The following is a 144,179-nucleotide window of genomic DNA, read 5'->3' as shown; positions in this document are numbered from 1 at the left end:
CATTACTCTCCTCTCTGTTCCAGGCAAAGTTTTCAGCACTGTTTTGTTGAGACGGCTTCAACAGTCTGTAGATGAAAAGCTCAGAGAAGAACAAGCAGGTTTCCGAAGAGGCAGATCATGTACAGAGCAGATTTTCGTTTTACGAAATATCATAGAACAAAGTCTTGAGTACCAACAACGGCTAACGATCAGTTTTGTGGACTTCAAAAAAGCGTTTGATAGTGTCCACCGAGAATCACTATGGAAAATAGTTAGAGAATATGGTATCCCAGAAAAATTCGTCCAGATCCTACGACACCTTTACAGTCAGTCTAGTTGCTGCATTAAAACAGAAGAGGGAACAACAGAGTTTTTTACAATCGAGACAGGTGTGAGACAGGGGTGCATCTTATCTCCCTTCCTTTTCCTCCTAGCCATCGACTACATAATGAGGAGAGCAATGAACCAGACTGCCTTTGGTATTCCATGGCATGAACAACTCCGATTGACGGACTTGGACTTTGCTGATGATGTTGCACTACTCGGGGCTACAAATAAATGCATTCAAGAAATGACGGAGAGCCTAGACAGAGAGGCACCCAAAATTGGCCTCCGCATAAACTTGGATAAGACTAAAATTATGCGAGTGGGATATAAGGCAAAGGGTGTCCCCGTCAGACTTGGCGAGTCAAAGCTTGAAGAGCTGGACAAGTTCACGTACCTTGGCAGCATCATAACAAATGATGGAGATGCTTACCATGATGTAGCGTGCCGAATAGGAAAGGCAGGGAGCATTTTCCAAAGGCTGCAGCCTATTTGGACTAGCCAAGCCATTGGACTCGAGACAAAAATACACCTTCTCAACACAATCGTCATTCCAACTGCTACATATGCATGTGAGACGTGGAAGTCATCTGTCAAAATTGAGAAAAGACTAAATGTGGCTCAACAGAGATGGCTGAGACGGATTTTGGGAGTCAGTTACACAGACCGGATCTCAAACAAGGAAATCCTTTGCCGAACTGGGAGTCGAACACTTAGTGAGGTTGTGACTGAGCGTCGCATGAGGTTTGCGGGACATGTTCTACCTCAAAATGAATTCTCACACCAAGAGTTGCGATAACATGGAAGCCAAAACGAGGAAAGCGCAAACAGGGACGTCCTCGTATTACCTGGCGACACACCTTCATGGAGGACCTCAGAACAGTGGACACCAGATGGGAAGAGGCTTCAGACATTGCCAGTGACAGATCATTATGGAGACAGCTTGCCGCCCAATGCGCCGAACGGCGCGGGAGGACCTAAGTCTAAGTCTAAGTAAGTGTTGTTTTTATTGTTCTATATATTATGCAATCGTCTGCAAATAATCTGACTTTTCTTCCTGAAGTAATGCAATTTGGTAAATCATTTATGTAAATTAAAAATAGTAGTGGACCCAAAACTGTTCCTTGAGGTACACCTGAGTTTACTGTTATTGGTGTTGATTTAGAGCCATTTATTATTACAGTTTGTTCTCTCCCTATCAGAAAATCTTTAACCCACTGGTGCAGTGGACCATTAATGCCGAAATATTTTTTTTTAAGCAAACTATGGTGGTGAACTTTGTCAAAAGCCTTAGAAAAATCTAGTAAGATAGCATCTATTTGTTCACTATTATCTAAACGTTTTGAAAAATCATCAATTAGTCCTGTTAGTTGTGTTTCACATGAACTGTATTTCCTATATATATATGTTGAACTTCATCCTTTATTTATGTATTGTTTTTCATTGTTGTTTTTTCTTCTAGAGTTAAGTGTAATAAAAAATTGTAATAAAATAATAATTCCGTTTTTATATTTCTGTCTTCACTTTTATGTTATGAATAATTATACATATAACAACCAAACATCTTTATAGATTATATAGTTTCATATTCTATAGTGAATGATTTTTATATTATATTTCTAATGATAACTACGAGAAGATATATGCAACTAATCTAAGCTGCTTAGTGTACATGTTGCAGATAGGAGAGATTAAAAAAAAATTTTTTTTATAAATGTTATTTAATACCATACACTTAAAGAAAACTTACATTAAAATATTAATATTATAAAATAACATTAAAATATTATTGCCGTCTTTTTCGGAACATTTATGAATGCCGGCATTAATGTTTATATTATCTGACATATCGTTCAAGTCTTCAGTAGCGCTAGAGGTAAGCCAGAGAAGTTTTTAATTTTAAACTTGTATTTGTGACAGATATGACACGTAGAGATAACATGGTCAGATGGAAGTAGTCCATAGAATCCGGCCTACTTTCTAGCCAATCTGATCTCCCTTTGATATCAAGTCTGAGTGACAAAATGTGATATACAGGTTTGGTTTTAAAAGGTTTCATATTATATAGTGCAATATATTGTGTCGAGCGAGAAATTTCAACTATTTGTTTAAAGCTTTAAAATAAGTAACATAAAAAGAGTCTTTGTGTGTTTTTAAGACGACCTAATTAAAAGATCTGGTAATTTTTCGTAAGACCGATTATTTTATTCTTAATAACAAAAATTATAGATTTTTTTTTAAAAAAGTAACATTTTGAACCAGCCTGATTGCCTCCTCACCAAGAACAAAATCCTACTTAAGCGAATGTATAAATCTACACAAAGTATATACAATGTGAATGTATAAATCTACACAAAGTATATACAATGTGAATGTATAAATCTACACAAAGTATATACAATGTGAATGTATAAATCTACACAAAGTATATACAATGTGAATGTATAAATCTACACAAAGTATATACAATGTGAATGTATAAACCTACACAAAGTATATACAATGTGAATGTATAAATCTACACAAAGTATATACAATGTGAATGTATAAACCTACACAAAGTATATACAATGTATATACAATGTGAATGTATAAACCTACACAAAGTATATACAATGTGAATGTATAAACCTACACAAAGTATATACAATGTGAATGTATAAATCTACACAAAGTATATACAATGTGAATGTATAAACCTACACAAAGTATATACAATGTGAATGTATAAACCTACACAAAGTATATACAATGTGAATGATAGTTGTACGGATCCTGTCTTACAAGACGATGTGCTAAATCTTCTTGGATGTCTCTTTAGTGATTTCAATTCAAATGAATAGAGCCTTCATGTGGGGAAACTCTACTGACGTGTCTGTTCAAGATAGAGATAAAACCTTTAGTAAAATCAGGATAGAAGACTTAAAAGTAAAGTAGCAATTATACATAAAACACTGAAACATAATTTTCAAATACAAAAACAAAACCTAATTTGACTCAGAAAGAGATAAGGATAAAGCCACATTCCTTTATATGTTCAAAAATCATAACAGTGAAACTAAAGATTTCCAAGTGTTGCTAATAATTCTTTTCCCAAAGATATACACCAGCTGTCAAATTTCTAGTATATTGTTAGACCTATTTAAGAGATCTTTTTCCAGGTTTTTCCACACAATTCCCAGGAATTTCCAGACTGAATAGAGGAATAGTAATGATAGATTTACCGAGATCTGGTTGAAATGGTAAATAGATAATGGTTAGCAGGTGGACAAAACAGAGTGATTAGACACTGGAAGGTGTTTAGGATTATATACTTGCCAATCAAAACACAAATTAAATTCCTATAATATTATTGTAAACCAAAATCATTAAAACGTTACTGAATGTTGTGATTCAATCCCAATTTTTTTCCTAATATCATAATAGCACAGTGACATTTATTCACAGATTGACATTTAAATTATTTGCAATTTTTTTTAGATTTTGGTAACATTTTTATCTGTCCCAAATATTTCTTTTTTCTTTTCATAACATCGTTTATGTCTGCAAGCTTTCATACCATCGATTAGGTTCTTTTTAGATTTCATACCATCGATTAGTTTTTTTTAGGTTTTATAGCATCGTCTTGGTCTGTTAAGTCAAAAGACATTGTTTGGGTCTGCAATATTACTATGTGTCTCTTTTTAAAGTCTTTTACTGTTCAACTTAAGAAGCTAAAAGTTGTTTACTTTTTACCTGTTTATTTATTTATTTTTTTTTTACAATGCCTCTATTCAAGTCACGCCTTCATGGAGGAACCTAGGTGAGTCTAGGTCTAGATCTAAATGCTTATCATTGGTATATTAAAAGGTGTACTAGATCTATTCGCGGAGAGGGGCACTAGGGAAACAATATTTTTTTTAAATCTAGCATTCATTAATTTTTAACGAAACAAAAAAAAAACACCTCAATAAGTTGTATAAATGAGATATTGTCTTTTTTTTTACAAAAAGTATTTTAAATGTTTTTTTTTTTAATTTCCTGTTTCCAGATGCACATTACGTCACTATAAATTCACTCCCCATCTATTCACAAATCGTTATTCAACCTTTCAATACATTTCACAAGACCAACTAAAACATGAGGTCAACACGCTCGGACAACTAGATCTGGCTGTAGAAAGAAGAAAGTTATTCAACTTGCAGCCTCTGGGCTACGGAGATCAAACGAGTTCGAGGGACGTTTTAGAGAGCGTAGAAAGTAGTAGCACAGGGAGACTTGATGGGAGGCATTTGTCAGACAGGAGGGCCAGATGATTGCCAGAGACGGAGGCTAGGGAAAGATGAGATGGGAGGGCTGGCTACCACTGCTGGAGCCCCCTGTTAGTCCCAGGTTGTTTGTATACAGGCTAAATTTACAGAGGTGTTGTTTGATTTTAGAACGAGAGTAAAAAAAAAAAAAGGAGGATGGCGAAAGATGTGGAAGAATTACACTATATTAAGAGAGATAGATTGATAGAGAGAGAGAGAGAAAGATAGAGAGTGACAGAGAGAGAGAGAGCATAAGAGATAAAAGCATATATATATATATATATATATATATATATATATATATATATAGAGAGAGAGAGAGAGAGAGAGAGAGACAGACAGGCAGAGACATACAGAGACAGACAGAGACAGAGTGAAAAAGACAGACAGAGAGAGAGAGAAACAAGAGAAACAGAGAAAGACAAAGAGAGAGAAAGAGAGACAGAGAGAGAAAGAGACAAAGAGAGAAAGGCAAAGAGAGAGAGAGAAAGAGAGACAGAGAGAGACAGAGGCAATTAGAGAAAGGCAAAGAGAGAGAAAGAGAGACAGTGAGAGACAGAGAGACAGGGAGAGAGAAAGAGACAGAGAGAGAAAGGCAAAGAGAGAGAGAGAGACAGAGAGAGACAAAGACAATGAGAGAAAGGCAATGAGAGAGAAAGAGAGACAGAGAGAGAGCGGGGAGAGATCGATATTATGAAAGTCATTAACAGTACAGAAAAAAACAACAAAAAAATAATAATAGCAAAAGTATAGACAGTCGGAGTGACATAAAGTCTGTCTGTGAGACGATATCTGTGTATGTGTGTTTGAGTAGAGACAGAGAGTTTCAAAGATGGAATGAGAAAGAATTGAAAGTGAATGTACAATGAACTAGCTATAGTAAAGTAACTCATGGGCGTAGCCAGGATTTTTTTTCGGGGGGGGGGGGGTTTAGGGGGGGATTTTTTCTCCCCCCCCTTCCCCCCCCCCCTCGCGAAAAAAATATTTGTATGTAAGTGTGTGTGTGTGTGTTCATAATCTTTATTACATTCTGACCCTTCATTCTTTTGGAACACGTTTATTGTGCCCTAGAATAGGTTCTTCCTGGAGTTCGTGAAAAAATTGTTGACTCCCCGCCATTGCCAGCAAGGGGCTCTGGGAGAGCTCTAGGAGCTCACCCTAGAGCGGGGCGGAGCCCCGCCGCCAAGCACTATTTCGGGCATAGAATGTTAACAAAATGCATATTCTGAGGTATCTACAGTGCATTTTCCTGCTATTAAAAAGTCTTATTTCAAAAATGTATGTGCTGTTTTTACTGACTAAGACCCTGCCGCGCCGTTCGGCGCATTTGCCGTCAAGCTGTTTCCACAAAAATCTGTCACTGGTAATTTCTGAAGCCTCTTCCCACCTGCTCTGAGGACCATCATGATTGTGTGGCGTCAAGTTGTACTAGGATATCATCGCAACTCTTACTATGCGTAATTTATTTTGTCGGAGAACATGTCCCGCAAACCTCATGCGACGCTCTGTCACAATTTTACTAAGGGGTCGACTCCCAGTTCGGCATAGGATTTCCTTGACTTAGCCATCTTTGTTGAGCCACATTTAGTGTTTTTCAATTTCGGCAGATGACTATTCACTTCACTTTATTAATGGAGCCCCGCCACTGGTATAAATGTAACCTCACTTGGATACGCTCTTGGAATTTGGTGAATGTAGTTTGCTTTAAATTTTATATTGGGTAGTGGTACTCTACCATCAAAATCATCTGTTAGAGGTTTTAAACTAAAAATCTCAGGACTTTGTTATAGTTTTTCAAATTCAAAACCCCAATTTAGCTACGATCATAGAATTTGGTAACTGTAGTTAGCTTTAGAGTAATATTGAAATAGAGGTTTTCCACCTCAAAACGCTCTGTAGTGGGATTTTAAACTCAAAACCATCTGGAGGAAAGGAGTTTAAACTCAAAACCCCCAATTCGCTTGGCTACGCTCAAATAATTTTAGTGTGTAATTTGCTTTTTTTTTATATTGAAGAGGTATTTTTTAGCATCAAACCCTTGTGAAGGGTGGATATGAACTCAATACCCCTTTTGGCAACGCTCGTAGCATTTTGAGTGAGTAATTAGCTTTTTTTTTACATTGATGATGTATTTTTTAACTTCAAATCCCGCTGGCGGGGGGTTTAAACTCAAAACCCATATGGCTACGCTCTTAGATTTTAGAGTGTGTAATTTGCTTTTTTTTTTTTTATTGAAGATATATTTTTTAGCTTCAAACTCCACTGGAGGGGAGTTAAAACTTAAAACTGAGTCAAAACCCATTTAGCTACGCTCATAACATTTTAAGTGCATAATTTGTTTTTTTTTTCATATTGAAGAGGGGGTCTATCGTAAATTTTGGAGGGGGTTTTAAAATCAAAATCTTCCTTAACTGTGCACTTGGAATTCGGGGATTATCGTTTGCATTTTTTTTGTGTTTTGTTTTATAGAAGAGAGGGATTTAACTGCAAAAACCCCTGGTAGGGGGTTTCAAACTCAAAACCCCTGGTAGGAGGTTTTAAACTCAAAACCCCCTGTTAGGGGTTTTAAAATCAAAACCCCTGGTAGGGGTTTTAAACTCTAAACCCCATGGTAGTGGTTTTAAACTCAAAACCCATTTAGCTGTGCTGGGGCAAGTGATGGTTTAATATTAAAATCTCACCTAAAATTAACAAAATCAAAGCAAAAAAACATGTCACTTAAGTCCGTTTCCCCCCCCCCCACCCCATGGTAGGGGTTTTAAACTCAAAACCCCTTTGGCTGCGCTGGGGCAAGTGATGGTTTAGTATTAAAATCTTACCTAAAATAAAGAAAATCAAAGCAAAAGATCAGTCACTAATGTCCATCTCCCCCCCCCCCTCGGGGGGGGGGATTTCATTTCGGGGGGGGGTTGATTCCCAACCCCCCCCCCCTGGCTACGCCCTGGCTACGCCCATGAAGTAACTATTAGTATTATTGAATTTCTAAGTAAACCCACTCATCTAGAACTAGAGTACACACAATGAAGATATGTTCGTTAGTCAGGTCAAGCTCGATTGAAATTCATGTTTCAATTCTAGACGGAATTCTCATGAAATGTTTCGATTCTAAACAACGCTATATTAAACGAACCCTATATGAAACGAACGCTATATTAAACGAACCCTACATGAAACGAACGCTATATTAAACGAACCCTACATGAAACGAACGCTATATTAAACGAACCCTATATGAAACAAACGCTATATGAAACAAACACAATATGAAACAAACCCTATATGAAACAAACGCTGTTGCTAAGTAAAGACACATTCGTTTGTGTTGCAATTTTATAGCTTTTAGAAACTTAATTTTGCCGCGCTAAACAGTGTATAACATTGTATCCTGCTTATTCTAAACTACATAGCTTTTCAAAGTAAAAAGAAATGTTCCCCTTTGAGACTGGTATTTAGGGCGGATGATTATTAAGCCCATCTGCATCTGTGGCCCACGGTTAGCGAGGGTGTCATGTGGGCAGCACAACGACCAACCCTCCTTTACGTTTCACCTAATGTCATGTACCCATTACAGCTCTGTGAACTCAGATTCCAAAATTTAAAAATCCAGTCTTCACCAGGATTCGAACACGGAACACTCCGGTTCGGAAGCCAAGCGCTTTACGACTTAGCCGACTCACCTATTATATCGAATCAACAATAACCTTATTTAATGTACACAGGAGACATCAACTAGTTATTTATAGGTATCTGCTATAGATACACATCTCTAATATAAATACATAAGAAGTAAATTTTATAATAATGGGTATAGGAGACAAAAGGGAAAGATTGAAATAAAAGGAACTGATGATCTGTACTTTAAATTGTGTAGAGACAAGAAGTTAATGAATACTTATTAGTAAACGGGGGGTCTAAAAAGGCTGGAGACGCTGGTCCCTGCAAGGTCAGGGATAATGAAGGACTGTTCTAGTGGTTGCACCTTATTAGAAGTCGTTGGTACCAGTTGGGAAACTGCGGTGAAACGCACTGATCTATGCGCAAACGGCGCGGGAGTACGTAAGTCTAAGTCTTTCTTTCAAAGAGATGAAAAATTGCTATTAATTTTGACATCATAAGAACTTTAGAATAACTTTTTTTTCTTTGTTGGACCTTGAACTATGATTAGACCACTATTTTTTAAAATTAATTGTAAGGATACAAAACGTCCTGAAAAAAAAAGACTTAGACTCATCTCGTCCAAAGAGCCTCGAAGGCAGCCAAGTTGTTTTATTTAACTAAATTCACGTGAGCAATGAGCTTGCCACTTGACCGACTTGGTTATCACGAAGACTGTCTTCGGCACTCATAAAGTTTTTATCACTGAGACTGAGATAGACTTCTCAATATGTGTCTGTATATGTGCCTGTGTATGTGTCTGTATATGTGCCTGTGTATGTGTCTGTATATGTGCCTGTCTATGTGCCTGTGTATATGTCTGTATATGACTGTATGTGTGTAAGATTAAATTAACTAGCAAAAACAAAAAAGTCGTTTATTTCCCGCATTCACAGACTTAAGAAACTGAAATAGGATTTGGTCTGTATTAAATACATTGTAGAAACTAGAAATACGATATAGTTCTGTATTAGATGTATATTAGAAACTAGAAATAGGATACGCTTTGCATCAAATTCATCTTAGAAGTTACTTTCAAATTTATCTTAGAAACTAAATCTATCATACGCTCTGTATCAAATATATCTTAGAAACTAAATCTATGATACGCTCTGTATCAAATTTATCGTAGAAACAAGAAGCTTATAATAAAATGAGTCAAAACTTTGTCAGAGAACATCAGCAACGAGTCAAAGTGACAACATTTGCACGAGCATCTGAAGCAGTAGGAAACAAGGAAAGTTCTTCAGGGCGTTGACGGCCTTAAGACACATGATGTTGAGTGACCGAGATCATCAGTTCAGTCAGGATTGTGTCCAGAACAAAACAAAAGCAAGTTTATTTCTCAAGCAAAGACCTGGTGCATGTTTGAAGCTGATGGAACGCAGGATCTTTGTATCAAGACTATAGAGTTTCATTATTCGACCACCTGGTACATCTACCGAGAACAAACCTCCTATCCCCCATTTTTAAATATGTTTTAGAAATATTCACTTTTTTGCTTGTATATTCATATGTGTATCTCTATCTATCTATCTATCTATCTATCTATCTATCTATCTATCTATCTATCTATCTATCTATCTATCTATCTATCTATATGTCTGTCTGTCTGTCTGTCTGTCTATCTATCTATCTATCTATCTATCTGTCTGTCTGTCTGTCTGTCTGTCTGTCTGTCTGTCTGTCTGTCTGTCTGTCTGTCTGTCTGTCTGTCTGTCTGTCTATCTATCTATCTATCTATCTATCTATCTATCTATCTCTTTCTCTCTCTAACTCTCTTTGTCTGTCTTTGTATCTATATATGTATATATTTATTTCTATTTATTTATTTACATTTTACGTCTATTTTCTGTCTGTCAGTCTCACTATAATAAACAGATGGCATATAAACGAAGAAACAATTAAATCGAATACGACTAATTAAGGTGTATCGGCTTTTGTTTCTTATTTCTTAAAATGTCCTAAAGAAAAACAGTCCTTGTGTATGCATTGGATCAATTGTTGCTAATTTCAATTTTAAATTGTTGCAAGATAATCCCTACATATCCCCACTCTCAGGAGCAGCTACTTCCAGACACTCACCCCTTCTCCCTTCGACTCACTCTCCTAGCCAGGTTTTTCAATTGGACACAGCGGTGCAAGCCGCGCTCACAGTAATCAAGTTGTCAAATTTTAAACTCTGCAAATTCTCGCCTCGGGTCAGCGTACCCTTGAAGTGTTTACACCGGAAACTGTAATAAGCTAACTAGATGCATGCCGGGATAAAAGGGATTTAGAAACGAGGATGAAATGGGAGAGAACAAGAAACTAAAACATATCTTGAGATCAAGGCGCTCGCTGTGGAGGAAATAGAGGATTTTTTTTTTTACATTTAAAAAAAATAAATTATTGATTTGTTTTCGTTACATTTTGTTTTTAAAGATTCCGAAAATTTTGTTTTTAATTTGTTTTTTACAAAAAAGATCAAAAGATGCCTGCATAGTTTCAAAACAAGCTCTAACTGAAGAGTTCAAGAATGCTGCTCTATTTCACTGGTTTCCAGCTTTTGCGGCCTGTGGGCCCTATCAACTCGCGAAATAAGTCGTGAGGGACCCATCACTTCAAAAATTAGGACGAATTAAAAGGAAATGATCTTCTGATATCACATAAAGTTTTCATGCCGTACAATACCATGGGCAAGATATAGCCCGCGGACCGTAGTTTTCTTATCACTCTTGTTGCTATAAGGAGATAGAAGAAAAATAATTGGGAGCAGCTAGATAGAAAATGACGAACTCAACGCATTTTAAAGTAAAGCACTTCAGGATAAGGATACTTCAGTGGTGTTAGATACTTCAGTGGTATTGGATACTTCTGTTGCCTTAGGCCCTATTAAATTTGAGTGTATCCAAAAGTGAAATTTTAGTTAAGAAGGTGAAAAAAAACACTTTTAATATAGTGTAACTTATGATGAACTGAAAGTGATAGTCAAACAGGAAAAGCAACACAGGGTTGCATTAATAAAAGAGGTATAACCTCTCCGTCTATTGAGCAGATGATGTCAAGGTCATCTGTTTCTGTGGCCTTCGGTTTACGAGGGTGTCATGTGGCTAGCACAATGACCAACGCATTTATTTTTACCCAACTACTGCCAGGTACCCATTAAAGCCTGGTAGACTCAGATGCGACCCAAGATCCCGAAATTGAAAATCCCAGTCTACACCAAGATTTGAACCCGGGACCCACTGTTTGGAAGCCAAGTGCTTAAGCGCTCAGCCACCACGACACTGGATCAATAGTACATGTACTAAAATATTAAAATTGAATCTATCGTATTTGTATGTATATAGACAACGAATTGCGTATTTTAGTTCAAATATCTATTAAAGATTTTTTAAAACGGGTTTAATTAAAGAGAACTCTGACGTTTCTTTTACGCCCATATGATCGATTGGGATGGGCAGGATCGTTAACGCCCTTGATTACGCTCAGGTCATTGCTCCAGGTCCACGAGACGTAGCCTAGAGATAACTTCCAGCCAAAAACAAGGGTGATAACTTGGTTTATGGTTTGGATTAGTAAGGAGATAGGAAGATGGTCTTGTATGGATACCTGCGTATAAGAAATGGCCAGTTATAGATAATACTTAATACATTGTCTTTGTTAGACACTTAGTTAGTATTATTAGTTTGTATAGAGCAGAGACGGCCCTAGCAGTGCGCGGGGTCCTTGGCGAATGTCATATGCGGGTCCCTCTGAACCCTAAAGGTAGACAATATATATATATATATACATCGTACCACATGAAGCTAACGTCATCCTCCCATAACGCTGTAGGCTTTATATTTGTTACAAAACATACTACCGTACGTAAGTACTGGCCTTTTAACTACACAAGCTCTACTCCTTAACTTCTGGATCTGATACGTCCCCAAAACGCTACGTAAAAGACATCTGCTCTTTGTGGCAAACATCAAGCATGTAGTCAAGTATAACGGGAAAGAATTCCAATGGGTCCATAAGATTGTTTTGAATCCTAGATCCGAGTTAATGGTCGTGAGCCTCGGCGGTCTTAATTCGTCGAAGACGTTCTTGAATGGTTGGGTCGAATTCGCCAAGCATCTCAACCGAGTCTAAAAATTGAACGTTGTTCGGTGCATCAACTTTCTCTGTTCTCCCAGGAAATGGCTGTTGTTGTTGTTTGTTTAAAGGTACTGAACAATCGCTAGACTTCTGGCTAAGATTGCGCGCGAATGCAGTTTTTCTTTTGTAATTTGCTCTAGTAATCCCTTTTCAATATCATTTGGTACAGTGGCTGAGTGGTTAAGCACTTGTCTTCCGAACCTGGAGTCCTGGGTTCGAAATTCGGTGAAGACTGGGATTTTTAATTTCGAGATTTTTAGGGCGCCACTAAGTCCACCCAGCTCTTAAGAGTACCTGACTTTACCATTGGGCATTGGAGTTTAATCCAATCACGCTGACTCATAATTATAAGTATGGATGACTGCCTGGCCGTGCGGTATGCGCGCCGAACTGTTGTTCAATGGTCTCAATGGACCCGGGTTCATATCCTGACCGATGTTATCCCCGTCAGTCCTGCAAGAGGTTTGGACTAGAAAGTAGATTATCTTTAACTCTGTAATAACATCCTGGACATGTCAAACATTTTACAAACATTTTAACGTGATTGACAGAAACCTCGTGCTGCTGAATTTTATTATCAAGATGTTTCCAGTCGCAGCAGCTTTCGTTTGCTGATTGGCCTCCAGTAGCTATCATGTCGAACAACTTACTAGTCTTTAGTCTTTGGTATTAGAACACCGTGTACACTAAGAGCTACTATGGTCCTTTGACTTTCGCAGGTCCCACTTTCCAATGAACAACAAAATATATTCGCGTTTTTTTTTTCCTGTTGTTTTTTTTTTTTGTTTTTTTGCACACTGATACACGATGTAAATGCACATTAGCTCTACTGGGGAAAAATGAATACGTCATCGTCAAACTTTTAGTCTATGGCGGACTAAAGTAACAATATATTTACTGTACCATATCTTTTTATACTGCGATGCGACATAACAGAACTGTATGACTCTTTATTTACGAAATAAACTATTTTGTTTGCTTGCTTTCGGTGACGTGTTTTATTTTACACCAAGGTGAACTGTTAAACAGTGAGAGCCGCTTAGAATGTACAGATCATAGGAAGCTTTCTTTGCCGAAACTGAACTAGAGCTTCTATCATAATTGGTATCACATAGATGCAGGAAAAGTCTTCCAAAAATATTGAGCAACAAGTCCTAGTTTATGAGAACTGGTCTGGTTTTCGAACCTGATGGTGATAAGGGAATCTCCTATCGCGGGGCCTCCCTCAGGCGCCGGGCCAGGGGCGGTTGCCCCACTTGCCACCCCCTAAGGCCGCTCTTGGTATAGAGACGCACCGTAATTGACGGATTTTGAACGCAACTAGTAACGTTGTGACATAGTTGGGTTAGAGGCGACCTAGAGACATCAAGTTAGTTGTTAGTTGATAGGATTTCTTAGGGATAACACGACAGAGACTCCACTGTGGCCTTTTACTGGATTAAAACCATGATCTGAATTGTTCAACTGTGTTTGGATTTATCTCTTCATTTGTTAAATGTGCGTGGGTCTATTTTCTTGTTGGTTACTCGCATTGTAATACACCCGCACAAGAAACACAGTCATCTCCAGAGTAATCTGTCAGACAGGCATCACTAACTACAAGACAGATAGACTCATCACAAGATACACCAGGCTTCATTGCGGCCACTTCCCAGACACCACTTGGGCCACCGACTATATTACTGTTAGGCACATCTTTGGGCACTCGAGTTATAATTGAACAGCGCATAAGTCCATCCCTAGCAATCTGTTTAAAAATCTAACAGCACCCCAGTCAACATTTAGCACTTAGCTTACAAATCTAACAGCACACAAGTCAACTTTTAGCACTTAGCTTTCAATTCTAACAGCACACAAGTCAACTTTTAGCACTTAGCTTTCAAATCTAACAGCACACAAGTCAACTTTTAGCACTTTTTTAGCGCTAAATTTACACGATTAGTCAATCCACAAGTAAACATTTAATTCTTAATTTAAAAGTAGAACAGAGCATGAGTCAACTTTTAAAGTATTTTCTCCCAAAAACCATTCACATCAAACGATGACGCAATATAAACATACTAGCACAATTATAGCCATAGTACTAATAATAATCTTCTTTTTGATTCGTTAAAAATTAATTTGCGAATAGTGTTTTCTTTTCGGAATTCCACATGACTAAAGTACTCTGCTAAATGTAGACCTTTAAATAGACTCAAAATAATAACATCAGTAGACGGGCTATGAAATGTGTATCTAAAACATTCCAGTGTGAATGGCGCTGTTAAATAAAAACGTCCGGAGGTGGAGGGTTAATGAGCAGACTTGAGCGTGTCGTACAACAGACGTCACAGTTGCACATCAACATGCATATCACATATCAGCACATGACCTTGAAAAGTTGCACATCAACATGCATATCACATATCAGCACATGACCTTGAACAGTTGCACATCAACATGCATATCACATATCAGCACATGACCTTGAACAGTTGCACATCAACATGCATATCACATATCAGCACATGACCTTGAACAGTTGCACATCAACATGCATATCACATATCAGCACATGACCTTGAAAAGTTGCACATCAACATGCATATCACATATCAGCACATGACCTTGAACAGTTGCACATCAACATGCATATCACATATCAGCACATGACCTTGAACAGTTGCACATCAACATGCATATCACATATCAGCACATGACCTTCAACAGTTGCACATCAACATGCATATCACATATCAGCACATGACCTTCAACAGTTGCACATCAACATGCATATCACATATCAGCACATGACCTTCAACAGTTGCACATCAACATGCATATCACATATCAGCACATGACCTTCAACAGTTGCACATCAACATGCATATCACATATCAGCACATGACCTTGAAAAGTTGCACATCAACATGCATATCACATATCAGCACATGACCTTGAACAGTTGCACATCAACATGCATATCACATATCAGCACATGACCTTGAAAAGTTGCACATCAACATGCATATCACATATCAGCACATGACCTTGAACAGTTGCACATCAACATGCATATCACATATCAGCACATGACCTTGAACAGTTGCACATCAACATGCATATCACATATCAGCACATGACCTTCAACAGTTGCACATCAACATGCATATCACATATCAGCACATGACCTTCAACAGTTGCACATCAACATGCATATCACATATCAGCACATGACCTTCAACAGTTGCACATCAACATGCATATCACATATCAGCACATGACCTTCAACAGTTGCACATCAACATGCATATCACATATCAGCACATGACCTTCAACAGTTGCACATCAACATGCATATCACATATCAGCACATGACCTTGAAAAGTTGCACATCAACATGCATATCACATATCAGCACATGACCTTGAAAAGTTGCACATCAACATGCATATCACATATCAGCACATGACCTTGAAAAGTTGCACATCAACATGCATATCACATATCAGCACATGACCTTGAAAAGTTGCACATCAACATGCATATCACATATCAGCACATGACCTTGAAAAGTTGCACATCAACATGCATATCACATATCAGCACATGACCTTGAAAAGTTGCACATCAACATGCATATCACATATCAGCACATGACCTTGAAAAGTTGCACATCAACATGCATATCACATATCAGCACATGACCTTGAAAAGTTGCACATCAACATGCATATCACATATCAGCACATGACCTTGAAAAGTTGCACATCAACATGCATATCACATATCAGCACATGACCTTCAACAGTTGCACATCAACATGCATATCACATATCAGCACATGACCTTCAACAGTTGCACATCAACATGCATATCACATATCAGCACATGACCTTCAACAGTTGCACATCAACATGCATATCACATATCAGCACATGACCTTGAAAAGTTGCACATCAACATGCATATCACATATCAGCACATGACCTTGAAAAGTTGCACATCAACATGCATATCACATATCAGCACATGACCTTGAAAAGTTGCACATCAACATGCATATCACATATCAGCACATGACCTTGAAAAGTTGCACATCAACATGCATATCACATATCAGCACATGACCTTGAAAAGTTGCACATCAACATGCATATCACATATCAGCACATGACCTTGAAAAGTTGCACATCAACATGCATATCACATATCAGCACATGACCTTGAAAAGTTGCACATCAACATGCATATCACATATCAGCACATGACCTTGAAAAGTTGCACATCAACATGCATATCACATATCAGCACATGACCTTGAACAGTTGCACATCAACATGCATATCACATATCAGCACATGACCTTGAACAGTTGCAACATTTTATTTTCCTGAAAATAAAAAGTAACTTCTAAAGTAGACTCGGATGGAAATGGGGAGGGCAAACGGAAGACGTGGGGAATGGGGAGGGCAAACAGAAGAGGTGGGGAATAGGGAGGGCAAACAGAAGAGGTGGGGAATGGGGAGGGCAAACAGAAGAGGTGGGGAATGTGGAGGGCAAACAGAAGAGCTGGGGAATGGGGAGGGCAAACAGAAGAGGAGGGGAATGGTGAGGGCAAACAGAAGAGGTGGGGAATGGGGAGGGCAAACAGAAGAGGTGGGGAATGGGGAGGGCAAACAGAAGAGGAGTGGAATGGAAAGGGCAAACAGAAGAGGAGTGGAATGTGGAGGGCAAACAGAAGAGGTGGGCAATGGGGAGGGCAAACAGAAGAGGAGTGGAATGTGGAGGGCAAACAGAAGAGGTCGGGAATGGGGAGGGCAAACAGAAGAGGTGGGGAATGGGGAGGGCAAACAGAAGAGGAGGGGAATGGTGAGGGCAAACAGAAGAGGTGGGGAATGGGGAGGGCAAACAGAAGAGGAGTGGGATGGGGAGGGCAAACAGAAGAGGTGGGGAATGGTGAGGGCAAACAGAAGAGGTGGGGAATGGGGAGGGCAAACAGAAGAGGTGGGGAATGTGGAGGGCAAACAGAAGAGGTGGGGAATGGGGAGGGCAAACAGAAGAGGAGTGGAATGGGGAGGGCAAACAGAAGAGGTGAGGAATGTGGAAGGCAAACAGAAGAGGTGGGGAATGGGGAGGGCAAATAGAAGAGGAGTGGAATGGGGAGGGCAAACAGAAGAGGTGGGGAATGGGGAGGGCAAACAAAAGAGGAGTGGAATGGGGAGGGCAAACAGAAGAGGAGTGGAATGGGGAGGGAAAACAGAAGAGCAGGGGAATGGGGAGGGCAAACAGAAGAGGTTCGGAATGTGGAGGTCAAACAGAAGAGGAGGGTAATAGGGAGGGCAAACAGAAGAGGAAGGGAATGGGGAGGGCAAACAGAAGAGGTTGGGAATGGGGAGGGCGAACATAAGAGGTTGAGAATGGGGAGGGTAAACAGAAAAGGAGGGAATAAAATTTGTTATGGAGGTAGTTATTTTTGCTGATTGAATGAACGAATGCAGTTGTAATAGTTGAAAAAAGGGGAATAACCTTGAAATATTTGAACATGTTTATACATTTCTTAAGACCTTAACGTCACGTGACGTAGAGGTCATCTATTTATGTCATTTTATCAAAAACGTACTGGCAAAACATACGAACAACATGAAACATCAGACACACATTCCAGGTGATGCTATCCTAATGGACCATTTTGTGTGTGGATATTATTCATTCAATGTAGTCCTGCGGGCTCTCAATCTTTCTTGTGTCAGGGGCCCCAAAAGTTCGTCTTGCCCACTGGAACTGACCCATGTCATTGCGGCTTCATTAGGCAGCCTAAGGAAAAGTGTTCAGTGACCGGATTATGACCGCGGCTGCAGTTCGAACATGTCGACAGTAAATCCCTGGTATTGGAGAATGCAAATATCTTGTTATCCGCCCCCTAGCTCGCTAGCTGATACAATTATCTATTTAATTGTGGGGGCAATGGGGATTCATAATTTGAGAAGAGAATGTTGCCCTTTTATTTTTTTTTTATTTTTGGATGTTCATTTAGAAACAAAGATTATTACGTCCTGATCTAGACCTCCTGAAGGGCGGCAAGGGATGGCAGCGAGCGGGGTTCGAACTCTTGTCTACACCAAGCAACCAGGCACCCAAGTATGGGTACCATCTTATTTTTAGAATCGTCTGTATAGTATGTTCAGTATGGTACATCTTACAGTTAACTAAATCCTACGTTTATAAATTAAAAAAAAGTTTTTATGTTCGTTAGACATCTGTCCCTAAACATAGAAAAACCCCTAAGGGTCTCTGTAGTTCGCCCCTCTGAAAAAAAGAAAGTCATTGATTAAACAAAGATTATAAAGAACTAGTGTTTTTGTGTTCTTCTTCTGACCTGGTGATGCGCATTGACAAGACTTCCGCAGCATATGGCATGCAAATAAATGCCGGAAAAAAAACAAATTATGACCAATAGCCAACAGGGCTTTAAAAGAGGCACCAGTATTAAAGGTGAAAAGCTGAGTAGTGTTAACAGGTTTAAATAACTCGGAGCTATTGTCTCAGATGAGGGAACAAAACCCGAACTATTGCTGAAAATAATTTGGAAAGACAAGGGCTTGGCCCTAGGCACCAAAATTAGACTGATGCGCTCCCTGGTCATGGCCACATTTATATATGCTTTTGAGTCTTGGACACTGACTGCAGAGCTAGAGAGGAGGATCCTAGCAATGGAATTGAGATGCTACAGAAGGATCCTAGACATCACTTTTAAAGACCGCATCACAAACCAAGAGATTAGAGACAGGGTTACTTTAGCGATCGGACCCCATGATAACTATTGTAAAGAAACGCAAGCTTAAAATGTATGGCCATATTACAAGATCCACGGGGCTCGCAAAGACCTTCCTTCAGGGAACAGTACCAGGAAAAAGAAGAAGAAGGCAGACCGAGAAAGCGATGGGAGGACAACATAAAAGAATGGACGGGCCTACCATTAATAGAGGTTTTAAACAAGGCAAAATACAGGGAAGAATGGAGAAAGACGGTCGACAAATCTTGCTTGGTGCCACAACGATCCAATAGACTAAGGGATAGGTAAAGGTAAAGGTAAAAAGTGTTTTTGTGAATAATGGCCTCTTTTAATAAATGTTTCAAAATATGTTGTTGTCTAGTCTTTGAATTCAGACGAAATTTTTTCCTTAACACTAAGCTTGCTGTACAAAGTAGTTGCATCATTTGCAAAGATCTGAAAATGTATTCTGACATAGTACCAAATCTGGATTTCAACTTGATAAGGCCCTAAGCTATTTGATAATTGTCCCTTGTGATCAAACGTTTCCTATAGCCTACTTTTTCTTCAATATGATTGAAAATTTTCATGGAGTTATTGTGTGGGTGGCCATAAGCTGCAGTTGGTGCAGTCTATTGGTAAATAGGCTTGGTAACTTGCATACAATGGCGTAGTAATCAGAGTGCAAAGAGCCCATTGCAAATAGTTCATGCCTAATAGGGGCCCAATGAAAGATGTTCGTTTCATTTTTATAAAAGAACTTTACCAACATTAAATGTTATGTCACTCTTACATTTCAGAAACTGCAACTGTACTGAATTAAATGTAATGACACTTTGTTTTCTTAGGATGGTTTATTACCCTTTTCAGACCTTGCGACAAGGCAAATGATGTGAAGGTCATCTGTTAACAAATGTGTCATGTGACCAGAACTACCAACATTTCCCCAACTAGTGTCAGGTTTCTCATTTCACTCAGAGGTGAGCCGCACTAAAGATCCCAATTCAAAAATCCTTGTCCTTACACACAGTAACAATGTCTTTTTAAACCTACGTTGTGTATACGCTTAAGTTTTATATTCCTATATTAACACAGTTAGCCTACGAGAATATTGATTAGGTATAAGGGCATCATTCCATTCCTCAACTTGGGTCCACGTATACCTTGTTACGCTTCTACTTAATGGTGAATGGTCCACAACTAGACCAAGCGTCGCAGTAGGTCTGAATACTGACTTGAAACCTGTAAGCTATTGGTCTCCACTGACTACAGGTGGCTACGTCATCGATCAGTGCTCAGGCCTACTATGACTATTGCTCTCGGTTCAAGACGGTTGTGCTACTAGAAATGTAAATGATGTACGGGCAGCACCGAGTGACAAGAAAGTGGGGGGAAAAAAAGAATTTTTATGTAAAAACTGACAACCATTTCTAAAAAAAAGAAATGGTTTATTTATTTACAATACTTAAGCAAAGATTCTAATAATTCCTGGAGATATCCAGGACTTTCTCGTATATTTTGCAATTTCATGCTATTTCCAGGAGCTCCTGGTAAATCAGGCGGCCGCGGAAAATCTATTACATGTTTTAAAATGATTTAATTTAATAATTTACACCTAGAATTAGCGCGGGTTCTATGACAGTGAGGGGCCCACTGCGGTCGCATTGGTTGTAGTGGCCTAAGGCCAGCCCTGCAAAATAGCGGCGTATACTACGCCGTGGGTCGACTAGTAAAAATAAAAGAAAACTGAAACTGAAAGAAAAACCAAAACTTATATTACAGTCTAGTTTGCCAAATAATATCTAAAATACAAGAAGAAGTGAAAAACGGTGTGGTCCGTGTGGTGTTGACACTGCTTGGTCATTAGTCCCTGAGTTCCCTGATATATCCTAGACAGAACCTTTTAACTTTCTTTTAATGAAGCCTTGAACATCTATTTCAAATAGGGACTATAGGAGAAGACACAAGCCCACACAAAAAAAAGTTGAGGAGTTTGCTTTGTGATATCTCGGGGGCAGCTAGATTTCATGTACAATTAGACTCATATATTTCTAAGCACTATACAACTATAGATGGAAATAAAACTATCAGACTTTTCAATTAGGACCATCTTTATAAATGGGTTGAAAAGAAAAGAAAATCATTTATTTTTCTTCAGGAAATCACAATCAACACGAATTACAAAAGTCTATCACAGACACGAGATTCAGCCAATGGTGGGTGGAACTGTCATACCTTCACTATCCAACTGACTACAATCGTCTGTTTAGAAATAGCTCAAAACGACATCAAGATGTATTGTACATAAACTAAGTACATATTGTACTCATCTTAGGAGATGCATATTTAATAGTAACTTTTTTCATCATTCCAAAAAAATGAATGACGTGGCAAAGATTTTGGAGGCCCCAGCCCCAGCAAACTTCGTAAAGAAAATGAACTACGCTAATTAGAGGTTATATATAATAATACAATATAAAAACATGAAACACACAACACTCATTCAGTGTAAATAGAAATAGAGAGAGGGGGGATTAAACTTCAAGACATTAAAAAGAGTATTAAAGCGCTTAGATCAAAATTTATTATGTTAAATTTCCAAGCAGCTATCCCTTAGGAATTTACTACTTAAGATTAACCTATCCAGATTACACACATACACTCACTCACACACATACACATTCATTCACACACGCACTCTAGGGAAGGAATGCTAAATCTTTCAAAATCTACTTAGCACTTTTAAAGACACTTAAATCTACACAACAGACACATCGCACCCTGAGTTATGGGGATAACATAAAGATCTGTTTATTACGTTACCTCAATGTCCGTTGTGTCAACGTGATAGTCTTACTGACCAGAAACAGCTGTTTAGTGTCAAATGTTCTGTGGAATGCGATTAAAACATGACTATGGGCTACTTAATGTCAGCTATTCACATTATTCAGCCGATTTGGTCCAATAAATTCACCAAGTGGATAAATAAAAGCTTACACAAGTTCCTTGTCATCATTTTGGCTGATTACGAAATCTGCTTAAGAAACGGTGTTACGGAGGATCCACTGATCACAGGATTATCATTTACCTTTACAACCAGCCAATGTTTGTATGTGTATCACGTGTTGAACTCTACACGTGATAGGGAGGACACTCTATAAGCTGGCTTAACATTTCACAAAATTTCTGGCATTAAGAATTAAGAATAAGAACAAGCTTTTTCATTGTACTGGAAGTCTGATTTTAAGGCACCTCAGTTCTGCGCTGTCAGATATGGCTTACCACGTAAATTTATGTGAGATCTTTCTTGCTCTGCCTGCTGAAATGTTTCAGATGATTTCCTCGTCTCTATGACGCCCAGATGAATGAGAAATATAGCTGCCTACTGACAATATTAAACGCTCTTAAAAGTCCTTGAATCATTTTTTTTTTCTAGTCACCATGCAAGCATAGCCTTTTCCTCTTAGTTGACCAAGGCATAGCCTTTTCCTCTTAGTTGACCAAAGCATAACCTTTTCCTCTTAGTTGACCATTTCGATCTAGTTTTACATTGAAAGCTAGAAGCTGAATAAAAGAAAGACGTAGTGGAATCATCCAGCCTAACCTTGACCCTGTAGCCTCTACCTAGATTCCTGCATGTTTAATTGGGACACAGTTCGTTATGAGCATCTCTTCACGTAAACCCTCCCCCCCCCCCCTCATTGTAAAAGTGCTTTGCGAAATTTCGCAACCAACCATTTCCTGCCCTACCCCCTCCACACACACACACACGAATGCACAAACACACGTCTCTGCCAACTCTCCTTGTTAGCGTCCTTCATTAATGAACTTCGATCCTCTTTGGAGTGAGGGGGGAGGGGTGAGGGTTGAGGCAAGGGGAGACTAACAGACAATACTGACGTAGTCATGTGACGCAAGGCTCCAAGGCAGACGTAAACCTCAAGTTCCGGTATCTGTGTGGGCGTGTCCTGTCAACACCGCGTGATTCCGTGTTATCGTACAAATGAAGAGATGTTCGGGAGTTCTCAAGTTATTGTACACAGACAGACATTTTGACAAGAAATGAGTGAGTCTCTGTGTCTGTGTCTCTTAACATGTATATCTCCTTCCCCCAGAGAGTATCTAGGTCAAACTCAAAAAGCAGGTCGGACACACTGTAAATAAAACAACTCGGAAATAGTAATAATTGAGTCACATTTTGTTGTTGTTTTCATAATTAAACAATATTTCGTCATAATTAATTCATTTGTAATTAGTATCCATAAGTATGTGGAGCCGGATGTGGAGGCCCCGGAGCAGTATTTTTGTGTGGAGGCCCCGAGCAGTATTTTTGTGTGGAGGCCCCGGAGCAGTATTTTTGTGTGGAGGCCCCGGAGCAGTATTTTTGTGTGGAGGCCCCGGAGCAGTATTTTTGTGTGGAGGCCCCGGAGCAGTATTTTTGTGTGGAGGCCCCGGAGCAGTATTTTTGTGTGGAGGCCCCGAGCAGTATTGTTGTGTGGAGGCCCCGGAGCAGTATTTTTGTGTGGAGCGCCTACCATTGTATTGAAAGCTTTAATTTAAGATCCACTTATGAATGAAAATACCTGTACCTAATAGCATGCTAGAGTTTAGAAAAAAGAAATGAAGTTCTTAAAAATTTAATCCAAATTTTCTTTAAAATAAAAATATTTAGTATGCACACTCTATTTAAATTTTTTTTTGTTTTAGAGTTTTGAGTCTAATGAGGCTAAGGACCTCGGGAGACGTACTGTCCCGGCGCTTGATTTACTTATTCCGAGCTTGCTACTAGCGTCATTTCTTAATAAAGAAAGTTTTGACAGCCGTAAAAATGTGAACCAAAATGTAAAAATTAAAATTAAAATTAAAAGTTTCTGACCCGTCGAAATGCGGGTATATTTTATCTCTTTTGTGGAGACTCCATTCTTGTGATTGTCTTGTGATAGTCTTCGGGCAGTAGCCCCGCCTGCCTTCTCTTAAATCCGGCCTTGCTCGTCTACACATTATCTGCTTGCCGATCCAACGCAAAACCTATATGTCGGTTGTAAATTTAAGATTTTATTTCACCTTCAACACCTGTCGTCTGTAATAGTTTTTTTTTCTTTGGGTCTCAAATGTGTATCTAGCTGCCTTTGTAAGAGATCTCCAGCTGTCTGAAGGAATTATAAAGCCCATCCTTCCTCCTTGTCACGTCAAAAAAACAAAAACCAGCTCATGGAAAGAGGCTTAAAGTATGTCAAATAGAATAAAGAACAAAAAAATAAAACATTCAGAAAACAACTCATTCAGAATGTCTAAACAAAGATCTAATTGACTAAATGTTGTATGGATTCGAACTGAATTTTCGTGTTATTTTTAATTATTACTTTGTATGTTATGCATAAGTTTTTTGTGTTTGACTATGATCATTATGATGTCAACAATGTAATATTCTTACATCAAGTATCATCTTCGGGTCAAGTGGGCATAGTTGTCGCGTGCCCGGCAATACCTTTCTACCTTATTGGTTTCTTTATATACATAACTATAGCTTCACAATGTGAAGTCATCAATCATGTTTGTGACTGTGTACATATCGCCGCACCTTAGTTTCTTGAAGTTTCTCTGTTATATATTGTGAAGCGTTCAGATAAAAGGCCCCAACACTAACCTGCGCCTTTGCAGCCTGTAGGCAGTGACGGCCAACAGCTCATCTTTTATATTTTTATTCAAATTTTAGTCTTGACTAGTAAAAGCTCATAAGAGTAGATTTTGTACATTTGAAGCCAAATAATCCCAAACTAAAAGGCAACATATGATATCCTATAAGACCATTATCTAATAGAAAATAAAGGCTGAGAACAAATAAATGACTAACAGCAGAACTAATTGGTAAATAAAGTCTCTTGTTACTTATAAGTCTTTTATTGTTTTCATCAAAAACTATATTAGATTGAGTTAGATTAAGTGGGACGCGGTGGCTTAATTGTTTGAGTGCTTGGGTTCAAATCTTGGTGAATACTGGGATTTTTAGGGCGTAGTGCAGGCCACATGGCATACTGCTTGTTAAAAGTAAAAAGATGACCTGGATATCCTCTGCTCTATAGATCGCAAGGTCTTTTACTTTTAACTTCCATATAATGTTTAGAATAACTCTGTTGCTAATTAAGAATGAGGTTGCTCTATTATCTAACCTTATAGCTTCCAACTGACCCAGAACTGACCGTGTTCTACGCCTACAACCATTTGGACAGGTGTAGACGACCACCTATACACACACACAAATCAGTTTGACTAAACATTTACCCGTATTCCTGACAGGTGTTAACAGACCGGCTTAAGGCATGATGGATTGGGTGCCATCTCAGATCAAGCATTACTACATCTAACAATAGCCTGGTCTGTAGCAGGAAACACAAGACCAAAGTCTACATGCGTAAAGATCAGGGGGCGGACTGGCTATATGGGCGTTCGGGCGAATGCCCGGTGGGCCAGTACCCAAATGGGTCAGCAGGACCACCGCAAGTACAATACACTGAATGCGTCATTATTTTTTTCTTCCAAATAGAGACAAGCCCATTTCTTGTCTGACTTTATATGTTTAAATCGGGGCAATACTTGTTAAAAGGAAAGTTGCCCTTTCAGACCTTGTGATCTATGTTTCCGTGGCCTAGGTTAACGATGGTGTCATGTAGCCAGCACAACGACCAACTGCCTTTATTTTTCCCTAACTAATGTCAGGTACCCCATTGAGGCAATACTTGCAATAGAAATAAATGTTTTGTGCAGCAATCAATAGCAACGTTGGCTCTATCTACTCCACGCATTTGTTGGCAAACATCCCACAAGGCTCTACTGTCAGGGTATCGCCATTTTAATGAAACTATTAACAAATCAAACTAAGCATTAGGAATTATTAAAAGACATTTCTATACATCAAAAAAGAACATAAAACTAAAATGTTATTTAACCTTTGTTAATAATAGAATATTGAAACATCCTCTGTTTGGGAGCCCTTAACTCAGGAAAACATTAAGAAACTGGAATAGACACAAAACAGAGCAGTGAGATTAATAACAAACGAAAATTTACATTTGACTAATGCAGTGATTCCCAAAGTGGTCTGTATAGACCCCCAGGGGTCTACGAAGACTTCCAAGGGGTCTACGAAAGGGAAAAAATAAATAAGGGGTCTACGATAATAGATTTCATTTAAGCTGGTTGTGACTTTAACTTTAACATCCTAATAATGTAATACTTTCATACACTAATATATGATTTGTACCTGAGTTAATCCTATAAATATTTATCCTGCTATTCAAACGAAAAATTGTTGCATTTAATTTCATTACTTATTTCAATAGCTTAATTTTCTTTACAACTAATTTTAACAAAAAGAATCTAGGCTATACAGCATTGATTATTTAAAATTGGGATTCATTATTTCCTTTTCAAACAAGCAATTGTCTAAGTGTCTTTTTATGACGATATGAAACTAATTACTCCGGAGGATCATTTGAGGCGATGCAACCCTGACAAAATAAATAAAGATTTGAAAAACTTTCGAACACTCAAAGATAAAGTTCAGAATAGACCCACAAAATCTCTCTTCGACATCAGTTGATAGTTTGTGAGTGTATTACGATATCTCTTGACTTATAGCAAATTACGGAAAACAATATAGATAAAACATTGATTTTATCAGCCGTTGAAGTTTTAAAAACTATTTTACACAAACGTACATCTGATATTATTAAAAGAATTTCTTTAAGCAACAATACAGTTCAAGGGCACATCTGCGACATGAGTTATAAAATTAAAAGCTTCTTGTGCAATTCTTTGCAAACGACATATATACAGTTTGGGGTCAGCGTCGTCGCAGGCTCTGACGAGGTGTAGCGCTGTGTGCTGCAAACTGCCTAATGGTCGCTGGCTTTTATTTTTAACAGGGCTGACCCATGAAACCTTTCCCATGTTCGCAGCAGAGGTTTGAATTCAGTTTTCCTTCTGATAGGTAGGTTGTAAGCCAAGGCTAATGAGCCCTTCCTGCTAGAAGTTACTGGTTTAGGCGCCAGTTTCTCACCTTCGCCCCTTCTGCTGTTATTGAATATAGCTATTTTGTGTTCATATTTGTACCGCACGTGAAAGATCAATAAATACACGAGAAACTGTTCTTTGCGAAAACTTTTACAATTTTACATAAGGCAAATTAATTAATTATTAATTAATATTTAATGTTTGGTGACTAAAACAAATTCCTATATGAAACAAAATTTTCGTGGCAAAACAACAAAAAAATTTTTTTTTTAATAACGAAACAACATTTCAAGTGTGTTTGGTGATTCCAGTAATAAATATTAATTGTTATTTTCATTTAACTTTGAATGTTATCACTAAAAAAAAATAGATCTCTGTAACTGAAAGTGTAGCTTTAAATTACATTTCACTCTACAGCTTACTAAAGTTAGAAATTTGTTTTTAAAAAAAATGTTGATGAATTTGTAAAAATGTAATACAAGTTAAGTTAGAGGTCTACCGAAAACCAGAAAACATGGCAAGGGGTCTACGAGACAAAAAAGTTTGGAAACCACTGGACTAAAGTAACAACTTTAGTAAAGTCACTAAATTTAAAAAGCCTTCAGGATAGACTTTTAAGTAAAGTAGCAACTATATATAAAACACTGAACCATAATCTTCAAATACAAAAATAAAATTATTATATACCTTTAGAAGAAAAAAATCATAGTTTATCAACCATTATCAACCATTCTCAATACGTTCTCTATTGTGTACACTAGATACACCGGAAAAAACTAGACACTGATACTAAATATACAATGTATAAAAATATCAAATTGAATCCAAATGAAGTAAAATTATTTAATGCATATACATACAAACCATTTTTACAACAGCAATAAAAGTAAAGGCATCTAATTTAGATAAGCTGTTGTTTTTATGAAATAGAAAGATTGCACAGCATTCTTATAATAACGTGCTACTTTACTTAGTGGTTACGTCGTATACATCTGGCCAGCACCTAAATTAAAATTTAACTTAACACTAACAGTCCAATATTTAAACTACATACTTACATATTACTTACTAATGTGTATTATAACGAATAGATATTAATTAATAATATCGTTTTATCCCGTGCTTTTAAGAATGTGCGCTTATAATACTGTCTCTAATTCAGTCACAAGAAGCACTGGCACTTGATTTCCAACATCGATTCGGTCCAACACCAAGCCGTGTTTATGCCATCTTCCATTTAGCTCGATCCTGTCACACAAGTCCTGGGTTGGATCCCCATACTAAATGAAATATAGATGTTAAATGTTTTCTTGGAGGTTCAGCGAGTGCCTATTTAAATTATTCCGATAGTGGATTCCAGCGGTGGTTGATTTTGAAACCAATACGATGCCAATGCCCATACATTCTCATCGTATGACCTCAAAACCATCTATTCGAAGTTTGTTTGTTTCTTTGTTTTCTTGCGGTGGTTGATTTTGAAACCAATATGATGCCAATGCCCATACACCTTATAATTATGTAGACATTTTAGCCAGCTAGCCCAAACAAGATTCCTGTATTCGGAAACAATAATCAAGTTAAAGTTATGTATCATTTTAATTTTTAGTTTTGGCAGCTTGTTTAAAATAATAGACAAGTTAACATTTACATAATTGCCACAGTTTGCTTTCAATAACAATTTCTACATAATAATAAGGTGTTTGATCCTAATCACTTGGAATTAACATTTAGAAAAATAATGGACTTTAGAGTAGAGAATTATCTAGTTTGATTTTCATATACCTGTACAATGCTCATGTAGTTTTTCAGAAATAGGGTGTTAGGCCGTGGTTCCCAAACTTTTTTATCTCGTAGACCCCTTGCCATGTTTTCTGCTTTTCGGTAGACCCCCTGCCAGTGGCGTAGCAAGGTACCCGCGGGCCCAGGTTCAAGAACATCTTGGTGGGCCCCCCTCCAGCCAATCAGACAAATTTGGTGTGTGACAAAAATGAGTAATCTAAATGCAAAGACATTCCAATGTAAAGATCGTACCTTTTTAAAAAAATAAGTTAGTCGAATGGATGGTTTTGAGGTCATACGATGAGAATGTATTGGCATCATATTGGTTTCAAAATCAACCACCACAAGAAAACAAAGAAACAAACAAACTTCGAATGGATGGTTTTGAGGTCATACGATGAGAATGTATGGGCATTGGCATCATATTGGTTTCAAAATCAACCACCGCAAGAAAACAAAGAAACAAACAAACTTCGAATGGATGGTTTTGAGGTCATACGATGAGAATGTATGGGCATTGGCATCGTATTGGTTTCAAAATCAACCACCGCTGGAATCCACTATCGGAATAATTTAAATAGGCACTCGCTGAACCTCCAAGAAAACATTTAACATCTATATTTCATTTAGTATGGGGATCCAACCCAGGACTTGTGTGACAGGATCGAGCTAAATGGAAGATGGCATAAACACGGCTTGGTGTTGGACCGAATCGATGTTGGAAATCAAGTGCCAGTGCTTCTTGTGACTGAATTAGAGACAGTATTATAAGCGCACATTCTTAAAAGCACGGGATAAAACGATATTATTAATTAATATCTATTCGTTATAATACACATTAGTAAGTAATATGTAAGTATGTAGTTTAAATATTGGACTGTTAGTGTTAAGTTAAATTTTAATTTAGGTGCTGGCCAGATGTATACGACGTAACCACTGCCTGCTACATAAGTAAATATCACACAATTACTGCGATGACTATAGGACGTAACCACTGCCTGCTACACTAGTAAATATCACACCAGTACTGCGCGAACTATAGGACGTAACCACTGCCTGCTACCCAAGTAAATATCACACCAGTACTGCGAGGACTATAGGACGTAACCACTGCCTGCTACCCAAGTAAATATCACACAATTACTGCGATGACTATAGGACGTAACCACTGCCTGCTACACTAGTAAATATCACACCAGTACTGCGCGAACTATAGGACGTAACCACTGCCTGCTACCCAAGTAAATATCACACCAGTACTGCGAGGACTATAGGACGTAACCACTGCCTGCTACCCAAGTAAATATCACACCAGTACTGCGAGGACTATAGGACGTAACCACTGCCTGCTACACAAGTAAATATCACACCAGTACTGCGAGGACTATAGGACGTAACCACTACCTGCTACCCAAGTAAATATCACACCAGTACTGCTAGGACTATAGGACGTAACCACTGCCTGCTACACAAGTAAATATCACACCAGTACTCCAAGTTCAAGAACATCTTGATGAGCTCCTCTCCAGCCAATAAGACAAATTTAGTGTGTGACAAAAAATGTGTAAACTAAATGTAAAGACATTCCACTGTAAAGATCGTACCTTTTTCTTAAAAAAAAAGTAATTATGTCATAACGTTTGATTCAGTTAGGACTGCATATAAGTAATAGTGTCTTAAAATTCAATGTTTGTACAACTTCTTAACAGAGTTAAACTACTTAAAAGTGTTTCAAATAAATAAACAAATGTTCTTCCTAAGTTCTAATGTGGGCTTGAGGCATGGGCGTAATGAGCTCTTTCGCGTCATGGTTGCTACGCCACTGCCCCCTGCTTAACTTATATTGCATTTTTGCAAATTCATCAACTCCATTTTTTTAAAACTAATTTCTAACTGTAGTGAGTGTAAGAATGAAAAATAGAGATTCATCTTTTTTTATTCATAAAATTCAAATTTAAACCAATTAAAATAACAATTAATATTTTTTACTGGAATCACCAAAACACACTGGAAATGTTGTCTTTTTGCACGTCTATTCTCCGTTGCTATGGATATTATGTTTCATATTGGAATTTGTTGTTCTATGATGTAATCATCAAACATTAAAAATTAATTAATCAATTAATTAATTTGCCTTATGTATCATTGTAAAATTTTTGTCAAAGCGCAGTTTCTCGTGTATTTCTTGATCTTTCACGTGTGGCTCAAATATTGGATATACAGAACTGTTTTCACTAACAGGAGAAGGGGCGAAGGTGAGCTACTGGCACCTAAGCCAGTAACTTTGAGCAGGAAGGGCTCATTAGCTTTGACTTGCTGCCCACCTAGCAGAAGGAAAACTGAATTCAAACCTATGCTGCGTGCAGCTTTACCCAAACACTGGAAACGTTTCGTGGGTCAACCCTGTTAAAAATAAGGAGCCGGCAACCCTTAACCAGTTTGAAGCACACAGCATTACATTCTGTCAGAGCCTGTGATACCGCTGATCCAAAACACTGAATGTATGTCGTTTACAAAGAATTACATAAGAAGCCTTTAATTTTATAACTCATACCACCAGTGTGCCATTGATTTGTATTGTTGCTTAAAGAAATTGTTTTAATAATATCAGATGTAGGTTTGTGTAAAACAGTTTTTAAAACTACAACGGCTGATAAAGTCAATGTTTTACCTATGGTGTTTTCCGGTTTTTGCTATAAGTAAAGAGATATTGTAAGTCGCCTACAAACCATCATCTTCTCTATATGATGTCGAAGAAGGATTTTGTGGGTCTAATCAGAACTTTATCTTTGAGTGTTCGAAAGTTTTTCAAACCTTTATCTATTTTGTCAGGGTGGCATCGTCTCAAACGATCCTCCAGAGTAATTGGTTTCGTATCGTCATAAAACCGCTTATTTGACAAGGAAAGAATGAATCCCAATTTTAAATAATCAACGCTGTTTAACATTAGTTACATGTAGACAAAATTAAGCTAGTGAAATAAGTATTGAAATTAAATGCTACAATTTTTCGTTTGAATAGCATGATACATATTTAAAGGATTAACTAAGGTACAAATCATAGATTAGTTTAGTAAATAATTACTTTAGTGGGATGTGAAAATTAAAGTCGCAACATGATTAAATGAAATTTATTATCGTAGACCCCCGTAGACATCTCATAGACCCCCAATTTATTTTTTCACTTTCGTAGACCCCTTGGAAGTCTTCGTAGACCCCTGGGGGTCTATATAGACCACTTTGGGAATCACTGGTGTTAGGGGTCAGGGATATCTGATATTGTGTTGATTGTTCTGGAGTAGAGGATACTTGTATCATTTTTCAGTCTTTAGGGGGTTCATTGGTTAGGTAGTATGTCTTTGATATTAAATAATATTTCTATTACTGTTATTATATTTTTAGGTTAATCACTTTTCAATTGTTTATGATTTAATACTTGTGAATTATGATAACTTACAAATAAAATCATATTATAAAAAAAAAAAAAAAAAAAAAAAAAAGGCCACAAAAGAGGCAAGATGGCCCATAAAAGAGGCACATAAAGCCCAAAAAAGAGGCAAAGAAAAGAGGCCTAAGGCCCAAGGATTCCTATGATGATAAAGCTAAAACTGAATAGCGCAAATTCTGAGGTTTCCTTTAAAAAAAAAAAAAAAAAAAAAACATTTTCAAAACAAATATATAAAGTAAAGACCAGGTGAGGCTCGGTAAAGCGCTCAGCTTTCGAACCGAGTGTCCCGGGTTCGAATCCTGGTGAAGACTGGGATTTTCAACTTCGGAATCCTTGGGCGCCTTTGAGTCTACCCAGCTTTAATGGGTACCTGACATTAGTTGGGGAAAAGTAAAGGCGTTTGGTCGTTGTGCTGGTTACATGATACCCTCGTTAACCGTAGGCCACAAAAACAGATGAACTTTACATCATCTGCCCTATAGACCACAAGGTCTGAAGGGGGAACTAATTAGGCCAGGTTCACATCTAACTTTGCATTCACTTGCACCTATCCTTTGATCTGCAGCACCATTGGGGCACTACACAAGATCTGTCAACCTTCTTTCTCCATTCTTATCTCTCATTTGTCTTTGATAAAATTTCATTTGCATGTTCTTTCTGAAAATATTGAAGCCTGCCTGGGTGGACCACTTCGGGGGCCGATTTTAAGTTTGTGTTTCAACACAAACTGTCTTTGTAACCTTGTTAAATTTTGTTTTTGTATTTGAAGATTATGGTTCAGTGTTTTATGTATAGTAATTAATTTTCATTACATTCTTATCTTTCATTCATTCAAACGTTTTTTCTACTCTAGAATACTCTCTTCCTATAATTAGTGAAAGGCAGTACACACCGCCAAGGGACAGCTAGGGAGTCTGGGGGAGCGCTGTAAGCTTTAAAAAAATGCATATTTTGAGGTATCTACAGTGCAATTAGCCTGCTACTCTTCCTCTAAAAAAATCAAAAACTAAATCTTCTATTCAGTGGAGTCCAGCGACTGGTAGAAAAAGGTAAAATGCTTTAGTTTTTGTGTTGGAGGTTTCGCCCAAATACTGAGGCAACGGGAGAAAGACTTTGTGACATCGTATAAGAAAAAATATCAAAGATAAAATTGGAAATGAAACATCTTGGAGGGCATGAAGGATACGACAACCTTTCGAATTTGAAAGGAATTATTTACAAATATGGATTCAAATCAAAAGGCTCTATTGGTACAGTATCCAGCTCAGTCTAATGATTTAAAAAAAAAAAAAGAGAGGGGGGTAGCGGTTTATTAAAATTTCTCACGCAGGCGGTCACAACCCTCGCGGCGTCCCTGTTCCCTACCCTGACATCATACTTGTAAGTCCATCTCCTTCCCAACCTCTCTCGCATCCTTTGATTCTCTCCTTTTCTCCCTCTTGTTATCATTCTCTAGATCTGCAGTTATCCCTCTCCCTCTTCTCTTCATCCTTCTTAAACTATCTTTGTTTCTTCATATTTAAAACAAATATTGTTTAGCTCAAAAATTAATGAACGCCTAATTAATTTTTTGTTACAGAATTTTTATTTATTTTATTTTTTTTATTTGAAAATATACATTTAAAAAACGCTCGGTCAGTGGCGCCACTTTTTTTTTTTTTGTACCTGGATGAGAATTGATATGAACCCAGGTCATGCAGAACATTCAGTGCACAGGAGGGAGATAATATGAAATGTGCCGTTAGACTAAAGAGTGAAGGAAATCTGTTCCTGTCCTAAGTATTTTTTTTATTATACATTGGATAAGTGTTTTGTAAATTTTAAACGGAACACTTCGCACATTTGGAGTATTTAGCGGAACACTACTTCATATTGGTAGAGAGATTAATTCTCTTGGTGGCCTAGTCGTTAAATATTCCAGTACTTCATGGAACATCTATTCAGGCTTCAGGAAGAATAGAGTTCCTCGGAACACAGTTTGGGAAACACTTCATTGGATCAATAAAGGCGGACAGAAAGTTAAAAGTCGAAGTGAGAGATTAAAAACTGTGAGTAGCTACACATGTAGCCATAACGTGTTGTATATGGCTTCTTATATCTTGGAAGACAATGGAAGCGCCCAGGTGAATCAATGGCTTTGTTTTCGTCTTGAGACGGGGCAGAATCTGGTGTGACTGATCAATTCGATTCTGGAGCGGCAGAGTTTACTACAGCTCGTGCATGTATATTTATCTGACGTAGGGCTAGTTGACAGGGCAGCTTTCTGGTTTCAAAGGTTGTCATTGTGGCGGGGGTGCCAATGGGGGATAATCTCCTAATGTGTATAAAATACTCCTAAAGGCATGCGTCTCAGATAGCCTCTGACAACTAAGTTCACCACCTGGCCTGCTCATAAGGCTTAGATACTAAGCCCGGCGAAACGTGTTGTACCACTGCACATTCAAAATAATTCTTAAACCAGAGCGTCTTACACTGTGTGGCTCCACAATTGGGGGGGGGGGGAGGTAAATCAGACAAAGGCGGTGGAGGAGGAGCCTTTTATGTTAAGAAAAATGTATACTATTTGCATTGTAGTTATCAATCGATATTTGTGAATTCATTAATATAAATAATCAAATAATTAAATTAAAAGTGTCTTTGTATCTTTCAAGCAAGACCTTTCATTGTTTCTCGAGATGGGTAGCAAGAGACATTGGAAACGTTCTTTAAAGACACTTTAATGCGTCTTCGCTAATGCTTCAAATTTTAGAATGGCCAAAATTTTCTCAGGTGGTAAAGAAAATAGTGTAGTCACAAGACGTCTTAATAAGGAGGAGCGGTGGCTGAGCGGTAAAGCGCTTGGCTTCCGAACCGTGGTCCGGCGTTCGAATCCTGGCGAAGACTGAGATCTTTAATTTCGGGATCTTCGGGCGCCTCTGAGTCCACCCAGCTCTAATGGGTACCTGACATAAGTTGGGGAAGAGTAAAGGCGGTTGGTCACATGACACCCTTGTTAACCGCGGGCCACAGAAACAGACGACCCTTACATCATATGCCTTATAGACCACAAGGTCTGAAAGGGGAAAGGGGAACTGCACTTAATAAGAACTTCGTTTAATGTCTCCGTGCTGTGTCTTGTGTGGATAAGACAGAACGGAGGTAGCACTCAAAAATCAAATAACACAATGGACAATACAAAGATTTTCGACGCTGATAAACGATGTCGAATTGTGATTATATTACTTTATGAAGGGAATCGTTGAATGTCGCTAAATCTTTTCATCCAAAAACCCTGCCACCCACTGAAGCCAATACAAGTGTTTACTTTCGTGACACCTCAAATCCTATTCTTGGTTTTTAATAGTCACGTCAATGTCGCTAAGTTAAAACTAAGTCACGTCAATGTCGCTAAGTCAAAACTAAGTCACGTCAATGTCGCTAAGTCTAAACTAAGTCACGTCAATGTCGCTAAGTCAAAACGTTACCCTTTCGATGAAACAAATACATTTTCGCGCCCAATTCCTAATCGTGTGTCCTAACAAACTCTTGTATTTCAACACCGTATTATTCAAGGTAAAACATAGCCAGGCTGTCCAATGTAGAAGATAGGATTAGAAAAATGATGAAATAGGATGGACTGCGTCACAGAAGAATAGTTCTCAAACTGCAAGGGCAAAGCTTGTAGACAGGAAAGATTTGAAGGAGACTCCTCAAGACTGAATGCTGACACCAAGAAGATCATTAAATTATGTTGAAATTAAAATTGAAAACCTAATAACATTTTATATTTTAAATTTTATATTAGATATTGCTCTATTCAGCTGATATGAGTGCCGCATCATCGGCGAACAACAGTTCCCTAATCAAGATACGCCGTCTTTTCGTTTTGGCTTTAAGGCGTGCCAGGTTAAATAGCTTTCCATCGGATCTACTGTTGATATATACTCCATCTTTCAGAGATTTAAAGGCGCTGGTGAGTACAACTGAAAAGAAGATGACGAATAGTGTTGAAGCCAGAACACATCCTTGTTTTACTCCGCTCTTGATGAAGAATGGCATAGAGGTAGAACTGTCAAACTGTACGGTGCCCTGCTTATTTTCATGAAAAGCTGACACTAGTTTCCGTAGCTTGTTTGGACAGCCAATTCTCTTTAATACGGCAAACAGGCGGTATCTGTTGGCAAGTTCAAACGCCTTGGTAAAGTCAATAAAAGCTATCTAAAGAGTGACTGCTTTTGTTCTCTGCTTTTCTCCTGTAGCTGCTTATGCTTGCAGAGGCTTGTGAATATTCTGGCAGCTGCTTATCAAAAGTTTAGCCTTACAATAAGCCTCTCCAAGACCGAAATCTTGGCACAAGACGTCGTGGAAATACCATCGATACATATTGGAAATCACACACTTACAGTGGTGCATGAATGCACCTACTTGGGAACAACGATAGCCAGCAACCTAGATTTAGACACTTAGCTGACAAAAAGAATAGGAAAGTTCTCTGCAGCAATGGCAAAACTCTCCAAGCGCGTGTGGGAAAATACCAAACTGACTACGGCAACCAAAACCTAGTCTACAATGTCTTCGTTCTGAGCTCACGTCTTTATGGCAGTGACAGCTGGGCAACTTACATGCGTCAAGAACACAGATTAAATAGCTTCCACTTACGCTGCCTGCGACGCATAATGTACATCTGCTGGAGGGATCATGTCTCCAAAAAGGGCGTTTTAAAACGGGCCAATATGCACAGCATCTATGCTCTTCTTACACAGAGAAGTCTACGCTGGCTCGGCCATGTCACTCGCATGCCAGATGGAAGAATCCCTAAAGACGCTGAGCTTGCAGAGGGAGTCAGACCCAGGGGCCGCCCAAGACTAACCTACAGAGATTTCTGCAAGCGTGGCATGAGAACAAAGTTTGTGGGAGGAGATAGTCCAAGACCGGACTGCATGGAGACAGACTGTACTTGCTGGTACGAACTTCGCCGAGTGCAAAAGAAAGGAAGCTGCATCCGTCAAGAGAAAGAAGAGGAAAGCTGCACTGTCAACTAGCCCTAAGTCAGATGCATATACAAGCACGAACTGTGTCAAACTCTACAGCTTCAGAATTGGCTTGACCAGTCACACCAGTTTCTGCCTTGTCTCAAGACAAAACCAAAGTTATTGATTCACCTGTGTGCATCCATTGTCGTCCGAGACATAAGGAGCCATATATATGGTTGTAACTGAACTGTAATGCTGGTCAGTGTAGCCTCTGTGTTATCAACCGACTCATGTGACACAGACATGTGTGCTTAAAAATGACAGATGTAAACATTCTCCGTGTAGGTCAACGGTGTTTTGGTTATCTGGCTATGAACTATGTGTTGTATCATAAAAACAAGGTTGGGTCAAGTCTGGCGGACTGAGAGAGGAACAAGTTGTGTATAGCTGTTCTATTCAGACATTGACTTCTGCCCATTTGTAAAGTATTGGATTTCTCTTCATTATTTATGACACTCATTAAAGTGACTTGTTATATCAGAGCCCAAGTTGTCTGGTTCTTGACTTAGCCACATTGTGTTGTTGTGGTTTTATAGAGGATCGTACCAAATATATATATATATATATATTCAGATGATAGTTTAATCCTTCAGCTTCACCTATCCCTTATTCTAAATCGTTAGGGCACCACACAAGATCTGTTGACCGTCTTTCTCCATTCCTTGGAGAGAACCTCTTTCAATGACAGGCCCGTCCATTCTTTTACGTTGTCTTCCCATCGCTTTCTCTGTCTGCCTCTTCTTCTTTAACCTGGTTCTAATCTCTTCATTTGTGATGCGGTCTTTGTAAGTACATAGTTAAATACATTTCTGTACACCAATGTTTATTTTGTTTCGTAAATGATTATGAGCTTTATTTTAAATGTTTTTATAATTTAACATTTCTTAGATACTTTTACCTGCAGGATCGGATTGTTTTTAACTTTTTATCACAATCTTATAGTACTATTTGTTTTTGAAAAATAAAAATTATTAGTGGTTAAAATCAAATTTAAAATTAAATATTTAAATGTAAATGCACAAATATGTATTGGACCTTTTCAAAACTATATCGTTAACTTAAACCTAGCACAGACTCTTGTCTTCAAGTTGTCAATAAGTTCTTTGTTAAGAAGTTGATTAACCTCTGGGGAATACGAACCTGCTTTGCCAGTCCCGTTCCTGTGAGAGACGTCTTCAATAGCTTGGTGCCACTTCGGATTATTTCTTCTAGCTTAAGTACCGGCTGTACTTCTTCTGTAAATCATTTGTTGCCGATGTTTACAATAGATGTAGCGGATTGCAACACTGGGTCAAGCTGACACCTGGGTAAACATGCACGACGTCAGGAAATCTGATGGTATCGATACCAGGTGACAAGAAAAGCTTTTTTGTTTCATTTTGTGAAGCCTCGACGGAAGTTTGCGATGGTACACGTAACGGTAGAGTGAGTACCAAGTAGAGTTAGTATGTCCTAATAGCAGGGTGAGTTCTTCTTGCTTGTGGAGTCGAGTTCATAATGTTAGGATCAGTACTTCTTGATTGTGGAGCCGATTTCATAATGTTAGGATCAGTACTTCTTGATTGTGGAGCCGATTTCATAATGTTAGGATCAGTACTTCTTGATGGAAGAGTGAACGCATCGCAATCATCTGTGAGTACTTCTTAATGTTACACTGAATACACGGGTACTTCTTAATGTTACACTGAATACACGGGTACTTTTTAATGGTAGAGTGGTTCGTTTCGGAATGACGGTGTGAGTAATTCCTGATGGTAGAGTGAGTACATTACACTGTAGGCTAAGTACTTCGAGGTTGATAAAGTGATTGCATATTAATGTTTGTAAGTACTTCCTACTAGGTAGAGTGAGTACATTATAATGATCGAGTGTGTATATGTAGTGATCAACTGAATAGTTCTAAGTGGTAGAGTGAGTGCTTCTGAATCTATGGCCTCCTTCGCAAAGCGACTATGAATTTTGTCTTAAAATGAATGTCTGAACATTAGCTATAGTGGAAACAATGTCTCCCACACAGCAGTATTACTTCTTATTGTTAGACTGGCTACTTCCTAATGTTAGACTTAGTACTTCTTAATTTTAGACCGTGTACTTCTTAATAGGAGACTGAGTACTTCTAGATGTTATACTGAGTACTCCTTACTGTTAGACCGAGTATTGAGTAATGGCAGAGTAAGCACATCTTAATGATAGATAGAACAATTACATCTTCATAGTAGATTTAGTATATCTTAATGATATTGAGATAAAAAAGTAAAGTTCCCCTATCAGACCTTGAGATCTATGGAGTAGATGATGTTAAGGTCATCTGTTTCTTTGGCCAACGGTTTATGAGCAGGGTGTCATGTGGCCAGCACAACGACCAACAGCTTTTACTTTACTCAACTAAAGTCAGGTACCCATTATAGCTGGGTGGACTTGGAGGAGCCCTAAAATTCCTGAAATTAAAAATCACAGACTTTCACCAAGATTAGAACCCATGACTCCAGGTGCGGAAACCAAGCGCTTAACCACTCAGCCACCTCAGTTATATGTAATGGAAAATTATGCCACGATGGCTTTTTTTGTATCTCTCGTGAAGTCGTGTATGTTGCGTTAATTCCTAGTTTAAAAAGTAGGAAATCAGAAAACGAAACAATATCTTCCAACTCGTTTTATTTATTGATTTGTTAATTGATTCATCTCGAGGAATTCAACGATAGCCATTTAAAAAGAGAAATCACTTCCCATGTCTTGGGTTCGGGTTAATGTTGTGCAGGTAACAAAAAGTACGGTTAGAAAATGTATGTTTTTCTGTTTTGTTTGTGAGTGTGGGTTTGTTTGTGTGATTGTGCTTGTATATAATGGCTGTGAGAGTGTGTGTGAGTGTGTCTGGGGTAACGATGAAGACGTGCTGGAACACAGGTTTACATCTGATTGATTATACATTGTTTTTGTGTGCGCATGGCAGAGAGTTCAGCCCGTACATAACTTGAGCCTTGCAAGGGATTGGAGCAGGGGTTGTATCCACAGCTTACAATTGTCTGCTGGAGAAAGATTAAGAGTGCCGAGCCTTTCCCACTCAATTGTCTTTCTACCGGATGTCAAAAACAGGTGAAAGGTCATTATACACATTATTAATTATACACTAGCACACATACATACCAAATATCGTAAAGAAGTCTATCACTATATGAAGTAGCCTTATGTTATGGAACTTTATTGCTAGACTTGAGAGTTTTGGTTCAAACCCTGTTAATTGTAAAAAAAAAAGAATCAAACTGCCTTTACGTCAAGAACCAAAATAAAATTTAAAAAATTATAAATTTTAGCTTTTATATAGCGCTAATTTCATGCTTATAGCGTGCTCAAAGCACTATGGCCCAATCTCATTTGCGGACCAGTGGGGAGGGGGTATAAAGGAGAAGGTTTTCCGTGCTGCCTTTAGGCGCTCAGCAAACACAACACTGCCCGAATCAAACCTCGACCCCCATGGCTAAGCCAGGCCAAGTTCTAGTGTTCTTAGCCTAACGACCACGCTTCCCAAAAGTAATAATCTATTTTTTTTTCTAAAACACGAGAAATATTAATGTTAGTTTTTATCAAGGTGGCAAATTTTGAGCAAGGCTTTCTAATGACTGACTGTTTAGCAATCAAGACCTGCTTACTTCACCGACCCCAATGGAGGCTGCAAGGAAGTCGTCCATGATTTCCTTTTTCTTTGCCTAAATTCGAATTCGTATTCACACTAATGGGCACCAAACTCGCGTTGCCCGGTGTGCCATTAGTGACGTAACTAATATTAAGATTTTCTTTAAGTTTCTTTATTCTTTTTTCGCCTAACTTGTCTAGTGAAAGTATTTGCTCTCTCGGACTGATTAGCCCCGCAAAGAACGCGTCATATCTCTAATCTAGTCATTACACTTATCAAACAGGTCTCCAAATCGTGTTTTTCTTTTAAGCAGAACCAGCCTTTCCCTCCCTCTCCCTCGTTTAAATGAAAAGAGTTAAGCTCCAGCAGCGATACAGAGAATCGATTCTATTTGTTTCCTATACCAACGTTAAGAGTATCGATGTGCAAAAGAAACTCGCTTTAAAGGTATCGTTTTTCTTTGTGAGAGTGTTCGAATACAATGAATGTCCTTCTTAGGCAGAGACTTCAGACTTGAAGAGGCTTGGAGGACAAAGAGCTCTGTTGTACCTGAAGGAGCCGGTGGTTGTTTGTGGTACTTGATGTTTCTTCATGGTGGTGATAAGGTAGAGGGGGGGTGCTTATCAATAAACACCAGGAACGTTAATAAAAAATACAAAACAAAAAAATAATATCTAAACACTCAAGATTTGTAGGCTTAAAAAATATATCGGCCACGAAGCTTCAAAATTGTCATATATTTTTTTTTAAATAAGCAAAGTATCCTTTCAGACCTTTCAATCTCTAGGGCAGATGCTGTAAAGAATCCTTCTGTTTCTATGGCTGACGGTTAATGAAGGTGTCATGTGGCCAGCACAAGGACCAACCGCCTTTACTTTCCTCAACTAAAGTCAGGTCCCCATTAGAGATGGGTGAACTTTTCAAAATGTTAATCTTGAACGACATTCGAATATTAGATCCTCGGTTTGGAAGCCAAGCGACGTACAAATCACCCGTAAAGTCCCAAATAGTTATTAAGAAAGCTTCTCAAAAAGTTTTGACTTCTTAATCTGAAGCATATGAAAGTTGTTTGTGTATTGGTTTGTAATAAGGTGAAAAAAGAATCAAAGTTCAAGGGCGAGGTATTCATGGTATTGGACAAGTTTGTAGATCACATACAAATGGTAAATGTTTTCCTTTTTATGCAAGCTTAGAAGAAAATAATTTACAAGTAATCAAAGACAAAGTATTTATTAGTATGCATTGCGTAGGTTATAAGATATATTGCGCTTATAGACATCTATCAATATGATCCTCAAAATGAGGGCAGGGTGAGACAAAAGGAAAGGCGAGAGAGAGAGAGAGAGAGAGAGAGAGAAAGAGAGAGACAGAAAGAGAGAGAGAGAGAGACAGAGAGAGACAGAAAAAAAGAGAGAGAGAAAGAGAGATAGAGAGAGGCACAAAAAGAATCAGAGACTGTTATTTATTAGAGTTATTTATAATGTCATCAAATAACAAAATTTCTTTGTGATTATTTAATTTACAAAAAAGGTATATGACCTTATAGTTATGAATGAGATTCCACGTTTGTGGATTTCTATTCAATCAGTCAGCAGTGTTAGTATCACAAGATCAGATCCATCCTATTTTTGTACTGCAATTCTCTCACACTACAACACTGCTCTGTGCTGTCTGACAGAGGAGAGGAGGGCCATTTACACGAACGTTTCTAGTGAGATTCTAGATCTTAAGCAAACCGAGACCAGTCGGCATAGAAGGCCTGAACACTGACCTGAAACGTCATTGGTATGTACAACATGGCAACCAGCTATTGGTCTCCACTGGCCACGGGTTGCGACGACGCAAGTCAGTGTTGAGGCCAACTAGGTCGCTTGGTCTCGAGCCAACACAATAAGCTCTAGTCTGGATTCGAACTTGTGCCTCCTAGGTGGGTAGGCTAGCCACTAACTGCAGGTTCTGTCAGGACTTGAACTTAAACGATGTCCATCAAAGAACTACGCGAATAATAAACGGAATTGTTGAAGGGAAAGTGCATCGGGAATGGTGTCGCAAAGAAAAGTGACCTATGACCTATGACCTGTCTAATCTTGGAAGTTTTCATGTGGTCTCTATGAAAATGTTAAACTTTTATATGCACACATTTGAAAAAGATAAAGAGAGAGAGACACGCACACAAACACATAAAGAGCTAGAGATAGAGAGAGATACAGATGAAATAAAGACAGACAGAAAGATAGTAAGAGATACAGAGAGGGAAGAAAATAAAGAAAAAGTGAAAAGAGAGAGAGAAGAGAAAGAAAAAAGAGAAAAGAAAACCGAGGTATGGATCGACAGATAGTAAGATGTAAAGAGAGAAAGAGAAAATGGAGAGGCAGAGAATATAACAAAATGATCCAGTAATCTTAAATCCTATACTCTTAAGCGAGCAGTTCTTTATGTATGTATATATACATTTATATAGTTCATAGTTCGTAAACGACTGTAACGATTTTCTGTAAAATTTTAAAGTCTGTGTATATTATTAAGAAAAAAAAAATTCTGAACTCATTGGCCACATCGCGAAACTCGCGGTCGACCGTTATATCGGTTTGAAAATTTTCATTATCAAAAAATTAATTTTGGCTAGAATGTTTTATGAAAGAATATTTTCCTTTGATGTCTAAAGAGGAAAAAAAAAACTTGACATCGCTGACGTCACTGGCAGTACACTTATTGTATGTTCTATTAGCCTTGTCAACAAAGTAAAAGCTACCTATAATGCTCTCCGCAACTAAAGTGTAAACACTTTATAGAGCACTTCAAACACAATAACTAATTATACATTGGCAAAATTCAATTTAATTTTTGTTTCCTCCCTAAAACAGGACGGAGGCTAATGAGAGGAGCAGCGAGAGTACAAACTTTTTACCAGACAGACAGACAGACAAACGGACAGAGTGAACTGATAGAAGATTTTTAAAAACAATACAGTGATCTGTTACACGTCTCTCTCTCTCTCTTGTGCTTTTCTCTTGAACCCTCAAAGTTCCATTGGTTCAATCAACTGACCTACTACTGACCACCTAGTGATTGCATCAGAATCTATTCCCCTACACAACCAGATCATCCAGCAACTGCCCACTTAGTGATTGCATCAGAATCTATTCCCCTACACAACCAGATCTTGCAGCAACTGCCCACTTAGTGATTGCATCAGAATCTATTCCCCTACACAACCAGATCATCCAGCAACTGCCCACCTAGTGATTGCATCAGAATCTATTCCCCTACACAACCAGATCATCCAGCAACTGCCCACTTAGTGATTGCATCAGAATCTATTCCCCTACACAACCAGATCATCCAGCAACTGCCCACCTAGTGATTGCATCAGAATCTATTCCCCTACACAACCAGATCATGCAGCAACTGCCCACCTAGTGATTGCATCAGAATCTATTCCCCTACACAACCAGATCATCCAGCAACTGTCCACCTTTACTGATGGACCCATCAAAAACACTTCTTCCCTTAACGCAAATCCCAAAAAGCTGCGAACATTAACATGTGGCGTCCAAATATATTCTAAAGTTAGTCTTTATCGTTTATACCAATATAATATGTAGTACCTACAGTAATAAGCTAGTGTATTATGTGAGTACATACAGTTTCTTGTAATATTTAATGACAAATAAATCAGTACGAACTGATGGTCAGGTTGTTTTTTTTTTACATTTATGTCTTTGTTACCTTTCTTGACCTTCGCATGGTTATGCGCAGCTGGCTTCTTTGTTTGTTTGTGGTTCTTTTTTTTTTGTTGTTGTTGTTTTTTTTAATGGCCTAGAACAGGGGTGGGCAAATTACGTCCCGCCGAATTTTTTTATTAAACGAAACAAACATTATTTTAAATGGCAATATTTCGATATATTCAGTCAAAGACACACGTCCAGGCCAGTATTTATTCAATGCTATGCTGTGTTGAAAGTGTTGGCTTGTACAAGACGGCAAGGGCAACAACTGATGGAACGTGCTTTGATGGAGAATAACAGACTTTGTAATAAAATAAAGAGCAATATCCCAACCAAAAACTCATTACGAAAAAGTTTACACATATGTGCATTGAATATCGATAAAATTATTATCAACTATCAAAAGTCTACATATAAGCCTTAAGCATAGGCAAACTATGCACCTGCTTAGGGCTTCGATTGTTGAGAGCCCTGAATAGGATATATCTTTTCTTATTTTAGAGAAGAAATAGCGAAACACGTCCTTACTGTTATTGTTAAAGTACACTTCGCTTTTATTAAGCTGCATAATTTTAGTTTTTTCGCTGTTAATTTATATTTTTTCTATTTTTGGGGGACCACCAAATTCACGTCGCCTAGGGCCTCCAATTATCTAAGGCCGGCCCTGACTGGCAGTTACGAATAGTACTTGAAGATTTGGAAACACAATATTCCGATGTTCGGTACCACAGTAGTATCCGCTGGCCCAGCATTAGAAGAATATGGAATCTGAAGGAAAAAATTGTTAGATTCCTTAAAGGACATTGACTGCGACTTTGTTGAAGACAAAACTTCATATTTATCATTCAAAACATTGCAATTTGTTGTTTGCACATGAAATGTATGTGCATCTTAAATCTTTTCAAACAAAGCTATTCCATTTCTTGAGGCCAGCAAGCGAAATTTGGGTTTATCTTTTTCCTTAGCTGAAAGGTGAAACTATTTCTAGTGAAATGGTTGCAAAGTGCATGACTTATTTGGATTCCTTGGTTGTGGAATTTGAAAGCAAATTTTAAGGCGTCATCAACTTGGAACCTGAGATGAACTCCTATTGAAAAATCAGAGCAGGAAGGACTAGTCCTCCCGTAGTGCTCTGGCAAGAAACTTAGCCGTCCGGCGTAGTGCCTCATAGCTACCATACAAGTCGAGTGACTGCACAGGCAAGTCCCCCCTTAGCTCGCGGAGCTGGGGACACTCGTACAAGACATGCGACACTGTTTCGACGCTCTCTCCACAGTGACGGCATCGGGAGTCAAAGTTAGTGCGGAACCGGGCAAAGTATGCCCCAATAGGACAATGTTCCGTCCTGCACTGCGCAACTATTGACTGCTCTGACCTCCTCAGTCGCCACCATGGATCGTCGCGATCTGGGTGACGCATGCGCTGCCAGACACCACGTGCTGTCGGATTCCTCCCAGGACTTTAACCACTTCTCATGAATGAGTGCTCGGATTTGTGCTTGTAAGTACGTGCTTGGTGCTTCGAGGTGTGTGGCTGCCATTGCACCCTCCCTTGCGAGGGCGTCTGCCGTTTCATTGCCCCTCACGCCGCAATGTGAAGGCGCCCACTGCATATAAACGACAGCTCCAATAGCTCGGCGGATGTTATCTGCGGCGCCGATTGCCTCTTCTATTACGGGCGACCCTCCCCCGCCGCCACCCATAACTAGGAGACTGGAGCGAGAGTCAGTGACCAACACCACCGTAGTGGCGCTAGTCACGCGTTGGAGCATTCGGGCCCTAATGGCCTCGAACGCCCTAGTTATCCCTGTAAGTTCGGCATCCATGGAACATGCAGCGTAGCCGCATGGACCAGAGAGCCTATCTGGTTCAGTCCGGTCGGGGTAGACAATAAGGGCCCCATACCCCGATCTATCGGGGTCCCTCATTACCGACCCATCGGTATAACAGAATATGGCATCTGATGGGTAGGATTTTATGGTTATGGATGCCAACTTTTGGAGAATGGCAGGTGTTAATCGCCTCTTGGTGGCTCCCTCTTGCCCTAACAGGGACAGGTTTATTTGTGGGGTCGGCAATCTCCTCCACGGAGGGCACGTACTGATTCTCCTAATAGGGATTCTATCAGTGGAGAGTCCAGCTGAATTTGACAAATTGGCCGCTATATGTAGGAACGATCGCATTTTAATGCGGTTCCTCTCTCTCCACTGTCGCACTAAGATTGAGGTGGGTAGCCTAGAGTCGCCCCTTTTGTAGCGCTCGTAGGCCGTAAGTACTGCCCTCTCCCTCCTAAGATGTAAGGGTGCCACGTTTGTAAAGATTTCAGCAGCGTTTGTTGGGCTTGTCCTAAAGGTGCCACAAATGAACCGTAGAGCCTGTGCTTGTACCCGGTCGAGTGATTCGAGAGCAGTTTTACTAGCGTATACTTGAACTGTATAGCTGTATTCAATTTGTGATCTGACTGCCCCTAGATACAATGTGCGTAGCATGTCAACTTTGGCACCCCACTTTGTGCTGGCCAGCTTTCTTAGTAACGCTAACTTCTCCGAGGCTTTTCGTTCAACTTCCTGGACGTGCTGGAGCATTGACAGTTTCTATCCAGGGTCACCCATAGATATTTTGGCGTATTTTCACGCTGGAGTCGCAGCTCACCGAGTTGAAGCTCGAATGGAGCCTTAAGGATGTCGATTCCTAGTCAACTTGGAACCAGTTTTCAATACCCTCAGATCACCATTTAATGTAGAAGCTGACTCAACTCCAGATGACGTACCTCCTAGCCAATTATGACCTGAAAGAGAAGTTCCAGTCAGTTCTATCACGGGAGTTCATGGGTGCCAGTAGCTGTATATCCGCACTTTAAAAATTTTGCTTATAAACTTTTACATCATTTAAAACTACATTCATCTGCGAACATGCTTTTTTTTTTTGTTTGAAAATTATCCAAAGTTAGAACAGGTCGATGCTTATTGACTGTAAATTTGACAGCAGTCACAAGACGAATAACAACTCGTAAGCTAGTTCCACGGTTCCTGAATATTATGCACGACAATAAACAGTTATATACTTCACATTTAGTAGAACTATATATTTGTGTTGAAATGTTGCGATGTAAGCGCCCAGACGCGCAACTGAAAGAAATCATTCTTAAAATTAGTTCAAGAAATTGCTAACTATTGTTTTAATTCCTCAAATGAGGTGCAATCTATCTATCTATCTATCTATCTATCTATCTATCTATGTATATATATATATATATATATATATATATATATATATATATATATATATATATATATATATATATATATATATATGCAGCCCCCAGTCCCCAAATTTTTTTAATGCGGCCCTCGGCAGAAAAAGGTTGCCCACCCTTGGCCTAGAAAATAAACAAAATTGTCCACATTATGAAAAAAAAAAAAATGAAATTGGTAAAAAAAAAATGCACCACTTTGCGTGGCCAGAAACCAGGAGCTGGTGAGAGCATACTACACTATAAGATACACTATAAGATACACTATAAGATACACTATAAGATACACTATAAGATACACTATAAGATACACCAAGTTTGTCTATTCTCTGGTACATATCAAAAGTGTTTTGATTCATATGTTTGTTTTAATATGTTCTCCATGCTGTTTAGACTTCCGTGCACCAATTAGCTAAGTTCGATTTGATTAATGAGGACAACTTGTAGCCCTCCTTATGACGTTATCTGTGATACGCAGCTTCACTTTCCCCCCCCCCCCAGACCATCACCCGATACCCCCGCACGGCAACTCACTCGACTCTCAACTCTCTACCTATAAAACTCTCCCCCCCCACACACCACCAACCAAACACACTCACGTTTGCGCCCATGGTGTATGATATGTGCACGAGACGTGACGTGAGAACCTGGCGCACTGGTCATCCTCCCCCCTCCTCCTCTCTCTCTCTCTCCTCCAGACGCTGCTCCTCTCATTAGACCCCGTCCCTGTTTCAGGGAACCCCAGACAAGAGGGGTGGAGGGTATTTAGGTGTTTCGAACCTACTCTCCACGCGTACGTTGATATACATTTTTTTCTTCTTTTTTTAGTTTCTGTCGTGTGCTTCTGTCGGATATCTCAGCTGTGGATACTTTGTCTTGGCGATCTCTGGTGTGTGGACAATTTACTAATTCACAGATACTCATAACATAGTAATGATTATAGCTGAAGCAATTAGCACAAATAAGAAAAAGTAAGCTGGCATTGATTTCGTTTTGACTTTGTTAGTAATCAGTTTCTGGTGAAAGTCAACCTTCAGTATTTATAATAATTTTTTATGACTAAAGACACAATTAATTCATTTTTACAGAAGGAAAAGAAAAGTTGTTTTTTCACTGTTGTTTAATCTTTTTCTTATTCGAAATAGTTACAGTAACATTTTTTTTTTAAATTTTTCTTAAGCTTTGAAATAATTAAATTTGAGATAGTTAGCAAATAAACTATTACATTACATGAGACAAGAAAATAATCTTTTTTACACAATTATTATAAGGATTAAAGGAATTTAATCTTTACATGATTTTTTTTTAAGTATAGATCATTTAACTACCCCAAGAACATTATAGAAAATATTTTTTTTTTTTATTTTACCTAGGAGATTAAAGTAGCTTTCTCTCGAGACTCATAAAAATTGATTTTAAAAGTGAATTATCGGCTGTAACTTTAGTAAAGCGCTTGATTTCTAAACCGAGTGTCTTGAGTTCAAATCCAGGCGAAGACCGGGATATTGAATTTCGGTTTGAGTCCCCCAACTCTAATGGCTACCTGACATACATTGGTAAAGTAAAGGCAAATTCTTGTTGTGCTGGCGACCCTCGATAAATGGGGCATAGAAACATTTGAACAGTACATCAGAAAGCCCCATAGATTCCAAGATAGCAGGAATCATTATCCCTCATAAAGAATAAAAAAACAAAACAAAAAAAACTATTTTTCAAATTATTCTTAATTTTATCTTAATTTTTTTTTCAGTTTCAAGGACATGTGTGGATATAAAGCACAACTAGGAAACATTCTGATTGGATAATGTCCGAACATAGCCAAGATTTATTGAAGTTTCAATAGAAAGTTTTCCTCAGCGAAATAACAAAAACGTGTGATATCCTAAGAAGGTATTCCAGTTAATTGCTGGGACTTTCATTAAACAGAGTTCAGTGTGTGTGTGTGCGAGTTAGTGGTGAATAATTCGGTCACCCAGGGCCAGAGAAACAAATCTAGTGGTCATGTGACCACCAAGACGCCCTGCTCACGAGATCTAGCCAGTGAGATGAGCCCACCCGTGATGGCACGTGTTGAGGAGGTCGGATGACACCCCAGAGATGAACCTCAGATCACGACACCTAGACGTCTGGCTCACCTTCTTCCTAGTCACCATCACCTTCAGGTTCGAGTCTCATTCTGCGGTGAGTAGCAATCTTGAGTAGGGGGAGGGACAAGAAGAGACTTTTTTTTTGGCTAAGCCTCGAAACACGGTACAAAAGGTTTCGTTAAATATATGCACTGTCGCATAGAATCCTCGTTATCAAGTGTTTTTCAAACTAATACAAATGACTCCTTCCCCACCCCCAACAAACAATAATATACCTTAGCAGACACTTTAACCAGCCTTGAGTTTTTTTTTTTTTTATGCTTTTTATAAACGAATAGAATTGGCTAGTAATTAAAAATGTCAGAATATAAAAACACGCTGTTAGAAGCCTGACGTTGAGTCTCTTTGAATCTCTCTTATTATTTGTTTTCCTCACTTCTCACTTTCTCGCTTTCTCTTTCTCTCTTTCCAAGTTCTCTCTATTTCTCTTTCTCTCCATCTCTCACTTTCTTTTTCTCTCTCTCACATTTCGCTTTATCTTTTTTTTTTCCTATCTCTGTCTCTCATTCTCTCTCTATTTCTCTCTATCTCTCTCTCTTTAACTCTTTTAATTTTCTTTTTCGCCCTTTATATTATTTGTCAATTATTTGTCTTTCATTTGGTCTTTCACTTTCTTTCTCTCTCGTACTCTCTCACACTCTCTCTGTCTCTCTTTTCCAGTTTCCCTCTCCTAAATAACTTCTCTTTCATTGCCTGCTCTTCCTGGCAGATCACAACGTGTGAGAAGCCATTGCTGCGGCTGCTGCTGACACTTTCGTCGGACTACCGTAACTGAATTGAAGACATGCTGTGCCATGCAAACATTCAATGAACGAACGTAGTCCAGTGTCCCTTCATTTCTGAAGCACAGTGCAGACACCTAGTAGTAGAAATGATCAAAACAAACGTGTACATTTTATTAGCCTTTGAATTTCTGACTAAATCTATAAATACTGATGGTCCTGGAGTTTTTCTTGATCTGGACTGGTCTTGTCATTTGTGTGCTTCTACCGGAATTTCCGCTAACCGCAGCTAAGCAAACTTCCGGTTTATTGGGTTACTTCCTGTTTTTACAATACTTTTACTTAAGTCGTACTTTCTTGGATACTTCTGGGTGGGTTGGCTCAAAAACATGGGTGGACACAAAATATCGAAATCGGCTCTAACGATTTTCCTAGAAATTTGACAGTTGATATATATATTGTTGAGGAAAGAAGTACTTATTGGCCATATAAGGATAACTATAGTTTGACTGTTAGCATTTTCAAATTTATCTTCAACGGAATAAATGTCTAAAGATGTTTCCGCAATCATTCAAGAATTTATAATTTAATCTTCAAGATCATGTTGCGCATCGCTTTCCAAATCTAGATCTAATCTTTGGAATAGTATAAAGTGTTGTAGATCTATACAGTCGCTTCACCAGAATTCATTATAGGATTGGGAGTGTGGGAAGGGGAATGGGGCGGTGTACAAAATGTTCCACTGTTTTTTTTTATATATAAAATTCAATATTTATTCAGAAAAACATCGCTCTATAAGTTGTATTAGGAAGGTATTAGGGAGGTATTAAGGAGGTATTAGGGAGGTATCAGGAGGTATTATCTGCTTAGAAAACGTCTTTTCAATGTTTTTCTTGTTAAGTTACCAACAAAGTATCCCCTATTCTAAAGTCTAATTACCAAGACCAAACATTTTCTGTACATTTCCAGGTTGCTCAGTTGGGCTACTTTGAGCTCAGGTTGCTGTCTTTAAATCTACCGCTCGTCACACTCTACCATCATATGATTCCGCCTGAAACAAAGAAGGGCGCTCTGTCTCCTTGCGCCGAGGACTTAGGCCTGGCGGTCACCGCGTGTCTGTCACACCACCAGCTCCCCCTGCCCAGGAAGGTGGAGTGTACGCTCGGGCATAACCGGACAACGCTCAGGGTACCGCTGGAGGAGGACCTTTTGGTGCTGCCCTTCTCATTCTCTTGGCCAGTAAGTTTTTTGTTTCTTTCTTACTTCAATAAAAGTCTAACAAATGTTACTGTTGGTCATCTCATAAGTCTAGGTTTGGTATACTATTATTTATTTCTTCTCTCTATCTATCTATCTGTCTGTCTGTCTATCTATCTATCTATCTATCTATCTATCTATCTATCTATCTATCTATCTATCTATCTATCTATCTATCTATCCATTCATTTATCTATCTATCTATCTTTCTATCTATCTATCTATCTATCTATCTATCTATCTATCTATCTATCTATCTATCTATCTATCTATCTATCTATCTATCTATCTATCCATTCATTTATTTATCTATCTATCTATATGTATATATATATATATATATATATATATATATATATATATATATAACTGTCTTTCTGTCTGTCTGTCTCAATCTACATATCCTATATAACTATACATCCCTTATTGTTTTGTATCGTTATGTCTCTCTTCTCTCTCTCTGTCTACAGTCTACTCTCCTATCAGTTCATATATTGACCCATCTGTCTCTTTCAATCGATCTGCCAATTTATCTACATTACTGTTTTCAAAACATTAATTATAATTATTCTCAAATTAGCATGCTCCTCTTTAGGATTCTTTGGGAAAGGGGGTATTTCATTATGTAGGAACAATATCTCAATCTTCATTAGTGTATGTCTATATAAATATATGTTTTATTATTTTTCTTAAAATAATTTAGACAATTTGAAAATTTTTATATCAACTATGATGAAATGTTTTAAGCGAACATAAAAAAAATGTGTTACCGGGTCAGAATATCTCAACACAGCTGTCAAGTTAATTATGTTCATTAGCACTGGGGTGTTTGGCTTCTAGTTGTATCTTTAAAAACTGGATTCAATATTTATGTGATAGACATGCGCACTCGAGTCAAAACTGGGAGAACATTAACACGGGGCGAGAAGAGAGAGAGAGAGAGACAAGAAATAGAGAGAAGAGAGAGAGATAAGAGAGATAAGAGTGAGAGTCTGTAAAGAGAAGGGAAGAGAGAGAGACAGTTTTGATCCCCGTCTAGTCAGAGTTCAAGTAACAGCCCTTTGAAGAACATTATTGACTTGCCCCTCTATTGGATGGCTCAAACTTTCATCTTGATCTGAATTTATGAAATACATTTATATTGCTAGACATTGAGGCCCTCACTTAACCTGACTTAACCTGACTTAGTTTATACATGCATACCCTACTTATTTGATAATAATAATAATTATTATTATTATAACTATATTATTATTATTATGATAATCTTTATTATTCATAAGGAAATTGGTCTTAAAATATTTGCATTACACCAAACAAAACATTATGACTATAAAAAAAAAACAATGTGTGTATCCAGCAGTTTAGACTATTATAATGTCTGCAAACGCATGTATCTTCTAAATTTCTCAAGCGTCTCTATACAAATGATCAGAACATATTAAATGCATGCTCGGTTGCTCAGTTGTGTGTGGACGAAAATTTCATTTAACAAAAGAAAAAGTCTTTAGAAGAGCGAGTTGAAAAATATAAACTCTTGGGGAAGCCTTGAAAAAAAATCTGGCGTCAGGAATTAGCATTTGATGTCAGCAAAAGCATTAAATATTAACACATATAAATCCATTTAATAACTTTTTAATTATCTAGTTGTAATTTGACGCCATGGACGTAGTGACGTTATATGTAAGTTGATGCGTTGTGTCTGAAGGTAATCTATTTCTTGGGCCTCTCTTCAGATATAGGATGGTAAACATATTAAAAGGAAACAGCTCATGACGCTTCCCTTAAATTGGGTTGCGTGAATCAGCCATGGTCTAGCAGAGCTGAAGTGTCTAATTAACATGCACGACTAGATTAACACATGGATACCTGTAGGACGTAATTATCTTGTTTCAAAAGGACGTCTGTAATAAAATAAAAAGGTCCATCATCTCGCTCCTCGTTCCAATAACCGTTCCGTTGACATATTGCTTTACTTTGCGCTACAATGTTGGTCCCATTGTTCATGTCCCAGCCTAAACAGACATCACTACAGCTTTGTCCTTTATCTGCTGTTTCCAAACACCTTGGACAATCGCCCGAGACACGATATTGGCACCCGACCTAATCTCGTCCAGGTTCCCATAACGCCGTGCTTTCTTCTTGTAAACTCGAGCAGCTTCCGGTATGGAGCTCCGCTAAGGGAGATAACAGATCCAGGAAACTATGACGGATGCAGATGAAAGGAATATAGACATGTTTGCATCGTGCTATGTTTGTTGACATACACAGATAGCATTGACTTGTGGCAGGGGGAGCTATAAGGGTGTGGGGGGTGGATATTATGACGCAAGTGTGAAACATTTTGGAGCTGTGAGCGCCTTTTGTCTTAAATCTTGGGAACATTTGTTAGTTGGTGAATAGAGGGAACATTTGTTGGTTGGTGAATAGTGGGAACATTTGTTAGTTGGTGAATAGAGGGAACATTTGTTGGTTGGTGAATAGTGGGAACATTTGCTGGTTGGTGAATAAAGGAAACATTTGTTGGTTGGTAGGTAAATAGTGGGAACATTTGTTAGTTGGTGAATAGAGGGAACATTTGTTAGTTGGTGAATAGAGGGAACATTTGTTAGTTGGTAAATAGAGGGAACATTTGTTGGTTGGTAGGTAAATAGTGGGAACATTTGTTAGTTGGTGAATAGAGGGAACATTTGTTAGTTGGTGAATAGAGGAAACATTTGTTGGTTGGTAGGTAAATAGTGGGAACATTTGTTAGTTGGTGAATAGAGGGAACATTTGTTAGTTGGTGAATAGAGGAAACATTTGTTGGTTGGTAGGTAAATAGTGGGAACATTTGTTAGTTGGTGAATAGAGGGAACATTTGTTAGTTGGTGAATAGAGGAAACATTTGCTGGTTGGTGAATAGAGGAAACATTTGTTGCTTGGTGAATAGAGGAAACATTTGCTGGTTGGTGAATAGAGGAAACATTTGTTGCTTGGTGAATAGAGGAAACATTTGCTGGTTGGTGAATAGAGGAAACATTTGCTGGTTGGTGAATAGAGGAAACATTTGTTGCTTGGTGAATAGAGGGAACATTTGTTGGTTGGTAAATAGAGGAAACATTTGCTGGTTGGTGAATAGAGGAAACATTTGCTGGTTGGTGAATAGAGGAAACATTTGCTGGTTGGTGAATAGAGGAAACATTTGTTGCTTGGTGAATAGAGGAAACATTTGCTGGTTGGTGAATAGAGGAAACATTTGTTGCTTGGTGAATAGAGGAAACATTTGCTGGTTGGTAAATAGAGGAAACATTTGCTGGTTGGTGAATAGAGGAAACATTTGTTGGTTGGTAAATAGAGGGAACATTTGTCTGTAGGTAGGTAAATAGAGGGAACATTTGTTGGTTGGTGAATAGAGGAAACATTTGCTGGTTGGTGAATAGAGGAAACATTTGTTGCTTGGTGAATAGAGGAAACATTTGCTGGTTGGTGAATAGAGGAAACATTTGCTGGTTGGTGAATAGAGGAAACATTTGTTGCTTGGTGAATAGAGGGAACATTTGTTGGTTGGTAAATAGAGGGAACATTTGTCGGTAGGTAGGTAAATAGAGGGAACATTTGCTGCTTGGTAAATAGAGGAAACATTTGCTGGTTGGTAAATAGAGGAAACATTTGCTGGTTGGTGAATAGAGGAAACATTTGTTGGTTGGTAAATAGAGGGAACATTTGTCGGTAGGTAGGTAAATAGAGGGAACATTTGTTGGTTGGTGAATAGAGGAAACATTTGCTGGTTGGTGAATAGAGGGAACATTTGTTGGTTGGTAAATAGAGGAAACATTTGCTGGTTGGTGAATAGAGGAAACATTTGCTGGTTGGTGAATAGAGGAAACATTTGCTGGTTGGTGAATAGAGGAAACATTTGTTGCTTGGTGAATAGAGGAAACATTTGCTGGTTGGTGAATAGAGGAAACATTTGTTGCTTGGTGAATAGAGGAAACATTTGCTGGTTGGTGAATAGAGGAAACATTTGCTGGTTGGTGAATAGAGGAAACATTTTGTTGCTTGGTGAATAGAGGGAACATTTGTTGGTTGGTAAATAGAGGGAACATTTGTCGGTAGGTAGGTAAATAGAGGGAACATTTGCTGCTTGGTAAATAGAGGAAACATTTGCTGGTTGGTAAATAGAGGAAACATTTGCTGGTTGGTGAATAGAGGAAACATTTGTTGGTTGGTAAATAGAGGGAACATTTGTCGGTAGGTAGGTAAATAGAGGGAACATTTGTTGGTTGGTAAATAGAGGAAACATTTGCTGGTTGGTGAATAGAGGGAACATTTGTTGGTTGGTAAATAGAGGGAACATTTGTTGCTTGGTGAATAGAGGGAACATTTTTTGATTGGTAAATAGAGGGAACATTTGTCGGTAGGTAGGTAAATAGAGGGAACATTTGTTGGTTGCTGAATAGAGGGAATAAAAGCTAAGCGAACAATTGTTTTTAAAAACTGCTTTACTCCTAATGTGTATTTCGACGATAGCAGACCTGACAGTTGGACACGTGGACTGTATTACAACCGTTCAATTATCTAAAAATAAAATCTAAAAAACAACAACTTTGAAGCAAAGGTTTCTTTATCTTCTCTCTCTCTCTCTCTCTCTCTCTCTCTCTCTCTCTCTCTCTTTCTCTATGTATGTCTGTCTCTTTCCTTTTCTCTGTCTCTTAATAAATAAACACCAATTGGGACTTTTCCTAGATCCTCAGCAAGAAATTGCTGGAGTGTTCAGTAAAATGCATGTGGATTCTCCAATGCCTGATTAATAATCACACACACACACACACACAAACATATAAATAGTTATAAGAGTTGAAACCAGCTTTCTTGGGACCCCATGCAAATTATGAGCATACCTTCTGTCGGCAGAGTCCATGCACAGACGCATTTATCCCATTATATTTCCTTCAAGGCTCGAAACCTAAACCTAACATTGTCATGAGGTTTACGCCATTGGAACACCGATTGCTGTGATCCATGGCAGCAGACGGATGCGGCTTTCTTCTAACCCTTTCAAGTGCAATGACCTTGATTCCATATGACACAGCAACAATATCCCTATTTCACCTTCTTTATTTGCATATTCATGTCCACTCATGCATATTTCCATTTCATGTCTCTATAAAGCTGGAAAGTGTGTCCAGGTATTGCTTTCCGAAACTATGGAACTAGCTTAAGAATACAATGAATAAACAAACTTGTCAGACTTTACCGACTGTCACATGGTGTACGTGCCAAGAGAAGTGACAACAGGAAGTATTTTTGTTTAGACAAAGGTTTCTAGTAGCTTCGAGTTTCTACACAGAAGAGTAAATATTTACGAAAGATAATTAGACATGAAATATTACAATTCTATTTCCACTACAAGACGTTTCGGTTTGAAAAACTATAGAGAAGTTGAGTTTACGTCTGGGTCCGAAAATCCACCTGTTCAGTTCGTAAGTTTAAGCTTTATGTTAAGTGAATGGAGTGATATAGAATGTGTGACAACTATTTTCATGATATCTTCTTGAAGGATTGAAGTACTCTATTTGGTAAGAAAGGGGTGCGGTGGCTGAACAGTTAAGCACTTTGCTTCCGAACTTGAGGGTCCTGGGTTAAAATGTAGGTGAAGACTGAAAGTTTTAATTTCGGGATTTTCAGGGCGCCTCTGAGTCTGAAACTAAAGGCGTTTGGTCGTTGTGCTGGCCTCATGACACCCTGCTCGTTAACCGTTGGCCAAAGAAACAGATGACCTTAACATCCTCTGACCTAGAGATCGCAAGTATTTCGTGTTCTCTTTCCCTAAACCAAGATGTCCGGTGTACACTTTGGGTCAACAGATGGCACTTCTGAACAAGCAATAGAAAATATATAATACTTTTTATAAACAAATCTTATCTAAGGGGAAGAACCGCCTCCGACATCCAATTATCTTAAAGTTACAAGATTTAGCTCCCTTTCAGCTATATAAAGAAAATTAATTAATTAGTACTAAATGATAAAATAATTGGTTTATTTTTGGATTGATCCGTGAATTGTCATTGGCCATGAATAATTATGCAATAAGGGAGATTAAATCCATATATACATCCACATCTCTCACTAAGTAGCATTTATTTCCCTTATTTCGATATCAAACCACAATTTAGTAAACTAATTTGGTTATTTTTTGTACTGACTCATGTTCTAACTAGATCTGAGGTTGGGAAACGGGAGAAAAAAACATGTCAAACTTTTTACCAGACAGACCAATAGACAGACAAAATGATATTATTTTATATAATCTTTGTAAAAATACGCATTTCATCCATGAAATTTGATTGTAACTATGACCTACGCTTAAATTTAAAACTCTTAAACTTTTTTTTCTTTTTCTTCCCCTTTGTTCTTACAGTATCCATGAAAAATCTTTATCGCATTTATCGCACGAATGTAAAATAATATCGTCTGAATGTTGCAGCCTTTATAGACAAACTTATCATGTAACAAGGCAATCGTAGCAGACGAAACAAAATACTTATCAATAAAGACTGGAGTCTATCAAAATGTTAACATAGAAATACACTTTTACCTCTAAGCAATAATCTCAGTTCCGGTACCGCTATCTTTCCCATGCCAAACTTAAACCTATTTTACTAATCTAGTACTACACCAACACACACACACACAGACACACACACGCTTTAACCTCTTCAACTATTCTAGTGCTACACTAACACACACACACTTACCCCGAACATCATCGACCATTGATGTATACATAGTATGGGGCTATCACGTGAGCTACGAGTATCACATGACCTCTCTCCCCCACACATAGTTTACATACAGCAGAATTCATCGTTTCATATACACCAAGTTTGTAAAAAAAAAATTTTAACTCTGGATTTACAGGCGATAGAAAATATGAACACCTGCAGGCAATTTGGCGCCTTTTATTGGCGTCTGCTTGAAACTCGGGAAATCACCTTCCCGCTTCTCCTGGTGGCTTAGTTCTAGGTTGTTGATAATTAGATCTACACCTCCAACCATAGATACAACACAGGCACTAAATAACAAGGACTAATGAAGGGAAAAAAATACTATTCCTAAAAACAAAACGTATATAAAGGAAAGGACCGCACAATCACTGCCACGTCGCTCAAGGTTTATTCCCCCTTTTTAGAAAAAAATTAATTAATTACCACTAATTGGTTAATTTTTTTAATTGATTCATGTATTGTCTTAGACAATGAATAATTGTGCACAATTTTAACTTTATCGGAGAACTGGATGAAGAAACGTTTAAAAGAACCAGACAGACAGACAGACAGACAGAGTGAGTTGATATAAGCTTTGTAAAAGCTACAATAAACTTTTGAACACACTAGTAGACAATATGTTTAAAGAAGAGCAATACATAGCAACTTGAATCTAAACAAGCTTTAAAGTAGCAGTAGAGATAATGACTTTATAATTAGGGAATTAATTGGCTCGGTCTTCATAGCACTCAGATGTCAGACCTGCTCTGTTATTTAAAAACTATAGGACAGGACAGATCAACATGAAAAAAAAAAAAAGTTAAATTTTAAAGACAGCCCATTGGCCAGAATCACCTAACTAGATTTCTTATTATAATAACTATAATTTGATGTGCAGTATCTAAATATATTTATAATTGAACTTTAAATATAAATTATATAACTTATAGTCGAGAATTTTCCTAATTTGTTCAATTATACCTTGTGGAGTGTGTTTCTATGCGGCATAAAACCACTTTGCTACTTATCAAGAGGCTCAAGATCAAATCCCGACACGATCTAATTTGTATTTGCTGAGCGACTAAAGCCAGCACAGTTCTCCCAGTTGCGTAGCTCTAGCAGAGGTGCACATGTTTGAACTACAAATGACATGAAAGACGCGCTATAAAACTGCTTTCTTAGAAAGAAGATTAGTTACGTTTTTATTTTTATCTTTTAGTGTGTGAGTTAAATGAAATGCTAATGTGTAGTGTGGCAATTCGATAATAAACTATCTCATTCTAATTTAGATCTTAACGTAATCGTCGTATTTCTGATAGAAGCCTACGTCCTTATTTCATAAGCAATAAACATCATTGATCTTTTTATCTGTTATGTCAATTGTTAACGTTTTTCTGCAAGTATCTGTATTTCATGAACAAAAATGAGTCAGCTTTGGCTAGAGTCTTATTTAAAAATACCATAACTGTATATGTATCTGATACCGTTGAAGATATGTTAGTTAGTTGGTTAGTTAGCTATTTAAATACATTTTGCGTAAGTAGAATCTCTTCCAGAAACAGGCCTGTCCACTTTCTAAAGTTGTCGTCTTATCGATTTCTGCCTAGTCTTCTTTTTCTCGGAACTGTTCCAATATGAAAGATTTTTTGCGAGCCCTGAAGTCCGTGCGGTAGGGCCATAATGTTTTACTTAGCGTTCTTCGACAGTGGTCAGCAGGCCATCTTGACACCCAATCGTCGTTGTGATTCTATTTCAGAAGTGAATGCTGTTCCCATTTGAACATCAATGTATATCTACTGATGCTGGACTGAAAGTATTGTAACAACTTAGAACTCAAGTAGTTCTCACAAGCTGATGATAGCTGCAATAATTAGAACTCATTCGTTGTTTTTCTTTGAACACACTCAAGTCTCTGAAGTGTTGTGGAAACTGAGATGTGTGAGTGTAGGTGTGTGTGTGTAAATGTGTGAAAGTCTGTGAGAGTGTGTGTGTGTGTAAGTGTGCAAGTACTTTGTTCAAATATTCAAGTATTGGCCGTACTTGAAATGTCTGCGTCAGATAATTGTCTTGGCAGAAAATGAGTTAATAAAAACGAATTAGGAAGAAGAATCAAATTATTTCTAAGGGCCGAGACAATTTCACAAGAAACAAAGAGAATAAATAAAAAGAAATATGTAAAATACGCTGCAATAAAAAAACAAACAAGTAAGATGCTGGCCTGTTGAACAAAAAACGTTCGATTGCCATACTCTGGATTTTAAAGTTTTTGATGCAAGAGAATTCTACTCCAAGTCAAAATTGTTAATAAATAAAGTTCGGTTTGAACAAACACATCAAGTTTGGTCCATTTTTTTTTGTACAGTAAGTCGAGTCATTTAACAGATCTTCCTTCAGGGAACAGTACCAGGAAAAAGAAGAAGAGGCAGACAGAGATAGCGATGGTAAGACAACATAAAAGAATTGACAGGCTTGTCATTGAAAGAGATACTGCCCAAGGCAAATGTTCCAACAGACGTTTCAACAGAATAAGGCATAGGTGAAGGTGGGGTGGTGATTGTGAAGGTGGGGTGGTGAATGTGAAGGTGGGGTGGTGATTGTGAAGGCGGGGTGGTGATTGTGAAGGTGAGGTGGTGAATGTGAAGGTGGGGTGATGAATGTGAAGGTGGGGTGGTGAATGTTAAGGTGGGGTGGTGAAACTAATAAAGTATGCCGATTGCCAATTCACTTTCTATTTGAAAAACAATTGATATGTGGGACATGCGGCTGATTGGCACAATCCTCTTGGCTACCTATCAAAAGGGATCGAGTTTGAACCCCTACACAAGCTGAGTCGTTTGCAGAGCGCCTATAGGCAGCACAAACACCTCCTCTCAGATACTGTCATTCACCGCAACATCCTGTTAACTAATTCAATAGTCCAGTCTGAAAATGTCAGGTAGTGTTGAGCCACAATCTCTTGAAACTCTAGGCCAGTAAAAGCGAACAAGTGCTCCCTCTCACCGGCCTGATTGAACAGTATGTTCTCTCTGGCGGGATGTCTTATGTCTTTTTTGACGCTGTCATTTCCAGTGACACGGTCACTACGGACTCGCGGACTATATTCCAGCATATTCTGCCGCTCACATTAGTAACTGCCCAGAATTTTCGGACCATAATACTCCACCACAAAATTTGTAACATGCCGATAAGTTTTCTCGAGATGCGTTGCAAAGCCAAAATTTAGATAACTCTCATCCTGATGAAAAAAAAAAGGCTACGTTAAAAAAGAAATTCGGAAAATTTTAAACTTCTTATCCAAATGTTGAAAAAAAATTCAAAGGGGGATCAACCCTCCCTCGCCCCGTTATTTTTCGCACTATTCGCTTCGTTTTGAGTTACCCACCCCACCCCATCCCCCCCTTTCACAATAATAACACGACCTTACACTTTGCCTGGAGGGTCCATTAAAAAAAAAAAAATCCCACGTCAAAACATCTCGTCTGCAAATGACGTCAGGAAGGAGAAGCTCGCCGCGCGCGATCCAGGCCACCTATCAGTCCGCACCCCTTTGATTTACTCTGACCTGTTGATGTGGTGGCACCGCCCAATACCCCTCTCCCAACAACAAACTCTTTGCTTAGGCTCAAGATGCCCTTTCAGACTTGAACCCTGGACACTCACAGAGACATAAGATAAGAAACAGCAGACAAGTAGCCTCTGGCTGCTAACGTTTCGTACTACTTTCATGACCTACTATTAAATTACTTACTGTGAACTATGATACACCTCTCCATCACCCCCCTCCCATTTTACTTAAATGTTTTAACAGAGGCACCTCTCCTCTTTTTCTTTCCCTCGCCCTCTTTGAAGGAGGTACTTCTGTAAACTTTAATAAGTATTGCCTGTCTGTAGATACTCGATGAAGGACATAAAGTAGTCACGCTGGGATCCCCCCCCCCCCACCGGAGATATGTCGTATCTCTAAGTGTATCTAATACCACGTGAGAATTTTAAATCTGTAAGGGGCGTATTTTTTACTTTATTATTTAGTAGCCTTCACGCAAGGGGCAATCATTTTCTCACAATTCGTTCAATTTTGAATAGATTTAGAAGCACCACTGCATCGAATAAGAAGAATCCTGTTGCAAATGTATTTTTTATCGTTACTTTTGAGCCATGATTGTGACTCGATACTATGGAGGTAAATATTGTCAGCTAGAATAAAGAAAATGTCCTACCCCTGAACTTTTCAAATTATAGTATTCTTCTTGGTTGTATTTGTAACATGGCTGTTTGTTCCACATGAAATAATCTAACACAAAAAATATAATTAATTAGTTAAATAAAATTTTGTGAACAGACATCAATAAGAATTTTGGGATTAAAGATGAATTTTGTAGAAGATAAGTCTTAAGAAGAAGCGTATGTATTTTGTGTACAAGATATACAATTAATTTATCCCTTAAATCTACCGACACAATATTATTAAGTTTGAAAATAAAATCAGCGCAAATTTAAATGAGGCTATTTTGAACGAACTGTTAGTGGGAATTCCCGCACTCAGCTCAAATGTTTCTTTGTATTCAATAAATAGTCAAATAAATATGGACATTTTGTGCGCAAAGTTTTATGTAGAAATTCGCTGGACTCTAAAAGAAATACTTGACTGTGCATTGTCACTGAAAGGATTCCTACCAATTATTAAGTGTTACAAGAAACATAAAGAATGAGAAATTTCGAGAAATTACATCCGGAACTCTGTTCAATACACATCTGCTGATGTTTTATTCACGATAATCTGAAATAATTGTATTTTTTAATGGTCCTATAGTTACTAATACTGGTAACCAGGTGGCATTGTATAATGCAGTGTTTCCCAATTTTTTTTTCAAAATGGATCGCACTACTAGTTAATTATTCCAGTATAATGTATAGGATAGACAAATAAAAAAAAGGTGTTGGGACTTGATGAGCACAGTATGAGATCCCTTGGTTTCTGTAGAGTTATAATAATGACATAGTGTTAGTAATTTTGCACAAGGTCTCAGGTCTGGAGACCCCCCGGATTTATCCACCGGTGGTTTTACCATCATGTTCACATTAGCTCTCTGTCACGTGGGGGATGAGGGAGAGGCTAGAGAGGCGATAGAGGGAGCAGGGGAGAATGAGGGAAGATATCAAGTAGTCACGCCCCCCCCCCCCCCAAGAACCTTCTCGCGTTTGATGTTTTTAAATATTTTTAAAATAAACTCCCCCCCAGAAAAGCGTGGTCAAGTCTTCAATAACTTGACGCTTCTGTGCTAAACATTACACCGAGTTTGTTTTGTTTCGCTAGTTAGTATACAAAGGTGAGTAGTTCAAAGGTCAAAGTACTCCTAAGAAAATATTTGTAAAAGTACTTCCCATTAGACTAGGAGATAAATTAGTTGTGTGTATTATGACTGTTCGTGTGACCCCTAGGTCAAAGAAATATGGAAACAAAATCACCAAGTCGGAGACCTGTTTTCTCACTAACTGTTATTCAGGTTAATGGATACCGCACTAAGTAAGTAACCCAGTGTCATGGTGTTCATACCCTCAATAAGGCGGAATAACTAACCGATATAAAACAGAAAACACTAAACTGTGAGGGATCGGTGGACAGAGAAATTTAGTGGTGCAGATCGTAGAGAGAAAGTGGAGATGGATTGGTCACACCCTTAGAAAAGATACCAGCAACAGAGCTAGCCAGGACTTAGAGTGGAACCTCAAGGGCACAAGATTTAAGGATGAAGTCGAGAGGACAGGAAAGAGCTGGGAAGCCATTAACAAACTAGAAAGAGTATGTAGAGAGTGTTTTAGCTGAGGCCCCATGTTCCACGAGGAACGCAAAGGAAAGATGATGATGATGCGTTAACCAAGTCTTAATGGGCCCTTGCATTTACTAGCTATATAGTACACAGGAAATAGGATGATGATGATGGAGTTTATGACACAAATTTGCATTAAGTCTTAATGAGTCATTGCATTTACTAGATATCTGCATTAACTAGTACACAATTCCTCGTTGTACATAAGTTAGCTGTGTGAAATAATAAAGTCCTCTGATGGAAAGGCCGCTAGGTTAAGTTTTACGTTCTATACCCTCATGCTAAAAATATGGCATACTTAGAGAATAGTGTAATTAATTTTAATTACGTCTGCTATGTATTTAAAAAAAATGTTTGCGAAAACTAGGCCATCTATTTTTTCCTCTCATTATAAAAGATGAGGCTTCTTTCATCTTTAGAATGTGCCAGATTCAGGTCTTATAAACTAAGGGAGGCTATTTGGGTAGAAATATTGCCTCAAATGCAAGCATAAATTGTACAGATAAGAGGCTCAGTTCGCGTATGATAATGTAAAAGTCTGACAAGACGAGCAGTTAACTCTGGTTTAGTTTTGGTTCTTGGTAATAGTGACATTCTCTTTCATTAAAAGTGAGCAAAAACGAGACGACTTGTTTCCCCCTGAATTTCCCTCAAGGTTCTTCATCTTATTAGTATTATTAGATATGTTCTTTTTGCAATGATATTGTTGTTACCTGTGCCGGAAGTTACTCTAATGATGCGATCAGTTCATCCGGGATTCGCATTTCTATTTATTGAGGTAATTATTCGAAGCGCAGACCGGTGAAAACAAAAATAGAATAAAAATAAAAAGCTACCTGTGATTGTATTCTTCGTTACTACATCAGCACAGATAACCTTTCAGGTAGATAATTCCACCCGCTGTGAAACACAGGCAGATATAGTAATTAAATTATTGTTACTTAATAATTGAAGCGTCTGCAACCTCACCTATTTCTTAGTCTGTTGTACAGTTGATGCACCACACAAGATCCGTTAACCGTCTTTCTCCATTCCTCTCTGTCTTTTGCCATGGATAGAATCTCATGCCGTCCAATCTTTTATATTGTCTCCCATCAATTTCTCAGTCCGCCTCTCCCCTTTTCCCTTTTGTTCACCATTGAAAAAAAAAGGTTAAAGAAAATTTACGTTTTTATCTCCCATGTTTCTAAATTTTGAATCGACAAAAAAAATTCCGACTTTTTATCAAATTTGCCAGACTAAGAAAGAAAACTGCTGCTGTCTGGTCCGCCTCTGTCTACAACTCTAATCTTAGACATCTCGTATACTCTTAACTCGCTTGAACAGTAACAAGGGGCAGAGCACCCGGTAATTCAAGGGAAATAATGAAGACCTGCATGAAGTCGTGACAGAAATATCAAAACAACAATTAGAGTGCTGAATGGAAGTCATGAGAGATAATCTTATACATTTCTATTTAGTTATAGACTGAGTTATCTCGCTTTTAGTGCATGCATCCACGACTCAACGGGTTCAAAAAAAAACAACAACACTTTTTATTCAAGACACTTGACAATATAAACATGCGCCTAGCTGTTCATTAAGTTCTTTTTATAAGATTCTAGCCGCATATGACCCGCGGCCTGCGGGCATTAGTTTGGGTATAACTGATCTAGTGGAACAACAAATTTTCGAATATTCTATTTTTATTTTGACGCGGCAAAGAAAGTAGAGTTTGAAAATGGGTCTACCAGTTTAGCCAAAGTATTGATATCAAATGTAAAAAAACCGGATCTACCCGATTGGTTAAAAAGTTTCGTTCTTTAAATAGAGACATATTTATTAGATGTTTACATTCATAAGGCCTTCCGCTTGTGGTGGGATATTACACTACGATCTCCCCACGGATCTAATGAACATTTTTGTCAAGTTTCATCAATATTGGTCAAACAATTATGATTTCTATGCGGAACATTCATTTATACATGTATACATATTTATACATACGCCTTAATTTCTACTTTATATATTAGATATCTAAGATAATAATGTTGGAGCAATTGATTCATCAAGTTAAAATCTACATATACGCTTTGTATGGGACAGCCTCGACAGGGTGGCTTATCTGGATGGCTTCAAGGCCCTTTAACATTCCAAGGAACATTCTCGTTGCCTGTCAGTGGGCGGTACTTCAGCAGTCCTGCCACATCACCGAAAAATTCCTAAGTAGACATTGCAAAAGGGACCACAATAAACTTTGTTTCTCTTTATCGAAACTCGACCCTGGCAGTGCCAGAGAATGAATACTGGTTCGTTTCGAACATAATAATACTAATAATAATATTTTCTTATAATAATAGAAGCGAGGTGGATTCAAACTTATTATAAAGAGAGTTGGCCTACGAAGACAAAACACGTGACAGGCAGCCATCCACGCTCTTGGGTATATACTCAAAAATGGTTATAGTCTGTATGAATATTACAAATTAAGTTATTTCTCACATTTTTTAAAGCAATGTTAAAAGATCAAGGTACATAACTCTGAATAAAAAAAACTCAAACAATCCATCACTGTAATCCCTCTGTTGATGTCTGTCTTTAGCACGTGTTACCTCCCCTTGAGACATCGCACATGGCTTTTTTCGCAATTTCTTTCCTGCTGTAGCACTCAACCCATTAGGTCACGTGTTTAATGGAAGCAGACGATTTTTTTGGGGGGAAAGGGGGGGGGGGACGGGGAAAGAAAGAGGGGGTCATCGGTTTTAGGTTATACCAGGAAGAAGTGTAACAATTGCGTCACCGAGACCTAAAGTGTTTGATGTTAACTCTACTGGAAAAGACACAAAGAAATTAACATTACTAATAATTCAAGTAAATCATACACAGTGGTGGTCAAACTGGTTCGGACTGTGGACCATTTAAATATCAAACACCCGGGTCACGGTGTTGAGGGTCGTTGACTTTTTTACATCACCACATTGCTGGTAGACAACTACACCGTTGTAGGCGTATAATATATAAACAAATACAAATGAAATAAGTTGACTAACTTCTTTGTAAACAAAACTAAGTAGAACTTTTAGAACAAAATAGACAAATTCAACTTGAGATGAAAAAAAAAGTAATATTTAAACAAATGTAACCAAAAAAAAGGTCGACCTTACACTCTGGCATCCTGGAGTCGTTTGGTGTACTTGGCACAGCTTACGACAGAGACACTTGCATCTTGCATCATTCTGCAAGACTAACCATAAACTAATGCTCTCTCTCTCTCTCTCTCTCTCTCTCTCTCCAAGTAAAAATGAATGCTCCCTTTCTATATCAAATAGGAAACACTCAGTTCATAACATAAAGGTCGCATCACAGCAACAATGATAAAGTCCATGGACTTGCAACTTATGCTCTATGGATAGAAGGTTTTAGGAGAAGGATAGCACCGGGTCAGTGACCGGATATTGCCGGCGGGCCCAAGTTTGGCCACCATAGAGATTCGGTATATATTATTGAATTGGAAACTTTATATAACCTTTAAATCTTGGTAAACATTCTCGAACGTAAAGGGCGTAACACTTGTCACACTTTTTAAAGGAAGATAAATATAACATACACTAATAACTTTACGAGACGTTAGTAGATCACGAGCCAGCTTTAGCATACATCTCTAGGACATAATAAATCACACCGAAACATACTGCTGAACAAAATCGTTGAGCCCACAGTAACAAACAAAGAAATAAGATGATTACCTCACAATAACATACAGAGGTATAAGATGATTATGCCCACATTAACATACAGATTAGAGAGGTGTACGATGATTATCCCCACAATAACATACAGAGGTATATGATAATTATCCCCTCAATCTTATACAGAGGTATAAGATAATTATGCCCTCAATAACATACAGAGGTATAAGATGATTATCCCCTCATTAACATACGGGTGTATAAGATGATTATGCCCTCAATAACATACAGAGGTATAAGATGATTATGCCCACAATAACATACAGAAGTATAAGATGATTATGCCCACAATAACATACAGAGGTATAACAATAACAATAACATCTGGCTTAATGGCTTCAATAACATACAGATTATAGACAAGTAGTAAACATTCCAAAAGCTCCACTAAGCTACCTAGTCAATTCATTCTTCTAACCCAATGACTCTACTCGTCTGTCTTGCTCTGTCTCTTTTTCTTGCTAGTTTTCTTTTTGAAAGTGTCTTTCATCTTTGACCGCTATCTTTTTTTTTTTGGTTCTATTTTACATTTCACTCTATGAGCTCTTCTGTGCCCTCTCTACATCTTTCTCTTTCAATCTCCTAATTATTCCCCCCCCCTCTCTCTCCGCTAGACAGAGCAATCGTTTGAGAACCATCTGTACCTGTGGTACTCACTAACACCATGCAGTACTAAACATTGTTTAAGTTTAAAGCGGCCGATGAGTCTCTTGTTTATAAAACACCAGCCCCACGGATGCGAATTAATTAAGACGCCTACGGTCTCCAGCGATTGACTAATGCACTCAAGTATTTGGATTACTACTCCGAATGTTGAGTGCATATGCACCCTGTGTGCAGTAGTACACGCCTACACACTGTTTCATCATCTCTGGCCCACTCCGCACCTACCCACCGTCCCCTGCACTTGGCCTCACCACACCTTTCAAAGAGAACTTTTAAAAAGCAAAGCACCTGTTTCAATCCTCCAATTCATTGATATGAGTGTATCAGCTTCAGCTCAACCTCTCCAAACATAAAGAGTTGACTTCTTGGGATTGCTTAGTTCTATTTGATACGTACAGAACTTAAAAATATAGCAAACGTATTCCATACACTTTGATTTTAACTACCTGTAGACAAGCTTCTGTATATCTACGCTAAATACAACTCATTCAAGTATGTATCAAGAGAGTTCTTAAACTATCAAACGTATTTGTAACGGCCTCACTGGCCATCAAGATATGGAGTGATATGAGGTCTGTGTGTGCACTGACTATTGACTTGCACACATTTAGTATGTAACAAACAAAACTATTATACATGAACCTGAGTCCGATTTCAGAACAAAAAAAAGAATGCACATATATATATATATATATATATATATATATATATATATATATATATATATATATATATATATATATAAATAGAGAGAGAGAGAGAGAGAGGTGTGTGATTAAAACTTTGTATTTTATTTTCGGTATTTCCCCAAAGGCCCGCGTTATAAAAGCATAAATAGAAGTGAAAAAAATGTCTTCATTTTCAAATCATCTTGTCTTTTTTCCCCCTAAGTCAACTTACGTTATCCTTACGTGCCTTACGTTAAGTTTGTTGTCTCGGGACATATTCGAGACGAAATCTACTGCCGAGGACAAATATTGACGGCAAAAAGAGAACCTAAATCAACCATAGTCGAACAATGGCGGATGTGGTAAAATATATAGGTCGCAGCTGAAACTGCGTAGCCACGTGAAAACTGCACTCCTCGATAATGTTTGGTCTCGAAGACAAGTTTTATTTCAGAGAGCAAGGAATGATAATGATTTGGCGCGAAAAAAGGTGTCGGTAAGACTGCTCTACTGTGTAGCTTTGTCTTTCGTCAACATTTAATGTGGGGTCAAATAAACGATTAGACTCACTTAGACTTAGAACCTCCAAGGCCGTTCAGCGCACAAACAAATATCTCCATAAAGATCTGTTTCATGCAACATCTGAAACCTCTTCCCACCTGGTGTCAACTTCTCTCTTACAGAAACGTGTGGCGCCAAGTTATACGAGGACGTCCTTGATTGACTTACGTCGTATTAGCCTCCATGTCTTGGTACGTGTAACTCATTGAGTCATAGGACATGTCCAGCAAACGGTATACGATTCTCGGCCATAACCTCATTAAGTGTTTGAGCTCCAGTTCGGCATAGGATTTCTTTGTGACCCGATCTCTCTATTGCTCTTTCCTTATACTTAGCTCTTCTGAAATCCGTCTGAGACACATTTAATATTTTCTCGATTCTGGCAGACGACTACCTCGCATGCTTACGTCGCTGTGGGGATAACCATCATGTTAAACAGGGGCAAATAGAGGATAACAAATAATACATTGATATTTCCTTTATTTTTTGTTTGAACAGAACACAATACCGGAAATGCATATGCCCCCAAAAACGTTGCCACCACTGACGTAGAGTCTAGAGCTTTGTGGCATTGGCTGAAGAGACGTTCTACTTTCTTTCCATTAGGTCTGATACATAAAACAAAAGCAGCTTCGCCACTGTTAATGATAAACATTTTTGTGAGGGAGGTTATGGGAGAGAGCCACTAAGTTCGTTTCAATGTAAATAATGAGCAACGAGAGGCAGCACGCATGTAACGCTCTACAGGAAATTCCCCATTGCGTCCAGACGATTTCCGGTTGGGGGAACTCTGGGAAAATGCTTTTTATTGCACATTAAATGCACATCGGCTTGGAGATTGTTATCGCATTGTTCTCTGTTGTTCTACATGCTATCGCGTCATCTCCTGTTCGTCAGAATAGTTGTGACAGTGATAAAATAGATTCCTGATTGTTTGGGTTTTTCTTTAGGTTTTCTGGGGGTTTTTTTAATGCATAAGGATACAAACAAAAAAAAAAAAGCAGCCGATATCAGAAATAATTAACATTGGATTGTTTAGATTTCGCATTGTGTAGCTAATAGGGCGTGGTCTGTAACCAAGACATCTGGGTTGAGGTTGTGGTTCATTTCAGTTCTTCTGCTATTGCTTTTCAAGTGCTAGTGTGGTTTGTCTTTTAGAATTGCTTTCTGAAATGTTTGTCTTTTAGAATTGCTTTCTGAAATGTTTGTCTTTTAGAATTGCTTTCTGAAATGTTTGTCTTTTAGAATTGCTTTCTGAAATGTTTGTCTTTTAGAATTGCTTTCTGAAATGTTTGTCTTTTAGAATTGCTTTCTGAAATGTTTGTCTTTTAGAATTGCTTTCTGAAATGTTTGGCTTTTAGAATTGCTTTCTGAAATGTTTGGCTTTTAGAATTGCTTTCTGAAATGTTTGGCTTTTTTGTTTGTCTATTGTGTATGTGTTTGTGTTTTTTTTTAAAGAAAAACACTTTTAAATTCTGCTTGTCATTTTGCCCAACTTGTCTGTCTTGCAGTGGCGTGCCTGCACACAACTTGGAAGCCAGGACATCAATGACATACTTGAATGTTACAGCACGTTCACATTAATTCCAAACTTTGTTTACGTTCACTTTGAAAGTGTCTTTGACTTTCTTGAGTTAGGAATTAAAACAAAAAAAAAATCTACAGAAAAGGTTAATTTGTACTTCACTTTTTAATGAATCTTGATGCAATTTTTTTTTCTTTCATTTTTTTGTTGTTTTTTTTTTGTATACTTACGTCAGCCGATAATTGATAGTAGCAGACAAGTTGCAAGTCACAAAGTAAAAATTCTCCTTAATTAAAATGTAAAAGCTTGAATGTGGAAGAAAAAAAAATGTTTTTCTTGCCAAAATTATCGAGGAATGTCTCCATACCGTCTCTACCTGACGCAGCAATTTGTTGAAAGGAAAACATGGACTGGAAGATTTCAATTTGATCCAAACTATTTGTTTGATACTTTTATGTGAATGTACTGGAGTACAAAAAATGAGTTGAAGACATTCTTGTTGATCTCAAAGACTTTTCATGCTTTTAATATCTTTTTATAACCAGCATAGAAATAATTAGAACAGGCTTTTTTTTTTATTAAAGAAACATAATTAGCGATAAAAATCTGCTTCTAAAACTTTTTTTTACATCGAATTTTTAAAAATATTCTAATGTAATTTATCTTAGGTTATTAATTTCAGACGTCATAGTTATCTCATTGTAATACAGCCAACTTCAGGACGCACGCTCTCTCGACCACAACTCTTTGAATAACTTCAGCATTCTTACGTAGGTCAGCTGCATTTGAGCATAGCCCAAGCAGAATTCAATCCCATCAGGTCCAATCGCGTCAGACCCGTCTCGAATTCTTTTAGATCAGATCGTATCTATTCCAATCATTTCCAATCTGATCTCTATCCGACTCAATCTGATTCTGTTTAAACCTACGCAAGGAAATGATTTGTTTTAGAAAGTTATAAATACATGAAATACAACAGCCATATTAATTTGAGTATAATTAGTGTTGACACCATGAGTACGTCTAGATGTATTTTAATAGGTTATGTTCTTGATGTGTAAATTATGATTCAGTATATAATATATCAGTGTTATCTATTTGTTTCCTGGCCTTTTTTTTTTACAAAGCTTATATCAAGTCTGTCTGTCTGTCTGGTACAAAGTTTTTACTTGTTATTTCTCCCACACACAATTCTGAATCAAGCTGTAATTTTACAGTCATTTTCTTTCCCCTGTATAAACAAGATTCAATAAAAAAGAAATAGCCAATTAGTTAATTTACTATTGGTAATTAATAATATTGCTTGGTATCTCGAACAAGAAAAGATATTGTACTTGACTGATATGGTAGTATAAATTGAATAAGCCCCCTTTATGCTTTGTGGGTCACCGCTATAAAGTTTGAAGCTATTTTTATAAGAGATTCACTAGCAGAGTGTTTAGTGTTCTAACTCGATAAGGCTCTAACTCACGTGCTCGAATTCAGGTCTTTCATCATTAGTATTTTTTTTATAAATGCATTTCAAAAGAGATCGCCCAGACACCCCCCTTCTTTCTCCACATAGCCCCTTTCCAGCTGGTCCAGACAGCGGATAGAATCATAGCGTATTGAGAAATCCTACAGCATGAAATGGGTAAAAATATTTGTAATCACGCAAATTTATTATTGTTAGTCCACATCTATTAAAAATTTAAATATATGATTGATCCAAACTAATTGATACAACTACACTTAATGTAAGCTTTGTTTTTAAAAGTTGTTTTTTTTTAATCTTTTTCTTGTTTAAATACTCTTTTCTTTTTTTGTCACCTATAGTAGTATGTAGTACATTATAAATCGTAAATATTGTTACGAATGAACAGTGACAGGTAGAGGTCACTATGTGTGACCCCGGCGAGATGACACAGCACCGAGTGTTATCTGGAATCTATGCATGTAAACAAAGACAGGATGGGACGTGCCTCACGTGTTGTTCCAGAGGACGAACAGATTTACGAAGGGGGGCATTGTGACAAATGAACAGTGACAGTTAGAGGTCACTACGTGTGACCTCGGCGAGATGACACTGCAGCAGGCATCCTCTGGAATCGACATGCATAAACAACAACAGGATGTGATGTTTCCTCCCATGTTGTTCCAGAGGGTACTAGCAGTGTTTTTGCAACAATAGACAAGCGATTAGGGACTCTTTATAAACCAGAGATGTTCATGTGAAAAGGGTCAGTACAGTCGTCGATACTGTTCTCTACTGTGCGAGACAGTAGAAGAGAGTGGACTTGAGCCGTTACAGTCGATACAGTCGATGTAAGACGTATACGCTACATGTTACAGTGACGAATTGTTATAGTTATAATTCAATAAAGTTATTTAAAGCTGAAAGTTGAGTCGTCAAGTTCTTTGCAGTGTTTCTTTTATTTGTGTGCCTAGTACATTTAGCCAGAAAATCAGAAATACGTAACAATATTAAATCTTGATGTTTAAAATCAAGTAGCTAGAAGAGATATATTTGAAGTCATTCAGTGCATACTGTACACACATGTTTCAAACCGAGTTAACAATTAGAATAAAACATTCGTTTCCCAAGTTCTAAAGATTATTTCTGGCAGAAAAACAACCAATCGAAGATCAAAGAAACGATCTTTTTTACAAAAAAAAAAAATAAGAAGTGTGCCTCTACCCTGTTCATTATGTACATAAGATGTTGCAGTAGGATAGACACAAAATGTGTTTATGAAATAAAAGCAAGAAAGTGTGTTGAAGCGAGTCACTTGATATTTTTTTGATGTGACAGAAGGCACCAGGTTTTGATAAATGGAGAGTACCTTATATGTCCTAGTATAGTCCTGGGTCACTCTGCTCTGAGGTGTCTATATACTTTGTAGCTACTTACCTGAATGGAGAGTACCTTACATGTCCCTGGGTCGCTCTGCTCTGAGGTGTCTATATACTTTGTAGCTACTTACCTGAATGGAGAGTACCTTACATGTCCGTGGGTCGCTCTGCTCTGAGGTGTCTTTATACTTTGTAGCTACTTACCTGAATGGAGAGTACCTTACATGTCCGTGGGTCGCTCTGCTCTGACGAGTCTATATACCTTGTAGCTACCTGATTGAAGTTCAGACGAGATTCTCTTAAACAGCTAATGTGGATGTTGTGGATGTTGTGGATGTTGTTGGATTTTTTTTTTGTATTTCGTTGTTTTTTGCATTCCGTCACATTGAAATGTAAAGCCAACAGATTGAGACTTTTATCACACTTTCCTAAGGCCCTGCAGAAAGAAGCAACCTACTTTGGCTGGTGTAATGCCAATGGGAGTCTTCGCTTCTCTCTTTAGAAAACATGAAACCTGCCACGGTGTAACCCTAACCCTAACCTCTACTTACTTGTTATAATGGGGGTCAGGGTTATGTGAATTTTTGAAACTGGTTATAGGCGCTATGTCAAGGTCATGTCAAACAGTCGTGTGGTGACGATACGCGAAACAAAGATTTTTTTACTGCACTCGGTCAGGTGCCACTCGCATTAGTGTAGTAGGTGACATTCCTTTTAATTGTCCTAGCAGCTTTTCTTTTTTTTTTCCTTGATTGATCTCGACCGTAGAATCAAGTCTCATAGAAAATGAAGGACAAGAGACATCATTGTATGTTATTAGTTTGTTACAGTCTAATAAAAAGATAAAAAATGTATGTTATTGGTTTGATACTGTCTAGTCAAAAAGATAAAACATGTATGTTTACAATATTTCTATTCAAGCCGCATTTTTGCAGTGGGACCTTGGTGGGCACAGCGTGGCTGGACTTTGGTGGGCACAGCGTGCTTGGACCTTGGTGGGCACAGCGTGCTTGGACCTTGGTGGGCACAGCGTGCTTGGACCTTGGTGGGCACAGCGTGGCTGGACTTTGGTGGGCACAGCGTGGCTGGACTTTGGTGGGCACAGCGTGCTTGGACCTTGGTGGGCACAGCGTGCTTGGACCTTGGTGGGCACAGCGTGGCTGGACCTTGGTGGGCACAGCGTGGCTGGACGCAATTCTAGAGAACGACTAAAACGATTTTCCTAGAAATGTAACACCTGATGATGTCCATCGATGAAAAAAAAAAGAATTACTACCTCGCTTTCCACACTTGGAAATGTCTTTTTTTTTTAATCAAATCCTGATTAATTAATTAATAGCAAAATATTTTCTCTATAAGATGTATGAAGGAAGTTGTTTATTTTTAAAGATTGTATATATTTGTATTGTTATCTTGAATTGTATTTGTTGTGTCTTTTCAATTGCATACCTTCCACACTCACAGACTGTTAATATCCTATACATATATATCCCCAGGGAGCATACACTTTGTCACTGACCGCTGTCCGGACTTGCCCATCATTACCAGGAAAAGGTAAATCACTCATTGTATCTGTTATTTGATTGTAATGTATTATGTTATTGATCTCTATAAAGATGTATTTGTACACACTGCTTGTGGGCTGACACTGCAACTGGCAGCGCCTTTTTGACATTGACTAATGTTTAGTGCGAACCAGTTTACATATTGTACAAGATATCTGATATACTACTCCACTGAACGTGACCGAGGGGGGGGGGTGCGGAAATGAGAGGTCGGAGGAGGAGAGCACACACAAATGGATGCCTCATGGATGCCGCACTTCTTACAGACAAGCTCCAGCAGACGTGAGTACTTCGTGCACTGGGACTTGCTGAATGCCGTCACGTGACATGTCATCTGGCAACGTAAATATGTGAACGATAACACGTCAAGGAGGGGGAGGGGGGAGTAGATGGATGGCAAGAAGCAAGGGGGGGTGAGGGGGGAGCTTTTTTTTTAAACAGACCAGGTCTTTGTTGTACTCTCGGCGCTCTTGACCCGCTTTGAGATCGACCCTGGTGGGAATGACGTCATCAGCCCTCCCGACACATTTAATGTCAAGCAAGAGTAAGGACAAGGTTCGCTTGTCTCAGTCAAGAGGGAAACAAAATATACACATATTAATGTGAACAAATAAATAAACAAACTATTGTTTGAGAACAGATTTGAAGAGAGTGGTACGTAAACAGACTGAGAAATAGAAAGATATACATACACATTTGAAATGTACAGAGAAATAGAGATGTATACAAAGAAATAGAAAGATATAAAGAAAATAGTGAGATGTAGAGAGAAATAGAGAGATAGAAACAGAGAAATAGAGAGATAGAAACAGAGAAATAGAGAGAGAAACAGAGAAATGGACAGATATACAGAGAAATAGAGAGATATACATCGAGTATGAAAGAAAAAGATTGACAACTAGATGCGTGTGATAGAGAGAGAGAGAGAGAGAGAGAGAGAGAGAGAGAGAGAGAGAGAGACAGATAATAACTTCTATATTGGAACATATACTGTATAATATCTAGTTATCTCCAATAAATAGCTATATTAATCCATTAAACTTTGGAATGAGCAATTTATGACGTCTATTGGTTTGGAGTTTGTTTATAAGACAGAAAATCCATTTTAATTCTTATTGCTCCACAGTAAGCAAGTGTGTTAGTCGTTAGGTCTTGACTCTCTACAGTTAACACACATCCTCTCAAACAGGACTTAAACCCTGACTCGATAGACAGATACCAAACAAATGATATTCAGTGTGACATTAAGTCTACTATCATCATGCGTCGACCTGTTTCACTTGGTCTATTCTCAAAGGCAGCTGACTTGCGTCACTTTACCAGAGTGCTAGAGTTTCGAAAAGAGTTGTGCTCGAGAGAGCGGGCGTTAGCTGTAGTACACGGAGATAAAACGTCCCCGGGCTACGAGAGGGGGGGGGGTATGGGTAGGTGGGGAGTTTAACTAACAGGGCTTCTTTCTTTTCCAACGGACAAGCTGTTTTCACGTGTGTACTAGTAGCAGTCAACTTCCGGTTTGTTAAATAAACAAGGACCGTAACAGAAGTCATCATTTTCTGTATGTGTGACGTCCCTTGTCTAATACTACAACTATCTTATCGCAGTCTGGTTGCTTGCTGGGAATCTTGTTTAGAGAAAAGGTGGGAAAAAAATTAAATGTGAGAGAAAAAAAAGTTGACATCATAGACAAAACGACCTTGACTTATCTAATTTTTGCATGTCTTTTAAACTCAATAAATTTTTTTTTAAACTGGTTCTCAATATTTTTTTTAATACAAAGCAAAAGTAATAAATTCATAACATTGGTTTATTTAGCTAAAAGACATTCGTGTGTGCGTAAAGCAGAATTTATATAGTATGAAGAAATATTTTTTTTCTGAAAATACAGCAAAGTCCTTTGGTATTACAATAATTTTTTTTAAAGTTCCGATTTCCCAGCGTCATGTTAAAGATCCGATTAGTCAAACACATTTTCTAAACACTTTTCTAAAGCATCAAAATTGATTCTGTTTTATTTTGAACATTTTCAGAGTTGTTTGTCTCAGAACTCATGGTAGCAGACTTCATCGCTCCGTCTCCACAGTGGGCTTTGATAGTTCAACACCGGAGACCTCACCCTGAAGACCAGCAAGGTGATCATCTAGAAGAACGACGAATTGGTGCCGCCTTTTCAAGCAGAAGTTTCTCTAAGCGCCAAGCTGAGAAGCTCGGACCTAATCGACAAGATCTGAAGACGTTTAGTCGCCCAAAGCGAGCTATGGCACATGGTGGTAGCACAGTGACGTCTATAGACAATATCGTTAGACGAAAATTGACGTCTGGAACGCGAAGAAAGTCTTCGCATTTACAGAACCTTGCTGTGGGATCGTCAGATCAAGCCTACCTACGTGGAGGCCATATTCCTCCAAGCAAACTTTTCACCGGCATAAATCATTCCTCAATGATTCATACTGAATCAACCATGTCAAGTGACGTTATTAACTCTTCAACGAGGAGAGTTTTGTCACAGTCTAAAGATTACAACCACAAAGAACGACTTAAAATAAACAGGCCAGAGATTCTTTATCCCAGTTCCAAAGACCTCCATCGTAACAACAGAGCTACACTCGGAGAACAGAGTGTGGATACTGAAACTTCACTAAGAATCAAAAGGTCTACTAACGTGGATAGCTTCGAGGCATCGGTTCATCTTCCGGATAGTACAACGGACATTGCTGAAGAGACCGCCGAAGGCTTTGAAGATGAGAGTGTAGAAGACGACGATGAAGAGATGGCGCTGTCCACCGAGGCAGTGGTCAGGGTTGTTGGAGCTGATGTGGTCGTAGCTGTTAGAGTTGTGTGTTCAAAAAATTACTTTGGCCCAAAGTAAGATTCTAGCGAATTGCACAATATGTAATAATTAGTTTTACAAGGTGTAATTGCGATTCTACAATAGCGTGTGATTATTAGCTGGCTTGTTTAGTCAGTATGTTCCAAAGTTGTTTCTCATGCATTTCTAACTAGAATCTACTATGAACTTTGTAATTCCGAATTCCTTTAACAAAAATTCGCAATAAAAGAATTACAATGAAGCCGAAAACTTATAGACTTTAACCACCCCCCTCCTCAATGTATGTTAGGTATTGGAGTTAGGTAGATTCAGGAGTTTCCTGAACAACTTGAAGCTTAACAGTCTTTACCTGGATTTCAATTTCAGACCCGTTTTCAATCGATCACTTGCCCTATGACGTCAACGTAGATCATAAAATAATTTTAAAAATTATAATATTAAAAGTCATTGATATCCTTTCTACAAAGCTTTTATCAACTCCATCTGTCTGTCTGTCTGTCTGGTAAAACGTTTGTTCACGTTATTTCTCCCACACCCAATCTCGGATCAAGTTGACATTGTGCACAATTATTTCTTTTACCTGACAACACCAAAATCAATTTTAAAAAATGAAATAAATTAGATAGTTAACTAATGGTAATTAATTTATCTGTTTGGTATCTCGAACAAGGGAAAGAAATGGTAATTTACTGAAGTGGTGATATAAGCTCAATTGGTTCCTTTTATGGGTCGTCATCTGAATCTTAGTGAACAAATAGGAAAAGATAGGATGAGACTTTAGAAACAATAGATAACTATACAATCTTCCATGTTCATAAGCTCTCCACTAGCCGAGTGGTTACCGTGTTGGCCTGAGAAGCTTGCAAAGACTTGAGCCATGAATTCGAACTCAGGTGGTTGCCCATTTTTTTTTATTTTAAAAATCTTTTTTACTGTTAGTCTAGATGTATTAGAAATTTCATTTCACGACTGATCCAAACTAATTGATGCATGTATGCTTAGTTTTAATTTTTAAATTTTTTATTTTTTGTTTTTAAAATGATATCCCAGCAACCAAATGATTTTATTTGTCTTCAGTTGTTCTGAGCTTTGTCGACCTAGAGATGATCTCCGCGGACACTGGTCTTGCAATGAACAAGGCCGTCGGGTGTGTTTACCTGGTTGGTCGGGTCAAGACTGTGCTCAGGGTAAGTGTATTCAAGTCTTACGCATGCGCATTAACAAACAATTTTTATACATTATTCACACCCGAACATGCTACCCTGCCTCATAGTGGCGCCCGGGTGGAAACGATCGTAGGAGGAAACGATTAGGCTAAAGGGTAGCAAAACAAGACGCCCGTGAAGGTGCCTAATGGGGTGCGAGAGCATCCTCATTGCACTGCGCGGAGTTGTAAAAAAGCTCCCACAACCTTGTCACAATCCAGGCGCTGTTCCTCATGGGGCAGTTGCATAAATGGCGTGTCCCGCACGGTTTAGCCTGTTATAGAAAAGGAAAATGGCGGGGGTCTTAGTGTACGCGGCCTCTTGTCACGAGTCTGACCCACCCGCCAGACAGAACAGTGTACACATTCAGGCCGGTGAGAGGGAGCTCTTGTTCACTTTTGCTGGCCTAGAGTTCCAAGAGCCGAAGGCTCAACTCTACCTTACAGTTTCAAGAAGAAGAAGAAGAAGAATACATTATTCTCGTAAGGTCTCAATATCTGTTATGTCATTCACGCATTCATTGAATTATTTTTGATTTTTTTGTATTTTGAGAAAACATTTTTGTGGATCTCTTTGGTTTCTATGAAATGTTCTCCAAATGGCAGACGTATTGAAGATTTCCATGATAAACAAAAAATAAAATGTCAAGGACACCAAATTTAAATTTCTATTTATACGTTTTCCGCCATGTCTGAAAATCTCTTATTGAGAATTTCGTTTCTCTCGTCTTCAATGTTTCCAATAAGAACAAAGCAAATACTACTTAAGTTTTCATCCTACTTTTTGCATATTGTATGCACAATCGTAAAAATCATTTTTACATCAAGAATAGAAAACAAGTAGTTCGTATTACTCAGCAACTTTTTTTAATAAAATAACGTGTATAGATGATTAACCTCTTAGCGCAAATTCTGAGGTTTCCTTTAAAAAAAAAACAATAGCTAAATGTAAGAGTAGTCAGATAGCTGAGATTGTGGTTCCATGTAATAAACTGATCTCGCTGAGACAACCTGCTTAGTCTACTATATTTGCGACGATGAATTATAATTCATGAACTACGGCGGGGTATATTTACAATGAACAGTATTCACCCCAGACTCACTCAAATTTTACATGTGAAAAGTTAATATTACATGATTGGATTTTATTTAATGATTAAATTGCCCGAGGGACAAACGAGTTTTTGTGTCTGTCTTGACTATCGGTGTCGTATAGCTCTTCTGTGATGGTAAAATCACCAAATCCTGACCTCAACAATGTTATGTGGTCTGGACGTAGATACCTTTACATGTTTGTCTTGTCTGTTATTATAAGTTATAAATAAAATCCGATTAATCTAAAACATGTGATTTTCAAGATTCTTCGGAGGCAGCGCTAGTGGAATAAGTTTTCTCTCTTGTTTTGCATAGATAGTTCACTACTCTCGGCAGTACAGTAGCGTACTCAAAACGCGTGCCTTGTAGACCTTCATTTTGGTTGCTGTGGTGTCTTCTGGCTTTCACTAACTCTTGGTCAGAGTGTAGCAAAAGTCGAGGCAGCCTTCCCTATGTGTTTTTGTTTATCTCCTCTTCTATAGACAGGTCATCTTGAATTGTGAATCCACTATTCAAGGCTGATATCTTAAACCTGTTCTTAAGATTGATGTTATGCCTGATCTTAAACTTCATCTTAATGACCTTAAACCTGATATTAAACATGATAACTAAGTTTATCTTTTTCTGTGAATATCGCCAACGGGTGCCATTTTTTTCTGTGTGAAAAACTTGATTGAAAAGATGCCATAGATAACAATATTTTTGATCTGACAGTTATCAATTAAATATAGTTACTATTGACTATATCTGTTTTTTTTTAAATATTTATTTTGAAATCACTTTGTGTTTTATAAGCATTGTTGTTCCTCTAATTATTCAGCATTAATATATACAAAAGTACAAGTCTAGTCGATGTAGTCACAATGGCTCCTACTGAGTATCCATTGAATTGTAAGGATACGGAGTAGAGCCAACCTTGCTAGATCAAGCACTTTTTTTTTTTGTTATAATTATAGCAATGTTAGAGTGATGTATTTCTTTACACGTAGAAAGGCGTGTCGGGTAAGGTAAAGCACTGGTGATCTGTTGTTAACTCGACATGATAGGAGATTGTATAATTAGCACAAAGCTAAGCCCATGTTTACTACAGAAGATGTTCGTACGATATCAAAGACTAGATACAAAGTTTGGCTAATTCACTACCTAATCCAAGGAAAGATTTATACCTGCGATCATCAGGTGCATAAGTATACCTTTAAAAATATATTACAGCCAACATTTTATGTTTACAGTCATTTTAACAACTAAGTATTTGCTTAATTGTCTCATTAGCCAGATGCGTAGTTTGACGGATATAAAAAGTGGTATGTGAAACGTGTTTGTTTTCAGAAGAGCACTGTATCTTGTTTTAAAAGACAATACGTGTAACGACAGTACGACAAGAAGCTCTTGGTGCTTACAAGATTTGATCTGTGGACCAAAAAATGAAAATCAATGTTGATATTAGAATTAAAATCAATGTGAAATTAGATTTAATTCAAAGCTGAGATTAGATTGAAAGTCAATGTGAAATTAGATTTAACTCAAAGTTGAGATTAGATTGGAAGTCAATGTGAAATTAGATTTAACTCAAAGTTGAGATTAGATTGAAAGTCAATGTGAAATTAGATTTAACTCAAAGTTGAGATTAGATTGAAAGTCAATGTGACATTAGATTTAACTCAAAGTTGAGATTAGATTGGAAGTCAATGTGAAATTAGATTTAACTCAAAGTTGAGATTAGATTGAAAGTCAATGTGAAATTAGATTTAACTCAAAGTTGAGATTAGATTGAAAGTCAATGTGACATTAGATTTAACTCAAAGTTGAGATTAGATTGGAAGTCAATGTAAAATTAGATTTAACTCAAATTTGAGTTTAGATTGAAAGTCAATGTGAAATTAGATTTAACTCAAAGTTGAGATTAGATTGGAAGTCAATGTGAAATTAGATTTAACTCAAAGTTGAGATTAGATTGAAAGTCAATGTGAAATTAGATTTAACTCAAAGTTGAGATTAGATTGAAAGTCAATGTGAAATTAGATTTAACTCAAAGTTGAGATTAGATTGAAAGTCAATGTGAAATTAGATTTAACTCAAAGTTGAGATTAGATTGAAAGTCAATGTGAAATTAGATTTAACTCAAAGTTGAGATTAGATTGAAAGTCAATGTGAAATTAGATTTAACTCAAAGTTGAGATTAGATTGAAAGTCAATGTGAAATTAGATTTAACTCAAAGTTGAGATTAGATTGAAAGTCAATGTGAAATTAGATTTAACTCAAAGTTGAGATTAGATTGAAAGTCAATGTGAAATTGGATTTAACTCAAAGTTGAGATTAGATTGAAAGTCAATGTGAAATTAGATTTAACTCAAAGTTGAGATTAGATTGAAAGTCAATGTGAAATTAGATTTAACTCAAAGTTGAGATTAGATTGAAAGTCAATGTGAAATTAGATTTAACTCAAAGTTGAGATTAGATTGAAAGTCAATGTGAAATTAGATTTAACTCAAAGTTGAGATTAGATTGAAAGTCAATGTGAAATTAGATTTAACTCAAAGTTGAGATTAGATTGAAAGTCAATGTGAAATTAGATTTAACTCAAAGTTGAGATTAGATTGAAAGTCAATGTGAAATTAGATTTAACTCAAAGTTGAGATTAGATTGAAAGTCAGTGTATCTTGTTACTATCGAAGCCAACATTCAGCAACCCATTTTACAGTTATACACTACGTCATTGGTTTGAGTCACTCCCAGGTTTTAGCCAGAACTTAGCCATGAAATTGTGTCTAGGAATGTTCTCCTGTCGTTGTCCGGATGCGTTGCGTTGTAGCTAGGGTTCAATTCCCTTAATGAGCCATCCATCGTTGAAGTTTTGAGACCGAGCAGAGTTAAGTTGAGCTGTAGTGTAAATTCAAGATTTAAGCAGACAAATAGCGCAGTCATGAACTCATATAGTCTGTTCTGGCGATACACCCTCCTCCCCCTTCCCATCGTGTGACAATCCATCTCAGTTGATACCGGAAGACGTAGGAATTAGAATCACAGCTGTTACAGATTGTAATGAGAAGGAAACGAATCCATTAGTGGTAACACATTCTCAGGAAAACTCATTTTTTATATGCTTGAATAAAATATGATTTGTAAATCATAAATATACATTGACGACGATTTATCGCCCTGATTCACTAACAGGATTTAATTTGATTAGACCTGCTTCATTCACAAAACAAAATTGTTGAAAACTTATAAAGTTATAATTATTAATTTTCTAATCATTATCAACAATAATGATTTTTAATAATATCCAATAAGCATTTATTGGTAAAAATATACTGTTCAAGATGTATGACAAAAGACGTGCATGTTGGTAACAAAAACTACTTACTCATACCTGTTTTAGAAATGGCTTTATCGTATATGCATAAAATATGTGCACTAAATTTAAAAGATGAAAAATGACTAGTATGGTAACGGCGTTCTTTTCAAAGAACGAGGAAGAAGCGAGAAAGAAATGACTTGGTGGGGCGCTCGTCGACAAAAGTTTGTGCGAAACGCATTATTTGGTATTAAAATATTAGGTGTCTATCAGGGGGTCAAGGTCGGTCTAAGTCTCGAATTCGGCACTGTTTACCCACAATTTGCGCGTGCTTTATTAGGAGCACCCTATAGTACCTGTCTTCTGAACTATTTAGAGGTAATGCATCGTAAACTGAAAGTAGGTCCTAGAAAGAAACTGGTTTACGTAACGTATTGCATTTCTACCTGAACCTTGGCTTCTTCTTCTTCTTCTTTCTCATTGTTATGTTGGAGCGTTCAGGTGACGAACTGCGCAGTGGTTTGCAAATCAGGGAGCTCTCCATATAGTTTTCTTTCTATTGGGGTGTTTTGGGACCAGTGTCTTGTGCGGGCCTCTTGATAAAAGAGCAGTTTTGAAGGACATGGTCAACATTCTCTGGTGACACTCCACATGAGAAGATTTCTCTGGTTCCAATTTTGAGCTTCCGGAACATGTGTTGTCGCATTATGTTGTGTCCGGTCCTGAGTCGAAAGATTAGACGTGGATCTTGTCGGGATAGCTTATAACTGGCATCATCTTTCTTGTGATTCGGATGAGAGCTTGTCCATTTCTCATTTATTTTATTTATTATTAGTTTCTTCATTTCTTCTGGATAGAGTGCAATGTTTAATTGTGAGATTGTTCTCCAACAATGGAGTGTGTCAGCCTTCTCATTTCTTTCTAGTTCTATATGTGAAGATATTTATTGAATGACAGTTTTTTTTTTTTTTTTGGCTGTTGTTGTTGGGCTTTGTAAGTGCTGAGAAGATATAGTCAACCAGAATTTATACATATATTGAACAAGCAAGCTCAACCTTCATTAGTTAAATTAGTTATATACAATATTTTGTTACTTTATTTTCTAGCTTATTGATATTACTAGGATAGTACAACGTAATGTCTGAAAAGCAAACTGGTAAAATTAAAATGTTTTTCCTTGCGAAGATATTTACATTTAGATCTATGAAAAATCCACTTCCCTGGTATCTGATCTTCCCAATTCACAAGTCTATGATACATTGTTCATGATTCTGTCTTTTAAAAAAATCTTAAAACCTTCATTAACACGAAATCTTTCAGATGTTCTTGTGTCAGGATGCTTCTCATTTTATTGCATACAAAATTTCAGCTTGCAGAAACTTTCACCAACACCTTGCTAAACAAACAGACGGACACACAACACAAACATAAAAAAGAGCGATTTCTGTAAAAGCAGCTAAAAAACTTTTCCAAGACCAGTGTTGAAAACTGTCCTTCATGTTAGACGCAATATGTGTATCTATATCTTTTGGTTACATTTCCATATTGTAGGCCAAATGTGAGATGTTGTCGGAACAGGTTTTTATCTCAAACCAATTTAAGATGACACTACAGATGCAAACATTCTGTAAAGATGCGGCAGGTGTTATCATCAACGGACAAGAAGTCAGAGAAAGATGGGTAGAGGTGTTGGTGGCCCAAAGCTGATAATCCGTGTTGGGTTACAAGATAATACCAGACGAAGTTACATTTACATCACGTCATAACCTTTTAACGTCTTGTGCTTGGACCAAAGGCGTTGCTTGCTGGAGGGTCCAGCGGCCCGGATTATTACCACCAGAGGTGGGTTTAGTAGTGTGCGTGGCCCTGGGTGAGTGTCACATCAGGGCCACGTGACAAAAGATTCTTTTTACAGCAAGGCTGCCTAAAGCGTGGGGCCTGTGATTGGTATTTAGGAATAGGGAAAGATGGATTGAGTCTACGCCACTGGGATAGACTTTTTTATGATGCTAGATATGATAATTAATATAAGTAAAGCATCTCTCTCTCTCTCTCTCTCTCTCTCTCTCTCTCTCCCCCATGATATGTTAACATACCATTGAGCGAAGTCATTTATTTAAATTTTTATATGACGTCATACGCAAGATGGATGGTAACCAGTGGTCGTATGTTTTAATCAAATGTCATTTTTTCAGGAGCTAAACATTAAACTCTCCCACAACTTTGAGCTCCAATTAAATGAGAGCTAAACTTAACTGTATGAGAGCTACACTTAACTGTATGAGAGCTAAACCTAACTGCTTGAGAGCTAAACCTAACTGCTTGAGAGCTAAACCTAACTGCTTGAGAGCTAAACCTAACTGCTTGAGAGCTAAGCTTAACTGTCTGAGAGCTACACTTAACTGAGAGCTTAATCAAACTATCAGAGAGCTTAATCTAACTGTCTGAGAGCTTAACTGGTAACTAGAAAGGAAACTTTGTTCAATTCTTCAAGAAAAAAAAAGGCAACAATAAACTTCTATTTTTGCCAATATCAGTTTGAAAAAAACATTTTGTAGCGTCTCCCGAAAGTGGATAGCTTCTATTAAAGCTTCTAAAACAATTCCGTCCAGGTGTCACGTTTAAATCTCAAAAACTAGAAATGGTATTGATAATACGATTTCATATAGTGTAGTTTGGAAATTATAAGTGCATCGGCTCATTCATTTCATTCAGCAAAGGTTTTTCATATTTAGTAGTTAATATCTTCCTGCTGAAAATATTGGAACCTGCCCCTTTAGCTGAATAGCTATGACGAACACTTTGAAGGGCCGTCACTAAGTTTGTGTGAAAACATAATCTCTCTTTATTATCATAATTTTTTATTTTCATGATATTTCAGTATTTTAGTTTTGTTTTCATCAATGATAATGTCATTAGGATTGACTTCATTCCAATCCCGTTCCGTTTTGTTCAAGCTGTTAGAAGCGCTACAGCTTTCTTATGCTAACAAAATTTAAGAGTCTAACTGTCTGAGAGCTAAACTTAGCTGTCTGAGAGCTTAACTTAACTGTCTAGTAACTATAAATGAAACATTGTTCAATTCTTCAAGAAAAAAAAACATGTTACTTTGCAAACAATTAAATAAATAAACTTCCATATTTGCCAATTTCAGATAAAAATATTTTGCGTCTCCCGAAAGTGAATTGTTTTTATTAGTTTTTGCGCAAAAGTGTCCGTCCAGGTGTCACATTTAAATCTCAAAATAGTAGAAATGGTATTTGAAAACTATAGCTGCATCGGCTAGTTAAAGCAAAGGTTATTCATAGCTAGTAGTTTAAAATCTTCTGATATTTCTGCTGAAAATATTGGAGCCTGCCCTTTTCACTGCATTTCTTACTACAAAGATAACCACGACTAAACACGTTGAAGGGCCGCCACTAAGTTTGAGTAAAAACATAATCTCTCTTTATTTTCATAATTTTGTATTTTCATGATATTTCATTATTTTATATCTGTTTCCATTAATGATAATGTCATTAAGATTGACTTCATTCCAATCACGTTCCGTTTTGTTTAAGCTGTTAGGAGCGCTTTCAGCTTCAGCTAACAAAATTCAAAGGCCATAACATGTCAACTGGAATGTGTCTTTTATTCTTGTCTGTTTGTTCAAGTCACATTTTTAAAAGACAGAAAAATATTTCTTTTTCAGCGCTTTGTTCGGAGCTGTGCCGATCTAATCGGGGTATCTGCTCCCGCCCTGGTCTGTGCACGTGCAGGCACGGCTGGTACGGTGAGCACTGTGATAAGTGCAGGACGACTCCCGGATGTGTGCATGGCACGTGCCACCTACCCGGGCAGTGCATCTGCCACAAGGGCTGGGCGGGGCCCCTGTGCGACGTGGGTAAGTGACGTCATCCTATAGCTGTAAACAATTTTTTTTAAACATCAAATTTTTATAATACATGTTATTGTAATATAATGAAATATATTTTTTTAATAATTAAACTATAGTAGTAGTAGCTAGTTCCCCTTTCAGACCCTGCGATCTAGTTAGCAGATGAAATAAAGAATCTGTTTCTATGGCCTACGGTTGACCATGGTGACTTGTGGCCAGCACAACGACCAAATGCCTTTACTTTTTCCTAAGACCCTAACTAATGTCAGGTAGCCACCAGGACCGGATGGACTCAAAGGATCTATATTGTTATTGCACTAGCAGGAATGCTGAAATGGACAACTGACTGAATTTCCATTGGTTCGAACCAATAAAACTATTTTATTACAAAGCTTATATTAACTTACTCTTTCTGTATGTCTGACCTTATGGTTAAGTTTTAACACATTATTTCTCCCACACCCAATCTCGGATTAAGCTAAAATTTTGCACAATTATTTCTTTTACCTGGCAATACAAGAATGAATAAAAAATAACCAATTAATTAATTAACTATTGCTAATCAATTATAGTTAGATCTAACTCTAGATAACATGTTATTAATTTTGAATGTATGAATAAGCTTAATAATTATTATTTTAAAAAATGTAAGTGTAAGCTAAATGAATATTTGGAGATGCTGTGGCTGAGGGGTAAAGCACCGGAAGTCCCGTGTTCGAATCCTGGAGAAGGCTCTAGGGGAACCACTTCGGGGGTCGATTTTGAGTTTGTGTTTTCACACAAACTGTTTTTGTAACCTTGTTTTAAATATTTTTTTTTATTGTCATGTTTTGACGAAAATATATACCCGTGGGACTTCCTATCATTTTCTTTTACTGAATCAAAGCTCCTAGGTAGTTTTATTTGTTAGAATGCCCAACTGAAAGTTAAAAAATGAACATAATCCTACTTGTGCTATCACAATTACTTTGCTGTTTGGTTTGCCAGTGCTTAAGATGAAAGAAAGACCTGCTTAACCTCAAGACAATATCTTCTCGTCACTTGTTGCGCGCGTCAAGTTTATCAGAAAATCTAGATCATAATATGTTCCATACATTAGCTTCTGGTAGCTTCGAGTTTCTACACACAAGAGTAAATAGTGTAGGAGAGATGATTAGAAATTTAAAATGAGAGTTTAGTTTCCGGTAGTAGAAGATTCTGCACTTTTAATTTGTAGTGCATTTTGGGAAAACTATAAATAGAAATAACTACCACTACATCTACTTGGAGACACTTATGTTGAGTTGCTCCTGCCACAAAGGCAACACCTGAAGCTGTCCTGACCCATCTATCACTTCCTGTCAAAAACATCCGGGGAGATCACTTCAAGGGTCAACACGACATCTGCACAAATAACTCTGCCAATAGATTACCTGTCCAGGGTGACCTCCATATTTTTCTTATATTTCCAGTCGTCTGCTGGGTAAAAACTATCAGGAGAAAGAAGTCAATAAACTTGTCTGTTTATCGTCCGGCCGTAATACGCATCTGTGAAATATACATAAACCCAAGTATTTATTTTAAAACCACCTAAATGATACAAGAGTTAAACCCAGATGTAGTTTTCTAGAGTAGCAATAGAAGGAGTACATTTTGTAATGTAAGACCCCCACGTGACCTAGATAATCCAATCGCCAAGGAAATACTGTTTGGAAGGATGAAACAAACTGAACGTCACAATCGCTTCACAATCACTTCACAATCGCTTCTCAATCACTTCACAATCGCTTCACAATCGCTTCACAATCACTTCAAAATCATTTCACAATCACTTCATATTCATCATACTTTGTATATGGGTCAGAGTTTTTTTTTTTTTAATTCTTTTTTTTTTTTAAATTTTCTACATCCTTTTTTATTTTAGTACATTTTTTTTTCACATCTCACTTTTCTTCCCTCAGCGTCATAATATTTTCTAACCTCTTCACAACTTTCACGAAATGTATTAATACGCCATCTGGAACACGTGGTTTCTAGATTGTGCATAGGGCGAGGAAACTTGTAGATTACAGAGTTAAAAAAAAAAATGTTTTAACTAAAAAAAAAAAGGAGTTTAGTGTCCAACAGTTCTAAAACTATGGATCTTTCTTTTCTGAACTCATTATGAAGTCGGAGGATCCAGGTAATTAATCATATAAGATAGGCTACGTAATATCGTTCCAATCAGGTAGTTCTCCATAGAATTTGTCTCGCAAAGGGCCCTTCTGAGACCAGTATCTTGTTTCTAGTCCAAGAATATATCTGAAGAGCTTTGTAGGACGTTCTACCATAGACTACTATAGGATCTAGTTTTCAATTGCTAGTATTTCAAATATTAATACTATAATAATATTTGTTGTGTAAAAGAAAAGAATAAATACTAAAAAAAATTGTAATTGTATCAATGAATTTGGATCAGTTGTGTAGTGTATTGACCTAGAATTAATAAATCTGTCAGATTAGAAATATTTTTACCAATTATTTTTCTCTAGCCTTTTAGGGTTAGGGTTAGGGTTATGATCCTAAATTTTGTTTTGACCAGTTGTGAAAGGGATATGAAAAGAAAAGGGGGGGGGGGGTATCTTGGTGGATGGTCACATGATCGTCATTTAAATGTATAAAAAAAATGGGCTCAAGAGAGTCCTCAAGGTGAACAGGAGGACTAATACAACCCATACCACCACATCTGTCAGGTACTTTGTCATTCTCTTGTTCAAGGTACCAAACAAAATAATTAATTTTCAATAGTAAATTAACTAATTGGTTAATTTTTTTTAACTGATTCATGTGTTGTCAGGTAAAAGAAATAATTGTGCAAACTTTTAGACAGACTGACATAGTTGATATAAGCCTTGTAAATAAGAACAAATTTCCATAGGCGGATAGAACATTATTTATAAAATTAGGCTTCAAAGATCGTGTGTGTTTGACGAAATAGGAAATAGGACAGTGGTCAAAATTTCTTTCGAGTTTGTAATGTGTCTACGACTCATTCAGTTCTCATTAACACCTTGTTGTTGGATAGTGCAGGCAGTTGTTCATTGTCTTGGTACAATAACACCGTCTCTAACCGTTGTTTGTATAAACTAATGAACCTTTACAGTATGTGTCGTCATAGTTATATATCCCATAGTATCATATTTATCATAGTATTTATATACGAATTTGTTAAGTAATGATTCAATTTTAGTAATGTTATGGAGTTAATTCTCGCTTTGGGACGTCCCAGCATCTATCCCTGCATTAAATATTAAAAAAATCACATAAAGAAGGGTGTGCTTAAAGCCTAATTTGTCGTCTGCTCGATCCCGTGTAGATATGACACAGGTATGCGCAGTTATTGTTTATTTTGTCTTCACCTTGCTATTTCCGTTTCCTCCTCAGAGAGTCGCTACTGCCTGGAGCACAGCCCGTGTCTGAACGGGGGCACGTGCCACCACGACAGCTCGCACAACTACACCTGCTCCTGCCCGAGGGGTTACGTGGGGGCCCACTGCGAGGTCAGCGAATGTCACAGCAACTTTTGTTTGCATTCTGGGACTTGCTTGGTAAGTGAGTCAGTTAAGACAAAGATTTTCTGGAAGGGCGGGAAAAATGTGGCATGTAAATGAATGAAAGCGACTGCATGGTGGCTAGAGCTCTTGAAGACTGAACCAAATGAGTTGAGTTTAAATCTTGATGGAGACAAGAGGCTTTAAGCTAAGACGTCCTAATCTCAAATATTATTTGCACTCCTGGCTACTATCTTCTCATCATTGATCTTTTTTTTTTTGTTTGTTTCTTCCTCATGGTGTTCGTCCATCGTCTTATTCTCCTTCTCCCTGATGATCAATTCAAGTCACGTGACTAGTCCCGACCGTCTAAGCTTGCGTCCTTCAGCAACTGTATACCATAGTTATATACAATGAAATTATCAGAAAATTACATTATGATCTTGCGACATACATAAAACATTCTCTACACCCAGATAAAAGGTTTACAGTTAGAAGCTCCTTATGTAATCAGAACTTATTAATAACCATGAGCCCGTTTACGATAATGACTATTTCAGAGATATGAAATGTCTCATTAGCCCATTACTCATTGTTTGAATGTAAATTTCTCATTTTAGACCTTGTGATCTATAGGGCAGATGATGTAAAGGTCATCTGTTTCAGTGGCCTACGGTTTACGAGGGTGTCATGTGGCCAGCATAACGACCAACCGCCTTTACTTTTCCCATACTAACGTCAGGTACCCATTACAGCTGGGTGGACTTAGAGGTGCCCGAAGATCCTGAAATTAAAGATCCCAGTCTTCTTCAGGATTCGAACCCCAGACCCCGGTTCGGAAGCCAAGCACTTTACCACTCAGTCTCGAAATTAAAAATTCCACGCTTTACCGCTCAGCCACCGTGCCTCCTGTTTGAATGTATATTGTTCTATTTTTTTATGGCAGGTCAGTGTCATTGAACTTTATGGGATACTAACACATTCTTTTTTTTCCATTGGACAGATCGCTGAAGGAACCCGTTATTGTCTGTGTTCATCACATTACACTGGACCAAGGTGTCAACACAAGATGGATAACATTCTGTCATCCCATGTCGCCTGCGATACGCCCCCGTGCAGCTCTACCCAGAGGGCGCCACCTTGCTCAGGAGAAAACTGCCGCATCGAAGTTTCCGCTGAACTTGTGGACATGGCTTTGACACAGCACGAGAACCCTTGCCTTAGACACATTTGCTACAACGGCGGCAGGTGTTCTATGGGTAAAAACATCAGCGCCCCGACGTGCAGGTGCCCAGCGCCATTTGGAGGCCCGCACTGTCTTCAGGTGACGAAGTCATCGTGTAGGAATAACCCGTGCATGAACGGAGGTGAGTGTAGGGCGACCAAAAACATGGGGGCGTTTCAGTGCATCTGCACTCCCGGGTTCACGGGAAAATTGTGCCAAAAGGTGATCCAGGCCGGAACTACATTATGTGGCGGAGGAGACATGAATAGCGGTACTAAGCCAAGCGGAGTTATTTCGTGCCATAACGGAGGTCAGTGCGAGAAATCCCCACGGGGTCGGAACTACTACTGCAAATGTCCCGCCAACTTCACGGGTGAATTCTGTGAGCTGGAGAAAAAGGACCCATGTTCTCGCCATCAGTGTCTCTCTGGTGGGATCTGCTCAGTTCACGCAAGCAATGGCACCGCAGCCTGCATTTGCCCAACAGGGTACTCTGGTGCCGTATGCGAGAACCGTCAACTCTTCAGCGCTTGCAACCGGATCCAGTGCCATCACGGCGGCGCATGCGTGGACCTCCCGCACAACAATTTCCAATGCGTCTGCCGAGGCAGGTATGAGGGCAAATACTGTGAACGAGAGACAAGACATGGTGGAATGGTGATAGAAATACGATCAGACTGCTGCAACTCACGAGGCGAATCGAGGTGCCATTCACAGTCACTCTTGATGCTTTATTTATTAACATTATCTTTGTTACGCTTATTTATATCATGATAAATATTTATTTATTTTTATACATAGACTGATATAATTTATTGATCCATGTCTCTATGTTGATTGGAAGACGTAATATTCCAAATATAGGCCCAACTGGATGACTGGATAGTCGTTTTTGTAATGCTGGAGTTTGAATCCGTCCGCTGAATCAATCCCATGTCCTGCAGGCTGTTTGGGCTCTATAATGTAAAGATGGGCCACTTCACTTCTTGGTTTACCATTTCTTCAAGAAAATACTCTTTCGGTGGCGTGCAGTCCGAGTTGCCTCGGGACCAGGCCAGTCTTTAAGAGTCTCAGGTTATCATAGTTTACTTTACTTTGAAATATAAAGTGTTTAGAATAATCGAAAAGCGCAGTGCTGTCCCAGACCACTAAGCTGGTCCCCCAAGGTCAATCCCACCGCATGCCACTGCTAGTTATTGATTTGTTTGTTTTGTTGTTTTCGACTTTTGTTGAGTAGAGCATTGTGGGATAACGAAATCAATATCTGACCAAAAAGCAACGAAAATCTTTTGATCAGTTTGGATACGAAATGAAGTAAAAAGAAATTCAAAATATGCTAATTTTATCGAACCCTTTTTAAAGATTACATTTTATTATTAAGATATTGATATTGATATTGTCTGTGCCCATCACATTTATGCAATTACAAAATGAAACAATTATATTTTACTACAAAAGTTATTAAAAACATTACATTAGATGTGATGTAAACTGCTGCTATTGATACATTTTTAGAATACATCTATTCAAGTCATAACTTAATGGAGGCAGGAGTACACTACCTGGACAGCGATCTCCAAAACGGCCTTAACGATTTTCCCAGAAATTTAACAGTCGATGTATAGTGCTGAGAAAAAAATTATTAGCTCGTTGGCCACACCGGCATATACTGAGTAAGAACGTTATACTTTTCCAAATTTAAAAGAAGAGAAAGTAAAATTTCAATTTGGCTAGAAAACTCAATCTGGATACAAATCGGTTTTAAAAGGACTATCGCGTTCGGGAATTTCCGAATGTAACACATATTTGATTAAAGAGTTAAATTAATGAATGTATCATCCATGTTTTAATTGCTTTTGTATAGCGCGCGATTTATGTTAAGTGCATTCTGGTCAAATCATTTAGTGGACATATGATTGAATGTGATATTTAGAAGGCTGTCATGCTGACATTTAGGCGTTTATTTAACGCAACTCAGCTCGAGTCAGATCTAAATAAAACATTCTGTTTCAGATAGGGCAACACTTCACACATTCTGAGTATTTAGCGGAACACTTTGTTTATTTTCTTAGAGAGGTCGATTCACGTGGTGTCCTACTGGTTACTTAATCCAGTAGTTTTTGGAATACACCTATTCAGGCCTTGTTGAAAAATAGCGTTCCGCGGAACACAGTTTGTGTAACTCCGAGATGGGATTTTATTTCGGGTTCTTCTCGTCAAAGATCTAAGCGACTTACACCATTTTGACAGTGGCGTAGCTAGAGTGGGGGATGGGGGGGGGGCAAAATGCGTATTTCATTTTTTTTTTTACATTAAAAATTTAAAATACGCTATTGTCTCATGCCATGATGTCGAATGTCAAAAATGCAGGGGCCCCTAAAGAGGCCAAGCCATCCGGGTCCCCATATGATGGCGAATCCCTAGCGACACCACTGGGTTTGGACCATAAGCTCGTCGCCACTTCACAAGTCTGTACCACGTGGCTACGAGCGTTGGTCTAAACTGCCCACATGTTGCGACGTTTTATGTCAGGGTTGAGACTGTCTATAACGACTAGTCTCGCTGACACCACTCAAGCTACTCATCACATTAGTGATGAACATGTGTGACTTTGCGTTTTGGCGTTTTGGGTTCATTCTTAAAAAGTTAGCAGTGGCGTAGCCCTCTTGGCGCGATGGGGTACATTGCACTCCTGCCCACGACCATCACTGGCCCATTCGGGCTCTTGTAAAGGAAGAAAAATGTGCATGAATGTAAATGTTTCCAATCCTTACTTTAGTTGACTTAAGCATAACTATTCATTGTTCTGGAATTATGTTTCTGGTATATTTGTCAAAATAGAAAAAATCAAATTAATGTAAATTTTTTGTATGAAATCCATTAAAGGAAGGTAACTCTAATAATGTTATCAGAACGTTTTGTCAAATTTTGACGTATTCGATTTTTACCAATAATAAATTGTAAACAATGTGACAGTGCTCTAGATAAATTTTGTTTGTTTTTGTTTTAGTTAAATAAGTTTTCTTTAAATAACATTAATAAGGCTTGTCTTCGAGTTCGAAGATCAGTGAGGAATGCAGTATTTCCCGTGGCTGCGCAGCCTCAACTGCGACCTACATATTTTGCCACATCCAGGGCAAGCATAACCATTGTCCACGGGTGGTCGATTTAGATTTTCCTTTCGCCGTCTGCCTCTGTCCTCGGCAGAGAATGTTCTTCTGGTCTCAAATGTGTATCCCTCGGCCTTTGTAAGTGACCTCCTGCTGTCTCGTTCTGACGCCGCATGCAGCCAGGTGCTCTCTTCTATGTCAGCTAAGGAAAGTCGGAGCCTAAGCTGGTCTTTGAAGCGTTTCCGTGGTGCGCCTCTGTTACGTCGACCACCTTTCTTGTTTCTTTAAATATTGCGGTCTTTATTCACTATTTAAAATACATGAATTAATATTATAAGATGTCAGTAAATAGATAGCCGTGGATGTCGAAGTGTTTCTGCTCATGTGCAAATATAAAATAAAAATGATTCTCGTCAACAAAAGCTCCAGATGATAATGTGGCTCTTTACTGAATGTGTTGAGCAACGATAGTATCAAATGTACCTCATAAAATGTGTATCCCATGAGGCTGATGTCATAGTAAAACATTTAGTTAGTTCAATGCTGTAAACGGTCTTCGTGATTTTGTTTTTGTTGTACTGAGCCCATTAGTACAATTTCTACAGGTTCCCACACTTATGACAATACACAAAGGGAAAATTTGAAGATTTTACTTACTTAGTTAGACTTAAGTTCTCCATCGCCGTTCGGCGCATTAGGCGGCAAACTGTCTCCACAAAGATCTGTCGCTGGCAATGTCTGAAGCCTCCTCCCACCAGGTGTCCACTGTTCTGAGGTCCTCCATGAAAGTGTGGCGTCAAGATTCTGCACATGATTCTAAATCCTAGCAAGTTAAATGGTTGACAAATGACTCTGACTTTTCAAATGGCCGCAAGTTTGAGGACCGCGTTGTCTTACCTACTGAGAAAAGGAGAACGGTATCCTATACTTTGAAATCTAACATTCATTAGTATTTAAGAGTAAAATAATCGCTTTAGAAAAGGTTGTTCAGCTTCATAAAGAAGGAATTGTCTTTAATGTTTGAATTGTTTTGTTTTTAATTTAAGATTTCTTTTTACCAGAAGATTTCACGTGCTTGTTTCTAATTAATTGTATGAAATAATAAACACACACCTATAACAAAGTAGTGAATGCGTTTAGTGCTCACTTTGATATATATGTGTTTAATTGTTCCATTAAAAAATAAAACGCAGACCTACAGAACGAGAGAGAACACAGAGAGATAGATAGATAGATAGATAGATAGATAGATAGATAGATAGATAATTAGATAGATAGATAGATAGATAGATAGATAGACAGACAGACAGACAGACAGACAGACAGATATATAGATAGATAGATAGATAGATAGATAGATAGATAGATAGATAGATAGATAGATAGATAGATAGATAGATAGATAGATAGATAGATAGACGGATAGATAGATAGATAGATAGATAGATAGATAGATAGATAGATAGATAGATAGATAGATAGATAGATAGATAGAGATAGATAGATAGGTAGATGCATACATAGATACATAGATACATAGATACATAGATACATACATACATACATACATACATACATACATACATACTAACATACATACACACACACATACAGACATCTGACGACAAATGACTTGTTGAAATATAGAACTCTACTGCCACAAAGCCTATATCGTGGGTAAATCTTTCTCTACCAGGATCTACGTGCAAAGTTTCTTCTGGTCAGCTACGTATTACGTCATTTGGGCTAGATCTCTATATTTTAGAGTCTGTGTTTTATCAGCAATGACAAAACTGCTCATTATGATAATTCAAGCAGACAGAATTCTAGTTCAACTCACTCCTTGAAGTTAATTCTTTAAGTTTCATTCAGGCATAGAGTTCTAGTTCAACTCAACCCCTTGACTACGTCACAATGGCACCAGACAACAGTTCACTAAGTACTCACCACTCCAAGAAGAATAACCCAGTCTGCCTTGTAGTGATAACTATTTTTTGTAACGCTTCACATACAAGAGTCAACGCCCTTGCAGATAATGGAAGACAAGCGTCCTGTATGAATAGCGCTTCCTGTTAACATGGAGTGAAGCATTGTGGGTAATAACATTTTTCAAATTTTTCAATCTGATCTAGACTTTAAGAAGTGATGACATTCAAATAGAATGATGTCAAGCTGTGTGATATTGACAAGAGATCGCGAGAAAGCGATCTGTAGTGAGGAAAAAACACCAATCTACATTATTATTATATATATATATATATATATATATATATATATATATGTGTGTGTGTTTATGTTTGTACTGTTAATCCACAGCAGATGGTCATTGCATTATCAACTTAATTCATGTCCGACTATGTTGGTTTACTATAAGGAATTCAGGGCTTAAAAGTTACGACTTCTTTTATTTATTTTTTTTTTTTAAACTTATATCAACTCACTCTGTCTGTTTGTCTGTCAAAAGTGTTTGTGCACGTTATTGCTCCTACACCCAATCTCGGATCAAGCTGAGACTTAGCATAATTATTTATTTTACATGACATCACAAGAATCAATTTAAAAAAACAAAACAAATTAGTTAACTAATTATTTTGTTTTGTATCTTGAACAAGGGAAAGACATTTTCTTTGATAAAGTGGTATAAGTTGAATTAGTCCCCTTTATTGTTAGTAGAAAAAAAAAACAACTACAAAACCTATTTTCATAACAAGCTCCTTGGCACAGTGGTTATAGTATTTCCTTGAGGTTAGGGTTTAGTCTTTGAATACGAATTCAAGTCGCTCACTTATTAATTATTTATTTTTTGAAAATTCATTTAAAAAGCGATCACCCAGCTACCCCATTCTTTCTCCCTCACCCCTTTCCAACTGGTCCAGACAAGTGATAGGATCATAGCGTATTGAGAAAGCTAAACAGATGAAATATTTCTAATCGCATAGATCTATTACAACTGTTATTACATGACTGATTCAAACTTATAATTTCGATATGGTATATGCATTTTGCTTATTTATTATTGTTATATTTTTTTGTATTTTACTTGTTTGCTGTTTTCGTTGTGTGTGTGTTTGTTTAGGCTTTAATGCATAACGACAATAACGTCATATTAAAAACAAAGAATAGAGTTCGATATGAAACTCAAACACTTGTACCGAATTAAATGTTTATGAATTGACATCCCTCTTGCTTGTCCCATTTCATTGTTGGCCTTCGCCTGTGTTCAACTGTTCATTGGAAGTTTAGTTATCACCTCCGCTTGAAGACAGCTCGCTCAAAGACGCATCTTAGAGGTTTACAACAACCAATAGAATCAGTGGCGTAGCATCCATGGCGTGAAGGGATTCAATGAAACAGGGCCCAAGAACATTAGAGGCCCACAGCCTTTGACGTAATAACGATGGCAAGTGGGTATTTCATTGCTTTTGAACCCATGGCTCGTAACCTACAAATATACAAAGTATTTTTTTTTTCACAAATTTGTCTTATGGAGGGGGGGGGGAGCCACCAACATATTTTATTCTTGAACCCAGGCCATTGGGTTCTTTGCTAAACTACGGAATACCATACCACTTCTCAGTTCATACCTTCGTTACCCTTTTATCTAATCTTTGATCTTTGCCTGAAGTCCCGTATGGAATGACAAACCAAGGATTACAAACCAGCTTACTCCAGGTGTCTGTGCACTGGACGAGTCTTTTCAACCACGTCCTTCTCATCTGCTTGGCATCTGCTTCCAAATCTCGGGGGGTGGGGGGGCATGCATGTCTTGGTCGTCTTCTGTTTCTCTGGCCTCATGTGTGAGGGCTAGCCTTGTCAATGTTGGATGCAGACTTTTACAGGGTGTGGCCTATCCATCGCAAGCGTCTCAGAACGATCTCTTGTTTTCAATGGGTTGCTGCTTTGTTCCTGGTTACAGTTTGTGATCTTACCTGGTAAGCGGATCATAAGAAACTTCCTGAGCCAGGTATGTTGAATAGCTGGATTTTTTTTTTCATGGTGGTGATTGTGGTTCTCCAGGTATCTGCTCCATAAAGTAGTATTAGCTTAACAACGGTCAGGATGAATAGCATAATGTTGCTGGTGGTGCTTATTTCCCCTGGATTCTCAGATCTCCTTCAGCTGATGACTGTTCGAGCTTAAGCAATACAGGTTCTTACATCGGACATTTCCCGATCAACAGATAGTGGTAAAATCTTAATGTTCCATTGACATAAAATAAATGTATTTAAACTATACCTGAAGTATTCTAGAAACTTCCTTCAGCTGGACAAACATGTATGTGTGGTTAAATGGCATAAACAGATCCTCTAACCTATTGGGCTCACATTCGAAACCCGATAGAAGACTATGAATTTTTAATGTATTTTAGGACTCAAACTGAGTTTAGTTGGCAATGTGCCTACAGAAACTTTCTCCTATATACTCCCTCCCTCTTTCTCTTCTCTCTCTCTCTCTCTCTCTATCTCTCTCTCTCTCTCTCTCTCTCAATGTTTGTTTGCTTTTATTCAAGAAATAAAAAGGTGATTGAGTATTATTATTAAAGACAAACTCTTATTATATACAATATTAATAATAGGGAGAAAGAGTCATTAGTAGTATATAGGTTAAAATGCAGAATTTAAAAAAAAAACACATTAAAAAAAATAAATAAATAAAAACTTAAAAAAAAAACAAAGCTAATACGAATTGTAATTGTATCAATACGTTTGGATCTCTTTGAAGAGATTAGAGACAGATTTAGTACAGACATTGGACTTCAAACCACGATGACCTGCTAACTAGTGTAAAAAAAGGAAAACTAAAGCTCTATGACCATATTACAAGGTGTTATAGGCTCGCAAAGACCTTCTTTCCTACAGGGAACAGTACCAGGGAAAAGAAGAGGCAGACAGAGTAAGCTATGGGAAGACAAAATAAAAGAATGGACGGGCCTTCCATTGAAAGTGGTTCTATCCAAGGCAAAAGAAAGAGAGGAATGGAGAAAGACGGCCGACAAATCTTTTGTGGTGCCCCAACGGTCCAACAGACTATGGAATAGGTGAAGATCTAGGGAGCTTAGACCAACAACAATAAGTCTGTGCTACTAGAAATGATTTTACCAATTGTTTTTGTTTAGCACTATTTCATGCTTTTAGCTTTCTTAATACGCTATGATCGTATGGACCAGTTGAGACAATGGGTAAGGGCGGAGGGGGGAGAAAGAGCGGGATATCTGGGTGAATTTTTATCGTATTCGCTTTTTAAAAGCATTATCAATAAAGGGGGAGGGTGTGATCAAGCCTCCTCAAGCCGACATTCTAACCACTTTGCTAGTGAGGCGCCAATGAAAATAGATGATTGTATAGTAATCAATTGTTTTTATAAAATTACTTCAAATCGGAGACTTATAAAGGGGACTTATTCAGCTTATACCACCACTTCAGTCAAATACAATTTTTTTCCCTTGTTCGAGAAACTAACAAAATAATTAATTACTAATAGTTAATTAAACTAATTGGTTAGTTTTTTAAATTGATTCTTGTGTTTCCATGTACAAAAAGTAAGTTTGCAAAATTTCAGCTTGATCCGAGATCGGCAGTCAGTGAAGAAACGTTTACAAACTTTTTACCAGACAGACAGACAGACAGACAACTTTGTAAAATCAAATAACTATTCGATCCTTGCTATTATTGTAAAGTTCATATTTAAATGTCAATTTAGCTTGACCAACACAATCTAGTTCCACAAACAAATGGACCGAGCCTTCAGACTGCAATAATTGCAAAGTAAATAGAAGCCACTGTTTGCTTAGATAAAAAGCTTTTAAAATGATGGATAGTTCTCATAGACTGCGCTAAGTGACAAGGTCGTGGATTGACTACAAATATTCAGGTTAAAATGTCGCACTAGAAAATCTCTTATATGGATTTGACCTGCAGCCATCGTGAAATGTATTGTTTCTTTTGTCTGCAATCAACCATAAAAGAAATGGACATTTCAATATTGTGTATTGAAACAAACATAAGCACCAAGGAAAATGTAGAGCAGAGTTGTACGTAGCAAGTTTTTTTTTAGTGGGAGCCATTTACTAGAATACACTGTATATCAATTCAGCCAAATTGGTTTGGTTTCTTTATAATTTTTTATATGGTGATTAAAAGTAAGTGAAATTTTTTTTTTTTAATTCCTTATATAAACAAAAATAATAATGCAAAATTTTATTATCCCGAAGGATATCTATTTTATTATAGGTCATTACATATAATTTGTATACAGAAAACAGCTGTTTTCTCCTAAGATGCTAAATGAGATGGTTAATTGAGTACTAATATTTACAATTATATATGACGTGAATGTATATTTTGGTTTTCTATAGTTATAATGTTTTGTTTGGCGTAATGCAAATTGTAAGACAAATTTCCATATGGGTAATAAAGATTATTATTATTTAAATATCGGTAGCCGATTTACCCTGCTTGTATTTATTCAACAATTTTTGTCTTATAAAAAATATTTATGTCCTGTAATAGGTTATTCTTAAATGTATTACAATTCTAAGATGATGTTAAAAACGAGTACATCTCTAATGAAGTATATTATGTTTTAACTAGTCGACCGGCGGCGTACCATACGCCGCTATTGTGCTTTGCCGGCCTAAAGCCACTGCAACCTATGCGACCGCATAAATTAAACCAATTTATAACTTACAATAGATTTCCCGCGGCCTCCTGATTTACCAGGACCTCCTGGAAATTTCCAGAAAATGCAAAATATACGAAAAAGTCCTGGAAATATCCGGAAATTATTAAAATCTTTTGAAAACTCATACAAATCTCCTGAAATATATAGAAAAAAAATTGTCATTTTGGGGTGTCAATCAATATGGAAAACGCCAATCCTACTCGCGATAAATAAAACGGCATTATGCAATAGCCGCAATTGTGTAATCTGGTGAAAGAAGCTTCTCGCGCCTCAAGCTAATAAAGAATTACTTGAGGTCAACAATTCTTGTAGATAAATTGAAACATTTGGTAATTCTTTCTATTGAGTGGGATCTATGTAGGAAACAGAATTATTATGATATAATGTATGACTTCGCTACACCAAGGGTCGTTAAGTAATTCTGTACATAGTAAAGAATGAATAAAATGCAAAGACTGACTTATTTTCTAATTCAAACTCTTAAATTTCACTTATTATCAGTATCCCTACCCAAATTTGGCCCCGCGAAATCCGTTTTGCATAGGGCCCCACAACGGTTGAGTCTGGCCTTTCTATTTAATGACGGGTGAATACAGAGTAGATTACTTGTTCCTCCCCCCCCCACCTCTTTTTTTCGCCGCTAAAACTACGTGGGGTAGAAATAAATAAAAGAGTGATATTTTCATGACTTCTTGGTCACAACGGTTAAGTCCGTCCCAGCTATTTATTGACGGGTGAATACTATTTGTTCTCCCCACACTCTTTTTTGTAGGGTAACTCTAGCCCGACTTGCAGAAATAAAAAAGTGATCTTTCCTTTACTTCTTGTCCAAACTGTTGAGCCATGAAGAGAATTATATTTATAGATTGTATTTTTTTTTCAATTCAGACTTGTCCCGAAAGTAAGCGGCATAACTCTGTATAACAATGTTGTACAACATTTCAAGTTGGAATAAGCTGTTCTTCGTGTGGCCAGACATCAATTACTTCCCTGCATCAAGTCGACAGGAAGCAGAAAGTTCTTGGAGAGATTTTGAGAAGATAATGTCATTGGTTGTATCTCCAGTTATTTCCCTTGTCGGAGTCCTGGGCAATTCAACCAATATCGTCATTCTCATCCGTGGCAAGCTAACCAAGAGCTCGATCTGCCTCATCTTGGCCTTGGCCGTGATAGACACCCTAAACCTTTTGAGCACCAATAACATCGCCATTCACCTCTATGCCCGCGGGCGTCGTTTTGGTTTCGACTACCCCGAACCGCAGGCCAGGGCGTTATTTTACGTGTACAAGGCCCAACAGACTATTGAGATGAGCAGCAAAGTGGCGAGCATGTTGGTGCCTTGTCTTATTACCCTGGACAGGTTGGTGGCAGTTCTGGCGCCCTATCGATATACAAGGATAATGACAGTTAGAAGAGTGAGCATAGCAATATTTGCTCTTATACTCTTGTCGTCATTCTTTGGATTTTTAGTCTTTTCTAAGTATGATTTTCTATATATCTCCTACCCTTCCGTCAGCACAAATGAGAAAGATGAAGAAAATATTAGCAACAACACATTTTCTGGGATAATCGTCAAGTCTGATTTCTACTTAACTCATGAAGACCAATGTAGAAAAATGTTTCAAATAACTTCGATTACATACGGACCTATATCACTTGGTGTGGTTGTTATAGGCTGCCTGGTTGTGGGAATACAAGTCAAGATTCAAGCAAGTAAACGAACACTTTTGCTGGCTATACCCAATAAGTCCATTGAAAATAAGACCCACAGCACCAGACACTACAATAACAGTTCCAACACCAACAGTTCCAACACCAACAGTTCCAACACCAACAGTTCCAACACCAACAGTTCCAACACCAACAAGTCCAACACCAACAAGTCCCACGCCAAGAAGCCCTTAGCTAACAAGACAAATACCAAAGATGTCGTGCCAAACAGGTTCCAAGTACGCACGTTCCAGGTCAGCAAATTTTGCCTGAAATTCGTTCAAAGTCTAGAATGTGTTTCATCCTGTCCTATAAAAACAAAACATATCAACACACACGACCAACTGGGCCATGCTTGTGACACAAAGTCGGCTACTGCCGATATTCATGTTAAGAAAGAGAAATTACGTTTTAGAAAAGAATGTCAGACAATATGTTCATTATATCAGGAGAATAGCATTTCTTTTGCCACAAGTAATAGAAATAGAAATAATACATTCTTTCAGGCCCAGAATCAAGATTCCCGATTAAAGAGAGATACTTTTCAGGCACTCGATTCGGGATTAACTAGAGATCATTCTCTGTCACATAATGCAGGATTAACTAGAGATGATTATAAAACACACGATTCAGGATTAACTAGAAATAATGTACAGAGTCGTGTTTCGAGATTAAGACAAAACAAAACCACTAAAACACTGCTGTCAGTCTGTGGAGTGTATTCCCTGGCGAACACACTGGACTATGTGATGATGTCCTATCTAAACCATGCCATAGTCAACATCGATCTGGCCATAGGTCTGGAGACTACACGCAAATTTGTTCTGGTCTTCAATAGTGCGTGTAATTTTATATTTTACGTTGGATTGAACAGAAACTTTAAAGAAAGCTACAGAAAACTTTTTGGACTTTGTTGTCCCTGTAGATGTATTAGAATTTGATACGAGGCCAAGCACCAGGCTTCTGAAAGATTCGATTAAGTATACTCTCTTTAAATGCGCTGCAGACAAAACAATAAAATACACATATTGTGGTACATGAATCACCAACTAATGGCTCATAATTCGTATCTGATAAATTAAAACCAATTCCTTTGGTCTTTACACCAAAGTAGAAAGTCTGGATTATTATTAATAATATTTTTTTACCTATCTAAGGGATAATTAAAAAATGAATGTAGAACTTAATAACAAAAACAGTCAAGAATGAGCTATTTTAGAGATTTGTTTCTTTAGCCTCGTTCCATATTTCAGGACACATTTTTACAAATGCTCTTTCTTCCCTAGTGCTATTAGAGCATGGATCGGTTGCCTGAGCTGGCCAGGAAAACCAGTGACTTGGCAGAATTTAAGTCATTGGTTAATATGCTTGACTAAATGCATGACGCGTAGGACGTAATCATCTTCTTTTCTGAAGTAACGTCTGTATTATATAAGATAAGATAAGATTTAGCTTCAAGATTTTTCTATAGCTATGTCTCGTTACTTTCCATCTATTCAAATGTCTTGGCCTTGACCTCAGAGATGTTTGACCCGGTCACGTGTGTAGACTTACTAGAAACAATTGTTTACTTTTTTTTTTTTTACAATACCTCTATTTAAGTCAGAACGAATGTCCTAGCAATTTAACTGAGAAAAGAATTGCCAGCTCGTTGGCCACATGGGGGAAAACTTGTTTCTCCGTTAAAAATCTTCAAAGCAGAAAATAAATAGATGTAAATTTGGCTGGAAACTATATCTAGTTTTAGAGCCAACATGGCGTAGTCAGCCATATTACCTTAAGTATACCATAACTTGGGTAAATTTTAATTTGCTATAATTTTATTGAAGTTTAAAAGCTGCTTATATTATTACGTAAACCTAGTATAGATTACTTCTAGATTCTAGTTCTAAGTTTAGGCCTAGTGTTTGAACTAGATATCCATATAATGAACATACCAATAAATACCATTAAATAATAGCCAAAATATGGACGAATCAGAAAATGCGTATAATTTTGGTAATTTAAAATTATTTCATTTTTTATAATTTTATTTTAATTTATTTTATAATATTTGAAGTTTATTAACTGAATTAATGTCTTTAAAAAAAAAATTAACTGTTTTACTTGTTGATTATTTTTGAGTCATCAATAGTGCGTGTGAACAAGTGATATGAACGTAGAACATTACGCATGCTCAAAAAAAAAGTAAAGTTCCCCTTTCAGACCTTGTGATCTATAGGGCAGATGATGTAAAGGTCATCTGTCTCTGTGGCAAGCACAACGACCAACCGCCTTTACTTTTCCCCAACTAATGTCAGGTACGCATTAGAGCTGGTTTGACTCAGAGACGCCCGAAGATCCCAGTCGCCACCAGTGCTCGAACCCCGGACCCCGGTTCGGAAGCCAAGCGCTTTACCGCTCAGCCACCGCGCCTCCAAAAATAAATAAAAATAATTGGTTAGAATATTTTCAAAAGCACAAATTAATTATTGTTATTCTATGTCTATTAAAAAGGAATTACAATATTGAGTCAAACTAGTTAATACAATTACAATTAATATAAGCTTAGCTTTTGTTTAGTTTTTAAAGTATTTTGTATTTATTTATACTTGTAAGTATGTCTAGGTATGATGAGGCAAAACGTTTCTATACCTGATAACGTTATAGCGAACAGATATTGACATGTTTACATTGAGAACATTTTCTTTTTCAAATCGCATTTGGTAATAGTACTGTAAACATCTTAAAGCTCTAAGCAGCACATCTTTGTAAATCTGACTACAAACTTTACTTTAAAACCTGAGGTTTGGAATGTATAACACAGACTTGGCTTTACAGTTCAGCTGTGTGATTCTAAGTAACCAACGAGAGAATCGACCAAGTCAAATACAAGAGATGCCGGTTGGGGGGGGGGGGGTATTATCAAATTATTATTTAATATCAGGTGACCGAGCCTCGCTCGGATGAATAAATTGTCAAGAAAGGATATATACCCGAAGTCATTTTGAGAATATTTTTGTACCAGGTGGCCGAACCTCGCTCTGTTAAATAATTTCGGAAGGTTATATACCCGAAGTCATTTTGGGAATATTCTTGTAATTACGAAAATGAGCGATCGGATAAAGACTACTAATCTGAAGAGTTGTTTTAGTGTTCTGTTAGTTCTAATTGTAGGCCTAATTGTACATGTCGATTAAATTTAAAGTCTTTTAAGTCCTCCTATAGTCTAGACAAACTACAGCTCACGTCCGTCTTATAGTTTTACAATCCATCTTTTGCGTAAAACTATTGTAGGCTTACTATTATTGGCTTGGAAGAAAGTCTTTGCAATGTAACTTCTCTACGTTATATGGTAAAACATGCACTTAGTGACAAAGTAAAATGGCGCATTTTTTCTTATTAGACTTAAATCATGGCATTAGTTTTCTAAAGAAACGTTTCCGTGGGGCACCTCTGTTACGCCAAACAATATGCTCGTTACCCATACGGGATACGTGCCCTGCCCAGCCTGACTGTCGGACTATAGGAAGTTCATACCGGCTTTTGCCATCCATCCATCCTAGTGGTGCTATGGCCTGCTTTTACACATCCATCCATTCAGATCTCTCCTGGCCCTAACTCCAAGCTTTTTACCGAGGTTTATAATCAAAAGAGGCTGCAGTGTACGCAAACTGGTTGACCGCTAGATGGATATCATGTTTAGTGTGAGCAAGTAAGGCGCAGAGAAGCTGTGTTATGACCATTTCCTTTGTTTTGGTACAGGAGAGGTAGACACTGAAGCATGAACACATGGTAATAATTCACCAGCAAAATAATAATAATAATAAGGCTTGTCTTAGAGTCCGAATATTAATGAGGATTGCAGCTGTGACCTGCATATCTTGCCACATCCAGGGCAAGCATAACCATTGTCCGCGGTGCTCGATTAAGATTTTCTTTTAGCGTCTGCGTCTGTCCTCGGCAGCAAATTTTCTTTTGGTCTCAAATGTGTATCCGCGGCCTTTGTATAGAGGGAATTCTTTAAGTCCGACAGTTACGCTGGACAGAGCAGTATCCTGTATGGGAGACGAATCTCAGACGAACGCATGCCAAAGGCAGTCTTTTTTGGTGAGCTAAAAAGTGGTCGACGTAACACCGAAACCCTTAAAAGACCAGCTTATGGCGCAAACTTTACTTAGCTGACATAGAAGAGAGCACATGGTTGCATGCGGCCTCAGAACGAGACAGATGGAGGTCACCAGCAAAATAAACAACAATGTAAAAGATATCTACACCGCTCTACGCAATTAAAGAGTAAACAACTTATTAAGCACTTAAAACACAATAACTAATCATATATCGGCACATTTAATTTCATTACTTTTCTTTCATAGTTCTATAATAAATCAATCTACAGTAAGATGGTGCGCAAATGTTTAATTAGGTCTATTGATCCTTTAAAACTCGTTCTTGTTTGCAAAGAAATATTTTAGTATACTACGGTAAGCCTAGTGACGTAAGCAGCATTTTTCCCGTTTACGTCATGGAAAATTTTCATTCATAAAACATTGCAGCCAAAATTAATTTTTCGATAATGAGGCATTTTCAAACCGATATAACGGTCGACCTCGAGTTTTCCCGATGTGGCCAATGAGTTGAGAATTTTTTTCTCACTATTATGCACATACCTTGAAATTTTAAAGAAAATCGTTAGAGCCGTTTTCGAAATAAAATTTATATATATATATATATATACATATAAATATATATACATACATACATACATACATACAAGAATTGCTCGCTTAAGAGTATAGGATTTGATTTCAAAACTAGAAAATGTAAGATTACTGAAATGAGATTTTGTGACTTTACAGTAAGAGTGACAGACAGACAGAAAAACTGGAAAGTAATTACGTGAGTATCAGACCTCTGTCACTTTTGACGTCAGGATTGTGAAAAAAAAGTAAATAGTGTCTTGTCCATGTTATCAGATACATTCGTCTACAGATTCTACACGTAACTGGCATCCTCTTTATCAATGTCTTTCTGCTCTCTGTATGTCTCTCTCTATCCCTCCGCTCTCTATCTCTTCCTCTCTCTCTCTTCTATATCTCTTCCTCTCTCTCTCTTCTCTATCTCTTCCTCTCCCTCTCTCACTTCTATATCTCTTCTCCTCTCTCTCTTCTTCGCTCTCTTTCTCTTCTTCTCTCTCTCTCTTCCTCTCTCTCTCTCTTCCTCTCTCTCTTCTTCTCTATCTCTTCCTCTCTCTCTTCTTCTCTATCTCTTCCTCTCTCTCTCTTCCTCTCTCTCTTCTTCTCTATCTCTTCCTCTCTCTCTTCTTCTCTATCTCTTCCTCTCTCTCTCTTCCTCTCTCTCTTCTTCTCGATCTCTTCCTCTCTCTCTTCTTCTCTATCTCTTCCTCTCTCTCTCTTCCTCTCTCTCTTCTTCTCTCTCTCTTCTCTATCTCTTCCTCTCTCTCTCACTTCTATATCTCTTCCTCTCTCTCTCTTCTTCTCTCTCTTTCTCTTCTTCTCTATCTCTTCCTCTCTCTCTCTTCCTCTCTCTCTTCTTCTCTATCTCTTCCTCTCTCTCTCTTCTTCTCTCTCTTTCTCTTCTTCTCTATCTCTTCTTCTCTCTCTTTCTCTTCTTCTCTATCTCTTCCTCTCTCTCTACTATATCTCTTTCTCTCTCTCTCTCTTCTCTATCTCTTCCTCTCTCTCTCTTCTCTATCTCTTCCTCTCTCTCTCTTTTATATCTCTTCTTCTCTCTCTCTTCTATATCTCTTCCTCTCTCTCTCTTCACTCTCTCTTCCTCTCTCTCTTCTTCTCTATCTCTTCCTCTCTCTCTCTTCTTCTCTCTCTTTCTCTTCTTCTCTATCTCTTCCTCTTTCTCTCTTCTATATCTCTTCCTCTCTCTCTCTCTCTTCTCTATCTCTTCCTCTCTCTCTCTTCTCTATCTCTTCCTCTCTCTCTCTTTTATATCTCTTCTTCTCTCTCTCTTCTATATCTCTTCTTCTCTCTCTCTTCTCTCTCTTTTCCTCTCTCTCTCTTCTTCTATTTCTCTTCCTCTCTCTCTCTTCACTCTCTCTTCCTCTCTCTCTCTCTCTATCTCTTCTTCTCTCTCTCTTCTCTCTCTTTTCCTCTCTCTCTCTTCTTCTATTTCTCTTCCTCTCTCTCTCTTCTATATCTCTTCCTCTCTCTCTTCTCTATCTCTCCCTCTCTCTCTTCTATATCTCTTCCTCTCTCTCTCTTCTACTCTCTCTTTCTCTTCTTCTCTATCTCTTCCTCTCTCTCTCTCTCTCTCTCTTCTCTCTCTCTCTCTCCTCTTCACTCTCTCTCTCTTCCATCTTTCTCTATCTCTGTTCTCTCTTTTCTTCTCTTTCTCTTTCCTTTTTCCTCTCTCCATGATCTCCCCCTCTCTCACTCCCCATTTCTCCCTTATCCCCCCCACTCTCTGCATCTCCATCTCATCCTCTCTCTCTCTCTCTCTCTCTCTCTCTCTCTGCACTATTTCACAAAATATGTATATTATCCTGTATCCTTATCCCTAAGCAGGTCACGACTACTTTTTTTTTTTTTGTTCAGTTTTACTCCAGGACAAACTCAAACACAGAATCCTTTGTGTATTCTTTTCTTTTCAACTTCTGCGACTTTCGTTTTCTCTAATCATTCCATCTCTTTCTCCCTGGTTCTGCTCTCTCTCTCCATCTCAGTTTTCAACCTTCTCGGTCACTGTACGTCTCAAAGAAATGTACACTCCGCCTTCACGCTGAGAGGAAAGAGGTCAAAACTCAACAAAGACTTGACTTGTGTAAGAGACAAATGTGAACAAAACAAAACAAAAAAAAACAGGAAAAACAATCAACCACAAAAAAAAAAACCAGAAAAAGACAAACAAAAAACAAACAAACTACAAAGTGCATTTATTTTGTTTGCAATCGTCTGGCAGACGTCATTGGGCAGACGTCATTAATCAACAATGCAGCACACATAGTAAAGCGTGCTGCCAACTGCGCCTTTTTTTTTTTAAACAATTTTATCAAAGCCTTTATTTTTCATAGGCGTTTTTTTTTTTTAAAGTCACGGCTTTATCAATGTCCTTAGAATGTCATTTTAAACGACTTTAAGATTAGCATTACAGATTAAAATGAGTGTAACAGAGATTAATCATGTTGTCGTAGGCTTTTACAAGTCGTTTTACTTGGGTTGACAATACAATTCCAGCCGCTAGTGTACGCCTGTGTTTGGTGTCATCAGTAGAGGCCTTAAGGGGTGGCAAGTGGGGCAACCGGCCCTGGCCTCGGTATCGTAGATTTTATTGTCACAAACTTGAGCACTACACATTGTCCTAATAAAATCCTATTCTACGTTGATGTTTATATACAAAATAAACTCTTTGGATTGGTTGCTTCTGCCTAAATGTTTTATAGGCTACTGTGTATAGACATCGTGAGGCCAAGAGAGTATTTTTTTTAAACATTTTTTAACATGAAAGAAAAATCTTTTATGCAGAACAATTACAATACAGTATATAAGCAATCAGTAGTCAAACTGAATTTCCACTTGATTAGATCAATAAAATTATCTTATCTTATCTTATAATGCACTTAAGCGGCCAATAGTAGGCCAACAGTACCTACGTCATGTTCTAAGTTTATAACAAAAATAAGGTCCACAGCGTTACAGGCGGACATACTGTATTGTTATTGTTACATCGTTAGAGGCGGACCAGGCGGACATACTGTATTGTTATTGTTACATCGTTAGAGGCGGACCAGGCGGACATACTGTATTGTTATTGTTACATCGTTAGAGGCGGACCAGGCGGACATACTGTATTGTTATTGTTACATCGTTAGAGGCGGACCAGGCGGACATACTGTATTGTTGTTACAGCGTTAGAGGCGGACCAGGCGGACATACTGTATTGTTATTGTTACATCGTTAGAGGCGGACCAGGCGGACATACTGTATTGTTGTTACAGCGTTAGAGGCGGACCAGGCGGACATACTGTATTGTTGTTACAGCGTTAGAGGCGGACCAGGCGGACATACTGTATTGTTGTTACAGCGTTAGAGGCGGACCAGGCGGACATACTGTATTGTTGTTACAGCGTTAGAGGCGGACCAGGCGGACATACTGTATTGTTGTTACAGCGTTAGAGGCGGACCAGGCGGACATACTGTATTGTTGTTACAGCGTTAGAGGCGGACCAGGCGGACATACTGTATTGTTGTTACAGCGTTAGAGGCGGACCAGGCGGACATACTGTATTGTTGTTACCACGTTAGAGGCGGACCAGGCGGACATACTGTATTGTTGTTACAGCGTTAGAGGCGGACCAGGCGGACATACTGTATTGTTGTTACCACGTTAGAGGCGGATTAGCCCGTTAGCGTGATGTGGTACGGTATATATAGTCTACCCTTACGGATCATGGCCCCGCACATGACAATCGCCCAGGGCCCCGCGCATTGCTAAGGCCGCCCCTGGGTGCCATATCTTAAGGAGTCTATTTAACGGCTCGCAGTAAATAGTAGGGTATTAGGCTCTACTTTGAATTGATCTGCTTCGTACTGGTCCTGACACGGGATAAGATCACAGTGCATTGAGAAATCTAAAAACATGATAAAATAAAAATGATAAAACTATTTCTAATCGCACCGATTTAGTCTCACATCTATTACAAATTTAATTACACGACTGATTCAATCTAATTGGGGAAATTACACATAATATAACCTTTTTTTTTTAAAGTATTTTTTTAATACTTTTTAAAAAGTTTTATTCAAGTTCTGTACTTAGAATATGTCCAATACGCTGACTGAAGGACAGTATATCAACATTCAGACATCAAAATACAAATCTATAACCTGCAAACCTTCTGGCAGAGATCTTTCATCACTTCCGCCATATTCAACCGTCTGCTATTTCAAAACACCTAATCCCCTCCCCCCCCCCCCCAATACCATTGGTTATCTCACAGCGCGCGCCTCGCAGACATGAAGCCAACGGCCGTTTTATTGAGTTTATTATTTCGTTAGCGCCACTTGACGCGCCTGTTTCATTTATCTCCCCCTGCTAAAGACAGTTATTGAAACCTTTCACACTTTTAGCAGAAGTGAACCTTTCTTTAGCCCTCCCCGTGTTTCTTCCCCACTAGCGTCTCAGTCTAATGTTTCTCCCGCGCCATCCTGATGCCCATGTTCTAAGGATGTTGTCTCTTTCGCCGCCTCACACCCCACACGTCTCTGCCTCTGCCAAAGGTTAATTAAAAGCAATATCTTCAGCGAAATGTATTGAAAACTGTATCGGGCGATTACAGAAATTGTAAAAATCGATTCCGTAGCGCGTACTATCATTTGTTTTTTTACAAATTTTATATTATACCACTCCGTCAGTATGTCTGTCTGGGTGAATTGTTTTACACGTTCTTATATCCTCGCAGATTAAATTGAAATTTCGCTTAATTTTTCAATGTTTAGGACTGTAATGAATATATATAAAAAATTAACAAATTAGTTAATCAATTAGTGGTAATTAATTAATTTTGTTTAAATTGATAAAAGGGAGAGATCTTGCAATAATGAGATATATGAAACTGATAGTACGGTGTTTTCACTTTTATAAGCTCTTTTTAAAAGTTTTCTTTCTTTTTTTTATACATATATATTTTGCTTGTTTTCCCTAGGGTCAAGGAAGACTGGACGTTGGTGCAGATTGTCGGTTTAAAATCGGGGAGACCATTTATCAGCCTTTATTTTCCCTGTATGGGACCTTAATTGAGAATCTAGACTTGTTTTAAAATGAAACATATGATTTTTTAAATAGAAAGATTGTCGCAAGGGATTCCTTTGACAAAATTGTTAAATGATAGTTACGTAGATGTGTTCCTTCTTTGATGGTAGCAAAAATATTCCGTCACAGTATACAGTTATGTAGGTAAGTTCGTTACGTTACGCTGGTATGTTTTAAAAGCTTGAATGAAAATTGGAACTTTTACTTGGTCTAATCACTTTCTTAATGTCGAGAAGGTTTTGTATTTTTTAATTTCAAAGCTTAATTCAAACCCACCCTGTCTGTCTGAATGGTACAATTTGTGTGCACGTTATTTCTCCTGCACAACTTTTCTGAGTTGAAACTTCACACAATTATTTGTTGTGCCTAACAAAACATGAATCAATCAATGTGGCTGTATATGTGGAGTTATTTCCCTCGTAACGTTTTGTGCATGTCTTTCCATCCACTTCTCAGATCAAGTTGAAACTTCAGCAGAATTATTAATAGTCTATAGCAATACCTGAATCGATAAACAAAATTAAACAATTAATTAAGCAATTAGTGGTAGTTAATTACTTTTGTTTTTATTTTATTTATTTTTATATTTTGGAGGCGCGGTGGCTGAGCGGTAAAGCGCTTAACTTCTGAACCTGAGGTCCCGGGTTTGAATCCAGGTGAAGACTGGGATTTTTAATTTCGGGATCCTTGGGCGCTTCTGATTCCACCCAGCCCTAATGGGTACCTGACATTAGTTGTGTTGGTCGTTGTGCTGGCAGGCCACAGAAACAGATGACCTTTACATCATCTGCCCTGTAGACCACAAGGTCCGAAAGGGGAACTCTACTTTTATATTGCCTTTTTTGTGCCAGCGGCTATGTACCCCTAATTTTAGAAGTAATTAAGCGAGAGTAACTCAAGCGTTTACGTATTTAAGATAGATTTCAATGATAATGAATAAATTAATGATATTGTTATGTGTAAATGTAGACGTGGCTTACTGTTAGAAATTCGATGGTACTCAAGTATTAAATATTCGGGCTACATTTCGTGTGCTTTAAAAAAGGAATTTAACAATATTGGTGGGGGGGGGGGGTATTTACAAAGCTTATATCAACTCTGCCTCTCTGGTTTAATTCCTGTATGCTTTATTTCAGCCACTTACCATTAAGTAGATACTCTGCGCACTATTGTCAATGATAGCACACGAATTAATAAAAAAAATGAACTAATTAGCCACATAATTAAAATTATTAAAATTAATTAATTTTATTTATATTGAAAAAGGGAGATACAGCTTGAAGTATTGAGAGAAATGGCTATATTTTTAAAATTGTTTTGAATATATTTTTTGTGTATAGTTGTGCAAACAGTAGTGACCTGTAAATATACCCCTATGTGAACAATCCGGTGGACTGGACCCGTGGCGGGGCTACAAGCTAACAGACTAGACTGTCCACGGGTTGAGACGTCGCAGGTCAGTGTTGAGGCCTACTCTCACGACTAGTCTCGATTGCTACAGTACTACAGGCCCCCCCCCCCCCCCCCCCGCTTAGTTGTAGGACGTGCTGATGGTCACCAAAAAATATTTCCATATAAGCGGGGCAGCCCGTGGCACGAACCCGTGTGTTGTAACCTCTGCCACCTCCCAATGCCACTTCATATAGTCTGGATTTCAAACCAGTTCATGGTACTACTGAGTGAGAGCCAAAGTCTAAGATTGAAGTAGTAGAGAAATGTGATGTTTGTTTTAGGCCTGTTAGAACTTTTAAAATATGTTAAATGTAAACATATTTCTTACAGGAATCGATTGTATGAAAAACATTGAACTGGTATTAATATAGCATTCGATTCTTAAATGTAAAAAAAAAAAAAATAGTTACCAACTTTAAGACGTCTATTTAGATATTTTAATTGTTCAGGACTTGACCATTAAAATTGTGAGAACATGTTGGTTACAAGACACGTTTCAATTCCTGGTATTGCTTAGATTATTTTATTTCATTCACAAAAAATAAAAAAAGGCAAATGAACTGTGCATTTAGTTTGACTTTGAAATGATTCAAACTGAGTTTAAAATAAAAAATGAAAACAAAATGGAATTTGTGAGTGATTTGTGTTGATTGTAAACACTTGCTGTAAACACTTTATCTTTCTTGCACCTTCAGAGTGATTTGTACATTCTGAAAGGCCATAAGGCAAGACGCGGCTGCCTCTTCAATACTAAGTGAGTTAGGAGAAGAATTCAACGACAAATAAGAGAAAATGAGTTGAGTTTTGCTTACCTCTGAACCCTCTTTTCACTAGAGCCGCATCGTGCCTAACCCGAGTTAGAAATACGAAGACGAATTGGCAGCTACAAAAATGTCATAAGGTAGCAAAAAAAAAAAATATCGTCTGCTGGAACAGCAGCTTTAAATAAATGCGCAAAGACAAAACTAGGATCAGGATGTAGGAAGTTATACATCAGCGTCTCTGATTGAAGTGGGAAAAAAACTCAAATCCAATTACTCTGACACTAAAAGAAAGCTGCTCTAATGGCGTGCACAATTTACTGGTGAGGAGAACTTGACAAGGACGACCATAGAACTAAAAACATATGTAGTGCTCTAGGAATCATCACCTTAACCGGACGCAAAATTTGGGCATTCACCAAATTGTGCAACAATTTATGCTTTGATCTATAAATAGAAATAGACCTATGGATTCCATTTTGGATTTTCTTTAATGAAGTAGATAATGAGGTAATAGATGTTCAGACGCCGTGAGATTACGTGAGATTACGGCTGCCAGATTTCGAGTTATCAATATCACGGTGACAGTGTCAAGCAAGTACAAATCACAAAATTTGGAAAGCCTTCAGGAAAGAAGACTTAAAAGTAAAGTAGCAATTATACATAAAACACTGAAACATAATCTTCAAATACGAAAGCAAAACCTAATAAAATACTCAGAAAGACACAAAGATAAAGGCACATTCCTTGTTCCATATACTAGAACAAATTTATACAAATGTTCCTTCTTCCCTAGTGTTGCTAGACCTGAACTAGCCTGGAAAACCAATGACTTGGCAGAATTTAAGTCACTTGTTAACATGCATGCACGCATTTTAAGTAACGTCTATATATTTTTTATAAGATATACATCTTGTCTACAACAGACCTGAAAATCTAACTTTCAAGCCAGAACAACCATTACAATTAATCTTTTAGTATTTACCTTATAATTTAAATATGCCATTTAATTAATAATTTTATCTATAGAGTCTGTGTTGTAATAGATTTTGAAAGATTGCATTAGTGTCACGTGGTCTACGGGCAGATAATAAGATCCAAGAGGTAAACTGTACATGGGAACCTTCTATTTTAATTGCTTGAAATCTTTGAATATAAAAAAAGAGTAAATTTGTTAAATAAAAGAAGACTTCAATCTAAATATATGTGAAAGTAATTCTCGTTTAGCCTTGTATAACTTAGCTTGATGATGTTACATCACAACTCCCAGGCTGAGGCAAATCCTTCTCCACCTTCCCCAGTTCAAAGTATTTGGTAACCTGCTATTGCCGTCAAGCAGGGCGTTAGAGCTAGATCGTTTATCTTTGTAATTGTTTTCAGAGTTGAGCCGAAGACCCGAGCAACTCTAAGACCCATGGACTCCATCGGTCTGACTATATTTCTTGGTCTCAATCACCTATGGCTTGTATCCCAAGTCGTTGGTGCAAGAGGTGAGGCTGATGTTTCCATGGGGAAACTCTCACACACTCCTTCTATGTACACATCAGTCGTTGGAAAATTCTAAAAGAAAAAAAAAAGCCAATGAGGAACGATATGAGGATAGTAAAACGCTTGTTGGGGTTTACTTCCATCCCATCAAGTGCAAGGAACTCGGTCCTCAGGGGAACCTAAAGGTTCTATTTTGAGTCCCTATTAGCCTAATAGTCTCCACTAACGTCCGTTTCCATCCGGGTGCCACATTGAAGCTGAGAAGCATTGCTTGGGTGTAAGCAACTACTTTTTCTTCTGGTCAAAGTCTATAATTAGCTTTAGTAGAAGGAGCAAAGGGAGGTTATCACCTTTATTGTCAACTCCATATTAAAAGCGTATAGTCTCCCTTACGCTGTGAGGAACAATGAATGTGTAATTTTAAAAAATACTATTACTTTCACATTTACTGTAATAGGTGTAGAAACGCACCCAGTTTTTTTGTTTGTGAATATATTCCTTGATAAATAAATGTTACAAATTGTTTGCAATAATTAATAAGGTGAAAATAAAATTATGACATTATATTTATAACACAACATATATATACACACCGTAACCTCGGTTAGAATCGTGTTGTTGTAAGAAATGTGTTTATGTTTATATATTCACAAGCCCATCATTGTACGATAGTTTTTTTTATTTTGACTATGACCAAAGTGTAAGAAAATAGTAGAAAATGCAAAAGACACTAATTCTCAAAAAGTACCATATTAGTCTATCAGACTGAAATAAAATTAATAATTAATTGTAATCATAGTAGCAGACTTTGATTTACTATCTTATGTACTTTTTGCTACGCTACTGTTCAAAATGAACAGCCCGCATCTCCCTGTACTAATAATGCCCCCTCCCACACACACACTATTTCCAATGAAACGTTCCTTCCCAGGGAACAGTATGAAAGAAGAAACAAAACACTATTCGCAACATATTTTAGTCCACACTTTACACATTATTTTTTTTTTTGTCAATCACGGATCATTGTTCCTTCAATTACCAAAGACCGGCCATGCAAAGTTATTACGGGTATCGTTTTATAGCGACAATATCGATCTAGGCATTTTATAAAGAATAATCCAATTAATCTTGTAATGACCCCCCCCCCCCTTCCCAAACCAAAAATATACGTTCATCCACCGTGCTTCTCCTTTAGGCAGCTAAGGACTTTGGAGAAATGGCGTGGGCGCTCACAGTTTAGGCCGTTACGTTTTCCTGCTTTTACAGCTTCCGAAACTCATTCTCCAGGTGTCTACAAAAAAACACACATTTCTATAGTAAGAAAAATAAGCGCAGGTCAAATCAGCGGGGTCTATTTTTTGTTATTAAGCAGCAGACTTGAACATAGCGATGGCACGTAAAGCATGAGACATTTGAACATTCTGGCGTAAGAAAGACGGACAGAATCGTATTAGAGAAGATGCACTCAATGTCTTTAGAAGAAAGTTTTGACTCGATCTTGTTGCTGAGGCCTCTTACCAAAGCAGTAAGAAAGTTTTTATTTTGAAGTTTAAACGACGTCACTAAATTTTTGTTTAAGGAGACGCGGTGGCTGAGCGGTAGAGCGCTTGCCTTCCGGTTGTGCTGGCCACATGACACTCTCGTTTGCCGTAGGCCACAGACGACTTTCACATCATCTGCCCAATAGACCACAAGGTCTGAAAGGGTATCATTACTTACTTTTTGTTTACATTTGTAATGATATCATTTGTACAAGATTAATATTGGTACATGGATTTATAACTACAGTGCAAATATGACAGAGTTATTGGAAAAAGAAAAAGCATTTATGTTTATTACCATCAAATCTCTCACTCTCTCCCCTCTCCCGCTCTAAAGGTTACATTGTCTTATACATGACAAACTTTGCTCTCCCGCTCTAAAAGTTACATTATCTTATACATGACAAACTTTGCTCTCCCGCTCTAAAAGTTACATTATCTTATACATGACAAACTTTGCTCTCCCGCTCTAAAAGTTACATTATCTTATACATGACAAACTTTGCTCTCCCGCTCTAAAAGTTACATTATCTTATACATGACAAACTTTGCTCTCCCGCTCTAAAAGTTACATTATCTTATACATGACAAACTTTGCTCTCCCGCTCTAAAAGTTACATTATCTTATACATGACAAACTTTGCTCTCCCGCTCTAAAAGTTACATTATCTTATACATGACAAACTTTGCTCTCCCGCTCTAAAAGTTACATTATCTTATAAAATAATTTGCTCTCCCGCTCTAAAAGTTACATTATCTTATAAATGACTTTGCTCTCCCGCTCTAAAAGTTACATTATCTTATAAATGACTTTGCTCTCCTGCTCTAAAAGTTACATTATCTTATAAAGTAATTTGCTCTCCCGCTCTAAAAGTCTTATAAATGACTATAGTGTAAATGTGTTTTCCTTTTTACAAGTCCTCTTGTAATCTTGCCTATTCTTCATCGGGTCAAAAACAATCTGAGTGAACACGTTTTTGAAAACGGCTCTTAAGATTTTCCTAGAGATTTGGCAGTTTATTTATATCTTTTCGAAAAGACTTACTAGCTAATTGGCCACATAAGGAAAACTCAGGTCTGACCGTTATACATTTTCAATGTATAATAAAAAATTAAAATAATAATCAAGATACAACGACTTTTCGTTTTGGCTTTAAGACGTGCCAGGTTAAAAAGCCTTCCATCGGATCTGCTATGGATATATATTTCATCTTCCATGGATTTAAAAGCACTGGATAGTACGACTGAGAAGAAGATGCCAAATAGTGTAGGGGCCAGTACACATCCTTGTTTTACACCGCTCTTGATGGAGAATGACCTGGAGGAGGAATTTCAAACTGAACAGTGCCCTGCATATATTCGTGAAAAGCTGACACTAGTTTCCTTAACTTATGTGGACAGCCAATTCTCTCTAGTACAGCAAACAGACCGCTTCAGATAACAAGGTCAAATGTCACACCAGATTCTTCCCCATCTCAAGACGAATCCGAAGCCATTGATTCACCTGGAGGCATCCATTGTCATCCGAGACATAAGGAGCCATATTGTCTAGACAATCTATATCTTAGAGCTTCAACACACAGACGGCATCGGGTATTCCCGCATGCTTTCATTAAAGAGTTGATGAAATAATAGACGTTTTGGAACATTGTGTGCACCGTCTTGTAAGTCTGGATCTGTCGTTACAGTTTTATATACTCAGTCTGAGTAGAGACATACGCTTATCTAGGAATTGTTTTAGGAAAAGGTGGACTAGGTCGGGGAAAGAATGTTCCTTTTTTTAAATCTATCATTCAATAGTTTTTTATAGCCAAGTAGTTGCTCTTTAAAAGTTATCAGCTTCAGAAGGGAGGTCTTTATAAAGACAAGAAAGACTTTGTTATTTTGTCCTCTAGCTGCTTACAACAAAACTCTTTCTGAACACTCAGAAGTTCTTTGGATGTTGCAATGATTCAGATTATATTATATGACACTTTGTATAAGATCAACACAGTAATATCAGAATTTAATAATAGATAGAGCCTGCCATTTAAAATTCCATTCATTTTAATGAGATTTTCTGAAGGATGAAGTATTCATGAAACAAATTAAATTTTAAAAAGCAAAATATTAAAAAAATCATTTAAAAAAAAACAAAGCTTATCTAAGGGAAAGAACTCAGCACTTACAAATATATTTCTATAATAAAATAATTAATCACCAATAATTAATTTACTAATTGATTCATGTTTTGTAAGGTACACTAAATAGTTGTTAAGCGTTTCAACCTGATTCTTGTTTACTTATTCAAGGGGACGAAACCCTACGTGTTTAGCCTCATCTGTGAATACTGGAGGATTGAGTTCACTTGTTGGTATCAAACACAATAATTAATGACCTGCAAATAATTGAATAATTTCATTATTTCTTTTGTAATTCATGTCTTGTCTCGCCAACTTGATCCGAGATTGGGTGTGGTAGAAATTATATGTACAGACTTTTTACCAGACAGACAGACATAGAGAGTTGATATAAGCTCAGTAATTATCCTAAAAAAAATATATATAAAAAAAAAAAAAAAAAAAAAAAAAAAAAGAAACAAATGCAACATCTATAAAAAGTTCCAAATGTATGAAAACGTTTATAGATGTTGAGTTAGTTCTTTGCAGCACTTCATATAAGACTATATGTCCTCCTCCATTTCTTTTTTAAAGAATAAACCTACATTACAGGAAGCTAGACAAGCTGACGTTCCTTTACTATCTGGAGTCACGCGTCTTTATTACCTGGTCACGCGTCTTTAGTTTGTGGTCACGCGTCTTTAGTTTGTGTTCACGCGTCTTTAGTTTGTGGTCACGCGTCTTTAGTTTGTGGTCACGCGTCTTTAGTTTGTGGTCACGCGTCTTTATTACCTGGTGACGCGTCTTGAGTTCGTGGTCACGCCTCTTAAGTAGGTGGTCCACATGTTTGCAGTAGGTTGTTCTGGGTATTTTGTCCCGGTTTCAAGGTAGCACCCTCATAGAAATGTCTATTTGAGGAGACTGAGAGAGAGAAAACATTCCCCCTCATGAATTGAGAATTGCTGAGCTAAACCATCCCATACGATACGACGTTCAACAAGGGATCCGTACGATGCAGTGAGTGCTCTTTCAAGATTAGTGGTGCTACAATATATGAATACTGAGGAATCTTTTTCAGTGCTCGGCTTCCGGGCTCGCCAAAATGGGAGAAACCAATCGAGACTCACAAAAAACGAATGTTATCCACAGTTAATTGGAGACATACGAACAGAGTGATTGAGAATTATCTATTTCTCATTCCTCGCCTCTGGGTCAAATCTTTCCCATAGGTCAAGAGTTATGATAGGGCGCAAGCTTGAGAAGCCAATTGTCCCCGTGGTTTAGTAAGTGGTCCACGTGGTTTAGTAAGTGGTCCACGTGGTTTAGTAAGTGGTCAACGTGGTTTAGTAAGTGGTCCACGTGGTTTAGTAAGTGGTCCCTGTGGTTTAGTAAGTGGTCCACGTGCATGGTCTAGGTCTGTCATGGCTCTAGCTGCAAATACAGGTGAAGTATTAAAACACACAAGGGTCAGACACTAACAGTCTGGCAGAGGATGGCGTTACTCCAACAAGGTGCCTAAGTCTTTTTATAGAAGCACGTAGCATAGAAAACAATGCCACAGATTCCTTTGAAAGCCACCTGTAGCCTACCTTCTTTATTTTAGAAATTGATTTTTTGTTTTTAGCGTTCATGGGAGAGAAATTAAGAAAAGCTTGCGTCACATTCAAATAACACACACACATACACTTTCTTCTCAATTTATTCTGCCCTACATTTTTACTTTTATTCATTTCTCCGTAACCTAATTAGTTTTAGCGAAAATTCAATGGATATTGTAAGCTGTTCGTCTTTTGTTAACTTATATACACATCCACTAGTGGTCTCCGATCCTAGACTATTAGGTGGTCAAGTACTCTTCCTTCCTATGACTTAACGAACCTTTTTGGCGTCATTATGTACACTTGCCACGGTTTTGGTAATCCAGTCTCACCACATCACAATCTCAATATGGCCTGAATCCGTATGTTGGGTATCATTAGCCAAACCACAGGACGCTTAGACCCCATGCTAAGACTCATTTCCCAACCATGCACAAAATGTAATTGACGTTTGAATAAAAAAAAAGGTTTAAAAATTTGATAGCAGCTGAAAACAAAACAATGGCAACATGGATAATGGCAACACGGATAATGGCAACATGGATAATGGCAACATGGATAATGGCATCATGGATAATGGCAACATGGATAACGGCAACATGGAAAATGGCAACATTGATAATGGCAACATGGATAATGACAGCATGGATAATGGCAACATGGATAATGACAACATGGATAATGGCAACATGGAAAATGGCAACATTGATAATGGCAACATGGATAATGACAACATGGATAACGGCAACATGGAAAATGGCAACATTGATAATGGCAACATGGATAATGACAACATGGATAATGGCAACACGGATAATGACAGCATGGATAATGGCAACATGGATAATGACAACATGGAAAATGACAGCATGGATAATGACGACATGAATAATGGCAACATGGATAATAACAACATGTATAATGACAGCATGGATAATAACAACATGGATAATGACGACATGGATAATGACGACATGAATAATGGCAAAATGGATAATAACAACATGGATAATGACAGCATGGATAATAACAACATGGATAATGACAGCATGGATAATAACAACATGGATAATGACAACATGGATAATGGCAACACGGATAATGACAGCATGGATAATGGCAACATGGATAATGACATCATGGATAATGACGACATGAATAATGGCAACATGGATAATAACAACATGGATAATGACAGCATGGATAATAACAACATGGATAATGACAGCATGGATAATGACGACATGAATAATGGCAACATGGATAATAACAACACGGATAATGACAGCATGGATAATAACAACATGGATAATGACAGCATGGATAATGACGACATGAATAATGGCAACATGGATAATGACAACATGGAAAATGACAGCATGGATAATGACGACATGAATAATGGCAACATGGATAATAACAACATGTATAATGACAGCATGGATAATAACAACATGGATAATGACGACATGGATAATGACGACATGGATAATGACGACATGAATAATGGCAAAATGGATAATAACAACATGGATAATGACAGCATGGATAATAACAACATGGATAATGCCAACATGGATAATGGCATCAAAACATTTTCTTGGCTCGAAAGGAAGAAAAAAACTAAAACACTTCTGACTGCAGGATTCAATGACGTGAGGAAAGTCTGTACAGCCTATACTTCAGTGGTCCTATCAAATTATGAGATAATTTTTTTTTTGGTAAATAAATATGCGCCTTAACCTCTAGTTTATTGTTTAACCCTCTACCAACATAAATATGACAAGGTTACAAAAATAGTTAGTGTAGGAACAGAAACTCTAAATTGCACCCCCCCCCCCCCCGCCCAACAAGTGGTCTACTCAGGCATGTAAAATGGTAGCTTTTAATATTTCCAGCAAGACTATCAGAAGGCATGCATTAGAACTATCAACAGCCACAACCTTTTCTCCCACAATATGTGTACGTATGGAAAGTTGTGTCGAGATTATTCTGTTGTTAGGTCGACTGACGACATGATACCACGTAGTACGCAAATACGAGCATATATTAATCTTATTATTATCACATTGCTAATATGCATTCAATGAACTGATGCTTTAGAAGATATGGTTCAATGTGAACCTGGCCTATCTGATGTTATTTATTTATTTAAAGTACAGTAGCTTATATAATAAAATATATCTAATTTAGTAATATAAATATTTTCTTTTAGAAATTAACAAAAAAATTGCATACATATGAAAAGATGCATTCAATGAACTGATTGTCTAGAAGATATAGTTCAATGTGAACCTGGTTTACCTGATGTTATTGAATAATTATCTAATTGATGGTTTTTGATCGATCACTCATTCAAGGCCTGAAGGAAGAAAATTTTCACTTTGGTTAAATCTCTGCATAATTTTCCATGATTGAAAATTGAACTGGAAGTGCATAATATAAAACACTGCATATCATATGATGTTTTAAATTAAATTCGACTTATATACGTACAAACTAGATTTTTCCACTTTTAAAACAAAAAATAAACAATTTATTTAAAATTAAGTAGCTTATATAATTAAATATATCTAATTTAGTAATACAAATATTTTCTTTAAGAAATTAACGAAAACTTTGCATAATATAAAAAGATTTATACATTAAAAACAACTTTGTAGTATAGTTTCCCTTGTATTTTAATATCAATAGTGGGTAGTTGTCGGAATCGTGTATTTTATGAAACAACTGTTTGCATATTTACTTTTTAAAATACTTTTTTTCGCTTTCAAAATAAAAAAAAGGAGCCGTTGCATCAAAACTTTAAAAGGTTTAAAATATTATGATGTCGGATTTTTCTTTTCTTTTTTTTTTTTTAGTTTTTGTGATCTAAACGGGACAGACAAACAGACGGATGGACAGACAGACAACACAAAATTAATAGCGGCTATTCCCGTTTTGTGGGCCGCTATCAAGCGTACTAAGATGGTTTTTTTTTTCAGCGCGCTTATCTAGTAGCTGATACATTGGGAAATCCCAAAACAAAAAAAAAAAAGGCTTTTCAAAGAAAAAGTGAATGAGTAGTCTTTTTATTTAAAATTCCTTTAGAATGATATAACAATCTAAGAATATTTAATCTTTTAAATCTATTTCATTTAGTTGGTAACGATAATGGAAGTCTTATAATAAGACCTAGTCCCAGCATTCAACTTGTGTAGAAATTTTTAAAAAACCTGGCAACATCCATTGAAACACTTGCCACATGTGAGTTTTGCTTTACTTTTGATTTTTTTTTCCGTTTTCCGTTTCCGGCTGGAAGTGAGTTGATCAAAAGAGGCAACCGTGCGTGCTGCGGGATCACTTTCTAATCTCGGGACATCCTTCCCGCTCGAAAGATACCGGTAACTGGATTCCAGCGGGACCCAGCGAGAACATTCAGGACAAGTGCGTCACGTAGTGCATAGTGTTGCGAGGCGGGAGAAAAGAGAAGAGATGCAGGATTTAGTGAATAGTCATGCGGTGTTGGAATGTTAGGAGCTCTTTTATTTGTGAGATAGAAAGGAAATTGAGAAGATGTTTAATGCATTTAGTGGGGCAGTAAAAGTGTGTGTGTGTGGGGGGGGGGGTGGAGGGGCATGTTTCTCTTGGAAAACAATATTTTTAAAGCGACACTCTAAATAAGATAACGATAAACTAAAACATTTGTTACCGAAAGCCCAAGGCTAAAATAGATTTTCCTTCTGCTTTCAAACGTCACGACCAGACGCAGACGGTCCTGGCTAGCCGAACGCGAGAGAGGTAGACAGAGCCAAATTTACAGATGGACACACAATCTGCGGGGCGCTCCTCCAGGGAGGTGCTGATTTCAGGAAAATATTCAAAGCTACAGAAGGATATTTTGAAAACAGAATCTCCTTAATCGTGTCTGCCTGCTGTTGACTTTTTCAATGTTGTGAGTTTTGTTTACGTTGCTTCACTGTGTTTTTGTTATAAGCAAAGTGATTCGTATTCAGCGGCGTATCTAGGAATTGGCCATCACTTGGGGTCCAGGTGTCTTGATCTCTTTGGGGACCCCTTGCTTTTTGCGTAATATTTAGTATTTAATGTAAAAAAAAAACAAACTATTTCGAACACTGAGTTGGGACCCCCTGAAGTGGGGGCCGGGGGGATTTGCAAATTCTCCCTCCTCCCCCACGATAGCTTCGCCACTATTTCAACTTACGCACTGATGATCATTACGTTTTGTTTTTTTTTATTTTCTTTTTTTTTTTCCCCAGCATATGGAAAACGAAATGTGCCTTTATCTTTGTGTCTTTTTATTAAATGTTGTTTTGTATTTGAAGATTATTGTTCAGTGTTTTATGTATAATTGCTACTCTACTTTTAAGTCACCTGTCCTGAAGGCTTTCTAAATTTAGTGATTTTACTAAATGTGTTACACTAGTCAAATGTGAATATTCGTTTGTTATGAATCTCACTGCTCTATTTTGTGTCTGTTCCAGTTACTTAATGTTTTCTTGAGTTTAAATAACATTTTAGTTTTATCTTCCTATTGGATTTGTAGACATATTTGTTGTCAGAGCTACATTTCATTGTGCACAACAGGTCTATTATCTCGTTTAGAATCTGTGGGGCTTTTCTTTCCTGTCAAATTTCAAATATTCATAGAAATATTTTTAAATAAAGGGTCTGAGGTTATCAATATAAAGGTGCTAACTTTCTTAGAACTATGCCCAAGTTTCAACTAAATACTAAGCATTGGTGAGACTAGTACGACATTACTCCATGATCAATTTAGCCACATCTATCTTCTTGATCTTGGTTATAAACTTGCTCGGTTTCTCCATTCATTGCAATAACACAAACAAAATCAACTTTGACAATCCTATGATGTTTCTTTTGCTCTGTAAATATTACATTCTAAATTTAGAGTTGTTGTTTTTTTTTCAATGAAGAAAAAAAAAAGGAATAGGTTGAGCTTTGTGTCAAGATTTAAATAATGACCACAGGACCATCCCCCATAGACCTGATGGTCATTGTCGTCCCCGCCTTTTTTTTTTTTCAGTTTTTTTTTTGACCTAATCTCTCTTTCTCTCTCTCTTTCTCTCTCTCTCTCTCTCTCTCTCTCTCTCCCGATTCCTGTTATTGGCCAGTATCAATGATTTTACGAAGATACGGGACAATCTGGCAACCATTACAATAAATAAAATGTTTATGAAATTAAGAAAATTATATATCTATATTTTAAAAACAGTTTTAACAAAAGTTGCTTTCTTTCACGTTGTGGTCAAACTCTCTTGTGGGCCCCTACTGATCTTGAGTCATGGGCCCAAACGTAACGAGCCCCTTCCACCATTGCTACTACACCACAGGCCGTGGACCCGTGGGCCCCTTCTGATCTTGAGTCATGGGCCCAAGCGTAACGAGCCCCTTCGCACCATTGCTACTACACCAAAGGCCGTGGACCCGTGGGCCCCAACTGATCTTGAGTCATGGGCCGAAACGTAACGAGCCCCTTCCACCATTGCTACTACACCACACGTCGTGGCCTCTGTGGGCCCCTAATGGTCATGGTCCTAGGTTGATTGAACCCCTACGCGCCATGGATGCTATGCCACTCCACCCGCCTTTACTTTCCCCAACTTAAGTCAGGTATCCATTAGCATTGGATTTCAAAATCTTAGTCTTTATCTCGATTCGAACCTAGATCCCAGATTCGCAAGCCAAATGTCCACCGCGCATCAACATTTGCTTAGTTGAAGATTATGGTTCAGTGTTTTATGTATAATTACTACATTACTTTTGAGTCCTCTATCCTGAAGGCTTTCTAAATTTAGTGATTTTACTAAAGATGTTACTCTAGTCAAATGTGAATATTCGTTTTGTTATGAATCTCACTGCTCTATTTTGTGTCTGTTCCAGTTTCTTAATGTTGTCTTTAGTTGATGGGTCCCAAACGGAGGATGCATATTCTATTATTGGCCTAACCAAGGTTAAATAACATTTAAAGGAAGAGCCATTGCCAAAGACAGGTGCTGACGAAGAAAAGAAAACATAAGTTGACCACCAGGCGGACAACGGCTTTTTCTGTATAATGTACAGCAAGTCATTGCGCTTATAAGAATTCCATTGTATTCTTTTATAATTGGTAAGGATTAACTCATGCATTTATGAGTTCTATTTCCATCCTGTGTGTATGGATGTATCTTTTAACGTAAACAGCCCTCTTCATTATCACAGGAAGGACGATGTACGGAAACAAATGTAGTTGATTAAAAAATCATAAGATATTTAAGGTAGCACAAGTCATACTGAAATATTAGTATATATTTTAAATAATAGTATAATCTACTAATATGAATAATAAAATGCATATCTACAACACCAATGTTAAAATCATGGTAACTGTGAACTTAATGCAAAAGTGTTCAAATATTTCATAGACTACAAGGATTTTTCGTTATTGTTTTATTTAACGCATTGGCTGGTAATATCTTCCCTTTGCAACTTCTAATGCGACCAAAGAGGCCAATCCTTGATACATGGGTTATCACCCTAACCCTCACCAGGCGCTGTAGCACTTTTACCGTTTTTTTTGTATTTTAATTAATGTCCGGTACATACAACCCAGACACTTCCTTTATTATGTATATTTCTATTTATTTAACTAGAAGAAGGTTTCCGTGCTGCCTTTTCAGAATTTTTCTTTTTGTAATTGCTTAAGTCTAATTTTGAATTCTGCTATGAAAGTCCGACTTGTTAGCCACTTTATAAAAGTAAAACGTTTTTACAATCAATTGATAGTTTTGAAATTTTAGAGAACAACTTCATTATGCAATCAAGTCTCATCTCCCTTTAGCTTGGTAGTCTCTGATGTCGCTTTAAAAAAGAAAATTAATTAAGGGCGTCTAATTGATTAACAAACTGATTTTTTTTTTCTCCTTGATTCATGTTTTGTCATCAACAATAAATATTGTGCAAATTTTTCATTAACTTGATCCGAGAATAGGAAGAAGGAGAAATAACGTGCACAAGATTCAACCCAGACAGACAGACAGACAGAGGGAGTTTATAAAAGTTCTGTAATACAGGACATACACGTTTTAACACAAGTCTTTATAATTCTTAACACCTAATTTAGAACAATAACTAAATGTATAATCTTGAAATAATTGTATAGAATAACATAGAGTAGCAGCTCTACATATAAATATTTTCATGGCTAGTCGCTGTAGGAAATAATTGATTATCCGAACACATTGTTTTAAACTTAAGTATTAGGTCACAGTAAAAATCTATACACGATAAAAAATATTGTTTTCATTTCACGGAGATTTATTGTTTATTGTTTATTTTGTCTCTTTCACTTTCATGCAGCTTTACAATTCTCGAAATTTGATAGTCCCACGTCTAAAAAGCTTTGTCGCGTTTTTTCCCCATATTTTCAAACGATATGATTAGCCTCCCTTGAAACTGCCACGTGTTTATTATAATACGATCACGTGATTTCAATCTTTACGTCTGCTTCAAACAGACTCAATTCAGTGGAAACTCTTGACAAAGCTAAATGTAGTGCACTACATAAATGAAAACAAAATATTTTCATCCATTCTAAAAAATAAAAACAAACAAACAAACAATGAGCATAACATCAGGAAACAAAGAAAGAAAATTATTTCTAGAGTTTGTGCGTACGTGCGTTGATGTGCTGATGTGTATCCGTATAGATTGAGGTTGAGCGTGTGTGTGTGTGTGTGGGAGGGGGGGTTGGCTGTCACAACAGAGAGAGGGCCGTTCTATGCAGAATGACAAAGATGAGGCGAATATCGCGTGCAATCAAAGTTCGTGTAACTAGTCCAAGCTTCACGGCTTTCAAATTAATGAAAGAGGAAACTCAAGTTTAAAAAAAAAAATGATTAAAAAATAATTAAAAATATAAATTATAACCCTGGCCAGTTTAGAACGAAAACGCCAGTTGACCTACATTTTGAACACACTCTATAGTGTGTCCTATAACACGTGTTACAATGTTCGGGCTGTTATACAGATTAAAACGTATTAAAATGAAAACGCAGTAATCGACTTTTGGATTCAAACGTTAAAACACTTTTGGAGATTGCCATATATGGAGGCGAATCTATAAATAGAATTTTTTTTGTTGCTGTATCTGGTGTCGAGATAAAGGGCAGTGTTGATAAGCTAGGTCTTTCATGCATTGTTTTTAGCAATGCAGAATCCAATGTTACAAGCTCTTATAGTTGTTGCTTTTATTTAGTTGGCAAGTTTAAAGTTCGATTTGGCATCCTCGAGACATTTTAGTTTATTCTGAATATATCTAATGCGAGCAGTTCAAAATAAAGATTATTCACTAAGGTCTGTACTGGTTTTTATACATGTATTTCCGTTGTTGTTTTCTTTGTTATTCTAAAGTTATTTCATGGTAATTAAAATGTATGTTTCATTAATATTTCTTTGTTCTGTACACCAGATAGGCCTGTAACGAAAAGCTTGTTATATATATGGCTTTCATTACATTTCATGAAACGCTGCACATTTTTAAATCCTAGATCTCGTGTTTAGTTAGATTTTAATCAATGAAGAATTCAAGTAGTGAACATACAATACATTTCCTGGACAGCAGAGACTAAAGTAAACATTTTGCAATGAATGACTAGTCCCATTAAAGAAAAATGTTCAAAAAAATGGAGAAATCAAATAGCTTACTTTGATAGGACGTTTCTCACTTTGCCAGTAACATTTATATACAACAAAACATCCCACTTAAGTAAAAATAAAGGTCAAATAAAGGCCAACAGAAACAAACACTGGTGTATTGGTATCTATAATTCTAGATTTAAAGTAGATTTAGATTTATTCTTAAAAAGAGTCATTCCATTTCAAATGCTACATTTTATACAATAGTAAGTTTGTCTCTGCACAGGCGCACTTATACAGATAGTCTGTGGTCTGGAATAAAAAAAGGATATCGATTCAGTTTTATTAATTGTATTGACACCGTAAAAAAACAAAAACAAAAATGTGTAGGTATAAATGTACAAAACTTGAACAAAATAAATCTAAGCACCAAATGATTGTCAACAGGCGTTTAAAGTGGAAATAAAATATTGTATTATTAAACATGTTAATGTTGGTTCTTTGTACACGATAACTTTTAACATGTTTTTTGTTGTGTTTTTCATGTATTATGTCCTCCGCAAGTAGAAGAATTGGTGCTCAGTCAGTCAGTGGGTTAGGGCTTGGCTTTTATATTTACACACACAAACAGGCGCACTCAGAAAGATAGATAGATAGATAGATAGATAGATAGATAGATAGATAGATAGATAGATAGATAGATAGATAGATAGATAGATAGATAGATAGATAGATACATACATACATACATACATACATACATACATACATACATACATACATACATACATACATACATACATACATTCATACATACATACATAACCATCTCTATGATTAGCGTTTCAGCTAGACAATTTAGAGATGTATGACTAAGAGATGTGTACATTAGTAATGTTATCTTCACAAAAAATAGCAAAAAAAAAAAAAAAAAAAAAAAACTTTAGCATTTTTCTTCTTTACTTTTCTAAGCAGGTGGGGTGCACGACGTGAGAGCTCAACCCGTTTCTCCGGAACACAGAGATATTTCGTTTACTTTCTGTTTGCTGGGATATTTGTGCTCTCTTTCCCTCTGTCTCTGTCCTAACTACGAAATGTGACAAGTCTGATTAGGCAGACGTAACTTCGAAATGTGACAAGTCTGATTAGGCAGACGTAACTTCGAAATGTGACATGTCTGATTAGGCAGACGTAACTAAAAATAATAATAGAAGCTGATTGAAAAAAAAAAGTAAAAAAAAAAATATCTGAAGTCGAACCAAATTCTGGGGCACGCGACGCTTATAATGACACTTATGGACTATTTCTAACTCATGAAGATTCCATTGATTGACAAATGGGCGGGGCTGATTAACTTGACGAGGTGTAGTTATGACAACCGAGTCAATCGGCTGAAACATCCACTCAATACTGGCCAGGGCTACAACCTAATAGACGTTGACATCAATTAATAGAAGCTGGCAAACTTAACATAACAAAACAGTGTGACCTCCATGTTAACAAATGAACATCATGATAAAATAAAAACATATTTTCTTACTATTTTTATCAACAAACAACCTTCCACCCCCACACCCAAATGAACTAATCCACCATTTATCACAAGTTACGCATGATCTTTTTAAAAGTGAAAAGGAACCTACCTCTTCTTTAATTTCTCTCTAGCCCACCCATTTCTCTCTTGCCTAGCTCTTGCCCAGACATTTCTCTCTTGCCTAGCTCTTGCCTAAACATTTTTCACTTGCCTAGCTTTGCCTAGACATTTTCACTTGCTTAGCTCTTGCCTAGACATTTTTCACTTGCCTAGACATTTTTCTCTTGCCTAGACATTTTTCACTTGCCTAGCTCTTGCCTAGACATTTTTCACTTGCCTAGCTCTTGCCTATACATTTTTCTCTTGCCTAGCTCTTGCCTAGACATTTCTCTCTTGCCTAGATCTTGCCTAGACATTTCTCTCTTGCCTAGCTCTTGCCTAGACATTTTCACTTGCCTAGCTCTTGCCTAGACATTTTTCACTTGCCTAGATATTTTTCTCTTGCCTAGACATTTTTCATTTGCCTAGCTCTTGCCTAGACATTTTTCACTTGCCTAGCTCTTGCCTAGACATTTTTCACTTGCCTAGCTCTTGCCTAGACATTTCTCTCTTGCCTAGCTCTTGCCTAGACATTTCTCTCTTGCCTAGCTCTTGCCTAGACATTTTCACTTGCCTAGCTCTTGCCTAGACATTTTTCCGTTGCCTAGCTCTTGCCTAGACATTTTTCACTTGCCTAGCTCTTGCCTAGACATTTTCACTTGCCTAGCTCTTGCCTAGACATTTCTCTCTTGCCTAGCTCTTGCCTAGACATTTTTCACTTGCCTAGCTCTTGCCTAGACATTTTCACTTGCCTAGCTCTTGCCTAGATATTTTTCACTTGCTAAGCCATTTCTCTCTTGCCCTACCAGTAATGAAGCAAAGTAAAACCCTAACCGCTTTTCAACGGAATTACTTGTGCAAATTAAATGTTTTATAGACATAAACTGTTTGTTAGTTTCAACATTTTTATCTCTACATAGGATAAAGGGGACAAATTCAACTTGTATCACTTTATCCATGAAATACTATTTCTTTGTTCAATATACCAGTCAAAATAATTAATTATCAATAGCTAACTATTTTTTTTTTATGTGATTCTTTTTTGTCAGGTAACAGAAATACTTGTGCAACATTTCAGCTTGATTCGAGATTGGGTGTGGGAGACCTGACGTGTACAAAATCTTAATAAGACAGAGTGATTTGATATAAGCTTTGTGAAAATAGTTTGTGTGGAAACATAAACTCAACATATTTTGATATATCAAAGCGACAGACGGAAAGCACAAAACAATATTAGGGGCCCACAAAATGGACTAGACGATATTTGAACAGCCGTTTTCTGTTTTTTTTTGCGAATTGCGAAATAGTTAAAACATGAATATCTTTAGATGTTCAAAACGGGACTGACTATTTGAGAAACAGAAACACATTGAAGCGATCAACACATTAGATCAATAGCTACAGCCAACAGATTGTATTGTAAGTCTCTTAGCAGACGAGAAACCCTGCGTTCTTGGTTTTTGCACGCGCAGGCTTTTCACATCGTTTTCCAGTGACCCCTGGATAAATGGACCCGCTTCCTTTACGCTCCTCCCCCCCTCCCCTCCCATTTCCCAAGTCTATTGACAAAAAAAAATAGCATGCACCCGGAAATGATATGTGAAAGGATCTTAAGCTATCTGAAAGAGTGTGACCTCAATTTAAGGCTGACATGCCAGGCTTACGTTCAAGGATTAGTAAGGTCAAAATTTTATTTTTGTATGACCCAGTTTTTTATATTATTTTGGCATACAAATAGAATATGCTTTTAATATAACTATTTCTTTAAATGTGAATGTAAAAAATCATAACTTATATGATGAGGAATTACTAGAACACTACACTGTCAATCTGGCCTTGAAACTGCACACAAGTTGACACTTTGAGAAATTGAATTTTATTTCATTTCTTTTTCGCTCCAATCTTTAAGTCTAATTAACATTTCACATGTCGTTTTTTTTTTATTAACGGCCCATAAAAGGGAATAGCTGCTTTTAGTTTTGTGTGGTCTGTCTGTCAGTCAGTGAGTCCCGTTTAGATCACGTAAACTAGTATCGATACTGAAAATCCAATACCATAATATTTTACATCTTTCAAAGTTCTAATGCAACTTCTATTTTTTGTCTTTTCTGAAAGTGAAATTTTATAATCAACTTTGAAAGCAGTTTCTTCATGAAACTTACACATTTTTACGATTATTCACTGTTAATTGTAAAAAAAAAAGGTGTATGGATATGTTTTTACATCTCTGAAGCATCACAAGACATAATAGAATGAGACATTATTGACCGCCATCAGCTTCATAAAGGAGAAATTTATTTTTAGTAAACCTTTTAGTTACTTATTTTTGTTTTCATTGATCAATTAATTTAATATAATTTATTCAAAAGGAATATTGCTTTCAGTAGTATAATTGTTCAAAGATCTATTGTGATGCTAGTGAGGGTCTAACTGGGTTTGAAGAGCTCAACTCGAGGCCTGACGTTATAGAAGGCCTGAGCATTGACTTCGCAACTTGTGGAGCTCTGTTTAGACCAATAGCTCGTCGCAGGGCCGTGGTCAGGCCTTCTATTAACGACTGGTTTCGGTTAACTACGCACGACATGTGACACCAAGTGACGTCACGACTTATCGTTCCCCTGGACCAAGTAGTGACAAGTACAAGGAAAATGTCTTTCACTTTTCGTTTCCTGTGGCCAGGTTGTCAAACGAGGACTGAAATATTTGGCTAATTGTGTACCAGACCTACTCCTGCTTGTCAGATTTGGCTTATTTCGGATGCCAGTGTTAATCCTGTTTATTGAAAAGTATGTTAAAGACGCATTAGACGTTACATAAAACTTAACTCAGATTTTGGTGTAAGAAGTGAACATTACATTTGTATCCATAAGCCCGACATTTGGTCCTTTGCCGTTTTTCTAATGCTATGTTAGGACGTGACATTGTTTGACTAAACGACTCCCCCATAGTGATGAGATTTTAGGTTTTATTTGTGTCTTCAGCAAAGGCTCAATGATGATACAAGATTGAAATGAGTAATTTTAGTGCTGAGTAATTTTAGTGCTGTATATGTTTCTCTACGCTAAGTAATTTTAGCGCTGTATATGTTTCTCTACGCTGAGTAATATTAGTGCTGTATATGTTTCAATACGCTAAGTAATATTAGTGCTGTATATGTTTCTCTACGCTGAGTAATTTTAGTGCTGTATATGTTTCTCTACGCTGAGTAATATTAGTGCTGTATATGTTTCTCTACGCTGAGTAACTTTAGTGCTGTATATGTTTCTCTACGCTAAGTAATATTAGTGCTGTATATGTTTCTCTACGCTAAGTAATATTAGTGCTGTATATGTTTCTCTACGCTGAGTAATTTTAGCGCTGTATATGTTTCTCTACGCTGAGTAATTTTAGTGCTGTATATGTTTCTCTACGCTAAGTAATATTAGTGCTGTATATGTTTCTCTACGCTAAGTAATATTAGTGCTGTATATGTTTCTCTACGCTGAGTAATTTTAGTGCTGTATATGTTTCTCTACGCTAAGTAATATTAGTGCTGTATATGTTTCTCTACGCTGAGTAATATTAGTGCTGTATATGTTTCTCTACGCTAACTAATATTAGTGCTGTATATGTTTCTCTACGCATAGTAATATTAGTGCTGTATATGTTTCTCTACGCTAAGTAATTTTAGTGCTGTATATGTTTCTCTACGCTAAGTAATATTAGTTCTCTATAGGTTTCTCTACGCTAAGTAATTTTAGTGCTGTATATGTTTCTCTACGCTAAGTAATTTTAGTGCTGTATATGTTTCTCTACGCCGAGTAATATTAGTTCTCTATAGGTTTCTCTACGCTGAGTAATATTAGTGCTGTATATGTTTCTCTACGCTGAGTAATTTTAGTGCTGTATATGTTTCTCTACGCTAAGTAATATTAGTGCTGTATATGTTTCTCTACGCATAGTAATATTAGTGCTGTATATGTTTCTCTACGCATAGTAATATTAGTGCTGTATATGTTTCTCTACGCTAAGTAATATTAGTGCTGTATATGTTTCTCTACGCTAAGTAATATTAATGCTGTATATATTTCTCTACGCTAAGTAATTTTAGTGCTGTATATGTTTCTCTACGCTAAGTAATATTAGTGCTGTATATATTTCTCTACGCTGAGTAATATTAGTGCTGTATATATTTCTCTACGCCGAGTAATTGTAGTGCTGTATATGTTTCTCTACGCTGAGTAATTTTAGTGCTGTGTATGTTTTTGTATTCCTCTAAGTCTGGAATTTTTAATTTCTGGATTTTAAGGACGCCTTTAAGACCAGCAATGAGTGTATGCTTTACAGTGGTGTAGGCTGACTTTATCTTAGTCCTTAGGACGGCTAGAGATAGACAACACAAAAAATAATGTGTATGTGTGTGTGTTTCCGATGTGTAAAGATGGAGAGAAAAAGAAGAAAAGTGTCAAGAGAGAGAAGGAGAACAAGAAAAAAAGAGAGAGAAAATAATTATAATAATTTGTTATTATCCATGAAGAAATTTGTTTTACAATGTGTGCAATACAATCAACAATATATAATTAGAACAGACCACGAGTACGGTGACTTGATGATACAGAGACAGATGTCACAGATCTGCAACAGTTCAAAGTCTGGACATGGACACGTAAAGCCCAGGATAGTTCAGAATGGAGAGAGGTGCTAGAGCGGCCCTGGGCCCTCCATTGGCTGTAACGCCACTGACATGGATGGAATTAGAGTGAACAATTTGTACGGGAGCACACACAAACTATACATACATACCCCAGTTTCATGTCAACATTACAGGGGAAATATGAGGGAAGTTTCCATTATAAATGCCCCCCCCCCCACGCAGCACTTCGGCCTGGTGGAGCTTTGTTAAAGTTGAAGGGATTTATTTTTCTTTTTATTTTAAGATTACAACTGAGAACTATGTCAAAAAATATATTTCCAAAAAAAATTCTAACCTATTAGAATATAATTAAGTAAAAAAAAACTATTCTCATACAATATTTTTTTTTTTCATGATTGCTTTTTTTTTTTTTAAATGTCAACCCAAGTCTGTCTAATGTTTATAGAGCCCCCTCCTTCTTAGTTTTGAAGATAGAAGCTGAGAGAGTAGTCCCCCGTGAAGACTTTCTTCTGTCTCCTAAGTCATAGCACTCGTCTGCTCAAGGAAAGAAGTCCTAATCTCCTAATCGATTCTTTTGAAGAGATCCTAAAATCATTATTATAATCCCTCCCTTTGCCAGCAGAGATAGAAGAATGGTTTTGTTTTAAAACTCTTCGAAATTCGATACCAAGAAAGATCTAATTAATATCCTAATTTAAATTCCAGTCTGAAAATATCATTCTGCCATGTTAGTTATCAAATCATTAGAAGTAGAAGGTCATGAGATAGACTCTACTTTATGACGCAAGGGTAAATGGTCTAATCGAAAAAAAAAATAGTAATAAAGTTTTTAAATGGTCAGCGGAAACCAGGGCGTGCACTCACACCCGCAGAGTGCGCGACGCTAACTGGTCCCGGCTCGCCGCCAGAGATTAGACCAGTACCGCTTGTAGAGCGACAATAGAGCAATAACTCTGACAAAACTTCCTTTTTAAGCGCGGAGTTCTGTCCCCTCTTTTTTCTTCGCGTCTGTCTTCCTCTCCCCCACCCCCTCCGCTTCCCTTGCTGTCTTTCTATTCTCTCTCTCTCTCTCTCTCTCTCTCTGACTCTCAGTCCGTCTGTCTGTCTCTCTCTCTCTCTCTCTTGTCCCAAGCTCCTACTATTGATGCTGGCATTGACATGAAATTCAGGCCAAAACTGCATTAATGATTATTGTCCAAAGTGGTGTTTAAGAGGAAAATAAAAACATCCAATAGAAATTTTCTAAAGTTAAACTCGTCGTCAAGGCTTAGAGCTCTGGATAAACCCAAAGGAAGTCTTGCGTAATGGAGTTTAAAGAATCTTCAATTGTGTTCTAACACGGAAGTACTTCTTAGAATTTCCAAACATTCGTAAGTAGAGTCATATTCTTCTGTCACTCTAACGTAGTAAATATACAAGTCCTGACCTAGTGGTTCACATATTGGTAGGCAATACAATTACAAGTGGTTCTCACACTTGTAGTCTTAGAAATATTTCAGTCTTTGAAATTTAGATTTTTCCTAGAAACACAACAAATAAAGCGATTTGCGCGCTGTATTATCGTTTGGATTTATCGATGATTCCGGATTCAAATCCTGCCTACTTCATTTCCACCATACATTTGCTATATGAAAAACTACTTATTAGTTGTTGTTTAAAACTATGTTCCACTTATGTGTATACTAAATATTTTTTTTTCTCTTTAAAAAAAAATATTTTCTAACTGTAGTAGTCATTATGACAGAACTTACTTACCTTAGCAATACAATTGTAAGAAAAATAAAATTTCTTTACAAAGAAATCTAAAACCGTCTGCAAAAATGTACTAAAAATATAGTACATATCTCCCTTACTAAACAGCCTCCAGTGTTTGTTACTATTAATAGTGAATAGATGTAAAAATGGTGTATTTTTATGAAAAAACTGCTGTCATAATTGATTTTAAAAATTCGATTTTTCGCTTTCAGAAAAGAAAAAAGTAAATTAGCCGTTGCATCAGAACTTTGAATGGTCTAATACTATGATGTCGGATTTTCAATATCTTTTCTAGTTTACGAGATCTAAACGAGATGGACGAACGGACAGACAGACCACACAAAACTAATAGCGTCTATTCCCCTTTTCCGCTAAAAAAACACTGTCATTATATACAACAAACTTGTAATTCACTTTAACTCTCCCTTTGTCATTAAATCGCCATACGTTATCTGTATATTGTGTTTTGTGCTTTCTACATTAAGCTATCTATATATCTAACCTCCTCAGTTGTGCATCAATGATATGGTTGTATATGATACAGGCTTGTCAGATTAGGTATCTCGGGACTCGGGTAATGCAGAATCGTATTTCCGTATCTTCGCTTTCTTTGGCCTTTAGTTAAAAACATTGAATCTTTCTTTTCACATAGTTCATCAAGAATATGATAATGAAAGCTGCGTATTGGGCAATGTCATATGTAGCTGAAGCATTCAGATCTCCCAGTCTTGAAGACAGACAGGCCTGCAGTGTAATTGTGCCTTCTTTTTTTCTGACAATCGTGTATAACACACTGAGGCCGGTCTTAGGCCACTGCAGCCTATGCGGCCGCAGGTGTAAATTATTAAATTAAACCATTTTAACTTTTTAAAGGGTTCCTGGAATTCTCCTGAAATTATAAAATATAAGAAATAGTCATGAAAATGTCCTGAGATTATTACAATTTTCTGAAAACTGATTCAAATCTTAAAACAGACAAACTTGACATGTTGATTTGTCATTCAATATGGAAAACGCCATTCCTACTCGCGATTAAAAAAAGGCATTGTCAGCTTTCATTTAATAAAAATGTAATAATAGGCTGAATTTTAACCAAAATAAGAAGTTCAAATACTTAATTTACTTTAATAGTCAATATCATACAAATATAAATCTAGATCTATCTCGACCTCTTATATAAAAAACAAAAACAAAAGCGATATTTTGCGAGTCGATAGTAGGCCTACATATAAAAGCCAGATCTGATTGTTTATCGGCTTTTTGATGGAAAACTACTATATACTGTAGATGACTCGTAAAGTTAATTTGACATTGATTTTGTACTTAGTAAAGTATGAATAAAATGCAAAGACGAATTTATTTTCGAATACAAAATCATAATGTTCACTTAGTATCGTTATCACAACCCAAATTAGGCCCCGCGCAATCCGTTTCGCATAGGGCCCCGCAACCTGTAGGACCGGCCCTGCACTGAGGTCATGTTGAATAATAACCTTTATCTGAGAGAAGGTTTCCGTGCTGCCTTTTCAAAATCAATTTAAAAACAAATAAAATATAAAAACTACATTTAAAAAAAACAACAGAGCTTAAATATAGTGAAAACTATTGTACATTTTAAGCCATATCTACTAATACAATAAGATTTATTTCCATTAATCAAATAAAATTAATAATTAATAAATTAATAAATTAATTAATACATTACCAATAATTAATTGACCAATGGGTTATTTTTTTAAAATATTGAATCATGTTTTGTTAGGTGCAATAAATATATGTAAACTTTGAATTTGATCCGAGAAGGGGTGTGGGAGAAATAACGTGTAAAACTTTCTAAGGAGTTAAAACCCCACACATTTAGCCGTACTGACAATACTGGATTAATTTCCCTTGTTGTATCAAACAAAGTAATTGATTGCCACTAGTTAATTGACTAATTGTTTAATTTTTATATTGATTCATGTCTTGTCTTCGCCATTGTGCAAAGTTGCAACTTGATAGGTGAATAAGTTTGGTAGGAATAACTTGTACAAAATTTAGCGCAGACGGACTGACAGACAAACAGACACGTAAGTTGCTATAAGCTTTGATAAAAAGAATACTGATCGAATCTGAATTCGAACTCAAGACTACATGATTGAAGGCCGACGTGTTTGCCTCTGAGCTATTTAAGTGCATATAAAAATAGAAGCTTTTATTTGTCTATTGTTAGTTTTACATTTTTAGTTGTTTTTTTTTTTCTTGGGACTCGACTGTTTGTGATTTTGTCACGGGTCATCCAACGTCAATTTAGTACATTTTTCATAATAAAATCAAAATGTATTAATTACGACTCGTTGATTAACTAATTGATTAATGTTTTGATTAATTTATGCGTTGGCATCGACACTCCGAGAATAGGATGTAGGAGAAACAAGGGGTGCAAGATTTCACCCAGAGTCAGTTGATACAAGCTTTGTGAAAATATGTCTCAGTGTCTCTCTCTTTCTATCAAAAAGTCACCTACACATCTTATACATCTGCACTCCCTCCCACCTAATCTCCACGTGAACATTATGACCAGATTCTCACATCCTTCGATCTTTGAAAGCCTTCAGCCTTGACCCAGCCACCTGGCAGACAGAAGCACTCGACAGAGCATCATGGCGTCGCGCTGTGAACGAATAGATGAGGAAAATAGAACAGCCCATGCAGAAGAAAAGTAAGGCCAATGACACTAGCTCCATCTGGAATAACCTGCCCAGTGTGTAGCCTGAACATTCCGGTCTCACTAGCCAGACGAGGAGGCACAAAACCACTGTGCAAAGCCCTCAGCCCCGGAAGACAAAAGTGGTCATTATCAAACCAAGATGCACGAACATAAATAGAAGTGGTCTGGACTACGTATAGACAAACACAATTGAGCTCTCTCTCTATTATACAGAAACCTAGTTTGTGCCAGCTGTTTGATGCTGATCTTCAAACCATGGCAATTTAAAATACATCTCAGATACATTCAAATTGTGTATGTGATAATGTCATTAGACTGCTGCTATCAAAGGAATGCGAGGAACATGATACCTCTGTATCTGCAAATTGTGGGAAAACACATCAACAAATAATGTATCCTTCCTCCCTACTTAGTATTTGTTTACTCATCGAGTTGTAGTGTACGCTATAAATAGATCAAGGGTATATTGATTTTAAATGCAGTGTGCAGTCCTGTATTACTTCAGGATAGATTGGAATTAATTCACGGAGACTGGAATGAATGCTGATTGAAAATGTGATGAGTTGGCATTAGCGATGAATGGACAAACAATGGGATGGAAGATGTACAATGAGGTGGCCTAAATCTCTTGGATACCTATCCATGGGACTCTACTAGTGATGAGTTTAGATTGCCTATCTCCCAAAGGGATCAAGGAAACATTCTTCCATGTACCTCTTTTCCACAAAAAAAAGATTGAACCAGATCGTCATTATTGTCGTTTGGTCAATTAAGTACTAAGTAAACATTTTACAATGTTTCGAATGTTCCTTCAGAATCAAAGATCATTAGATCCAAGCCCAAACTTCCACAGGATGGCTGCAGATGGAGGCAGGCAGGGTTTGAACACAGATCCGTCGTCACGACATTCCAGGGCGCAGACCGAAAGAACAGGCGATAATCTAATTATTCTGCATCACTACACTAACTATTGGATTTTTATTTTGTCGAGTAAAAATTAGTGAGTGAAATGGATTATATTGTTAAGTGTTAGGGGGTTATATTCTAGTTCTTTTTTTTGTGTGTGTGTCCATTATGGGTTACAGTCGTGTGTATTATGAATTATATTTTTGTTTATCAAAGATTATATTTGTGCTTTTTTGTTATAAATTTTCAGCGCTAAAGATTATATTTGCATTTATTGTGTAATTATTGTGTCTTCCTTGTTATCTTAGAAATATGAGAAAACTATAATGTCTATGATGTGTTCCGGATGTCTATGATGTCTTTGATTTCAGTGATGTGGTCGTCTCCGTTTTGATGTAACAACTCCGATGAAAGTTCAATAAGGCTGCTTCC

The 144,179-nt window shown here is 37.5% G+C and overlaps 4 protein-coding genes across 7 annotated transcripts in view; all 4 read left to right on the top strand.

Moving 5' to 3' along the window:
* The first annotated feature begins 16,900 nt into the window (after window positions 1–16,900).
* Window positions 16,901–17,497, top strand: LOC129927721 (uncharacterized). The gene has a single exon (XM_056038085.1). The coding sequence runs from the start codon at window positions 16,901–16,903 to the stop codon at window positions 17,495–17,497; it is 597 nt and encodes a 198-aa protein (XP_055894060.1).
* Window positions 17,498–38,758: 21,261 nt separating this feature from the next.
* Window positions 38,759–96,249, top strand: LOC106056685 (protein jagged-1-like). Of its 4 annotated transcripts, none has more exons than XM_056037761.1 (10): window positions 38,759–39,008; window positions 48,816–48,876; window positions 49,738–50,168; window positions 51,826–52,095; window positions 76,167–76,224; window positions 78,263–79,097; window positions 80,140–80,249; window positions 88,352–88,543; window positions 91,940–92,103; window positions 93,050–96,249. In XM_056037761.1, the coding sequence occupies exons 3-10, from the start codon at window positions 50,085–50,087 to the stop codon at window positions 94,043–94,045; spliced, it is 2,709 nt and encodes a 902-aa protein (XP_055893736.1). In that variant the 5' UTR covers window positions 38,759–39,008; window positions 48,816–48,876; window positions 49,738–50,084; the 3' UTR covers window positions 94,046–96,249. The 4 variants fall into 4 exon arrangements, with proteins under 4 accessions (XP_055893736.1, XP_055893737.1, XP_055893738.1 ...); XM_056037762.1 differs by having other exon boundaries at window positions 48,816–48,958; XM_056037763.1 differs by lacking the exon at window positions 48,816–48,876.
* Window positions 96,250–123,982: 27,733 nt separating this feature from the next.
* On the top strand, window positions 123,983–125,215 carry LOC129927720 (putative uncharacterized protein DDB_G0286901). Its single transcript, XM_056038083.1, has one exon. The coding sequence runs from the start codon at window positions 123,983–123,985 to the stop codon at window positions 125,213–125,215; it is 1,233 nt and encodes a 410-aa protein (XP_055894058.1).
* Window positions 125,216–139,377: 14,162 nt separating this feature from the next.
* LOC106067466 (glutamate receptor 2-like) overlaps window positions 139,378–144,179 on the top strand; it is a 265,994-nt gene continuing 261,192 nt past the window's right edge. Inside the window, exon 1 of the mRNA XM_056037759.1 lies at window positions 139,378–139,746. The gene's annotated coding sequence lies outside the window, so the exon portion shown is untranslated. The remainder of the gene's footprint in view (window positions 139,747–144,179) is intronic.

Source organism: Biomphalaria glabrata, chromosome 8 (assembly GCF_947242115.1).
Source record: "Biomphalaria glabrata chromosome 8, xgBioGlab47.1, whole genome shotgun sequence".
NCBI classification, from domain to species: Eukaryota; Metazoa; Mollusca; class Gastropoda; family Planorbidae; genus Biomphalaria; species Biomphalaria glabrata.
This window is presented reverse-complemented; position numbering and strand designations above follow the sequence as displayed.

What these genes read in the sequence shown, in the direction of transcription:
- LOC129927721 (XM_056038085.1), top strand. Translation starts at nt 16,901, where the DNA reads ATGTGGAGGGCAAACAGAAGAGCTGGGGAATGGGGAGGGCAAACAGAA.
- LOC106056685 (XM_056037763.1), top strand. Translation starts at nt 50,085, where the DNA reads ATGAACCTCAGATCACGACACCTAGACGTCTGGCTCACCTTCTTCCTA. An exon ending in CCCATCATTACCAGGAAAAG is followed by an intron (nt 76,225 to 78,262) that starts GTAAATCACTCA and finishes GAACATTTTCAG; the next exon opens with AGTTGTTTGTCTCAGAACTC. An exon ending in GGGTCAAGACTGTGCTCAGG is followed by an intron (nt 80,250 to 88,351) that starts GTAAGTGTATTC and finishes TTTCTTTTTCAG; the next exon opens with CGCTTTGTTCGGAGCTGTGC.
- LOC129927720 (XM_056038083.1), top strand. Translation starts at nt 123,983, where the DNA reads ATGGATAATGGCAACACGGATAATGGCAACATGGATAATGGCAACATG.